Source organism: Melozone crissalis, unplaced genomic scaffold, assembly GCF_028551555.1.
Source record: "Melozone crissalis strain CALT ecotype California unplaced genomic scaffold, PUWL_Pcris_2 ptg000114l_1, whole genome shotgun sequence".
Taxonomy (NCBI): Eukaryota; Metazoa; Chordata; class Aves; order Passeriformes; family Passerellidae; genus Melozone; species Melozone crissalis.
The window spans coordinates 1,479,461-1,614,510 of record NW_026535891.1 but is presented as its reverse complement, the minus strand read 5'-3'; the positions used below and the strand labels follow the sequence as shown (position 1 = coordinate 1,614,510).

The following is a 135,050-nucleotide window of genomic DNA, read 5'->3' as shown; positions in this document are numbered from 1 at the left end:
TGAGGAGGGCAGGGATGGAGCAGCTTCGGGGCCACCTGGAATCCACACAGGATCCCTCCCCACAGCCCCACCACTGGCGTGGGGCAGAGCCCCTGCCCAGTATTTCCACACTTTTCCCTTTTATCGGGCGGGCACATCCCAAACCCAAACATTTTTTCCATGAGGTTCCAGAAGGCTGCAGGTATTCTTCAAGAAGGAGGGTCCAGGTCAGGATGTTGAGCACATTGTTGTGGATTGCGTAGTAGTTTTGTGGTTCTCTCTGTCCCTTACAAAGAGGAACAAATGATCAATTGCCATATTTCCGGGCTGGTTCCCTCACAGCTGCCCCTCCCGGGGGTGGGTTTCCAGCCAGCCCTGCTCTGAAAACCATCAAAGGCCCTTGCAGAGCCACTGCTTGGGCTCCCTTTGAAGTTTGTGCTTCTTGCAGGGCTGTGCAAACCATAGGCAGGCCTTTTTCCCCCACAGAATTCTCACCTCTGCTGCAGGAGCTTCACAGACCCAGAACCCCTCAGAATCTGTTTTGGGTGACCCGCAGGCTGCCGGCGCCTTGTGGGGGCTGTGCTGGGCTCTGGATCACTCAAAATCTGAGGTTCCCAGGGAAAGAGCTGAGACCCATGGGCCCATCCAGGCACTGCCCATCCCTGGCACTTCCATTCCCCTGGAAATCAAATCATGGGTACCCCATTTCTTATGTCTCCCCCTCTCTGGAACCCATATCCCAGTACTGGTATTCCCCAGGATCTCCATGGCCAGGGACACCTCATTCCCAAGGAACCCTCTGCTGTTCATCCCATCCCTAAAATTCCTTTCCCACAGGACCTTGATTTTCACAGGACCCCCATTCCCACAGGATCCCCCATTCCCCCAGCATCCCCATCCCATGACCCGAAATCCCTAGAGCCTACATTCCTCTGGCACTCCCATCCCTGAGACCCCTCAGCTGTGGGGACCCCCATTCGCAGTGACTCCCACTCCTCAGCACCCCCATTCCCAGGGACCCCATCCCTGGGACCCCCCATTCCGTTGGACACCCATCCCCACATCCACAAACCCCCTGAGCCCCCCCACTCCTGGGAACCCCATGTCCCACTGTGTCCCACCCAGCCTTGTCCCCATCCTGTTCCCACCCTGCCCACAGCCTGTCCCCAGCTTGTGGCCACCCTGATCCCACCAGGTGCCACCTACGCATGAGGGTGAGACCTGACCTCACTTCCTTCCCCTTTGGCCAAAGAGCCATCACCCAGGGGACAGCCACCCCTGGCAGTGAGTGACAGCCAGTCCACATGTCTGGGGACATCGGGATGGCCAGGAAGGTGGCGCTGCTCCTGTGGGGTGAATGCCAGGGGCAAGGGCCTGACATCCCGGGGATGGGGAGGGGAGGGGGCACAGGGGGGCTGTGGGGTCCCCTGAGGTCCCCAATGCCAGCAGGGCATGGAGCCCAGTGTGACCAGAGTTTTCAGGTAGCTTTAGGGACAGAAACAGGAGACAGGAATGTGGGGACAGGGACAGGGGGATGAAGATGTGGGGACAAGGATGTGGCAGAAGGAACCTTGGGGCTGAGGCAGCTGTGGGGACAGGGACAGGAACACAGGAATGCAGGGACAGGGACAAGGGGACAAACACCATGTTGATGGGCCATGGGGACAGGTGCCATCAGAAATGGACCATGGGCACAGGGCCATTGGGATGTGATTGTGGGGCTGGCAGGGGTGACCTGTGCCAGCACAGCGTCTCCATGCCTGAGCAAGGGTTGGCTGCTGTGTCCCTGTCCTCAAGACATCTGTGCCACACCAGTGCCCCCACTGAGACCTTTTGGGAACAGCCCCACACTCCATGCCCCCGTGCTGCTGTCCCTGGAGTGTCACCCTCACCCAGCCTTGTCCCTTCTCCCTTCCAGCCCAGACCCTCGGCCTCACTGGTGAGTCCTCAGGGGATGCTATGGCCCCACTCTGCTGTCCCAAGCCCCACGCTGGCCCAGGCAGGCTGGTGTCCCCTGTCACCCACAGGTGCCCAGACCACCCAGATCCTGGTGGAGCCCCCCTGGACACCACCGGTGCTGTGGGTGACACTGACCTGCCAGGGTTCGGGGACTGCCGGTGCCACCGCCTGGTACAAGGATGGGCAGCGCTTGTGGCAGGAGAGCCAGGAGCACGTCACTGTCACCGAGAGTTGCACCTACTGGTGTGACAGACCCGGCACCGGGCGTAGCCCCCTGGTGATAGTCTTACAACGTAAGGGGGTTTTGGGTGTCCCCAGCCTGGCACCCACTGGGACCCTGAGGGCTCTGGGTGGGCTCCGCTCCATGGGTCACCTCCTGTGTGACCAGAGCCTGTCCCCTGCTCTGAGGACAGCCCAGAGCATCCCAGAGTGGGGGCAACCGTGTGGTAACTGGGGACCCCTGGTGTGCTGGCTGTGACACAATGGGGGGGTCCTGGTGCCATCGGGTGTGAAAGGTCCCCTCTGTCCCCCAGCCTGGTTGGTGCTGCAGGTGCCAGGGCGGGCGCTGCTGGAGGGGGACATGGTGACCCTGCGTTGCCGGGGCTGGAGGAACAGAACGGTCCACTCAGTGTTCTTCTACCGAGAGGGGAAGGAACTGGGGAGGCTCCGCTATGGCACCGAGCTGTCCCTGCCCACTCTGCAGCTGAACCACAGTGGCAGCTACAGCTGCAAGGGCCGGGTGAAATTCGGGACATCAGAGAAGTCGTGGCGGTCAGTGCCGGTGAGAGTGACAGTCCATGGTGAGCACTCCACAGCCCCTACCCCAACACCCCCACAGCCCCTCCCCAGGGATTCAGGCTCACAAATCCCCCTCCCCTCTCCTTCCCAGAGCTCTTCTCGGTGCCGGTGCTGGAGGGTCCCCCCAAGCTCACCGTGGGGTCCTCCCTTACTCTCAGCTGCCTCAGCACCCCCAGCCCACTGCGGCCCCGAGCCCCCCTCCTGCACCTGTTCTTCCGGGACGGGCAGGTGGTGGGGGGCCCGCAGGGGTCCCCGCAGCTGCTGGTGCCCGCCATGGGGGTCTTTCACTCGGGGAATTTCAGCTGTGAGGTGCAATCCGAGGGTGGGGCCGTGCGGAACAGCAGTGCCCGGCTCCACATCACAGTGCACAGTGTGTATGGAGATGGGAACGGGAAGCCCCCAGAGCCTCCTCGTGTCCCCTGCCTGGAGACGCCCAGTTTTTCCTGACACCTGACCTGTGGCACCTAAGATTCCCATATCCCTCCCCGGCTCCCCTGCTCCTTTCTCTGGTCCCTCCCCGGATCCCACATGTGTACCCCCATCCTTCCCTGGCAAATTTTCCGTGTCCTGCCATTGCTGACCCGGGTCCCTCATCAGGTCCCTCCATTCTTGGCTTGTGTCCACCCATAGCTCACTGGGTCCCCAGATCCCTCCCTGCATCCCTCCACCCCTCTCTGAGGTCCCCACACATTCCCCAGGTCCCACCATCCGCTCCCTGTGTCCCCATACCCTCCCTGGTGTCGCCCCCCTCCCTCTTTAGGTGTCCCTTCCCTGAACCCCCATCCGCCTGTTTGCAATCCCCCCCCCATCTCTGAACAACCTTTTCTTCACTGGGATCCTCCTGCCCCTGCCCGACCACCCAGGTCCCTCACTGTCCTCTGCTGTGCCGCCCTCTTGCAGGGGTCCCACCCTCGGGGATGTCCCTGTCAGTGCAGCCCCCCGGAGGATAGGTGGCACTAAGGGACAGCCTGGTGCTGAGCTGTGTGGTGGCCGAAGGGACAGGTCCCCTGTCCTTCTGGCACCGGGAGGGCTCGGGGGCACTGCTGGGGACCACACTCCGCCTGGAGCTGCACCATGTTGGGGACAATGACAGCGGCCAGTACCAGTGCCAGGTCAGTGACAGGAACAGCATGGTCGAGAGTGACCCCCTGAATGTCACCGTCATGGGTGAGCGGGACCCTCGGGCTGGGGTTGACCCCACCCACGGCACCCCCATACCATCTCACCAGGTGCCAGCACCATCTCTGTCCCCACAGTGCCCGTAGCCAATGCCACCATCACTCCCGGTCCCCTGTCACACCAGGTGCGTGACCCTGCACTGCTCAGGGCAGGTGGGCTCAGCCCCTGTCACCTTCACCTGGCTGCACAATGGGCAGGAGGTGGCCCGGGGTCCCCTCCTGGAGCTCAGGGACATCGATGTGGGACATTCGGGCACCTACCAGAACGTGGCCACCAACCAGGACGGGCACTGCATGTTCCGGGCACTCAGCCCTGAGCTGGCCCTGGAGGTGACACCTGGCTCACCCTGGGTCACAGGTGGGGTCACACAGGGTTGCTGGGGGTTTCAGGGTCCCTGCAGTTCAGGGTGACCCCAATGTGTCCCCTCTGTCCCCAGCCGTGGCTGTGAATGTCGGCAGGACCGTCCTGTTCCTGCTCCTGCTCCTGGCTGTCATCGGGGGCTGTCACTGGTGCCACCACCGGGGTGTGTGACAATGGAGGTGGACGAGGTCCTACAGGAACTTGGGGGAAGCCCCACACAGTGGGGGCGCCGTTGGGGCATCACCCAAAGCCCCTGAGCTGGAGGAAGTTGAGCCCCCAGTGACCTTTGCTTGGGGTGCTCACAGCTTTGGGGGCCTTTTGGAAGGTCTTGGGCTGTCCGAGGAAGGGCCTTGAGGAATATTGGGTTGACACTGGGATCTTTTGGGGGCTTTTTGGGAGGTATTGGAGAGTTGTGGAGGGATGTTGAGAGCTCCTCAGGGATCCTGAAGCAGTTTGGGGTCTTCCCTGCATTCCATTCTTGGGGTTCCTTGAGGCTTGAGGGGTGCTCAGGGGCTGTGTGAAGAATCAGGGTCCTGAGGTGGTTCAAGGGTCCTGGAGAGGGGTTTGGAGTACCTGGGTGCCTCAGGTGTTCTGGGGCTCCTCAGGGGTGCTTTGGGGTGCAGGGGCCTGGGAGTCCAGTAGAAATCAGTGTCTGGTGGGGGCTCAGGGCTCCAGTGAGCATTTAAAGGTCCCAGGTGGGGTTGGGGCCCAGGACACCTTATGATCACCTCATCCTCTTTTTCTTGCAGCTCTCAGGAAATCCCAGGACAGGTCAGTGGGGAGTTCCAGCCATGACTCTGCCTGACCCCCTCCCCAGACACACCTCAGACCCCCCCTTATCCCCACAGGGCTCCCCAGAACACCCTTATCCCCTGCAGGTGGGGGAGGGGCTGGACATGAGGGGGCAGGAGGTTAGTATGGGGGATGGGTGGGGACATGGACATGTCACCCATGAGTGTCACCCCAAGCCAGGTGTCTCTTACTGCCCCCCCCAAGGACCCCCAGGGGACCCACGCAGATCTGCCAGGACCACATGGGCGACTGCAGGACACCAGTGACATCCATGGGAACGTGCTGTGACACAGAGGGACACTGGGAGTCCCCATCCCATGGCTCCAATGGTGGCCCATCCTGCCTGGGGTGATGACCACGAGTCAGGGGGGGCTGCACAGGGCACCCAGTGCTCCCCTTTCCCCGTCCCAGTGCTCCCTGTACACCCATGGCTCCCCAGGCTCCTCCCAGTGCCAGAGGACACAGGACCCATTTTCCTTCTTATTTAGTCCAAAATGCAGCTGCTTGGTTAAACTGGCAGAGATGGTGTTTGTTCAGCTTTCTTGGGCTTTAGGAATGGGATTCTCCAGTTCTGGGTTCCCACTAAAAAACAGGCGCTACTGCCCCTTTCCCTACCGCTCCCCATGGAGGCACAAAGATTCCAAAAGTCTGAGAGAAGAAAAATTTCCTGAATCAGCAATGAAAGAACAAAACCAACAGCAACAGCATCAAGGTTCAGAGTCCAAATTGTCACACAAGGAATAATTTCCAGGGAAAGCCACCAACAAACAATCCCTGAACACTTCCCCCTGTTGCCTTCTGATATAAGGCAAGGCGACCTGGTTTCGAGGAACAGCACGGCGACCCAAACTCTCCAGGGTCGCTCGGGCCAAAGAGCACGCAGACACCAATGTGGTAGATGGTCAAAGGCCTTTATTATCTCATCTCGTGGGGTTTTATAGTCTAAGGGGTCTCTCTACGTCAGAGGGGCTCTGTAGTAACATCTATGGTTAGTAAGGAGTGGAAAGTTACCAGGAGTGGAAAGTTACTAGCATTACTATCGTTAGGGGGGCTACATTCCTAGTTACATTCCTAGGGTGATCTCTTATCTCAGGGGATTAGGGAAAAAGGAGTCCTACACTTTCCGTCACATTGCATGATCTTCCGATCGCCTGTCCCTATCTACCACATCTCTCCCCCCCCTTTCCCACAAATGAATGAGGTAGTTATATACATAGGCACTGAAATGAGGTATAAGGTTGTAATTCGACAAGGGAAAGGGGTTTGGTAAACCTGAGTAAGTTTTTGCCAAGCAAGTTTAGAAAATCTTGTGACTGGCAGTGTTCCCTGGTTGAATTCACAGCATTTGTTGCCAGCCTATGAACAGGATGTTGGCCCGTTCTAGGCGGGTCTGAACGACCGAGACTAGCTTGTTCAGCAGGCATGGTCCGAAGGTAACAGCTAAAAGCAGCATTGCAAATGGACCTATTAGGGTAGAAATTAGGGTGGTTAGCCATGGTGATTGATTGAACCAGGACTCGAACCAACCCTGTTGGGCTTCCCTGTCTTTCTGTCTCTGAGCCAGTCTGTTTCGGAGTTCCGTCATGGAGTCTCTAACGACTCCCGTGTGGTCCGTGTAGAAGCAGCACTCCTCTTTCAAGGCGGCACACAGGCCTCCTTGCTGCATGAACAGGAGGTCCAGTCCTCGCCTGTTCTGCAAGACCACTTCTGAGACTGAGGAGACTGACTTCTCTAGAAAGGAAATGGATTTCTCGATCCTTTGCAGGTCCTCATCGATGGTCGCTGGCAGCTGTGACAGTCCTTGGTGCTGGGTCGCTAAGGCTGAGACACCCGTTGCCATTCCTGCTGCTCCTAGACCGAGCAGCATTGCGATAGTTACACCTGTTATTATTTCTCTTTTGTGGAGCCGGCTGGGTTCCTCGAAAAGGTGATACACTTCTTCATCTGAGTGGTACAGGACCCTAGGAACAATCAGAACTCGTACACAGAAGTCGTCAGAGTCATCGAATTTGGCAAGGAACACACACGGACTCACTCCAGATCCCTGGCAAACCTACATCCCAGGTGCGGATGGGACTACCCACTTATTGTTTTTCCTGTTGGGCTTGACTACTTTGGTGCAGACGTTGCCTCTCCGCCTAGCTAGGGTTGCATTGCCAAAGCATCTGCCCCGGCCTGTGACTTGACTCAGGGTGATTCCTTTGCGGGGGATATCCCATCTGCACTGGTGAGGGGCATCGGCTGTGGAGTAGCTGAAGGGAGTGTTTAAAGCAACTCCTTCGTAAAAGGGGGGTTTAACATCGTAAGAAAGCCAGGAGGATTCGGTTAGGTTAGGGTTGGATTCGTTCAGGGATAGAAAGGTAGCTTCTAACATACGAAGGATTGGGTCTGAGTCCGACCCGGCTGAGCGGCCTATCTGAAAGGCTTCCGCATGGCCAGTCGGGATATTGGGGACCTTTGTGGGCAAGGCTTTGGGGTAGGTCGTGTGCGCTTTCTGTGCGCTTTTAATCACTTTGTTGGGTCCGACCGCTCGGGGTGCCGACAGTTGGAGCCTGATAATTTGCACACTCACCCTCTCTTTCTACCCTTGAAGGACTACTGTCCACGTTCTGCCTACGGCCCAACTAGGGTGATCTGGCTGTAAAACCGTCATGCTGTAGTCAGTGCATTTCCGAATTTTAGGGATTTTATGGCGGTTTCTATGGAAACTTCCCTGGAGGAAGACGGGTGTTTTGCAGCTGGTGGGTGCCCAGGTGAACTGTAAGAATTTGTCGGGCTCTTGTGGCTCCCACCCAGGCCCTGACGGTCTGGCATCTGTAACTATGGTTTCACAGCCCCAGTGCCCACAATATCCCCACCCTGGGTGATTGCAGTAGCGTTTCCCAGGGTTTGAAGCCGGGCACCAGTAGGATAGGTACATGTGTGTGGTGTGCGGGGAACAGGGGTCTACCTTTGGTCGTCCTGGAAACAGGTCGGTAATGTGGAGCACGAAGGATGGGGTGTTCGGTGTGGTGATTTCTTTGAGCACCTTGTCGCTACTAAGGTGTCGCATGACCCACCTGAATGGCTGATGGGGGTAGTGGTCTGGGCTGGCTTGCCCTCTGGCAACAAGCCCCAACAGCAAAATCGCACAGAAACACCCTTGATGCTTGGGTGTCACCCGTATGGGTTTCTCGGGCACTGCCTGGCAGCTTGGTGGTCTGTCACTTCCTCTGGAATGGGGATGTACGCTTCACGAGGACACCCCACGAGCATGTCCTGTAAACAGAAACTCACAACTCTCGTCAGTCTCAATCTGCTCGTTGTGAAGGTCAGGCTTGATTGACTTAAGTGGACACCACCTGATTTTGCCGTCCTTTTTGACAGCTGCGTACCCTCGCCCCGTGAGCATCAGCCTCCAGCCCCATTCCCATTCGCCTAGCTCATTTCTAATTACAACCTGCGGGCCCTCCTCTAGCGCTCAGGTGGCCCAGTGTTTTTGAACGGGACTGTTTGTTTCATATCCCCTAGGGAATTGATTCAATGCCAGCAAAGCGGTTGCCAGTATACGCGCCTGATCTCCTGGGGGAATGGAATTGGCAAAGCCCTCTGCTTTCGCCAACACTTCTATCTTGGTTTTCAGGGTTTGATTTCCTCGCTCAACTATGGCCTGCCTGGTACTGCTATACGGGATACCTTGCACTAATGTGATGCCCCATTTTGCGGCGAATTCTTGCACTGGTTTGGAGGTGAAATTGGAACCGTTATCAGTTTTGATCTGCTTGGGGATACCAAGCCAAGCCATGGCTGTCAGCCAGTGCTGAATTGTGGCCTTGGAGTTAGTTTTGGGGTGCTGTGTGGCTATGATCGTTCAGCTATAAGTGTCCACTGTCACTGCAAGCCATGGTCGGGGCTTCAGCAGTTGACACAAGGTGAAGTCCGACTGCCAGATCTCTGAAGGCTTGAGACCTCTCGGGTTGACCCCACAGGTCCATAGGGGTGATTTCTGGCAATGAGGGCAGGTGGCTACCACATGTTTTGCATCCACTGTCGAATTTCGCATCTCTTCGCCAGTGCTTTGGCTCCGATGTGGAGCGACTTGTGCAGTTGACGAGCATCCTGCAACGTCCATACGCCTTTTGCTGCGGCGTCCGCTTTGTCATTGCTGATCTGGAAGTAACCTTTGGCTGGGTTGTGGCTGTTGATGTGAATGACTGACATGGTGCCCTGTAGCGAGGAGAGTGCTTCTTCCAGCATTAGGGCCTCTGCAGATGCTGACACACCTGGTCCTGCCATGGCTAGGCAGAGCCTTGCAACGAATATAGAGTCCGTTACTATGTTGAGATGTTCTTCTTAGAAGAGTCCGCACGCCAAGACCACTGTTGCTGCCTCCAGTTGTTGCACTGACAGTGTAGGGTCACATGCTTTGATGCAATGCCATTGTTCTCCTGCCTGCCACACTGCTGTTGCAGTTGAAGTCGTGGAGGAAGCATCTGTGAAGACCGTTGGTCCTGGCTGTGGTCGGTCCTTGACCTTTGGCGGCATGTCCATGTTGACAATGGTCAGCAGCTGAGTCCAGGGTGGTCTGGAGGCGTAGGAGATTTCTCCTCCGAAGCCGGTGAGAGCAAGGGCTAGGTGCTCCAATATTGTGGCTGACTCCGTGGTTGGCTGCTTGCGGAAAGGAAGGTGGATGCTTGTCGGCTCGGTTCCTAGGTGTTTCAAGGCCAGTTTCCTGCCTTTCATGATGAGGTTAGTGATGCATTCGATTCCCGGGGAAAATGCATGAGCGGGTCTTCCGAGGACCACCCATTGGATTGGTCAGGACTTTTCGGAAGGTCCTTGGGCCAGTGCTCCCACTCCCCCCTTCGGTGTAAAGTGGACATATAGGTCCAGCAGCATGGCTGGGTTCCACCTGGCAAGTGTGCCAGTGGACATCTGGCTTTCGATGAAGTCGAGGGAGCTCGTTGCTTGCGGCGTCAGCTCCTTGGGTTCCCAGGGGTGCTTTCCTTTCAGGAGGTCATATAAAGGGTCCATGACCTCGGGAGGAATTAGGACGATGTTGCGAAGCCACGCAGCGATCCCACCAGGTGTTGCACGTCTGGTCCCTTTTTCGTGTGAAGTGTTATAGCCACCAGCTGGGTGCTTTTCCATGCCCGGGACTGCCCTCCCACCCCGTTCACTGGAGGGACTTCTTTGAATTGCCAATGTATGGGCCAATATGCCTGGGGAAAAATCGTGCAGTCTGATCCCGTGTCCGCCCAAAACTGAAACCCTATGACGTGGGGATCCTGACTGCCATAAAGGCGGCATGTCCCCCACACCATCAGGGGCTCCTTCCCTATTTTCATGGCCAGGGCCACCCAGGGGTCCCACTCTGGGGCGTCCCCTGCTGGCCCTGTGGCACCGGCGCGGCTTGTGGCGGTGGGGGGTGCTAAAGTACTGCTGGCGGTGCTGCGCAACTCTGCCATTGTGCTGCTGGCGGGGGTGTGAAACTGACTGCTCCCTGTGGGGGCATGGGGTATGAGGGTCCCCTGCCCCACTGGGGGTTGCTGTAGCTGGGCCGCTGGGTGTTCCAGGTGGGAGAAGGCTGGATACGGCCCGGCTGCCCCCTCCCTCTCCTGTTTCCCTGAGGCCTGGATCTGCATTCCTTAGCTAAATGCCCCTTTCTTCCACATGCCCAGCATGGTCCCCTAAGTCCCCCCTGGTGTGGTGGAGCAGCTGCTGGTGGGCGTCTTGGCTGGGGGCAGTTTACTGCCAAGTGGCCTGCCTGGCCACGCTTAAGGCATGCCATTACACTGGTTATTGCAGTGTGAACTGCTGCTTGGATGGGAGCTAGATGTTCTTCCTTTGCAACGTGTCTGATCATGGCAGCTATATTAGACCCCTGCGGCAGTGATCTTAAAATGTCCTTGGTGGCTGAGTTGCATTGCTGGCGTAGGCATTCTGCCAGCACAGGACCCTTCACCTCTGAGGGTAATGCAGAGGAATCTAATGCTGCCTGAAGACGGTCCACGAACTGAGTGAAGCTCTCACTCTCACTCTGTTTTATAGATGACCATAGGGAGGGTTTGGCTATTACTTTGGAAGCAACACGGATGGCTTCTCGGGCAGCACGGGTTGTTGTCATGACCTCATGGGCCCGCAAGCCCTCAGCCTGCGCCTGGGGGGGTGATCATAGTGGGGTCTGTTCCCATTAACCTCTGTATGCTGGAGCCGTGCAGTGGATGGTCAGCTCCCGTTATCTGGGCTAGCTGCTTTATGCAGTTGTCCTCCCACTCTTGTTTAAAAACGATCATCCCTGCCCCATCGAAAATCATCCTGCACGTCAGCTTAATATCAAAGGGAAGCATGTCGTCCCCTCCAAAAACGCCGTCAATGAGTGTGGAAACCATGGCAGAATTCATTCCCTTGTCCGCAATCGCTTTGATAATTGCCTGCACGTCTTTCGGATTTACTGGGGAATAGGTCCTTTGGTTTCCACCTGCCCCCGCCACACGGACCGGGAACACCAGTGTGGCAGACGGAGCCCACTCCGCGCACGCTATTTTTATTTTCCGCCCGTCTGTAAGTGGGGTTCAATCTTTCTCTGATAACCCCTTCACCCACGCGGGAGCGCTGTGACTAGTGACCTTACATGCCGCTGCTCTCTTTCTGTTAAAACTAGAATCCGAGTCGGAATCCTCCGATCCCCTCTCGAGCTCAGAGCTCGAGTCCAAGTCCCAGCCAGAAATGGACTGGCCGGAGGTTTCCAGGCTGCTCTGCCGTTTTCTCGGGCTCCGACCCCGCCTCTTCCTGCGGGGGTCGGGCCGTTCCCTCCCCCTGGGGTCCCCCCGCCTCCTGCTGGGGGAGGTCCTTTCCCTATAAGGACCTAATTTGAATAGAGTGCTCTGATTGATCTTACGCCCCTCCGCGGGGGCCGCCCCTTCTCCCCACTCGCCTGCGCATGCGTTGTTAAGCAGGCTGACTGCATTTCGGCCCTCTGCATCTTCCTTTCTACCCTGAACACGCGGTTCGGTGCCATTTTCAAATGCATGGGGGGGGGGGGGGGGGGGCGTTTTTATCGATCACTATAGGGTCCAACAATCCGGCCGCGTTCCGCGCCTCCTCCGCGAGCCCCTGCCCAAATGCCCACGCGTGTTCCCCCCCCTCCGATGGTGAGTCTGCTCGCTGAGGGGGTTCTACGTTCATGCCTCCGCGCGCTCGCCCGGGTCAAAATTCTCCGCGGTTTGCGTTGCCGCGCCCACCCCGAGCTGCGGCGCGGCTAATAAACAGGTTCACGCAGCTTTCCAGGTTTCTTGCTCTTGTCGAGCTTTTTGCAGAGCCTGGATATTTCTGCCCCATGATTTTAGGGCTTTCCCTGAGCCTGAGGACATAGCTTCCTCGGCCAGAGCTTTTGTACAATTATCCCAAACCCCCGAATGGAGGATATCTATCGGGCTTTCTATAGCCCCAAGCTTAATCAGTCTCAGCAATGCAAGACTTAAATCTTTAAGCTTACACTCAGTACCCCATTGCGCATGCATCTGACTTACACCTTCGCTATGGCCTCCATCGTCCACGCTGGTCCGGGGCCGTCCCCCCCACTGCAGATGGACCCGCTGCTGCAGCCGCCGTCCTCTGTCCAGGCGAATTCCCGTTTCATGACCTTCTTCCTGGGTGTCGGCACCAGTTGTTGCCTTCTGATATAAGGCAAGGCGACCTGGTTTCGAGGAACAGCACGGCGACCCAAACTCTCCAGGGTCGCTCGGGCCAAAGAGCACGCAGACACCAATGTGGTAGATGGTCAAAGGCCTTTATTATCTCATCTCGTGGGGTTTTATAGTCTAAGGGGTCTCTCTACGTCAGAGGGGCTCTGTAGTAACATCTATGGTTAGTAAGGAGTGGAAAGTTACCAGGAGTGGAAAGTTACTAGCATTACTATCATTAGGGGGGCTACATTCCTAGTTACATACCTAGGGTGATCTCTTATCTCAGGGGATTAGGGAAAAAGGAGTCCTGCGCTTTCCGTCACATTGCATGATCTTCCGATCGCCTGTCCCTATCTATCACACCCCCCCATCACGTTTCCTCCACCAGAGGAATCTGGCAGAGCCCTGGACCTTCCTTGCTCTGATGGCGAAAGTGGCCTTCAGGAGGCTCTGGATTCTCTTGTTCCCTGTCCCAAACCCCTCCTCTGCCATGTTCCCCACACGAGGATCTCACAAAGGCCCTGAGGATGTTCCTGAGCCTCCCCATTTGCCCAGGGCAGTTGGAATCAGGCCATGGCACAGGGTGGGGTGTCAGAGACAGGAAAAGTTTGAAGTCTGGAGACATTTTGGAACACCTCTGTGTGGCAGGGGTGGGTCAGGACTTGCTTTTGGTGAGACAGGGCCCTGTCTGTCCATCATCTGTCAGCCATGGCACACTGGGGAAAGTGTGACACTTTGACAAAGCCAGCTCCTGAGTAGCCAGGTGCCCAGAAGTGCCAGCTGGGGAGAGGGCCCTGGGTGGCTCAACTGGCTTAAAAGGCAGAGCATGAGGTGGCCATGTCCCTGACCCTATCTGCTCATGGGGTGTCTGTCCCCTCCACGCTGGAACCCAGAAGTTGGCAACTCATACAAATGAGAAATATCTGTCAAGGAAACTGGGAAAAGTTCCTGGAATGGAAAGAAACCCATCTCAGAAACTTTCTTTAATTTCAAAGATGATCTGGCTTCCAGGCCAAAGTGTAGGAAAAGGAATACCTGCTCTTCTCGGGGAAATTTATAAACCAGAACAGAACAAACAACACAAACCCAGAACTTTCCCTCCCACTCAGCGCTGTTGCTTTTTGTGGCAGTTATAACCGCGTCCAGAAGGGGGTGCTGCAGGGAGCACTCCCGGCCAGCAGGGGGCGCCCCGGTCCAGCTCCATCCCCTCAGGGGCCATGGTGGCCTCGGACGGGAGGCAGGAGGGGAAATAGCTACTTTTGCAAACTCATGGGCACCAATCGCTCCTGGCACAACCACCGGCAGCGGGCAGAAGCCGCCAAGGCAGCAAGTTGGATCCCAGTGCCCACTGGCAGCGTAGCAGTGTCCCGGGGCAAGACACACGCCCTGCACAACACCCATGGCCGCTCTCCATGATCCCGAATGGAAGGAAGGCCGCACCTGACCCCAGGCAGGTCTCGGGTCCACAGCAGCACCTCTGGTGGCTTTACACCCCAATTCCTACAAACCCTCAGCCTTTCACTAAGGTGAGGACGGCAGGGATTGAGCAGCTTTGGGGAAACCTGGAATCCACACAGGATCACTCCCCACAGCCCCACCACAGCTGCAGTCAGAGCCACAGCTCAATATTTCCACACTTCTCCCTCTTGTCTGGCAACCACAGCCAAAAGCCAAATGCTCTTCCCAGGCCATTCTAAAGGGCTGCAGGTTTGAGGCAGGAAGGAGGAGGGAACCGGTCAGGTTGTTGAGCAGAGTGTTGCGGGATACTCAAGGTTTTTGGGGCTATCTCAGACACTTGCTGCAAGGGACAAAATGATCAATTGCGGCATTTCTGGACTAGTTCTCACACAGCTGCCATTACAGGGGGCGATTTCCAGCCAGCGCTGCTCTGAAAACCATCAAAGGCCCTCACAGCGACACTGCTTGGGCTCCCTTTGGGTTTTGTGCTTCTTGAAGTGCCGAGTAAACCACAGGCAGGCCTTTTTCCACCCACAGAATTCTCACCTCTGCAGCAGCTCTAAAGCTGCCAGAATGAAAGCAAAGGAGGCAGGGGGGACCCTCAGGTGCTGGCTGCCACCTGGGGCTGGCCAGAGCAGGGCTGGGCAATGGCCATCCCTGTGCAGTGGGGCTGGGCCATGGCTGGGCCCCACCCTTGGATTCCCACTCCAACAACATCAGCCACTCCAAAATACTTTTCACTATCTGAACAACATCGCAATATTTATTCAACAGTATAACCAATAATGTAACATCAATTCATACAATATCCAGTAAAAGTCAACTTCCATTAACTTGTTTCTGTCAATATATGCCAGTAAAGAACTCTTACTCCTGTTTCCGCATCTTTACCTAAAAGCCCTGTTTTTCAAAATTATAGTAGTTCAGAGAGAAGGGGATTGTATTTTCCATTCCAAGGGAGGTTCCCACCTTGTTCAGCTTCCTTGTCAGAGCTGAACAAAGAAACACCATTTCTGCCAGTTTCACCAAAGAGCTGCATTTTTGTTCCAGGAGCTGGGAACCAGGTCCTATGCCTCCTTGGAACTGGCATGGGCACCAGTAAGCCACCTCATTAGGAGCACTGGGATGGGGACTGCAGAGCCACTAAGCACGCTGGGCTTAAGAGGATCAAATCTGATTTTGATTTATGTCTCAACATATGCTACACATGAGGGGAATAATGACTCTGGGTTGTACATGTGCTGGGAACCCTGTCCCTTGCAAGGCTTCACACAACAGACGATCAGGGGAGAGAAAGCTTCAGTGATCGAGCTATGAGTGATCCCCACTGGCTGATGGGACAGATGCCTGAGGAAAAATATCTATGAAAAAATGCCCAGGAAATCAGGCTGTGGGAGGAGACTTTGCAAATAAAAGCAGTTAACTGTGACACAACAGGAGTGTTTTGCTTTGGGTTTCTTGCAGGGATCAGGGGCTCGCTCAGAGGGTCAGTTTGGCCCTCCTCCCCTGTGGGATTCACATTCTCTGAACCTGAGAGAAGCAGTGAGAGAAGCAAAGAATGATCCAAACAATTCTCATCTCATTTACTGCTCCTGTGTTGTTCACATGTGGAATGCATTGTGGAAGATTGTTTACCTGAAGGGAATTGGTAATTAGATTCTGGTGTGAGAGTTTTGATTCACTGACCAGTTGAATCCAGGTGTGTGAGTGTGTCGGGACTGTTGGCTGACAGTCATGAGATTGTGTGCAGTGGAGTGCAGCTGAGTGCTTGGCAGATTCAGTTTAGAATGTAATGTAATATAATATAGAATAATACAGTATAATAAAGTACTTAATTAGCCTTCTGATAAGATGGAGTCAGATGCATCATTCCTCCCAGATGTTGGGAAAAATATCACCGATACTACCCCCACTCGCCTTTTCCTCCTGGTGGTCCTAATCCCCTGCCTGCATCCATTCTTCCCTGCTTCGCTGCTTCCATGAGGCAGCTCATTCCTTCTCATCCGGGACGTTCCTTCCTTGCCTCCTCGATGGAGCAGATGCTGCCTGTACCCACCCGTCGCCTCTGCCGTATTTCCCGTGCTGCCCACAGTCCCGAGCCTGCTGCACCTGCCCACCACAGCCCCAGCCCGCGGCAGCCAGCCCAGAGCCACCAGTGCCGCAGCACCAGCCCGCAGCCAGCCCGCAGCAGCCAGCCTGCAGCCATTGCTCGCCCATGCCAGAGACACGCAGGTGCCGTCCATAGAAATCACGCCCAGCCACTCACAAAAGCCATGTGGGCTCGCCCTGGCTTGCAGCACACACACTCCATCTGCCCAGCTGGTGTCCACAGAGTGCCCGGGCTTCTTGCGGTAACGCTGTCCCTGTATTCTGTTTGTCTCTCCATCCTTTCCCCTTTCTACTCCTTTCTCTCCCCGTTTAGTAAGATCACTTACCCTCCTTTCTCAATTAACAGTTCTCTGATGTAATATTGCCACGGTGGTGCTTCATTTTCATCTGAGAACCCTTTCAGCAAGAATCCTCCCCAACTCCCCCTCTTACAGCGGGATGGGACAGGGGTAGTGGGAGGGGGAATGGGGAACCCCTGGGTGTACTGCAAGCACTGTGGGGAGAGAATGGGGCGGTCCCTGAGGGTACTTGGGCACTTGGATGGGGCTGGCGAGCCCCTCCAGGTATGAGCAAAGGGATGGGGGAGCCCTTGGGGGTAGTGGAAGAGGAAATGGCAAGCAGAGGGTGCCCTGTGTAGCCTTCCCCAACCAATGAGCACCTCCCTTGGAAGGATGGGCAACCACAGGAGCCATGGAGGGAGCACCCCCAGTGTCATCCAGTGCCTCCCGCTTCCCAGAGCATCACTACTTTTGGTGTAGATTTTCATAGATGTCACTGGGTTCCCACGGTTGCCTTTGCAGCTCCATGTACGTCGCCTGAGGATCCTCCACTGGGGGTGCCAGTGGGTCTGGGGGGGCCCTGTGGGAATAGGGGGCTGTGTGGAAGGGGATGGGAGGTGCTGTGGGTTTGGGTAAAAGGTGTATCATGGCTGGAGGCTGCACTCACCTTTCCTGGTGCTTCCTGGCATCTGCAAAGGAAAACTGGGGGGGTGACTTTGGAGACCTAGGGGCCCCAATCCACCCTTGGGAATGCTGAACCACCACCAGACACACAATTCTTCCCTGGCCCCCCCCGTATCCCTGATGCCCCCCCAAGTATCCCTGACCCACCCCACTTGCACCAACACCCTGAGTCCCCAGAACCCCGAGCCTGGCAGAGAGGGGACCCCTGGTAGAATCCTCAACATCCCTGCAGGACCCTCCAACAGCTCCTCAGGTCTCTGAGGCATGGTCATTGGGGGTTCAGCCTCTCCCAAGTCAGGGGCTGTGGGTGCTACCCTAGGGCCCCCCTTCTCTGGGGGCCTTCCCACATCTCTCCATGTCCCCCGTCCACCAATTATCACCCACCCACACGGTGCCACCGATGCCAGGCCACAATGACACCCACAAGCAGGAGCAGGAAGAAAAGGGCCCCACCGACCCCTGTGGCCACTGCAAAAAACAGAGGGGGACACATCAGGATAACCCATCACCCCAGCGGACCCGCACTCCCTGGTGACCCTGTGGGACCCCCCCTCTGCCCGTGTGTCCCCATGTTTTCACCGTCAGTGCCAGCTCTGGGCTGAGTGCTCGGAACACGCGGTGCCCATCCTGTCTCAGCTGGTTGGTGACCATGCATTTGTAGGTTCCTGAATGTCCCACATCGATGTTCCCGAGCTGTAGGTGGGAATCCCCGGCCACCTCCTGCCCGTTGTGCAGCCAGGTAAAAGTGACAGGAGCTGAGCCCACCTGCACCGAGCAGTGCAGGGTCACGTTGTCACCTGCATGCACCTGATGTGCCAGGGGACCAGGGGTGATGGTGGCATTGGCCACGGGCACTGTGGGGACACAGACAGGGCTGGCACCTGGCAAGGTGGGATGGGGGTGCTGTGGGTGGGGTCATCCCCAGCCCGAGGGTCCCACTCACCCAGGACGGTGACATTCAGGGGGTCACTCTCGGCCACGCTGTCCCCGTCTCTGACCCGGCACCGGTAATGGCCGCTGTCATTGTCCCCATCATGCCCGAGCTCCAGGTGGGGGCCGGTGCCCAGCGGTGCCCCTGAGCCCTCCCAGTGCCAGGAGAAGGACAGGGGACCTGTCCCCACAGCCACTGTGCAGCTCAGCACCAGGAGGTCCCCAAGTGCCACCTGTCCCCCGGGGGGCTGCTCTGACAGGGACACCCCTGAGCGTGGGATCCTTGTGAGAGGGGGGGACACCAGGGGACAGTGAGGGACCTGAGGAGGTTTGAGGAGGGGCAGGGAGACCCCATTGAATTAGAAGGAGTGCAGAGATTGGGAGGAGCTTGGAAAGGAAGCCCACAGGGGATGGGGAGTTCAGGGAGGAGACACCTGGAGAGGGAGGGGGTCTGACAATAGAAAGGAGACCCAGGGAACCACGGAGGAAATGGTGGGATCTGGGGAACTTGCAGGGACCTCAGAGAGGGGTGGGGGGACCCAGGGAGGGGTGAGAGGACCCAGTGAGGGATGGGGGGACACAAGCCAGCAATGGGGGACCTAGGAACATACCTGGGGCAGGGACTGCAGGACACAGAAAAGATGTCTGGGCTGGAAGGGAGAAGTGACAGGGCTCAGTGGGGGTGGCATCATGGGGACAGAGACACATGGGGCGCAGGGTGTGGGGGCTGTCACCAAACTGTCCCTGTGGGGACAGCAGATCCTGTGGGATAGTGTGTGGGGCTAGTTCCCAAAAGATTTGGAGAAGCAAGGGACATGTCTGTGTCATAGCCACCTGTGCACCACATCCTTGTGGCATAGACACGTTGGGAACAGGGACACTGAGGCCACCCCGGGCTGAGGCAGAACATGGGGACACGGTGGACACCGTGGGCATGAGGACACCATGGACACAGCCCATGCTGGCCCAGGTCACCCCCACCAGCTCATGATCCCATCCCCATGATCCCATCCCCATGGCCACATCCTCACCGTTCTAATCCCCTTCTTTCCCTGCATCCCAGATCCCTTGTCCCTATGCCCAGAGCTCCCTGAGCCCAAAGGTGCCAGTCCCCACATTCCTGTCCCCTCATCCCCATTCCCAAATTCCTGCATCAGTCAGAGTCCCACCAAGGTCTGCTGTGTTTTACATGGAGGGCACTGCCAACATTGGGAACCTCAAGAGACCCCACAGCCCCCCTGTGCCCCCTCCCTTCCCCATTCGCAGGGTGTCAGGACCATGCCCGGGGCACTCACCCCACAGGAGCATCGCCACCTTCCCGGCCATCCCGGTGTCCCCAGCCATGTGCACTGGCTGTCACTCACTGCTGGGGGTTGCTGTCCCCTGGGTGGTGGCTCTTTGGCCAAAGGAGAAGGAAGTGAGGTCAGGTCTTGCCCTCATGTGTAGGTGGCACCTGGTGGGGGCAGGGTGGCCACAAGCTGGGGACAGGCTGTGGGCAGGGTGGGGACAGGATGGGGACAAGCCTGGGTGGGACACAGTGGGACATGGGGTTCCCAGGGGTGGTGAGCTCAGAGGGTTTGGGGAGCCATGTCTGCGTGTCCAGGGCAATGGGGAGGTCCCAGGGATTTGGGGCCCTTGGAATGGGGGTGCTGAAGAGGAAGAGCCACTAGGAATGGTGGTGCCATAGGAATGGGGGACCTCAGGGATTGGGGACCCAGGGGTACGTGGGCTCCAGGAATTTAGGGTCATGGGATGGGGATGCTGGGGGAATGGGGGGTGTCATAAGAATTGGGGTCCTGAGAGAATCAAGGTTCTGGGAGAAGGAGGTTTTCAGGGGATGAAATGAACATGAGAGGCTTCCTTGGGAATGGGGTGCTGGGCCATGGAGATCCTGGGGAATGTAAATATTGGGATAGCGGTCCCAGACAAGGTGGGACATAAGGAATGGGACTCCCATGATTTGATTTCCAAGGGAATGGATGTGCCAGGGAAGGGAAGTGGCTGGGTGGACCCATGGGTCTCAGCTCCTTCCCTGGGTGCCTCAAATTTTTTCATTGACTCAGGGCCCAGCACAGCATCCACAAGGTGCCGTCAGTCTGGGTGTCACCCCAGACAGATTCTGAGGGTCTCTGGGTCTGTGAAGCTGCAGCAGAGGTGAAAATTCTGTGGGTGGAAAAACGCCTGCCTGTGGTTTGCTCAGCCCCGCAAGCAGCACAAACCCCCAAAAAGAGCCCAAGCAGTGGCTCTGCGAAGGCCTATGATGGTTTTCAGAAAAGGGCTGGCTGGAAACTCCCCCTGGAGGGGCGGCTGGGAGGCAACCAGTCTGGAAATGCAGCAATTGATCATTTTGTCCCTTGCAGCAAGGGTCTGCGAGAGCCCCAAAAACCCTGTAAAAACAACAAGAATCTGCTGAACAATCTGACTGTGTCCATCCTCCTTCCTGTGTCAAGCCTGCAGCCCTTTGGAACAGCTCAGGAAGAATATTTGGGTTCTGGTTCGGCTGCCAGATAAGAGGGAAATGTGTGGAAATGCTGAGTAGGGGCTCTGCCAGAGGCCAGGGTGGGGCTGTGGGGAGTGACCCTCTCTGGATTCCAGGTGTCTCCAAAGCTGCTCCATCCCTGCCCTCCTCACCTGAGGGAAAAGCTGAGGGCTTGCAGGAATTGTGGTGTAAAGACACCAGAGGTGCTGTTGTGGACCCCAGACCTGCCTGGGGTCAGGCGCTGCCTTCCTTCCATTCGGGATCATGAGAGCCATTGTGGGTGTTGTGCAGGGCATGTGCCTGGCCCAGGACACTGCTATGCTGCCAGTGGGCACTGGGATCCAACCTACTGCCTTGGCGGCTTCTGCCCACTGCTGGTGGTGGTGCCAGGAGCGATTGGTGCCCGTGAGTTTGTAAAAGGAGCGATTTCCCCTCCTGCCTCCCGTCCGAGGCCGCCATGGCCCCTGAGGGGATGGAGCTGGACCGGGGCGCCCCCTGCTGGCTGGGAGTTCTCGCTGCAGCGCCCCCTGCTGGCCGGGAGTGCTCCCATCAGCATCCCCTGCTGGCCGCGGTTAAAACTGCCACAAAAACCCAACAGCGCTGAGCGGGAGGGAAAGTTCTGGGTTTGTGTTGCTTGTTCTGTTCTGGTTTATAAATTTCCCTGTAAAGAGCTGTTATTCCTTTTCCTACACTTCTGCGTGGAAGCCCCATCATTTCTGCAACTAAAAAATGTTTTAGACATACATATCCTTTCAGTGCCAGAAATATTCCCACTTTTCCTGGCAGATATTTCTCATTTAAATGAGTTGCCAACTCCTGGGTTCCTGCCTGGATGGGACAGACACTGCAACAGGGGAGAGGGTCAGGGACTTTGTCACATCATGCTCTGCTGTTTAAGCCACTTCAGCCACCAAGGGCCCTCTCCCCATCTGGCACTTCTTGTCACCTGACCACTCAGGAGTTGACTTTGGCAGAGTGTCACACTTTCCCCACTGTGCCATAACTGACAGACTGATGGACAGGTGGGGCCCTGTCTCAGCAAATGCAAAGCCTGACCAACCCAAGCCACACACAGCTGTTCCAAAATGTCTCCAGACATCAAACATTTCCTGTCTCTGACACCCCACCCTGTGCCATGCCCTGATCCTGACTGCCCTGGAAAAGGGGGAGGCTTTGGAACATCCTCAGGGCACTTGTGACATCCTCGTGTGGGGAACACGGCAGAGAAGGGGTTTGGGACAGGGGAGAAGAGAATCCAGAGCCTCCTGAAGGCCGCTTTGGCCATCAGAGCAAGGAAGGTCCAGGGCCCTGCCAGATTCCTCTGGTGGAGGAAACGTGCTGGGGGAAATGTCTGGGGTTTATTCTTTGTTGGCGGCTTTCCCTGGAAATTGTTACTTTTATGACAATTTGGACTCTGAATCTTGTTGCTGTTGCTGTTGATTTTATTCTCTTTCATTGCTGTTTCATGAAAATTGTCCTTCTCTCAGCCCTTTGGGATCTTTGTGCCCCCACAGGGAGGCAGAGGGGCAGTTTTAGTGGCAGCCCACACACAAGTGAGTGCCCATGGGTGGGGACCCCCAGTGCCCCCCAGTTCCCCCCAGTGTCACAGCACATTCCTGTAGATGTCACCGGGTTCCCGTGGTCACCCCTGGGGTCTCCACAGCTCTGCGTAGGTCACCTGGGGATCCTGGAGGGTGGTGGCACAGGGGGACGCTGTGAGAGACACGGGCTGTGGGATCTGGGTGGGGTGACCCTTGTGGGTGACATGTCCCTCTGCGTGTGTCCCCCCCGTACTCACCCCCTGCCCTCTTGGTGACCGCGATGTGGGTGTACAGCACCTCCCCCTCCTTTGGAGGGGCCGGGGAATCCGGGGGGGCCCTGAGGGAATAAAGGGGATGTGGGGGAGGGGATGGGAGATCTTGGGGGTTGGGGTAAAAGGGGAGAGTGTGGTTTGAGCCCCCCACTCACCTTTCCTGTGAGACAGAGTAAAGATCCATTCTGATTTAGGTGAAGTGTCTAAGAAAGGTGAAAAGTCTTTGAGGCCAAAGCTGAAGGAAAAACTCGCATGCCGAGACAGCAAAGAGGCAGCAAGGAGACAGAGAAAGAAAAACAGAGAGACCACAAGGTCGATTTGTCCCCTGCCCCCGACTTAGAAATTCCTTTGATAAAGAAGAACTGGTGCTAAATGTCACGCAGAATGAATATGTATGAACTCATTGTGAAACTGTATGCATATGCATTTGGAAGGATGATAAAAGAAGTCCCGAGGTCTTCAGAAGCACGCATGCCTTTTTGGGGGCTTGCGTCCAGTGCGCATCGTAATAAAAGCATACCGGGCTTTACAACTTTTACAATGTTGTGAGGTTTCTTCTTTTCTCCGCAAAACATTATGGTGACCACGAAGGGACTTCTCTGTCCCCGCAGGGGCAGGGGGGATAGACGGACCTCCATGCCACGTGCGAGGACAGACAACGACCTGCTGGCTGCGGAGGAAGATACGGTATGTACTGAGGGGCCCCCGGGGGAGGGAAAGGAGAGCAAGGGAGTAAACCACCCAGAGACGTCTGGGTTCAGCTGATAGAGCAGCTGTATTAGAGACGGGGTTCATCGTTCTGATAGAGCAGACCGCAAGAGGTTCTGGGGGTGATCCGGGTGAACCCATGTATGTGTGTGTTGGGGGTTCATTGTTCTGATGGAGCAGAACCACTGAGCCCATGTGTGTTTTATTTGTGTGCATGTGTGATGTCCGGACACTGTGTTGCTGTATGGTTAATGTGTGCATTGTGTGGTCAGTGCACTGTGTTTGCAATCGTGCAAGTGTCTAAGTGTATGGTGTACAAAAGAGAGTAGAGCTACAGTGCTATACAGTGCGGGGGCGGTCAGTACTACCCGTGTTTGAAGCAGCCGAGTGAGGCCTGAGGCACCAGCTGCAGCAGGCTGTGGGGGCAGGGAGAGAAGTGCCCTGCGGAGAAGCAAGTGGAGGAATATCAGTAATGGTATTTATCATGTTTAAATGTAGTGATTTGTGTAGATTTGGTACATTTTAACCGTGAGTATGAGCTCAGAGAGTTCCTTTGCCTTGGATGTTTGGATTTGATCTCTAGACTGTGTGCTGTTATTTTGATTGTGTCCAAGAAAAATTGATGTGAGTAAATGCCGAATTATAATATGCTGTGTTGTGTTGAGAAAAGCAAGCACTTTGAGAGATATGCCCTTTCCCAGTGATTTTGTGTGGTGATTTTCTTCTGCTGCATTGTGGTAATTTGATTCTCAGATTGTATAGTAGTGTTTGTGGAGATTTTAAGATTTTGTTGCAACAAGAGTGGCATTTTACATAGGAGAACTATAGTACGGTGATTTATGCTTAACTACGATAAAGCGAGTTAAAGGAATTCCAAGAATTCTCCCCCTCACAGCAATTCAAGCCTTGGCTCTAGTGAATTTGAGATAAAGGGGGCGTGCGAGTGCTAGTGTTTGTGTCTGTAGGCATATCAGAGTTTCGGCTGTGACTAGCACAGCCTTTTTGCAAAGCAGTAAAACAAGTGTAAGTAGGCACAGTTCTTAATTAGATTGTGCAAGAAGAGAACTAGAAAAGACTGATATTTTGTTTGATCAGAACATAGTGTCTATGTCACGTTTTTGATTAGCATGCTGTGTGAGGTGACAGTGGCTGTCCCCTGGGCACAGGGACAGCTCTGGCTGCCCCGTCTCCCCAGGGAACACAAGAATGGCCTGTGGGCAAAAGCTGGATGTGCAGGTATTATTGCAGTGCGGTGTTTATGAGAAACACTGGTATTGCTGTTTTGCTGTCAGGGCACATGCCCCGAGTGTAAATTAGAGGTTTCTGGTCAAGCGGATTCAGAACCTAAGGTCTTAGAGCTTGTGTGTGGGAATCACATCTGATACCTGCCACCTGGAGCTGTGTGTGTAGGAGGAAAACTGAGAAACTACTGTGAAGGTCTGTAAAAAGGTTTGAGTGGAAGCTAGATAGGGCAAGGAGAAATAAATAATGAGAACTGACCAGAGCAAACAGGTTCCTAAATTAGCCCCTTTTGGGAGGGGCTCACCGGGAGGAGGTTGCCAGTAAGAGCAGCTCAGAAAATAAAAAGATTTATAATACTTCATTGCAGTTAGTACTGTTTTATAATAGGAAGATAAATGGGATGGGGTTTTGGTATGCTGAAATGTCTTTTTTTTTTAAGAAATCACCCAGAATGGCAAAGAGGTTGTAAAATCAGACTGCCCTCTGGTCTTGGCCCTTGAAAAAGGAAAACAAGGCAAAGGAAAGCAAATCAAACATGTTGTTCAGCATGCAGCATAAGATAGCAACGTATGAAATGAGGCAAGGATTATCATGCTGAAATGTAAAGCAATCACAGTTCGCAAAATGAGTACATATGATTTGCTAAAGGCTCCTCCCAAGGTAAGGGAGGGAGGATAAAGATGACCTCCCCAAAAGGGAAGAATTTTTGTTGACACAAGGGTCATATATTCAGTTTTAATAAACCTTTAGTACCTGTGGAGAATGTTTATGTTGTAGTGTGGGGAATGAACAACTGGCCAGTCTGAGAAGGCATACTTGTGCAAACCTTTAGAGTAACATGTGTACTATGTGTACCTAAAATCTTTTGTACAATTTGCTCAATTTGCTAAACATTCTCAAATGAGAAAGGTTACTCTGGAGGCAAATGATATAAAGAGGTTAGGCTTAACATTAACAGACACTGAAATTAAAGACATTAGTAAGGAGATATTGGAGTAAGTAAAAGAGTGTTTTCAAGGGTATGGGCCTCTGCTGTACCAGGGAGAGTGAAAGATGCTCCCCCATGAGCATCAAGCTTAAGGAAAGAACACAACTACTGAGAACTGAGTAGTACCCTCAAAAGGAAGATAAGGAAGGAATCAGCCCAATAACTGATAGTACCGGATTAAGGGCTGTCAATAAGATAACACAGAATTTATACCCTGTGGTAGCAAATCCATAGACTTTACGAACTTGTTTAACACCTGAGCTAACCTGGTTCACTGTTTTAGGCCTAAGAGATGCCTTCTTTTGCCTCCCTATCCACGAAGCCAGACAGAAAATTTTTCCATTCAAACACAAGCTCACATAGTCCATGTGCCTGAAGGCTTCAAGATTCCCCACTCCAATTGGAGAACAGCTTGCAAAGACCCAGAGTCCCGGGAAGCTCCACAAGAGGAAAGGAGGCTGTTGCAGTACGTGGATGATCTTCTAGTAGCTACTCGGACGAGGGAAGCGAGAAAAGCCTGGACGGTAAGCCTTTTGAATTTCCTAGGACTCCAAGGATGCAGAGTCTCAAAGAAAAAGGCACAGGTAGTGAAACAGAAGGTAATCTACCTGAGGTAAGAAGTGAGTGCTGAGCAGCAGACTTTAAGGCAGGGAAGCCGTATGCCAAACCCTGAAACCCCAGACAACGAAAGAACTCCGAACCTTCTAAGGCATGGCAGGGTAGTGCCAGCTGTGGGTTTATAATTATGGACTGTTCGCCAGACCCCTCTATGCTCTTATTGCCAATGGAAACAGAGATCTCCAGTGGACAAAAGATACCACACAGGCCTTTCACCAGCTAAAGAGTGCCCTCATGTTGGCTCCAGCTTTGAAACTTCCAGATGTAAGTAAAGCACTCTTTCTATTTTTCCACGCAAGAAATTGCCCTGGGAATATTGGCTCAGGACTTGGGTCCATGCCGGAGGGCAGTTGCTTACTTCTCTAAGCTACTAGATGCAACAGCCCAGGGCTGGCCAGGTTGCCTCAGAGCTGTAGCAGCAGTTGTGCTGAATATTCAAGAGGCACGCAAGTTTACCCTGGGACAAAAATGACTGTGCTAGTGTCCCACACAGTGTCCGCAGTACTGGAAGTAAAGGGTGGTTACTGGCTTTCACCACAGAGGTTTCTGAAATACCAGGCCATCATGGTAGAGCAAGATGATGTAGAGATTGTGGTGACTAATATTGTCAACCCAGCTTCTTTTCTCAGCACACCATGATTGCCTAGAGACCATCAAAGCTACCTACTCCAGCCGCCCAGACTTAAAGGACACTCCTTTGGACGATGCGGAGACCTGGTTCACTGACGGGGGCAACTACATTGCCAATGGGAAGCGACATGCTGGGTATGCAGTGACCACCTACAGAGAGGTAATCGAGTCTGGACCCTTACCAACAGGTACCTCTATGCAGAAGGCTGAGATAATTGCCTTGACCCGTGCCCTGGAAAGGGCAAAAAGGGAGGAGAATAAACATCTACACAGACTCAAGGTATGCATTTGGAGTCATACACGCACATGGAGCCATCTGGAAGGAGAGGGGACTGCTGACCTCACAGGGAAAGAAGAGACAATCCAGCTGCTGGAAGCAGTTCAGCTACCTGAAAAAGCATATTAAGGAACACCAGAGAGTGAGCTTAAAATTGGAGGAAAGAAATGAGCTGGCGGATGGAGAGGCAAAGAAAGCAGCAAAGGGTGAGGTACAGATTTTCCCCGAAGGTAAGCCATAATACAATAATACTAATCAAAGGAGACATACACCTGCAAGGGGTGGGTTACCATTGAAAGAGAGCTAGTAATCCCTTCCCATTTTCATGGTTACTAGTAAAGGAAGGGCACTAGAAAACACACTAGGGCCTAACTACTTAAAAGCCTTTTATAGAGTGTGGCTCCTTTCTCAAAATGACCAAGGCTACGAGTGATACAGAGTGCATTGAAATGAAGTGTTAACTTTGAAGTAGTAATTTCCACAGGCTTTCTAGAACACAAATCTGATTGAAAGAATCGTTGTATCGTTGTCAGGAATTTATATGCCACTATCACTCAGGTAAGCCGACAATGTGATCCTTGCCTCCAGACTAACCCCAAAATACCCCCCTCCGGGCCAAAACTCCTTCCGACTGGGAGAGGCCATGGGCCTGTACAGCAGTGGCAAATTAACTTTTCAGAACTCCCAAGGAAAGGGGGGCATCACTATTTACTGGTATTGATAGATACATTTCCAGGGTGGCCAGAAACATTCCCCACTAGAACTGTCAAAGCTCAAGAGGTGACCAGATTATTTTTACAAGAAATAATACCACGCTTCAGAGTTCCAGCCACGATATCCTCATTTCATTTCCAAAATAGTGCAACAGATTAGTAGCCATCTGGGCATAGATTAGGAACTTCACACCCCATACCACCCCCAATCAAGTGGCCAGGTGGAGAGAATGAATCATTTGATTAAGCAGCAGATTGTAAGACTGGGGCAAGAAGTTCATCTACCCTAGCCCAAGCTCTTCCACTAGCACTATTGCAAATTCAAACTAAACCTTGAGCTAAAGGAATGCTGAGTCCTTTTGGAATGCCTTATAGAAGACCATATAGAATACAAAGGGAATGTCCAGAATGTCCACCTACATGGTGGCATTAAGCAAGCAACTCAGAGTAATTGAGAAACATGTGGCTGGAACTTGGAGCAGGGAGTTAGATAGCCTGGGGATGATGTATATGTTAAGTCTCTTACAGAGAAGACTTCGGAACCACAGTGGGAGAGACCACTGCGAATACTTCTCACCACCTTCACTGCAATCAAAATCAAGGAGGAGGATGTCTGGATTCATCACTCTCGGGTGAAGAAGGCCCAGAAACCCCTTAAGGAGTGATGCCAGGAGACAATGAACTGAGACTAAAACTTACTCGGGCAAAATGAGTACATTGCAGATGGTCGGGAGTAGCTCATATTTTAGTTTGTAGAATTGTTTTGTGTGGAATCATAACTGAAGTTTTAGAACTTGAGAGTACCTCTATTCAAAGCAATGCTGAATGGCCTTGGTCCCTGGCATTTAATCAGTATGCTGGATCCATGGGAAAACCTCCTGAGATAAAAGAATTAAACATATCTACTGTAGTAATCCATGAGAATCAGGTATGTGAGGAGCAAGAGTAGCAGGAACAGGAACTGTGAACACTTCAAGGAATCTGAGGAGAAGAAATCAAAGTAAAGTGCTGGGTCATCAATAGGACAGCTTATGAGAGACCAGATGTAATTAGTGTCTGAACCTCCCCTGGTGTATATGAACACCAGGAAGTTTGTGATAGCCTAAGTGAATCAGACTGTTGGTGTAATTTCACCTTGATACAGCCTGTAGAAGTGACCTGCCTTTGAGCTCGAGTTGCTATCAGACTTTCATTTGAATTCAAAGTGGACACTACACTTTTTACCACAGCAGGGCCTTATACAACCCATACTAGTTCAGACTCTACCCAAACTTGAACCCAAAGTGTATGAAACAGGCCCCTACGTAGTAAAGAATGCGAGTGAACAACAGCTATTATTCAATCCAGAATGGTCTCTCAAATGTGTGGAGTTGATAATGCAAATTAACATCTCAAAAATCGAACCAGCCTGCTCCTCCTTCCTAAAAACTTCCTTTGAGGGTTGGACAACATGGTTACAAAAACAGGCATATCTCAGGAGCAGAACAAGAAAGGAAGGAGCCAGCTCTCCTGGTGCTTAAAACCAGGAACACCAAGAAATCAGTTTCCTTAAGTCATTTTCTAAGCTGGTTGGCTGAACACCCAGGCAATAGCTGGTAAAGGGTGCTGAACTGCAGCATTATTAACCCAAGCAAGGAAGGTGATTTTCTTTATTTATAGCTATCCCTTTTCCTACTGAGATTTGGATCAGTGATCGTCCCAGTCTGAGGCGGTTGGATTCTGCTTAAAAGAGGTAGAGAGAGAGAGAGACCCCCCCTCAGAGCTCAGCAGCAGTTGTAGGATTTTGAGCATCACTTTTGTGCTGAGTGTTTCAAGCAGCAGAAACCTGATCCCAGTTTCTTCTGAGGCACTGCAACTCTGCAATGAATTTAGGCTCTTCTCTCAGATTTCCCCTTCACTATTTACTTGAGGCTTGGACCTGAAGCTAGGGGCAAGGTGGGTGAGGTTTTGTAGACCAGGAGAGACATTCCTGCTTGCCACACATCTGGGAAATCAGGTGCTTTGGAGGGGGAAGGTGATTCCCTGAGGTCTCTACATTTCAGAACAAACATCTGCCTCAAATATGACCTAAACCTCTGTCAGATACACTTGTGAAGTGTGTCTGAATTTGCAGTGTGAGCCCCTCTGGCAGGGAGGGATGGTCATGGACAAAAAGCAGCTCCTGTTCCCCATAACAAACATCTAACTGGCATATTAGGGACAAGATTAGGAGTTTTAAATGGAATTGATTCAGAAATACTGGTGAATAAACTGGCCACTGCAGCAGGTAGCCTAACAAAATTGAAGCAGCCTTTATAGTAATCTCTCTTGGCATTAGGAACTAGCCAGTGACAGATTTCAAAAGTACTGCCAAAGTAAAGAAGTATGAAAAGGCCGGGGACCAAGACCACAAGTTGATAGTAGAAGCACTTAGTATAGTTCAAGATAATGTGTCTGTAGCTTTCAGTTGTATACAAGCACAGTTATGGATACAAGCAACAGCAGCTCCGATCATATGGGAAAGGGGTGAAGGTAATTTTCCAGCTGAAATTCAAGAAATTGCGTGGGATAATGCAATTGATATTGAAAGGAAGTTTCAATCCTGGCGGACTATGGTGAATTTCACCTATGATCCTGTTTCTAATGTGGCAACTGCCTTTGTGCTTACCATACATAATGCCACTGTTTATGTTATCCATCCCATTGTTGCCCTAGGAATAAACCATGAAAAAACAATACTCTATCCTTCAGAACATAGAGTGTGGGCACGAAAGATGAATGGAAAGTGGCAGACAGTAAACTTAGAATCCTGCATTACTAGAGAACAGATGGGATTCATTTGTGAAAGCAATACTATTAATGTGCAGGATGTGTGTTTAGACACTGAACAGAGTATTTGTCACTCTGAAATTCATCCAGTCACTGACCAGAAAACTGTGCTCGTATATACTGGAAAAGGGTGTATGCTTGAGAACTGCTTGTGCTGCTGTACAAATTGATAGCAATCATGTTATTCTGTCTAGTAGAAACCATTCTAATCTCTGTATTTGTAATTTTGTTAGGATTATTTATTACATTGTTAATTTGGAACTGGAGAATGCTACAACGAATAGCTGTACTAACCTCTTTGTCAAACGTACATGATGAAGCACTAAAAGACACTTACTGTCGTGAAGGTTTTCATTAAGTAAAAGAATTTACTTATTTCCTAGGAAAGGGGGGAATGAGACAGAGTAAAGATCCATTCTGAATTAGGTGAAGTGTCTAAGAAAGGTGAAAAGTCTGTGAGGCCAAAGCTGAAGGAAAAACTCGCATGCCGAGACAGCAAAGAGACAGCAAGGAGACAGAGAAAGAAAAACAGAAAGACCACAAGGTCGATTTGCCCCCAACTTAGAAATTCCTTTGATAAAGAAGAACTGGTGCTAAATGTCACACGGAATGAATATGTATGAACTCATTGTGAAACTGTATGCATATGCATTTAGAAGGGGGATAAAAGAAGACCCAAGGTCTTCAGAAGCACGCATGCCTTTTTGGGGGCTTGCGTCCTTTGGGGGCTTGCGTCCGGTGCGTGTCGTAATAGAAGCATACCGGGCTTTACAATTTTTACAAAGTTGTGAGGTTTCTTCTTTTCTCTGCAAAACACCTGCTGCTTCCTGGCAGCTGCAGAGGAAAGTGGGGAGGGGTGAATGTGGGGTCCCAGGGCCGTGACCCCTCTCAAGATTTCTGAACCCCCACAGGACCCTCAATTTTTCACAGGGCCCCCAAGCATCCCTGAAGCCTCCCAGAATTCATGTAGTTCCCCAGTGCCCCCAACAAACTTGGCCTCAAGTACCCAAATCCTAGCAGGGGCAGAGACCCCCCAGACCCTGAAATGATCCCCACCATCCATGCAGGACCCTCCAGCACCCCCCCAAACCCCACAGGACCCCCAGACAAGGTCACAATTCTAGGGCTGTGGGTGCTGCCCTATGGCTCCTCAACTCTGGGGACCTCTACCTGTCCCTGGGACCCTGTCCCCACATGGTCACCCACCCACATGGTGCCACCAGTGCCAGGCCACAATGACACCCATGAGCAGGAGCAGGAACAAAAGGCCCCCACCAATCCCTGTGGCCACTGCAAGAAACAGAGGGGGACACATCAGGGTCATCCATCAACCCGGCGGTCCCAGACTCCCTGGTGACCGCATGTGACTCCATCTGTGTCCCTGTGTCCTGTGGTGTCACCTCCAGGGCCAGCTCAGGGCTGAGTGCCCGGAACACGCAATGCCCATCCTGTCACAGCTGGTTTGTGGCCACGCACTGGTGGGTGCCTGAATGTCCCACATCGATGGCCCTGAGCTCCAGGAGGGGACCCCGGGCCACCTCCTGCCCATTGTGCAGCCAGGTGAAGGTGACAGGGGCTGAGCCCACCTGCACTGAGCAGCGCAGGGTCACGTTGTCATCTGCACACGCCTGGTGTGACAGGGGACCAGGGGTGATGGTGGCATTGGCCACAGGCACTGTGGGGATCAGACAGGGCTGAGACCACAGGGAGGGGCTGGCAGCCAGTGTGGGGGGATAGGATGGGGGATGTCAGGGGTGGGTTCACACCATGGAGGGGTGAGGCGACACAGGACAGAGGTGGGGGACAAAAGAAAGGTGTCTGGAGTTCATGGAGATCCCTAACCAGAGGATCTGAGCAGGTTGTGGGGTCTCCCTGTGCCCATCCCCGCACTCACTGCGCACTGTGACGCAGAGCTGGGTGCTGCTCTTCTGCACAGCCTCCCCCTTGGAGTGCACCTGGCAGCTGTAATTCCCTGAGTGGGAGACGCTCACAGCCGGCACCAGCAGCTGCGTGGACCCCTGCGGGCCCCCTACCACCTGCCCATCCCGGTAGAACACGTGCAGGAGGGGGGGTCGGGGCCACAGGGGGCTGGGGGTGCTGAGGCAGCTAAGAGTCAGGAGGAACCCCATGGTGGGCTCGTGGGGACCCTCCAGCACCGGCACCGAGAAGAGCTCTGGGAAGGAGAGGGGAGGTGAGGACTGTGACTCTGAGACCACTAGGAAGTGTCTTTTGGTGTCTCACGGGATTGGAGTTCTAGCCGTGGGGGTGCTCACCATGCATTGTCACTGTCACCAGTGCCGGCTGTGCCCATGGTGACATTTCAGAGTCCACCAAGCACCTGCAGCTGTAGTGGCCACTGTGGTGCAGCTGCTGGGGGGACAGCAACACTGCAGTCCCATTGAGGGACCTCTCCACCTCCTTGTTCCCACGGTAGAATCGCACTCCAGTCACCGACATGTCCCGCCAGCACTGGCAGCGCAGTGTCACCGTGTCCCCCTCCAGCAACTCCTGCGCTGGCACCTGCAGCACCAACTGGGCTGCGGGACACAGGGGTCCTGTCACACCTGGTGTCCCGTTTTCATGGAGATCCCCCCCATTGGGTTATAGGCAGCACACCAGGGGTCCCCAGTTCCAACACAGGTCCTTCCACACTGAGATGCTCTGCGATGCTCGGCCTGCGCTGTCACTGTCACCAGCACTGACTCCTCCCAGAACCAGGACCTCAGCCAGCCCCTGCAGTGGTAGCGGCTGCCATGGTTCAGCTGCAGAGGGGAAAGGGACAGCTTGGTGCCATCGTGGAGCCCTTCCAGTTTCTTCTCCTTGTGGTAGAAGGACATCAATTTGACCGTGTGGTTTCCCCAGCACTGGCAGCGCAGCGTCACCGTGTCCCCTTCCAGCAGCATCCGTGCTGGTACCTGCAGCACCAGGGTGCTCACAAAGAGCACGAAGAGCTGGTGGCTCTTCGGATGAAGGGGAAAGAAGCGAGGTCACGTCCGTCCCCACGTGTAGGTGGCCCTTAGTGGGGGCAGGGTGGCCACAAGCTGGGGACAGGCTTGGGGCAGGGTGGGGACAGTCTGGGAACAAAACTGGGTGACAAAAGGTGGGAGATGGAGTTCTCAGGAGTGGAGGGTTGAGGGGATCTCAGGGATGGGTGTCCAGGGGCATGGGGGTCCTGAGGAGGGGAAGTCACCAGAGATTGGGGTGCAAGGGGAATGGGGGTCCCCAGGGCTGGGGGGACTCAGGGATGGGAGTTCCAGAAGAACCTGGTCTCCAGGCTCATGGGAGGAGCATGCTGGGGGAATGGGGGGTCCTGGAAATTTCAAGGTAATGTGGGAAGGGGGATTTTTGGGTATGGAATGAATGGGAGAGCCAATATTGCCAGATGGAATGTGCCTGGGCTCATTTGGCCTTGCTGCTGGACCAAAGGCGGCAGCTGTGGTGGTCTCACCCCAGAGACACCCCTGGCTAGCTGGGTATTGCAGCTGGCGCTTGGGACAAGTCCAGGCAAGGAGGAACTCAGTTTTACCTCTGGTGGAAAGGCTTTAGGCGATGATGAAGGAAAAAGGAGATGGGTCCTGCTGAAGGGTTTTCATGCAGAGCTTTATTCCTAGGTCACAGACCTCTGAATGTTGCAACAGCTCCAACAGAACCCAGAACAGCATGGTCTCCGTGTGTTTTAGGCCCAGGAAGAGGGGGAGGGAAGGGGTAGGAATGCTACCAACCAGGTAGGAGGGGAGAAGTCTTAGGGGACAGGTGACACCTGGATAGCCCAATGTCCCCAGGGCTGAGGGGCATCTTTTGAACTTTGCCAATCAGACGATGCCCTTGCTGGAATGTTAAGATTGACAGACAGCACTTAGCAAGGGGGCAAGGGGGAGAGGAAGGGAGAGGTTGTTGGCACAGCTGGAGAGGAACTGGGATAGCTGAAACAGGATATTACATTACGCTGCAACAGGAGAAGGTTCCTTGGGAACAGGGGTCCTGGACCAAGGAGATCCTGAGGAATGTGAGTACTGGGATGGGGGTTCCAGGGACAGGGGACTGAAGGAATGGGGGTGCTATGGTTGGCTTCCCTGTGTAATGGGGGTGCCAGAGATAAGCAGTGGCTGGGTGGGCCCATGGTTCACAGCTCCTTCTGTGGGTGCCTCGGATTTTGGGGTAAGCCAGGGCCCAGCACAGCCCCCACAAGGTGCCAGCGGCCTGAGCATCACCCCAGACAGATTTCAAGGTGCTCTGGGTCTGTGCCCTCCCCAGCCCCCAAGGACTTTTCCCTCTCTTTTTTTCCATTTCCATCACTTTACCCCTCAATTTCACAACTCCCCAGTTTGTGTCTTGATGATCCTGAGGGGCATCTGAGCAGGGAAGGGGTTGGGGGAAGCCCAGGGTGGGGGAAGCAGGGGTGAGGGGTCTGCAGGGAGGGCTGGGGAGGCTGTGGGGGATGGAGGTGTCTGGCTGTGCCTGCCCAATGTTTTCAGTTCCTCTCTCTGGCAGCAGAAGGAAGAGGCCGTTTGTACTGAGTGTCACACGGGGCAGGGCAGGTTCTGTCCTGGGGGGGCACATCCAGGGGGCTCCTGTCCTGGGGGGATCCTGTCCCAAGGGGGATACATGCTGGACAAGGGGGCCCTGTCCTGGGGGATGGCAGCTCCTGGGGGGTCCAGACTTCTCCATTCTTGCTCATCCCCTGCAGGATCTGAGCCAGCAAGAGCAGCTGGGGAATGGAGCCCTGAGCAGGAAGGAGCTCCCAAACTCCTGCTCCTTGAAGGCAGTGGCATCCAAAGGTCAGGCCCAGCCATGGTCCAGCCCCACTGCACAGGGATGGCCATTGCCCAGCCCTGCTCTGGCCAGCCCTAGGGGGCAGCCAGGACCTGAGGGTCCCCCCTGCCCCCTTGGCTTTGATTCTGGCAGCTTTAGAGCTGCTGCAGAGGTGAGAATTCTGTGGGTGGAATAGGCCTGGCTGTGGTTTCCTCAGCCCTGCAAGAAGCACAAACTACAAAGGGAGCCCAAGCAGTGGCTCTGCGAGGGCCTTTGATGGTTTTCAGAGCCGGGCTGGCTGGAAACCCCCCCTGCAGAGGCAGCTGTGAGGGAATCAGTTTGGAAATGTAGCAATTGATCATTTTGTCCCTTTGCCCAAGGGACTGAGAGAGCCCCAGCACTACTGCAAATCCCAAAACAATCAGCTCAACAACCTGACCTGGACCCTCCTCCTCCTCCCTGCCTTGCCGTGGATGGACAGTGGCCGCGTGCCCTGCACCCACCACAGCCACTCTCTCACTGCCTTCCACACCTGGATGGGGAGAGAAAATTGAGCAAAGGGTTCCTGGGTTGAGACAAAGACCAGGAGGGATCACTCATCAAATCCTGTCTCAGGCAAAACTGCCTAGGAATTAGAGATATGAATTGAATTTATTGCTGTCAAAATCAGAGCAGGATAAGAAGTCTAATAAACCCTTCCATACACCTTCTCCCCATTATGAATAACTTCGTAGTCATTGGCTTTCAGTATATTGGTTTCCCCCAATTATTTTGATATAATATATTTTGTAATCTATTTTTAATTACTTTTGATACACTACTATTTGTCACCTTTTTACCCTAATCACTGTGTAGAATATATATTTCAGTGTGATTATTATATTATAGTTTAGGCTCTCAAAAAATATCAAGATAGAGACAATGTGCTGTGTGTTATAACATTAACTGTTGCAGAAGTAGCTAATGCCTTTATTTGTGTAACTAAGTGACAATGGTGAGAATAACTCAGATAATTTTGTGAAATAGCTAAGGTTGATTTAATATACTGGTGGGGCATCTGATCTGTATGAGAAGAACACATGGAGAAGTAGCAAGTAAATAAACATCAAAAGGAACCTCCATTCCCATGGCACCACAGTCTCCAGTGATTTCCCCCCATTCTTAAGGACCCCATCCCTGGGATCCCCCATTCCCCTGGACACCCATCTTTAGGTCCCTAAACCCCCTGAGCTTCCCACACGTGAGAACAACATTTCCCACCATGTGCCAGCCAGTCTTGTCCCCAGCCTGTCCCCAGCTTGTGGCCACCCTGCCCCCACTAAGGGCCACCTACGCGTGGGGACAGACGTGACCTCGCTTCCTTCCCCTTCATCCGAAGAGTCGCCAGCCAGGGGAGCGGTGGCCACAGCAGCGAGTGACAGCCGGTGCACATGGCTGGGAACACCGGGATGGCCGGGAGGGTGGCACTGCTCCTGTGGGGTGAGTGCCCCGGGCACAGGCCTGACACCCCTGGGATAGGGAGAGGAGGGGGCACACCGGGGGTGTGGGGTCCCCTGAGGTCCCCAATGCCAGCAGTGCCACTCTGTGTTACCCACAGTGGACCTTGGTGGGACTGGGGATGTAGGGTGGCTTTGGGGACAGGAAGAAGGGGCAGGAATTTGGGGATGGGAATGTGGGGACAGGAATGTGGGGACTGGCACCTTTGGGCTCAGGGAGCTCTGGGGATAGGGACAAGGGAACTGGGATGTGGGGAAAGAAGGGGACAAGAACAGTGAGGATGCAGCCATGGGGATGGGATCATGAGCTGGTGGGGGTGACCTGGGTCAGCATGGGCTGTGTCTGTGTTGTCCTCTTGCCTGAGATGCCCACAGTGTCCCCATGTTCTGCCTCAGCCCAGCGTGGCCTCAGTGTCCCTGTTCCCAAGGTGTCTATGCCACAGGGATGTGGTGCATGGGTGGCTGTGACACAGACATGTCCCCCTGCCACTCCAAATATTTTGGGGGCCACCCAGACACACTTTCTCACAAGAACTGCTGTCCCCAGAGGCACAGTTTGGGGACAGCCTCCACACCCCTTGCCCCTGTGCTGTTTTCTCTGCAGTGCCACCCCCATCCAGCCCTGTCCCTTCTCCCTTCCAGCCCAGACCCTTGGCCTTGCTGGTGAGTCCTCAGAGGATGCCATGGCCCCACCTCGCTGTCCCCAGCCCCACACTGGCCCTGTCAGGCTGGTGTCCCCTGTCACCCACAGGTGCCCAGACCACCCAGCTTCTCGTGGAGCCCCCGTGGAAGCCGGCAGTGCTGTGGGACCGGGTGACACTGACCTGTCAGGGCTTGGGGACTGCTGGTGCCACCACCTGGTACAAGGACGGATGGCGCTGGGGGCAACAGAGACAGGACCGCCTCACTGTCACCAAGAGTGGCACCTACACGTGTGACAGACCTGGCACCGGGCGTAGCCCAGCTCTGAGAGTCTTAGATGGTGAGGGGGTTTCAGGTGTCCCCAGCCTGGCAGGAACCCCAAGGGCTCTGGGTTGGGCTCCGCTCTATGGGTCACCTCCTGTGTGGCCAGAGCCTGTACCCTGCTCTGGGGACATCTCAGACCATCCCAGTGTGGGGGAACCCTGTTGGAATTGGGGACCCCTGGTGCACCCAATTGGGGGGTCTCACTGCCATCAGGTACGACAGGACCCCTCTGTCCCCTAGAGGGGCTGGTGCTGCAGGTGCCAGCACGGACGCTGCTGGAGGGGGACACAGTGACACTGCACTGCCGGAGCTGGCGGAACAACACGGTCACCTCGGTGTCATTTTACCATGAGAGGAAGAAACTGGAGGGGCTCCGTGATGGCACCGAGCTGTCCCTGTCCCCTCTGCAGCAGCACCACAGCGGCAACTACCACTGTGAGGGCTGGGTGAGCAAAGGGGTGTCAAAGTGGAGGGTGTCGAAGACGGTGACAGTGAAAGTACACAGTGAGTGCAACGATGGGGACAGGGAAGCCCAACATCCTCCAAGGATTTCCTACCACTGCCTGAATCCTTCATCCCTCTCTTTACTTCTCCCTGGGTCATACAAAATTTCCCAAGTCCCTCTTGGTTTCCCCCATGACTGCCCAGTTCCCCCTCCTGATCCTTCATCCCTCTCTTTGTCCTCCCCAGCCCTCCCTGGATTCCCCACCCCTTCCAAGGTCCCTGCTCCACCCTCTGCTCTCCCTTCCTTCCATGGGTCCTCCGGCCTATCTATAAACCCCAAATCATTCCCTGAGTCTCCTCAGTCTCTCTTGTGGTTCTCCATCCCTGCCTGGGCCTCTGCACCTTTCCATGGGGTCTCACCAATGTCCCTAGGTCCCAACCTGCCTCCCAGGGTCCCCTTCTGCTCACTGGGATCCTGTCTGTGCCCTTCCAATCCCCTCTTTCCCATCCTGTGTCTCCCACCCTTCCTGGGTCACCAATCCCTTCTGTGTCCATCCACAGGGGTCCCACTCCCAGGGGTGTCCCTGTCAGTGCAGCCCTCCGGGAGACAGGTGACACTGGGAGACAGCTTGGTGCTGAGCTGTGAGGTGGCCGTGAGGACAGGTCCCCTGTCGTTCTCCTGGCACCGGAAGGGCTCCGGGGCACTGTTGGGCACTGGCCCCCAACTGGAGCTGCCCTACATTGGGGACAATGACAGTGGTCAGTACTGGTGCCGGGTCAGCGACGGGGACAGCGTGGCCGAGAGTGATCCCCTGAATGTCACCGTCCTGGGGGAGCGGGACCCTCAGGCTGGGGGTGACCTCATCCACGGGACCCCCTTCTCACCTAGCCAGGTGCCAGCCCTGTCTCTGTCTCCACAGTGCCCGTGGCCAATGCCACCATCACCCTCAGTGCCCTGTCACACCAGGTGCATGCAGGTGACAATGTGACCCTGCGCTGCTCAGTAAAGGTGGGCTCAGCCCCTGTCACCTTTACCTGGCTGCACAATGGGCAGGAGGTGGCCTGGGGTCCCCTCCTGGAGCTTGCAGCAGTCGATGTGGGACATTCGGGCACCTACCAGTGCATGGCCACCAACCAGCTGGGACAGGATGGGCACCGCGTGTTCCAGGACCACAGCCCTGAGCTGGCCCTGGAGGTGAGACCTGGCTCATCCTGGGTCACAGGTAGGATCACACAGGGTTGCTGGGGTGTTCAGGGCCCCTGTAGTTCAGGGTGACCCCAATGTGTCCCCTCTGTCCCAGGCAGTGGCTGTGAATGTCGGCAGGACCCGCCTGTTCCTGCTCCTGCTCCTGGCTGTCATCAGGGGCTGTTACTGGTGCCACCACCGGGGTGGGTGACATAGGAGGTAGACAAGGTCCTACAGGAACTGGGGGGAAGCCCCACACACTGGGGGGCAGTTGGGGCATCACCCAAAGCCCCTGAGCTGGAGGAAGTTGAGCCCCCAGTGACCTTTGCTTGGGGTGCTCACACCTTTGGGGGTCTTTTGGAGGGTCCTGGGCTGTCCCAGGAAGGGCCTTGAGGAATATTGGGGTGTCACTGGGATCTCCTGGGGGCTTTTAGGGAGGTGTTGGAAAGTTGTGCAGGGATGTTGAGAGCTCCTCAGGGATCCTGAAGCAGTTTGGGGTCTTCCCTGCATTCCATTCTTGGGGTTCCTTGAGGCTTGAGGGGTGCTCAGGGGCTGTGTGAAGAATCAGGGTCCTGAGGTGGTTCAGGGTTCCTGGGGAGGGGTTTGGAGTACCTGGGTGCCTAAGGTGTTCTCGGGCTCCTCAGGGGTGCTTTGGGGTGCAGGGGCCTGGGAGTCCAGTAGAAATCAGTGTCTGGTGGGGGCTCAGGGCTCCAGTGAGCATTTAAAGGTCCCAGGTGGGGTTGGGGCCCAGGACACCCCATGATCACCCCATCCTCTTTTTCTTGCAGCTCTCAGGAAATCCCAGGACAGGTCAGTGGGGAGTTCCAGCCATGACTCTGCCTGATCCCCTCCCCACACACCCCTCAGACCCCCCCCTTATCCCCAAAGGCGTCCCCAGAACACCCTTATCCCCTGGAGGTGGGGGAGGGGCTGGACATGAGGGGGCAGGGGGTGAGTATGGGGGATGGGTGGGGACATGGACATGTCACCCATGGGTGTCACCCCAAGCCAGGTGTCTCTTACTGTCCCCCTCAAGGACCCCCAGGTGACCCACACAGAGCTGCCAGGACCACATGGGTGACTGCAGGACACCAGTGACATCCATGGGAACGTGCTGTGACAATATGGGACACTGGGAGTCCCCATCCCATGGCTCCCGTGGTGGCCCATCCTGCCTGGGGTGATGACCACAAGTCAGGGGGGGCTGCACAGGGCACCCAGTGCTCCCCTTTCCCCGTCCCAGTGCTCCCAGTACACCCCTGGCTTCCCTGGCTCCTCCCAGTGCCAGAGGACACAGGACCCATTTCCTTCCTATTTAGTCCAAAATGCAGCTTTCTGGTTAAACTGGCAGTGATGGTGTTTGTTCAGCTTTCTTGGGCTTTAGGAATGGGATTCTCCAGTTCTGGGTTCCCACTAAAAACCAGGGGCTGCTGCCCCTTTCTCCACCGCTCCCCATGGAGGCACAAAGATTCCAAAAGTCTTACAGTTCCTGAATCAGCAATGAAAGAAATAAACCAACAGCAACAAGGTTCAGAGTCCAAATTGTCACACAAGGAATGATTTCCAGGGAAAGCCACCAACAAAGAACAATCCCCGAACACTTCCCCCGCATCACGTTTCCTCCACCAGAGGAATCTGGCAGAGCCTTGGACCTTCCTTGCTCTGATGACCAAAGTGGCCTTCAAGAGGCTCTGGATTCTCTTGTCCCCTGTCCCAAACCCCTCCTCTACCATGTTCCCCACACCAGGATGTCACAAAGGCACTGAGGGTGTTCCTGAGCCTCCCCCTTTCCCAGGTCAGTTGGAATCAGGCCATGGCACAGGGTGAGGTTTCAAAGATAGGAAAAATTTGAAGTCTGCAGACATTTTGGAACACCTGTGTGTGGCAGGGGTGGGTCAGGACTTGCTTTTGGTGAGACAGGGCCCTGTCTGTCCATCATCTGTCAGCCATGGCACACTGGGGACAGCATGACACTTTGACAAAGTCAGCTCCTGAGTAGCCAGGTTGACCAGAAGAGCCACTTTGGAGGAGGGCCCTTGGTGACCCACCTGGTTTAAAAGGCAGTGCATGAGGTGGCCAAGTCCCTGACCCTATCTGCTCATGGGGTGTCTGTCCCCTCCACGCTGGAACCCAGAAGTTGGCAACTCATTTAAATGAGAAATATCTGCCAAGGAAAGTAGGAACCTTCCTGGAATAAGAAGACCCATCTCTAAACCTCTTTTTTAATTTCCAAGATTGTGGGGATATCAGGCAAAAGTGTAGGAAAAGGAATACCAGCTCTGTAGTGGGAAATTTACAAAGCAGATCAGAACAAACAACACAAACCCAGAACTTTCCCTCCTGCTCAGCGCTGTTGGTTTTTGTGGCAGTTATAACCGCGGCCAGCAGAGGGCGCTGCATGGAGCACTCCTGGCCAGCAGGGGGCGCCCCGCTCCAGCTCCATCCCCTCAGGGGCCATGGCGGCCTCGGACGGGAGGCAGGAGGGAGAATGGGAAATCGCCCCTTTTGCAAGCTCACGGGCACCAATCGCTCCTGGCAACATCATCGGCAGCGATCAGAAGCCGCCAAGGCAACAGGTTGGATCACAGTGCCCACTGGCAGCGTAGCCGTGTCCCAGGGTCAGGCACACACCCTGCACAACACCCGTGAGCACTCTCCATGATCCCGAATGGAAGGAAGGCAGCGCCTGGTCTCAGGCTCATCTCGAGTCCACAGCAGCCCCTGGGGTGTCTTGACACCACAATTCCTGCCAACCCTCAGCCTTTCACTCAGGTGAGGAGGGCAGGGATGGGGCAGCTTTGGGGAAACCTGGAATCCACGCAGGATCACTCCCAAAACCTGTACCACAGCTCTGGGGCCGAGCCACAGCTCAATATTTCCACACTTTTCCCTCCTGTCTGGCAGCCACAGTAAAAAGCCAAACACTCTTCCTAGGCCATTCTAAAGGGCTTCATGTTTGAAGCAGGGAGGAGGGAATCGGTCAGGTTGTTGAGCAGAGTGTTGCGGGATATGCAAGGCTTTTGGGGCTATCACAGACCCTTGCTGCAAGGGACAAAATGATCAATTGCAGCATTTCTGGACTGGTTCTCACACAGCTGCCCCTGCAGGGGGCGATTTCCAGCCAGTCCTGCTCTGAAAACCATCAAAGGCCCTCACAGAGACACTGCTTGGGCTCCCTTTGGGTTTTGTGCTTCTTGCAGGGCTGAGCAAACCACAGGCAGGCTTTTTTCTCCCACAGAATTCTTACCTCTGCAGCAGCTCTAAAGCTGCAAGAATCAAAGCCAAGGGGGCAGGGGGGACCCTCAGGTCCTGGCTGCCACCAGGGCTGTCCAGAGCAGAGCTGGGCAATGGCCATCCCTGTTCAGTGGGGCTGGGCCATGGCTGGGCCCCACCCTTGGATGGCCACAACAACAACATCAGCCACTCCAAAATACTTTTCACTATCTGAGCAACATCGCAATATTTATTCAACAGTATAACCAATAATGTAACATCAATTCATACAATATCCAGAAAAAGTCAATTTCCATTAACTTGTTTCTGCCAATATATGCCAGTAAAGAACTCTTATTCCTGTTCCCGCATCTTTACCTAAAAGCCCTGTTTTTCAAAATTATAATAGTTCAGAGAGAAGGGGATTGTATTTTCCATTCCAAGGGAGGTTCCCACCTTGTTCAGCTTCCTTGTCCGAGCTGAACAAAGAAACACCATTTCTGCCAGTTTAACCAAGGAGCTGCATTTTTGTCCCAGGAGCAGGGAACCAGGTCCTGTGCCCCCTTGGAACTGGGACCCCCGCCTTTTCCTCCTGGTGGTCCTTGTTCCCTGTCCGCATCTATTCTTCCCTGCTTCGCTGCTTCCCCGAGGCAGCTCATTCCTGCTCGTCCTGGACGTTCCTTCATTGCTTTCCCCGATGGAGCAGATGCTGCCTGTACCCACCCGCCGCCTCTGCCGCGTTTCCCATGCTGCCCACAGCACCGAGCCTGCTGCACCTGCCCACTGCAGCCCCAGCCCGTGGCAGCCAGCCCAGAGCCTCCAGTGCCGCAGCACCAGCCCGCAGCCAGCCCGCAGCAGCCAGCCTGCAGCCATCGCTCGCCCATGCCAGAGACACGCAGGTGCCGTCCTTGGAAATCACGCCCAGCCACTCACAAAGCCATGTGGGCTCGCCCTGGCTTGCAGCACACACACTCCATCTGCCCAGCTGATGCCCACAGAGCGCCCGGGCTTCTTGCAGTAACGCTATCCCTGTCTTCTGTTTCTCTCTCTATCCTTTTCCCTTTCTACTCCTTTCTCTCCCACTTTGGTAGGAACACTTACCCTCCTTTTTCAATAAACAGTTCTCTGATGTAATATTGCCACGGTGGTGATTCATTTTCATCTGAGAAACCTTTCAGCAAGAATCCTCCCCGACTCCCCCTTTTACAGCGGGATGGGACTGGGGTAGTGGGAGCGGGAATGGGGAAGCCCTGGGTGTACTGCAAGCACTGTGGGGAGAGAATGGGGCAGTGCCTGAGGGTACTTGGGCACTTGGATGGGGCTGGGGAGCCCCTGCAGGTACGAGCAAAGGGATGGGGGAGCCCTTGGGGATACTGGGAGAGGAAGTGAGGAGCACAGGGTGCCCTGTGTAGCCTCCCCCTGACCCATGAGCACCTCCCTTGGAAGGATGGGCAACCACAGGAGCCATGGAGGGAGCACCCCCAGTGTCACCCAGTGCCTCCCACTTCCCAGAGCATCACAACCCTTGGTGTTGATTGTCATAGTTGTCGCTGGGTTCCCACGGTTGCCTGTGCAGCTCCATGTACATCGCCTGAGGATCCTCCACCAAGGGTGCCAGGGGGTCTGGGGGGCCCTGTGGGAATAAGGGGGTGTGTGGAAGGGGATGGGATGTGCTGGGGGTTTGGGTAAAAGGTGTATCATGGCTGGAGACTGCACTCACCTTTCCTGGTGCTTCCTGGCATCTGCAAAGGAAAACTGGAGGGGTGACTTTGAAGACCCAGGCGCGCCCATCCACCCTTGGCAATGCTGAACCACCACCAGATACACAATTCTCCCCAGGCCCCCCCAGTATCCCTGATGCCCCCCCCGTATCCCTGACCCACCAGACGTGCACCAACACCCTGAGCCCCCCCAGAACCCCGAGCCTGGCAGGGAGGGGGACCCCTGATAGAACTCCCAACATCCCTGCAGGAGCCTCCAACAGCTCCCCAGGGCTCTGAGCCATGGTCACTGGGGGCTCAGCCCCTCCCAAGCCAGGGGCTGTGGGTGCTGCCCTATGGCCCCTCTTCTCTGGGGCCCTTGACACCCCTCTCCATTACCCTTTTGCCCTCATTGTCACCCACCCACACGATGCCTCCAGTGCCAGGCCACAATGACAGCCACGAGCAGGAGCAGGAACCAAAGGGCCCCACCGACCCCTGCGGCCACTGCAAGAAACAGAGGGGGACACATCAGGGTCACCCATCACCCCAGGGATCCTGCACTCCCTGGTGACCCTCTATGATCCCACCTGTGACCCAGGGTGAGCGAGGTTTCACCTCCAAGGCCAGCTGAGGGCTGAGTGCCCGGAACACACGGTGCCCGTCCTGTCCAAGCTGGTTGGTGGCCATGCACTGGTAGGTGCTCGAATGTCCCACATCGATGGCCTTGAGCTCCAGATGGGGACCCTGGGCGACCTCCTGCCCATTGTGCAGCCAGGTGAAGGTGACAGGGGCTGAGCCCACCTGCACTGAGCAGCGCAGCGTCACGTTGGCACCTGCATATACCTGGTGTGACAGGGGCCCTGGGGTGATGGTGGCATTGGCCACGGGCACTGCGGGGACAGAGACAGGGCTGGCACTGGGCGAGGTGGGATGGGGGTGCCATGGGTTGGGTCACCCCCAGCCCAAGGGTCCCGCTCACCCAGGACGGTGACATTCAGGGGATCGCTCCCGGCCATGCTGTCCCCGTCGCTGACCCGGCACCGGTACTGGCCGCTGTCATTGTCCTCCACATGCCAGAGCTCCAGGTGCGGGCCAGTGCCCAGCAGTGCCCCTGAGCCCTCCCGGTGCCAGGAGAAGGACAGGGGACCTGTCCCCATGGCCACTGTGCATGTCAGCACCAGGCGATCCCCAAGTGTCACCTGTCCCCTGGGGGGCTGGGCCCACAGTGTCACCCCTGAGGGCGGGACTCCTGCAGAGGGACACAGGAGGGAATGAGGACCCAGAAGGGGTGGGGGACATGGGAGGGGAAAGAGGAGTTTTGGAGGGGAGCAGAGAGGATCCCAGTAAGCAGAAGGGGACCCTGGGAGGCATGTTGGGACCTAGAGATAATGATGAGACTCCATGGAAAGGAGGAGAGACCCAGGCAGGGATGGGGAACCAAAAAAGAGACTGAGTAGACTCAGGGAATGATTTGGTGTTTAGAGATGGGTGGGAGGACCCTGGGAAAGAAGGGAGACCAAAGGCTTGAGCAGGGAGCTTGGAAGGGGTGGGGAATCCAGGGAGGGCTGGGGAGGACAAAGAGAGGGATGAGGCATCTGCAGGGGGAACTGGGCAGTCATGGGGGAAACCAAGTGGGACTTGGGAAATTTGGGGCGACCCAGGGAGGAGTGGTGGGAGGAATGGATTTCGGCAGTGGTGGGGAAAACCTTGGAGGATATCAGGCACCCCTGTCCCCATCCCTGCACTCACTGTGCACTGTCACTGTCACTGTCACCAGCTCCGACTCCTTCCACAATGGAAGCACAGCATTCACCCTGCCCTTGCAGCTGTAGTGGCCACTGTGGCTCAGCTGCAGAGGGGACAGGGACAGCTTGGTCCCATCGTGGAGACCCTCCAGTGTCTTCCCGTCATGGTAGAAGGACACCCTTGTGAGCTGTTTGTTCTGCCTTCTCCGGCAGCGCAGTGTCACCGTGTCCCCCTCCAGCAGCACCCGTGCCGGAACCTGCAGCACCAGCGATTCTGGGGGACAGAGGGGTCCTGTCACTCCAGGACCATCAGGAGGGTCATGATGGCACCAGGAGGGACCAGGAGCCACCCATTGTGAGGGAGAAGTCTCCTTGCACTGGGATGCTCTGGGATGTCCCCAGAGCAGGGCACAGGCTCTGGTCACACCAGCAGGTTTCACATGGAGCAGAGCCAACCCAGAGACCTCCGGTTACCTGCAGGTTCCAGGCTGGGGACACACAAAGCCCACTTACCATCTAAGACTGTCACGGTGGGACTGCGCCCAGTGCCGGGTCTGTCACACATGTAGGTGCCACTCTTGGTGACAATGAAGTAGTGGTGTCTCTCCTGCCACCGGCGCTGTCCATCCTTGTACCAGTTGGTGGCACCGGTGCTCCCCGAGCCCTGGCAGGTCAGTGTCACCCAGTCCCACAGCACTGCTGGCCTCCAGGGGGGCTCCACCAGCAGCTGGGTGGTCTGGGCACCTGTGGGTGACAGGGGACACCAGCCTGCCAGGGCCAGCGTGGGGCTGGGGACAGCGAGGTGGGGCCATGGCATCCCCCAAGGACTCACCAGCAAGGCCAAGGGTCTGGGCTGGAAGGGAGAAGGGACAGGGCTTAGTGGGGGTGGCACTGTGTGGACAGAGGCACATGGGGTAAAGGGTGTGGGGGATGTGCCCAAGTGTCCTTGTGTGACATGGACACCTTGGGCACAGGGACACAGCAGCCACCCCATGCCCAGGCAGGACACTGAGACACTGTGTACACCCCTGAACCGGGGACACCATGGCCACCCTGTGCTGGCACAGGTCACCCCCACCATGATGCCTCCCCAAATCCTTGTCTGCCTATTATTGTCCCCATATTCCTGTCCCACTTCCCCTCTCCCCACTGCCACCCCATGGCTTCGGTCACCTCATGCTCTGGCTCTGCTGGCATTGGGGACCTCAGGGGACCCCGCAGACCCCCTGTGGCCCCACCCGTCCCTATCCCTCGGGTGTCAGGCCCATGCCTGGGGCACTCACCCCACAGGAGCAGTGCCACCTTCCCGGCCATCCTGGTGTCCCCAGCCATGTGGACTGGCTGTCACTCACTGCCGGGAGTGGTTGTCCCCTGGCTGGTGGCTATTTGGATAAAGGGGAAAGAAGTGAGGTCAGGTCTTGCCCTCATGTGTTGGTGGCCCTTAGTGGGGGCAGGGTGGCCACAAGCACAGGGTCACAGGGATGTGGCCATGGGGACAGGCTGTGGGCAGCGTGGGAACAGTCTGGGGACATGGCTGGTTGCGACACAGTGGGACGTGGGGTTCCCAGGATTGGGGGGCTCAGGGGTGTTTGGGGACAGAGAGAGGGGTGTCCAGGGGAATTGGGGTCCCTGGGAAAGGGGATGCTGAGGATGGGGGAGTCACCAGGGATGGCGTCTATGGGAATGGGGGTGCCCAGGGCAGGGAGGACTCAGGCATGGGGGTTCCAGGGGAACATGAGCTCCAGGAATTTGTGCTTATGGGATGGGGATGCTGGGGGAATGGGGGTTCCTGTGGGAATGAGGCCCTGGGAGAATCAAGGTCCTGGGGGAAGGGAGATTTCAGGAGATGGAATGAATGGGAGAGGGTTCCTTGGGAAGGTTGTGTTGGGATATGGAGATCCTGGGGAATGTCAGTACTGGGATGGGGATGGCAGAGAGGAGGGACGCAAGAAACGGGGGTCCCACGATTTGATTTCCAGGGAAATGAAGGTCCCAGGGATGGGCAAGGGTTTGGTGAGCCCGTGGTTCACAGCTCCTTCCCTGGGTGCCTCAGATTTTGGGGTGACCTAGGGCCCAGCACCGCCCCCACAAGGTGCCAGCAGCCAGGAGGTCACCTCAGACAGATTGCGAGGTGCTCTGTGTCTGAGCCCAGCATGTGATCACTTTGTCCCTGTCCCCAAGGGTCTGGGAGAGCCCTAAGAACTACTGCAAATCCCACAACAATCTGCTCAACAACCTGACCTGGACCCTCCTCCTCCTCCCTGCCTTGCCATGGATGGACAGTGGCTGGATGCCCCACACCCACCACAGCTGCTCTCTCTCTGCCCTCTACACCTGGATGGGGAGAGAAAATTGAGCAAAGGGTTCCTGGGTTGAGACAAGGACCAGGAGAGATCACTCATCAAATCCTGTCACGGGTAAAACTACCTCTGAATTAGAGATATGAATTGAATTTATTGCTGATAAAATCAGAGCAGGATAAGGAGAAGTCAAATAAATTCTTCGATACACCCTCCTCCTGTTATAAATAACTTTGTAGTCACTGCCTTTTACTGATATATTGCTTTTTGCAAATTATTTTGATACAATACAGTTTGTAATCACTTTTTAACTGCTTTTGATACACTACAAATTTTCAGCCTTTTTATCCTAATCGCTGTTATGAATATGTATTTTAGTGTGGTAAATATATTATAGTTTAGGCTCTGACAAAGTATCAAGGTAGAGACAATGTGCTGTGTATTACAACATTAACTGTTGCAGATGTAGCTAATGCCTTTATTTGTGCAAGCAGGTGACAATGGCGAGAATAACTCAGATGATTGTGTAAAATAGCTAATGTTGATTTAATGTACTGGTGGAGTTTCTCATCTGTATGAGAAGAAGACATTGAAAAGTAGCAAGTGAAAAAACAGCAAAAGAAAGACTACAAAGAGGAATTTATCACTTACCATTCAGCTATCAAGAACTGTCAAACTATAAATCAGGGGAGCCTTGTGAAGAAATAAAATATATAAATTTAATCTGCAGTATGGTGTGTACTTTATGAAAATGGATCAAGGGTCAAACCAAGCAAAAGGATTTCTGGAACATGTGAAGTGGAAAGAATGTTTGAATATGTATAACCCTTCTGAGTATGTATTTCACCAATACAATGAAAAGGTATGTAAGAAGAATTGTTGTAGTTAACAATGTGCCTCTGGCAGTTGCCAAGCACCCAGCATGCTGCTTATTGTCCCTTTTATTCCTTACTAAACATTTAAAAATCCAATCACCAATTCCCTTCAGGTAAACAATCTTCCACAATGCATTCCACTTGTGAACAACACAAGAGCAGTAAATGAGATAGGAATTGTTTGCATCATTCTTTACTTCTCTCATTGCTTCTCCCAGCCCACACTTACAGCCCGATCACTGAGGTTTCTCTCCCCTGATTCTCTGTTGCGTGAAGCCTCACCAGGGACAGGGCTCCAAGCACATGGACAACCCACAGAGTCATTTTTCACTTCATGTGTAGCATATGTTGTGATATAAATCAAAATCAGATTTGTCCCTCTTAACCCCCATGTGCTTAGTGGCCCTGCAATCCTCCTCCCAGTGCACCCACTAAGGTGGCTTACTGGTGCCCATCCCAGTTCCAAGGGGGCACAGGACCTGGTTCCCAGCTCCTGGGACAAAAATGCAGCTCTTTGGTTAAACTGGCAGAAATGGTGTTTCTTTGTTCAACTGTGTCAAGGAAGCTGAACAAGATGGGAACCTCCCTTGCAATGGAAAATACGACCCCTTTCTCCCTGAACTATAATAACTTTGAAATTACAGGGCTTTTAGGCAAAGATGTGGGAACAGGAATAACAGTTCTTCACTGGTATCTATGGTGAGAAATAAGTTAATGGAAGTTGACTTTCGCTGGATATTATACGAATTGATATTACATTATTATTATATTGTTGATTAAATATTGTGATGTTGTTGGGACAGTGATGTGTATTGTGGAGTGGCTGATGTTGTTGGGGTGGCCATCCAAGGGTGGGGCCCAGCCATGGCCCAGCTCCACTGCACAGGGATGGCCATTGCCCAGCCCTGCTCTGGCCAGCCCCAGGTGGCAGCCAGCACCTGAGGGTCCCCCCTGAACCCTTGGCTTTGATTCTGGCAGCTTTAGAGCTGGATGGGAAATTGAGGAGAGCCATTCCCAGCAGCATTCCAGGAGCAACTCCCTCTGATAAATCCCTTTTTTTGGGAATGTGGAAGGGGTTTCACCCGGAGAAGGAGGTTGTTGCATTTCCCACTACAGGATGGAAGAGCCTCTTTTTCCTTCATTCCATGGGAAGGTTACTGTGTGAAAAGCTTTGGATTCAATGGGTGGAAGCTGGAGGTTGGATTTCTCATGGAATTCCTCTCCCACCCCTTTTCCAGGGAGCTGGGAAGAAACTCCCCAGCCCAGTGTGACATTCCCTGGATATAATGGAGGCAGTGTGGAAAACATCTCATCCACCAGCTGGGCCGGGATCTGAAATTCTTCTATTAGGAAAAATGGAGCTGTTGGCAAAGGCTGGGAGATCCTGGAATCTGGCAATCTTCCATTGAGAAGAGCAGAGCTGCTGGCAAAGCGGGAGGATGAAGCAGAATTCCCATCAGGCCAACATGGATAAGCAAGGGCCCCATGACACGAAAAATATTCCGGGGTTCCTGTTCTGACAGGGATTGAGTAATTTTCCACCAGGATTTGGGAAAATTCCCTGACTTGGGGTCTGTCAGGGGAATTCACTGTGAGGAACTGGGCAAGAAGCATCCTGGAAATGGAGACCCCTGGGAACAGATGGGGTGCATGAAGGATCTGAGAAATTCCAGAGGGAAGGGAAGGAGAGGGGAGCGAAAAGAGGGGGAAAAGGGGTGGAAAAAGGGAAAAGGGGAAAGATAAGAATGGGAAATCAACTGGTGATCAAAGGGATTTTAGCTTCCATTTCCAATTCACTTCTTAAATTTTCTAAGGTTAAAGACTCCTCAGAGCTTCTGGACAAGGAAATTCCCACTGCCTGTTCCTGGGGTGAATTCCCAGCAGCGCCTTTGGTGAGCAGAACACTGGCAATGTGCCGAGCCAGCAGCTCCCACTGCAGTGCAGAGACCATTCCAGACCTTCCCAAGGCAGAGCCGGCTTCTCCCATCCCACAAAATGGAAATTGAGCCCACGGAGAGAGGGACAGTCCAACCTCGTGAGGGAAAAGGCTTTGGCCTCACGCATGAATGTTGGAAAGACGCTGATTCTGGAGTTTATTCCTTCAAAACCTGACACCTTCCCAGTGCTGCGCCTGTTCCAGAGGTTTCCCTGCAGCAGGAATGAGTCTGGTGGGATCCAGGATGCCCCAGCCCTGCCCACCCCACCTAAATCCGGCCATTTTCCCACTCAGTGTTAAGGATAAATCCCTTTTTCCTCCATTCTGTCCTTCCTCAAACAGCTCCAGAGCTTCTCTTCCTGGTGGATTGGTGATGATCCACATTCCGGGCATTACTCAAGAGCTCAATTAGCTCCCATTGTCTGTCCCTGCAGATTCCAGACCATTCCAGAGCCTGGGAAGGCACAGAGAGGAGCTGGATGCTGGATCTGGGAGGGAAGGATGGAAAAAGGACTTGGAGCATCTGTTGGTGTTGGATAAGGATGGGGAAGAGTGGGCTTTTCGTGGAAAACACACTTGGATGGGTGATCTCCAGGGTTTTCCAGGATAGGGATAGGCTGTGGAGTGCCAGAGCCACAGGTGAGTGTCCACATCCCAAATATCCCCCATAAATCCCAAAAGGAATCCCTCAGGAGCAGAACAACCTCCTTGCTCAGGCTCTTCCTCCCCAAAAATTCCCTTCCTTGGGGCCTGTCTGCTAGGAATTCCACAAGGTGGGAAGGAAATCCTGCATGGAATCAACACCCTGAACATCCCAAATCCATCCAGGCAGCTCCTCCCAGAGCTCCAGGGCCTGGATTTTGGGGAGTTCCCTCTGGAGGAACCGGGGTGGCCGGGAGAGCGGGTTTCCCACCCCAATCCTGCTGCTCCTGTGAAAGGAAGGCAAATCAGAGCTATTTTGGGACTCCTGGGTTATTGTTTCCTCCTCCAGGAATTCCAGGAGTTGGGATTTTCACAGAGCTGAGGAAAATGAGGGGACTTTCATGCTGCCAGAACAGGGATGGGACTCAGGAATTTTGGGGTGGTTTCTGCAGAAAGAGATGGGAATGCTGGGCTATTGGAAGTGGGTGATCTTGGAATATTGAAAAATAGGGATATTGGAATATGGGGACATTGAGTTATAGGAATATTGGTATATTGGAATACAGGGAAATAGGAATACAGCAGTGTTGGAATACTGGGATATTGAAATAGTGAAATATTGGAATATCAAAAACTGTAATATTGAAATAGTGAAATATTGAAATATTGGAACACAGGATTGCTAAAAAAACTGAAATACAGGAATATTAAAATATTGGAATATTGAAATATTGGAACACAGGAATACTGAAATATTGAAATATTGGAATCTTGAATTATTGGTACACAGGAATACTGAAATATAGCAATATTGAAATACTGGGATGCAAGGCTATTGGAAAATTGGAATACTGGAATATTGAAATATTGGAAAACAGGGTAGTTGGGAAATTGAATGGAATGCAGGAACACTGGATTATGGAAATATTGGGATACGGGAATACTGGAGTATTGAAATGTTGGGATACATAAATATTGGAATATTGAATATTGGGATACATAAATACTGGAATAGGGCAAGAGCCAACCTGACAGCCCTACAGGACACAGGGACAAATTAAAGCCACTGCTCCCAGGAAATAATTGGATAAACCAAGAGGAAATTCCCAATCCTTCCACCTCCCATAGGGATACCAGAATTGGGAGACCACAAGCAAACCCTCATTAACCATCATTAACCCCAGGGCTTAATTATTTCACACACCATCCCCCAGTCCTCACCTGGGAGCTCCCACTGAACCCCAAAATTCCAGCACCGAGCTCCATACCTGTCTCTCATGCCAAACTCAGCTTTTTAAAAGTTCCCCAAAATGCTCAAAAATGAGGGAAAATTTCATCCCAGTGCCCACAAAACCCTCCCCCCTCAGCCTGGGAATGCTGCTCCCCCAATTGGCACATCCAGGTACATCCAGAATTCTCCCCACTCCCAGCACTTCTCCTGAACGGAAAAATCAAAGAATCGGGAATTTGGGTCAGCTGGGACAGAACCAAATCCCAGCTGGGATATCTGCAGGATTCCCCCAGCCACAGGCAGGTCCTGACAGCTCCTCACACCCCTTGGACTTCCAGAGCTGGCAGCAAAACATTCTTGCAGCTCAGAAATCCCTGGAATTAATCAGTAATTGGACATCAACAACGCGGAGTGAAGTGTGACAGTGGGAGGATCTGGAGGGATCCCTAAAAACCAAACCCCACGCTGGGGTTTGAGGGATTTCAGCCACAAAGTTTAAGGACTTTTTTGGAGGAAAGGAAGATGAGTTTCCACACAGCAGGAATATTCCCATGGGAAGGTGTTTTCTGGGGCAAAGTTACAATTTTGGGTGTGAAAAAGCAGCAGCTGGAAAGCACAAGAGCCAGGAATGGGAAGGAAGCATCTACAGGTTGGAATCCAAGGGGTTTATCCCTAAAAATGCTCCTTTGCCCTCCCCAGGATGGTCCTCACACTGAAATCTGAGGGATTTATCCCTAAAAACGCCCTCTGCCCTTTCTAGGAGTCTCTACATTGAAATCCAAGGGGTTTATCCCTAAAAATTCCCTCCCAACCTCCTCAGGAGGGTCCCCACAATTAAATCCAAGGGTTCTCCTGTAAGACCCCCACCCAAAACCCCCAGCGAGGGTTGTGGGGCTCAGTCTGGGCTCAGCGCCCCCATAAGAACACCCCAAATTCCCCTCAAAGGCTGAGGGTTCATGACACCCTCAGCAAGGCATCCTCAGCCCCCTCAAGACCCCCCTTTTGGACCCCCTAAACCTCACCAAGGGATCTTCTGCCCCCTTGGTGCCTCCTCAGGACTCCCAGATCTCCTTCAAGGGCCGGGGGTCTCAACCCCTTCTCATGACATCCTCACCAGGGAACCCTCAGCCCCCTCACGACCTCCCAGATTCCTACCAAGGGTTGAGGGCTCCCCCTCCTCCCCAGTCACACCCTCACCAGGAGACCCTCAGAGCTCCCAACACCCCCAAACCTCACCAAAGGGCGCTCAGCCCCCTCAGGATTCCCCCAAACCCCCAGCAAGGGCTGGGGTCCCAGTCCCTCCTCATCACACGATCTTCAACCCCCTCACGACCCCCCAAAACCTCCCAATTGCCGGGGGTCCCAATCCCCCTCATGACCCTCTCACCCAAGGCCCTGCAGAGCCCCTCAGCACCCCAACACCGCACCAAGGGCTCGGTGTCCCCTCAGCCCGGGCCCCTCAGAGCCCCCTCAGGACCCCCAGAGCCCCCTCATGGCCCCAGAGCCCCCCCATGGCCCCCAGAGCCCCCTCATGGCCCCCAGAGCCCCCTCATGGCCCCAGAGCCCCCCCATGGCCCCCAGAGCCCCCTCATGGCCCCCTCAGGACCCCCATTCCCGCTCCCCCGGGATTGCCCCTGTGTGTGGGGCGCGTTCCCGGGCCCGGCTGCCGGGGGCCTGTGGCTGGGCGGTCCCCCCGTACTCACACCTCCAGGATGCCGGGTCCCCCTTGCGCACCCTGGCGCGGTCGTCGGCTCCTCCGCCCAGCACGGCGCTGACGCGCTGCAGCGGCACGTACAGCTCGCCGTTGATGCTGAGCAGCTGCCCGCCTTCGCTCACTTGCCCGCGAACGTTAAAGCCGTAACCTGACTAGGACTTGACAATGCGGACGACGCGGGGCCCGCCCGGGGATCCCTCCCCAGCCCCGTTCCGCGCCTCCGGCAACGCTTAGCCCTCCTCGTCCGCCACCTTGGCGTCCACGCACGGCAAGCGTCACGATACTTCGCCCACGACGGCCACCGTAGGGACCCACCCCTCCCGCTTGCACTGCAGAGTACGATGGGAAATGGAGTCCGCGGAGCTGCCCAGCGCCGTTAGCGTGCCGCGGGCCGCAGAGGATGATGGAAAATGTAGTCAGAGAGACAGAAAGGCGGGGACAGTGCGGCGCATGCGCTGTGGGCTTAGGAACAAGAGGTTGCCATGGGAACAGGGCTGTTGTCATGGGAAGGGGGTGTTGCCATGGAAACCGAGAGGCTGTTACCATGGGGACGGGGAGAGGTGGGCATGGGAATGGGGGCTACAGGTGCCATTGGCCTGGAGGGCTGTTTACGTGGGAATGGGGGGTGTAGGCATGGGAATGGGAGGGGGCTGTTGCCATGGTAATGAGGGGGCTGTGGGTGTGGGAATTGGGAAAGGGCTGTTGCCATGGGAACAGAAGGGTGTTGTTCCCATGGGATTGAGGGGCTTAGGGCGTAGGGAAAGGGGGCTGCTGACATGAGAACGGGGGACGGTTGCCATGGAGATGGGATGCTGTTGCTATGAGAACGGGGTGTGCGTTGCCATGAAAACAGGGGGCGTGCTTTCCCTGGAAACCGGCAGGGGGCGCTGTTTGCGGCGGTGCTGTGGGGTGACTCCCAAGGGACTGAGGGAGCCCCAAAAATCGTGCAAATCCCACAAGGATCTGCTCAAAAACCTGAGCGGGACCCTCCTTGTTCGTTGCCAAGCTGACTAAGCAGAGATGAACAAACAGAAACCCCCCGGTTTCATCAAAAGCTGTGTTTTGGGTCCAATAAGAGGGACAAGGCTCCTGTGCCCCCTGGCACTGGTGGGAGGCGGGGGTAAAGGGGAGTCCCTGGGGGTACAGGGAGCACTGGGAGCACTGGAATGGGGAGCTCTGCGCAGCCCCACATCCGACCCTCCCACTCATTGCCACCACCCCAGTCACAGGAACACAAGATCTGTGGGATGGGGGTGCACACGGGGAGTGCCCTGGGGCAGGGACCCCCAGTGCCCCCAGTGTTACAGCACACTCTCGTAGTCACGGGGGTCCCAATATCCCTTGTCGGGTCCTGACAGCTCCGCGTTGGTCACTTGTGGATCCCGAGGTGGGGCAGGACCGAAGGACACCCGTGGGGGCCGTGAGAGTGACACCAGTTGTGAAGACCTGGGTGGGAGTGATACCCATGGGTGATGTGTCCCTGTCCCCCCCTGTACTCACCCTCTGCCCACTCAGTGCCCACAATATGGGGGTCCAGCACAGCTCCCACCGCCAGGGGGGTCCTGGGGGGATAAGGAGGGGGATCTGGCTGGGTTCTGGGAAGAGGGAAAGGAGAGTCCCAGACAGAGGCCCCCACTCACATGTGCTGGGGCTTCCTGGTGGCTGCAAGGGAAGGGAGAGGGGGTGACAGTGGAGACACCGGGACCCCTGAACCTTCCTGGGACCTCAGCAGCTCCAACCACCCATAGGACCTCCAAATCCCCACAGCAGCCCTGATTCCCAGCGGATTCCTGATCTCTGCCCCCACTCTGGGGGCTTCCCCTCACTCCAGGACCCCCACCCCCCATTGTCACCCACCCCAGCAGTGCCACCAGTGACAGCCCCCGATGACAGCCAGGAGCAGGAGCAGGAACAGGAGAGTCCTGCCGACATTCACAGCCACTGCTGGGGACAGAGGGGACACACTGGGGTTACCCTGAACCCTGGGGGTACTGAGCACCCTGGTGACCCCGTGTGAACCCACCTGTGACCCAGGGTGAGCCAGGTGTCACCTCCAGTGCCAGCTCAGGACTGAGTGCCCGGAACACGCGGTGCCCGTCCTGTCCCAGCTGGTTGGTGGCCAAGCACTGATAGGTGCCCAAATGTCGCACATCGATGTCCCTGAGCTCCAGGACGGGACCCCGGGCCACTTCCTGCCCATTGTGCAGCCAGGTGAATGTGACAGGGGCTGAGCCCACCTGCACCGAGCAGCGCAGTGTCACGGCATCACCTGTGTGCACCGGGTGTGACAGGGGGCCGGGGGTGATGGTGGCATTGGCCACGGGCACTGTGGGGACACAGACAAGGCTGGCACTGGCGAGGTGGGATGGGGGTGCCGTGGGTGGGGTCACCCCCATCCCGAGGGTCCCGCTCACCCAGGACGGTGACATTCAGGGGTCACTCTTGGCCACGCTGTCCCCGTCGCTGACCCGGCACCGGTACTGGCCGCTGTCATTGTCCCCAACGTGGCGCAGCTCAAGGTGGGGGCCGCTGCCCTGCAGTGCCGCTGAGCCCTCCCGGTGCCAGGAGAAGGACAGGGGACCTGTTCCTATGGCCACGGCACAGCTCAGCACTAGGCGGTCCCCGAGTGCCACCTGTCCCCCAGGGGGCTGTGCTGACACAGACACCCCCGAGGGCGGGACCCCTGCAGGAGAGGGAGACACCAGGGGACAGTGAGGGACCAAGAGGATGTCAAGGAGGGGCAGGGGAATTCCAGTGAGGGAGAGGGGGTGCAGAGATTGGGGGAGGGGGACTTAGAAAGGAATCCCGAGAGATGATAAGGGGGTCAGGGAGGGAACACCTGGAGAGGGAGGTGGGAAACACCAGGAAGGGTACGGGGACCATGGGAGGGGATGGTGAGACTTAGGGAATGTGTGGAGACCTCAGAGAGGGGTGAAGGAACCCAGGGAGGGGTACGGGGACACGACGAAGGATGGAGGGAAACACAAGCCAGGAATGGGGGGACCTCTAGGAGCGACCTGGGGCATCGATGGCAGGACACAGAAAACGCACCAGGGAAGGATGGGGGTACCCATGTAGGGGCTGGGGGTCCCGGGGAGAGACCCGAGAAAAAATGGGGAGAGCCAGGAAGGAATCTGGAAAAAGTTGGGTACCCCAGAGCAGGCGTCAGGGAGGTCTGGGGGATGCCAGGCAGTGTGGGGGACCCGAGGCATCTGTGGGGGCTCCCCGTGCCCATCCCTGCACTCACTGCACACAGCTTGTGGCACAGACAGCTTGGGAACAGGGACACCGAGGCCACCCTGGGCTGAGGCAGCACAGGGGGACACTGTGGACATCTGGGCAAGTGGTCACCAAAGACACAGCCCATGCTGGCCCAGGTCACCCCCACCAGCTCATGATCCCATCCCCATGATCCCATCCCCATGGCCACATCCTCACCGTTCTTGTTCCTGCATCCCAGTTTCCTTGTCCCTATCCCCAGAGCTACCCGAGCCCAAAGGTTCCAGTCCCCACATTCCTGTCCCCACATCCCCATCCCCGAATACCTGCCCCCTGTTCCTGTCCCCAAAGCCACCCTACATCTCCAGTCCCACCAAGGTCCACTGTGGGTAACATGGAGTGGCACTGCTGGCATTGGGGACCTCAGGGGACCCAACAGCCCCACTGTGCCCCCTCCCCTCCCAATCCCCGGGGTGTCAGGCCCGTGCCCGGGGCACTCACCCCACAGGAGCAGCACCACCTTCCCGGCCACCCCGGTGTCCCCAGCCATGTGCACTGGCTGTCACTCGCTGCTGTGGCCACTACTCCCCCAGCTAGCGGCTCTTCGGATGAAGGGGAAGGAAGCGAGGTCACATCTTGACCTCATGCGTAGGTGGCCCTTGGTGGGGGCAGGGTGGCCACAGGCAGAGGACACAGGTGGCTGGGACAAAATGGGTCCTTGGGTTCCCAGGACTGGGGGGCTCAGTGGTTTTGGGGCGGCAGGAATGGGGTCACTGGGAAATGGGGTCTTGAGGAAGGGGAATTTTCGGCGATGGGGGAGCCATGGGAATGGGCGTCCCCATAGCTGGTGGGACTCAGGGATGGGAGTCCTAGGGGAATGTGGGCTCCAAGGATTTGAGTTCATTGGATGGGGGAATGGTGGGTCCTAGGAGGATTTCAGGGGATGGAATGAACGGGAAGGTGTTCCCTGTGTCCCCCCCCAGATCCTGTGCTCCCGTGCCCGGGGGGATGGCAGGGAGTGCGGTGGTCCCATGTGGGGCTGCCAAGAGCTCCCCGTTCCTCTGCTCCCAGTTCTCCCAGTGCTCCCAGTACCCCCAGGGGCTCCCACTTCCCTCCCCCTGTTCCAGGGGGCACAGCATCCCATCCCTCTTATTGAGCCCCACATACAGCTTTGTGATTAAACTGAGAGAAATGGATTTTGTTTGTTCAGCTCTGACTGGCCAGCTCGGGATTGAGGAGGTTCCCGGTCAGGTTGTTGAACAGATCCTTGTGGGATTTGCAGGATTTTTGGGGCTCCCTCAGTCCCTTGGGGACAGGAACAAAATGATCAATTGCTGCATTTCCAAACTGGTTTCCTCTCAGCTGCCCCCTAACGGGGAAGGAGTTGCCGCTCCCTGTTTGTTCCCTCTCGGTGACACCGGCCAAGGGCTCGGGCACCTGTGGCGGTGCCGCCCCGTTACCTCGGGCACCGATCCGGCAGCTGCCGAGCCCCTCGGGCCCACCCCAGCTCAGCCCATCCCCGCTCGGTGCCCAAACCCCGCACCAGGCGCTCCGCGAGCGGCGTCTGAGCCGCGGAGATGCTGCGGAGCCCCGGCCGGGGGCACCGGGAGGGCGGAGGCGACCGGGGACCCTGGGGAGGAGCCCCCGGTGCTGCGGGAGCGGAGTCCCGGCCTCGGGTCACTGTCGCCGGTCGCGGCTGCCATCATACTGCGAGAGCCGAGCCTGTCCCGGGCTGCGGGGACCGACGGTGTCGGTGTGTCCCGAGCAGGGATTTTGGGGTCTTACCCCGTCCTTTCCAGGAACCCCCGATCCCCCATCCCCCCGCGGCTCCGGGGCTGTTGGGGACGTTGGGAACAGCGCCGCTCGCGCCGGGGGCCGTTGGGGACATCTCGCGACAGCCGCTGCTGTCGGGTCTGGCGACAATCGCGACATCCATATCGGCCAATGGCGACACGCGACAGCCGCCCCTGCTCGGGATTCGCCTCCCTCCATCCCGGGGGCACTCCGGGGTCTCGGGTCCCCAACCCCAGCGGGTCCCGTGTCCCCCAAAACGCTCCTGGGGACACCTCGGTCCCCCCTGACCCCCTTGGTCCCTCCCGTCCCCCCGGGCTCGGCGGAGGCTCCGCAGGAGCTCCGGGGCTCGGAGCCCGCCCGGGGAGCGCCGGGTGCGGGGTCGGGCACCGAGGGGGCACCGGGAGGGGAACCAAGCAGAGCTGGGGAGGGGGGATCTGGGCACCGGAGGGATTTTGGGAAGATTTGGGGAGATTTTAGGGTGATTTGGGGGATTTGGAGGGCATTTTGAGGTGATTTGGGATTATTTTGGGGGCCATTTGGGAGATTTTTGGAGGGTGGGGAAATTAGGAGGGGTTTTGGGGTCATTTTAAGGGCTTTTGAGGGTGATTCAGAGGTGATTTTAGAGAAGTCTGGTGAGCTTTGGGGTGATTTTGCGCAGATTTTTGAGAGTTTGGGGTGATTTGTGGGATTTAGAGGATATTTGGATATTTTGTGCAGAATCTGGAGGATATTGGGGTGATTTAAAAGATTTTGGAGGCTTTAGGGATGATTTGGGGGAATTTTGGGGCAATTTGGGTTTAAGGATTTTGAGGAGTTTGGGGACATTTGGGGTTGATTTTGGTGGATTTTCTGGGTATTTTTATGGTATTTTGGGGGCCATTTTTATGGGAGTTTTTCGTGAGATTTTGGGAGAATTTGGGGGGGATTTGGGAGCCTCACCCCATCCTTTCCTGCAGCCGGAGGGCTGCTCCAGCCCCATCGTGCTGCTCCATGATGTCACCAATGTCACCGTCACCCCTGGAGCGCTGCCCTTGCTCCGGGACAAACCCCAAAACCATCCAAGTCATCATCAGGGACCTGACCCAGGAGCTCATGTGAGGCTTCCAAAATCCAACATTTTTCCCCCAACATCTGCAATTTTCTCCCCCAAAATCTGCTATTCCCCACCCCCCCCCCCCAAAATCCACGATATTTTGCCCCAAAATTCGTGATTCTTTGACTGAAAATTCAGGATTTTTCCCCCGAAAATTCAGGATTTTTTCATTAAAAAGTCTGGGGTTTTTCCCCAAAATTTAGGATTTAAAAAAAAAAAAAAAAACAAACAGGATTTTTTTGCTCAAAATCTGCTGGGTTTTCCCTCCAAAATCTGGGATATTTTTCCGCTGATCCTGTTCCGTGTGCCCAAGAATTCCCAAGGATTGACCCCCAGCCTTGCTCATCATCGGCACCGAGGAATTCCAGCGGATCCAGGAGGAGTCTCAGCCTCCCCGGCAGCTCACGGATCGGCTGCGGATCCTCAAATCTCACCAGGACGTGGCTTTGTGGGCATCTCCTGATTGCCTGAGCCCCAATTTCCCAAACCCGAATTTCCTGATCCCAAATTTCCTGATCCCAAATTTCCCAATCCCACTTTTCCTGAGCCTGATTTTCCCGATCCCGCTATTCCTGGTCCGAAATTTCCTGAGCCCAATTTTCCCAATCCCAAATTTCCCAATCTTGATCTTCCCAATCCCAAATTTTCTGATCCCGCTTTTCCCAATCCTGCTTTTCCTGACCCTGCATTCCCTTTCCCCACTTTCCCTGATCCCACTTTTCTAATCCTGATTTTCTCGATCCCACTTTTCTTGATCCTGATTTTCTGGATCCTGTTGTTCCTGATCCTGATTTTACTGATCCAGGGAATGCCCCAGGATGTCCCTGGGAATGTCACCAGGAATGGCTCTGGGAATGTCCCGGGGAATGCCTTGGGATGTCCCAGGGATGTGTACAAAATGTCTGCGGGCTGTCCCGAGGATATCCCTGGGAATGACCCCCAGGAAGATGCTGGGAATGCCCTGGGCTGTCCCTCAATGTCCCCAGGCTGTATTAACATTGTTTGTGATTCTCCTTATGTTACAGGAATCATTGAGAGAATTCAGCACTCATTCCTGAAGGAAGGCTCTAACAAAGTTCTTTTTCTGTTATTAATCTCTCTGTACAGCTTTTCACTTCACAGGTCTCAGCAATACAACCTTCTGCACTTTAGATCACACACCCCTCTGCCTGGACCTGCACTGGAAGGTGATGTGAAGGCGGATGCCCTCGCCATGACAGTCACTATACCACTAAAGTCAGGGCAGGCCAAACTTTCTCATGATGTCTACCATCAAAATGCCTGAGCACTGGGAAAACAATTCCATCTGACTTTGCCCCAGGCACGGGATGTAGTGAATCCTTGCTCCCAGTGTCAGCAGACTCTTTCTATGCCACCAATGTTAGGTACAAACTCACAAGGGTTGAAACCTAATGACATCTGGCAAACAGATGTAACACACTTTTCGAGCTTTGGGACTTTTAAATATGTCCATGTTTCTCCTGACACCTTTTCTGGATTCACAGTAGCAACAGTACACTAGGGTGAGAAATCCACGGGAATTTGAGGGGAATTTTGGAGGGGAACTGAAAGATTCTAAATGCCTGGAATGCTTTCATTCCTTGGGAATATTGGAGGGGAACTGCAGGATTCCAAATTCCCAACATCCGGAATGCTAGTATTCCATGGGAGTTCCATGGGGAATTTGGGAAGGGAGCTGAAGCATTCGAAATTCCTGATGCCCAGAATGCAGTTATTCCATAGTTTTGGTGGGAATCTGGGAGGAGAACTGGAGCATTCTAAATTCCCAACACCCAGAATGCTCTTATTCGTTGGGAATTTGGGAGGGGAACTGAAGGATTCCAAATTCCCTATGCCCCAAATGCCATTATTTCATGGGAATTTTGGATGGGGCCTGCAGGATTCAAAATTCCCAATGTCCAGAAGGCAATTATTCCATAGTTTGGGGGGAATATTGGATGGGAACTGGAGGATCTGAAATTTCCAATGCCTGGAATGCAATTATTTCATGGGAATTTGCGAAGGGAACTGAAGGATTGAAACTTCCTGATGCCCAGAATGCCATTTTTCCATGTGAATTTGGGAGGGGAGCTGGAGGATTTGGAATTCCTGGTGCCCAGAATGCAGTCATTCCATTCTCCAGTTTTGGTAGGAATATGACATTGGAGCTGGAGGATTCAAACTTCCTGACGCCCAGAATACTGTTAATCCATGGGAATTTGGGAGGGGAATGGGAGGAGTTGAAATTCCTGACACCCAGAATGCTGTTATTCCATGGGAATTTGGTGGGAATTTGGGAGAGGAGTTGGAGGATTTGAAATTCCCAACAGTTTGAATGCCATTATTCCGTGGGTATTTCGGAGGGGAGCTGGAGCATTCAAAAATTCCAATGCCTGGAATGCCATTGTTCCATAGTTTTGGGGGGAATTTTTGAGGAGAACTGCAGGGTTTGATGCCGGGAAAGCCATTATTCCATGGGAATTGGGGAGAGCAGCTGGAGCATTCAAAATTCCCAATGCCTGGAATGCCGTTATTCCATGAGAATTTGGAAGGTAAATGGCAAGATTGAAAATTCCTGACGTCTGTGCCTCTCATGTGCCTTTGCAGCTGCCAGAAGGTGCAGTTTTGATCTGTGCTGATCATGCTTATGCCAAATATGGGCACCAGTGCTTGTGCATTTTGATGGAAAAAAGCATGACTCAGTTTTGCTTGTTCAAAATGTTTGGCAAAGTGTTTGAAAAAACCATTGTCAGTTTGTCGGCTCTCACATTTCCTTCTGCCATGAATCCTGTTAGCGAGGAATGAGCCCTGATATGAGAGACAAAATATTGGCTAGTTCTCAGTGTCAAAATTGTAGAAAGACATGAAAGCCAACAATATCATTTGTAACATCCTTTAAAACTGATCCTTCTATTCTTTTAACAATACTAGCAACACAAGATAAATCTGTAATTAAATTCAGAAGTTCTGAAAAGAGCTGAAATGCTCTAAACTACTGCAGCCAGTTCAACAATCTGAGGAGAGCCCTCTATTGTTGGAACATCTGACTCCCATGTTTTGGTTGTTTGATTTTGCCATATTATTACTGATTTCTGTGTTTTCCCTGCTCCATCAGTGAGGAGAGTTATAACACTTAAAGGCTCTTCACTAAGCATGGGTTTTTCTCTAAAACTTAATTTAGCTTGTAACAATTTGTGGCCTGGGTAATGAATAGAACAAACACCTGAATAATTTAGCAATGCAATTTGCAAGTCTAAATTTTGCAAAGCCAAATCAACCCTTTTCACAGGTAAATAAATAATTACAAAATCTTGGCCTGACATAGTTAGCAATCTCATTCTGGCTCTATGATTTCAGCTGTCATCTCCATGGTTGTAAAAATTGATTTTTGGAGATCTATAAGGAAGAAAAACCCACTGTGTGATTAACAAAGGATCTTTTTCAGAAGTGTCCTATTTAAAAATGAGACTATAAAGTTGCATTATTTCTCCTAACTGCAAGAAATGCAGAGTCTCTTCTACAAGATTCCTTCACTTTTATTTCTAGCTTTACAAGAGCTAGATGTGGGAGTCAACCCAACTAAGACATAGGGTCAGCTGACTTCACACCAAACAAACCAAGCCTGATCTTCAAGGTCTGGGAACCATTCATCTAAATCAGGGCAAGCCTCAGATCGCCTCCTAAGAGCCTTTGGAGTAGTTATGTTAATTAGCCCAAGTTCCATTCCCCTACTGGTTACATGTATTCCATATATAGTATGGTTTCTAGAATGTTCATCTCCAAGACTATATACTGTTACCTCTTCCTTGTTTCTGGCCCTTGGAGCTTCTCCCTATGTTGTGTTCTGTTCCTGAGCATAGTTCCCATTTTTATTTCCCATTAAAAGTCGTTTCCTTGTTGGACACTCCATGGCTCCCCCTCCTTCTCTCCTATTTCGCACCACGTTCACCCTGAAGTCAGGGGACCCAAAGGTTTGTCACAGCCACCCTCACTGCGACAGCCAGTGCCCAGAGCGCTGGCAGGCAGTGCCGGGATCCCGGCTGTGCTTCTGCTCCCCACAAGTCAGGAGTGGCAGCCCCAGGCTCAGACCCAGGCAGAAAGCCAACCAAGGGAGAGCAGAGGGAGGGCACCCTTCCAGTCTCTCTGGGGCATGGCCGCAAAACAGCCCCTGCTGCTTCTTCCTCCACCTGGGTTTGGGCTGTGCTGGTGGCAGAGCCAGCCAAGTTGTGCTCTGTGTTCCAAAGCCTGTTGGGAGCGGGCATGAAAAGCACTGTGTGCACAGCACAGAGTCCTGGAAGGTGCTGGCAAGAGCGTCCTACAGGAACAGGGCTCTGGTCCCTCGCCAGGAAAAGCCTGGTTTTGGTGCTGTGAGCACAGGCAGGAGCTGAGGCAGGTGAAGAGGCAGCGGGCAGCTTGTGTTTGTAGAGGGCCTGGGGCTGCACGTCTGAACCTGCCCCTGGAAACTCACTTGAGGGAATAGGAGCTAGAGCTGGAGTGCCTGTCCTGAAAGGACCTGAAGTCATTCAGCCTTGCCAGCGTTTCTTAAGGGTGTGTTGGTGTTCCCCAGGAAAGCTGCGCATTTGGGGAAACAACTTTGGAGGAAAGGGGCTTGCTTCTCAAGGAAAGTGCTTCCCACGGAGCTCCCAGTGAGGCAGGTGCAAGTGTCCCCCTTTGGCTCTCTGTGCTCCTTTCAGTCCTTGAGGCCCATTGCACTTGGCAGAGGGGCAGGGAGAAGGCAATGAAGAGCAGGTTTGGCATCTGCCTGGACCTGTGGAAATCAACCCAAGCACCTGCAGCAGGTAGTGTTACCCTCTTTGGACAGAGGTGTGAGCAGGAGCATCTCTGTCCATCCATGAGCCCCAAAGCTCTCTGTGAGAGCTGTGAATTAAAAGGCCTTTACACACACACCTTTCACATCTTTCCTGTCTGCTGTGTTTCAACTCCTGGCAATAAGCATTTGCCTCCTGCTTGGTGGGAGCTGCTGGGGCCCAGGGCCATCACAGAGCTGGGATGTGTGGGATAGGCAGCGTGGAGAGTCTTGGCTGATCTTGGTGTGTCCCTGCCCTCAGAAAAGGCCTCCCAAAATGTCCTGCTCATAGGGTCTCCCTGTGCATCTTGGAGAGAACAAGGCAGGCATTTCTAGATGCTGGGCATCAGCCAGCCTTAAAATGGGGACGTGTGGGGGAGTGAGCCCAGCTGAGACACCCTGAGAGCAGCCCAGTGCTCCTTCCTCCTCTCTGCTGACCCGTGAGCATTTGTCGGCTTTCGGGATGGCCCTGGCTGTGTCAGGGCTGCTCCGTGGACACGAGACAGCCAGTCCTGTCCTGCTGGGTCCCAGCAGTGCCTGGCAGCAGCCCTGCATCCACGTCAGGGTGCTGGCCAAGAGAGGCCCCGGAAGCTGAGGCAGCTGATTTGAAGCTTTTACAGATACACACGGGATGGCCAGCAGTGTTCCCTCAGGATACAGCAGTCCTGAGGGGCATCTCATCAGTCCTGAGCTGCGTGATGCCACCCACTCCTTGTGGCACCAGTTGCTTTCCTGTGGGATGTTCTACCTCCCCCAAGAGTGAAGAGGGAGCTGGAGAAAGAGCTTGCCAGGCTGCTCTGGATCCTTTCCCGGCAGCCCTGGTTGAGTGGAGAAGTCCAAGCTGAGTGCAGATGTGCCAATGGAGCAGCCGTGCACAGGAAGGCTCGCTGGCAAGGATGATCCAGGAACCACAGGCCTGGCAGCCTGGCTTTGCTCCAAGCCAGAGAAGGCCTTGGAGCAGATCCTCCTGAGTGCCATCCCACGGCACGTGCAGGGAACCAGGGGCTCTGCTGGAGGCTGGGAAAGCTCTGCGGAGGGATGGGCACAGCTGGGGCTCCTGGCGGGGTGTTGAGGGCTTCTGTGGGGGTGTTTAGGGGTGGTTGTTGGGGGGCGTGTTGGGGAAGGAGTTGTCTGGAAGGTGAGAGGCCTGGCCTGGAACTTGAGCCAGTTTGAAGGCAGCATCTGTGCTTTAGCACAGCTTTGGTTATGGAGGGCAGAAAGAATATCTGTGACCATTTTTTTTACTGGTGCTGTTTCTCCTGCAGGGAACAAGAAGGGAGAGTTGTACTTTATTGGCCACTTAGATATCTGTACTGGGGGAGGATTAGCTCTTTTGCCATCTACTCTTTTGTTCTGGCCATGATCCCTTATTCTGAGCAACTGTTTGTGGCACTGCTCTTCCATATTGTCATCACTACACAGCAGATGCCACCAGAGGAAGTTGATACCTTCTGGAGAGCATGCCAGGAGGAACACCGCCTTCCCATCAAGCTTAACAGATCCCAGTCCTCCTGTCCTTCCCATTTTGTTCTGGTTACTCTTGTAACACTGAGTGGTCTTTCATTCCTTGACAGCTTTTACTCCTTAAAAGAATTAGATTATAATCCCTTCTTCAAAATCCATTTGCAAATCAAAGAATGGCCCTCTTTTTGGCTCTGTGTAGTGTTATGTTTTGTAAAGTGACTTCCAGTGGATGATGTTAAGGCAAATGAGTTGCTGCTTTGAGATGGGAACAAACTTCCAAACCATTCCCATTCTCTGGCCATGGCTATTAATTGGAGAAGTTTGCAAATTTTGGAACTACTTGAGTTGAGCAATGGGAAGTAAAGCTTTCCTGAAGTGAGGATTCTTAAATGCCCTGAGCCCACAGAGCAGGGCAGCATTTGCTGATGTTTCGAGCAGTTCCAAGAGATCCTGTGGGGCTGCCTTAGACACCTGGGCCCAGGGATTCCTTCCAGCCTGGGCCACTTTGGCTGGGCTGGGGGCGGCCCCAGGGCAGGTGGCAGTTGTGCAACGGCCCTGGGTGGCAAGCTGCAGCACAGTCACCGTTGCATGGAATGGAACCCGGTGTCCAAGGGACCTTTGTGACACGTGGGAAATAGAAGCTTGCCCAGGTGCTCAGAACAGGCAACGGGACAGAACAGGACAGAGCAGTGCTGTGAGGAGCCCCCACACAGCACACTCGTTTCGGTCTCTCCCGGTGCTTTTCCGCAGCGTTATTCCTGCAGCTGAGCTCGAGGCCAGACTGCGGAACTCTGTGACTCGGAGCTTTTCCGAGGCATCTGCCATTCCTGCGGCCAGTGCCATCGACCGTGGGATTTGGTCACCTGAATCACTTAGGAGGAGCCTCCTGACGTTGTGGCAGGTGCCCTCAAGACCAGAGTGCAGGGCTTCCTGTCCTGCAGCCTTCCTGAGGCTTCCCTGTTGCAGGTGCCTTGAGGGCACAACTGCAATTGTTCACTTGACGATATCCTGAGGCATCTCTTTTTAAGACACCCTCAAGAACAGACTCTGGCATGGCAGCCAGATTCCCCGGCATGTTGAAAGTGTTTAGGGGGAAAAAAAGGACAAGCCCTGGAGCTGCCCCAGCACAACAGCCTGAAGATCCAGAGCAGATCCAGACACTGCAGGATGGTGAGTAGCAGAGCTGGGCCACAGGGCTGATGGGTACAGCCAGCTTGGCCCCATCCCATCCCAACCAATCCCATCCCCTGGGGAAATGCCCATGGACAGGATGAAACAGGGGCAGGACAGACACCCCACAATGGCCATGCTCTATCCCCTGGGTCATGCTGGGGCTCTCCCTGCCTGGGAGCGCAGAGCTGGGCTGCCTTCTCCAGGCTCTCCCGCAGCCCCTCAGCTCTGGCTGCGCTCACTCTTTGCCAGATGCAGCCCTGGACATGACACAAGAGCAGAAGTCCAGCCGTGGCTGCTTGCGCCAAACCCTGAAGGTACCTGCAGCCACCCCCATCTGGGCTGGGCCTGCTGTCCCTGCTCAGCCCAGCACCACGCTTGGAGCATGCCACGGAGCATCCCTGGCTTCCCTGCCCTTTATTCTCCTGCAGGTGTTCCAGAAATTCCTGCGCATCCGACGACGTAGAAAGAGTGGCACCACAGCAGCTGAGGGCACAGCCCAGCCTGACTCGGGGCTGACTGAGCTCCAGGCAGAGCCTGATGTCAGCCCAGATTCGGCTGACCGCTCACAAAACTCTGTGGCTACAATGAATGAGGACAGGGCAAAGGCAGACAAGGCAGTGACTGAGGATGTGGCTGTCATAAACACCAACACTGCAGAGACTGAGGACATCTCAAATACTGGCACCAGGCCCACTCTCACTGGGATTCATGCTCCCACTAAGGATTTTTTCGAGGAGAGTGCTGTTCCTTCTCAGCAGCAGGTAAGCAGCCTGGGGCCAGGCCTGGAGGATTGCCAGGATTGTGTGTCCCCTCAAGGCATGGTCACTGGGCCCCCTCAGCCTATGAAGCCAGCACAGTGTGGCCGGAAGGGAAGCACTTCTTGGGGGAAGCTGGGGAAGTTGCTCCCAAGGACAGCACTCAAAATCTACCCCATGCCTCCTCCAGGTGCCAGCCATCGTAAGAAACATCCACCAGACTCTACTGTCCCAGGGCACTGTGGATGCCAGGCTGCAAAGGGACATTGTGAGGCTGGCTGAAGAACAGCCTGCTGACGTGGTGCTGACCCTCCTGCGCTGTGCCCCAACATGTGACAGGTACTGGGCCCACGTGCCTGGAGAGCTCAGGGCTCACCAGCCTTTAGGGCCCATGGCCCTGCACAGCCTGTGCTATGGGCTCTGCCAGACAGGCACAGAGGTCCAGGACCCTCGGGCCCTTCTGTTTCCCAAGCCTGCTGCCAATGCTCCCCCCTTCCCCCTCAGGGCACTGGGGCTCTTTCATCTGCACTCCCACAGCTGCACAGGGCAAGGTACTGTGACTGAGATGCCCCTGACACAGATATCTGATCCCACAGAGCTGCTGCAATCATATGGAGAACCATTGGCTCGTCACAAGTAACAATGGAGAGAGTGCTGCCAACACTGGTCCGTGTAATGGAGGATTGGCCACTGCACAGCGCATGCACCTCTGATGGGGACAACAGCAACGTTTTTGCCCTGGCTGTGAGTTTCTGGGCCCATGCTCACCCCCAGGTCGCCTCTCCAGTAGCTCTCAGTCCTTTTGGTGCCAGAGTCACTGGGCTGAAACCTGGTCTAGGGGCACGCTCAGGGGGCACCAAGCCTGCTGCTCCTCCTGCATCTGCCCTTGGGCCCTGCCCCATGGACGCCTTGGCACTGAGCGCTGTCTTGGGCTGCTTCTTTTGCAGGCAGCTCTGGTGCTCTGGGTGACTGTCCAGGTGCCTGAGTGCAAAAAGGCCATGATCCCTTATTCTGAGCAACTGTTTGTGGCACTGCTCTTCCATATTGTCATCACTACACAGCAGATGCCACCAGAGGAAGTTGATACCTTCTGGAGAGCATGCCAGGAGGAACACCGCCTTCCCATCAAGCTTAACAGGTCCCAGTCCTCCTGTCCTTCCCATGCCCTTGTGGCCAGTGCCAGCGCTCCCAGTGTGACCTGGCCTTTGCTCTGCACACAGGTTTGCAGTGCAGGCCATGAAGGTTCTGCTCTACATGCTGCAGTGTGACCACGTGGTGATGTCTATGGAGCGCAAGTGTGGCTGGGACACGCTGCTGTGTGCGGACACCCAGCACTATGCCATGGGTCTGCTGGCCAGGTGAGACCCCCTTCTCCCCACTGCCCCCGGCATTTGTGCCCTGTGCTCCACACAGTCCCTGTGGTCATGGGCCACGGAGCCTCGTCACTGAGGGACGGCCAAGGAGCCTGAAAAAGGCTGGGAGAGGAGAGTGCCCAGAAGGGGCCACTTCCCAGAGCACCCACATCCCCTCCAGGGATGCTGGGGAAAGACCAGACCTCTCTGAGTCAGTCCTGGGAGAGGTTTGCCCCCCACCTCAGGGTCTCCTTTTTTCCCCCTGCCAGGGAGATGCGTTATGACTTGACCCCCCTGTGTTCCCATGTCGCATATTGCCTTCTCCTGCTGCTCAGCAGTGAAAAGCCAAGATGGGATCTGCCCTTGCTGGCATTCCTTGTGGAGGTGAGCCTGGTGGCCAGCGCTGCCTTGCTGAGCTGCCTCCCAGCTCTGTGCCCTCCCACAGCCCCAGCTGCCTGGGATGGTGCCCACGCCCTGTGCTGCTGCCTGGGCCCGGCCCTGTGCGCTTCTGGGCTCCTGCTGGATGGCTCCCCTGTCACTGCCCTGTGCCTTTCAGGTCCTCGAGTGCCTGGACTTGAGGAAATGTGCTCGCACTCTTGTGAAGATCACGTCAAGTTGCCTGCAGATGGAGTGCAGGGAGCAGCGTCGCCTGGCGCTCAGAGGCCTCGTGGTGCTCAGCAAGGATCCCTCGATGGTGAGAACGGGGCTGTGGCTGAAGTTGCGCTGAGGAAAGCAGCCCCTTTGGCGTGCAGGGCTTCAGGAGCTGAGGCAGCTGCTCCCAGCTCTCCTGCCTCACCTGCCCCAGTGCTTTGCATCAGGCCTTTGGCCTGTGGGCCCTGCAGCAGCAGGGTGGGCTTGCAGTGCCAGGGCAGTGTTGTGGTGCAGCTGTCCATGGCTTTGCAGCACAGTCTTGTGTTCCACACAGGCCAGCAGACTGTGCAGTCTGTCTCCAAGCCTTCTGGAGCTGCTGGGTGATGCCGATGGAGAGGTGGTCAGCATGTCCATCCATGTGTTCACAAATGTGCTCCAGGCAGACATCCTGGTATCCAGCACCACTGCCCCAAAACTGGCTGAGGCACTGCTGCTGCTCTTTGACCATGTAAGGCTCTGTGTCCCCAGTTGCAGGCACTGGCTGCTGCCCAGAAACTTTGCCTAGGTGAGCCTGGAGTAATTGGTCTAAAGGCCTCATCCTCTTCCATTCCTCCAGGACAACAGCTATGTGCAAGTGCTCTCCCTTCAGCTCTTCTTCAGGGTGATGGACTTGGTAGTGGATGAGGGAAAAAAGCCCCTTGCAAAGATTCTAAGCCAAAGCCTCCTTCCACTCTTCTTCCACTGCCATGATGAGAACCACTGTGTGGCAAAGGTGAGGTTTTGTGTGATGCTGGTGGATCTCGGGGAGGGGGCTCGGCTGCCTCCTGCCCTGGCACCTCATTCACTCCAGCCTCCTGCAGGCCTTGGCACAGGGATGTGGGTCTTGTGCCTTGGCCTGTGGGACCATCTCTGAGTCTCTGCTGCCCTCCAGGCCTCTTGGGAAACGCTGCTTCGTGTGGCAAGGTTCCTGAAGAGGAGGAAGCTCAAGCAGCTGGTGAAGAAGGGGCAGCTGTCAGAGTTCACCGAGGTCCTGGTAAGGAGGGCCTGGAAGCCGCAGGCTCAGCCTGGAGAAGGTCCCTGAGGGCAGTGCTCAGTGTGCGGGGCTGGCAGTTGTGCCCGCTGCTGCACCCAGAGGCCGCGCGGCCTCTTCTCCAGGCGCCCGTGGGCCCGAGTCGGGTGCCCACGGAGCCCCGGCCCGGCGGGTCTGCGGGGCGGCACCGCGGCTCCCCGGGCAGCAGCCGGCCTGCTGCCCCCTCCCATCGGGAGCCCTTGGCCAGCGGCTGCTGGCCGCGCCTCAGGGCTGTGCGGGCAGGCGAGGCCGGCGATGGGCGCAGGCAGCGCCCGGCCCAGGAGCTGAGCCCGCGCCAACCCTTCCCTCCTGCCGCTCTCTCCAGCTGGCAGAGGACAGGAGCCGAGCGGCCGAGCACCTGCGCCGGGCGCTGCGCTTCCTGGATAGCCCACAGGAGCCGCTGCGAGCGGCGGCCGTCAGGATCATCGGTGAGTCGCGAGCCCGGCCTCCCTCCCCGGCCCGCCGCAGCTCGGCCCGGGCCCCGCCTGCTGCCCCGGCAGCGCCAGCCGGGCCTGGCGCCGTGGAGCCCCGCCTGGCCTGGGCGCTGCTGCCGCCCTCTGGCAGCCGTACCCTGGGGCGGCAGCGAGCGGCGAGGGCCCGGGCTAAGCTCTGCCTGGCCAGCAGCCGGTGTGGCCACAGCGCCGGCAGCGCCGCTGGCAGGGAGCTGTGCCGCTGGGACCGTGACAGGCTCTGTGTTCACAGGCATGGCCGGGATGGTCAGGATGAGCTGGAAGGAAGAGCTCCAGCTCCTCAATGAGGGTGAGTGCGGGCAGCGGGCTGACAGCGGGGGCTGGCGGGGGCAGCTGCAAGTCCTGCCCTGGCTGCGACAGGCTTCTTTCCCTGTGTGGACAAGCACAGAGAGATCTCAGGGACAGGACCTGTGCGGGGGACATTTGTGGCCAGCACCTTCTGGCTGATTCCATTGTCTCCTGCTGCCTCCTGTCCATGACAAGAGGTGGGGGGTATGGCCCTGGCAGGAAGGCCTCCTTGGCTACATGCAGATCCAGGCTCTGACTGTGCCTCTGCTCATCTCTCTTCCAGCCCTTCAAGGCCTGAGAAGGGATGACAGCCCTTCCCAAATGAACATAGTCGTTCAGCAGAGAATCATTGAGAGATCTGCAGAACTACGTATATCTGGTGGCTCAGAAGAACCATTGCTCCTAAAAGTCCTAAAAACACCATGGAAGAGGAGATCACCTTGAGAGGCCAGAAGAGACAGAAGAGACCAGCTGGAGCTTCAGGCACAGCTGATGATTGGCACAGCTGAGCCTATGGGAAGCTCCAATAGCTCCTGCCTTCTCCCTGCCTGTTGACAACTCTGTGCCTCCCCCCAGCCCTCAGACCCTGCCCGTCCCCTTTCTTCCCTCCCCACTCCTCCCTTTGCTTCGCCTTCCATTAATAAACAGTTTGGCTTCTTCACTTTGCCTGCATCCCTGTGGAGCTGAAGCACCTCCGGGGCCCTGGGATACACTGGCCCCTGCTGCCATTCTCTCCCACAGACCCAGAGGAATGAGGGCAGGTCAGGCTGGAAAGGTCCCTGTGCTGAAGGTGCAGCTCCACAGCACTGTGCAGTTCCACAATCTTGTTGAGCACACTAAAGGCCAGCAGAGGGACAAGGAGCCTGTGTGTCAGGACCAAAGTCATGTCTAAGGCCCTGCCATATTTGGTCCACTGTTGTCCACGTCAACAAGATCATGAAGAGCAGACAATGAAGGAAACTTTGTGGTTTAACTGGTGGGAAGTTCAATGTAACTGGAAAAACTCCACTCCAAAAGAGGAGATGTCAGGCCTGGTTATGGGCTGGAGGGATGAAAAGGACAAAATGCCCATCCTTTTGATGGAGAGGATGCCCTGAATGAGGGTGGCCAGCCTGCTCCGCCCACTGGAGCACCATGCTGAGATACCCTGAGAGCAGCTCAGTGCTCCTTGCTCCTCTCTGCTGACCCATGAGCGTTTGTCTGCTTTCAGGATGGCCCTGGCTGTGTCAGGGCTGCTCCGTGGACACGAGACAGCTGGTCCTGACCCACTGGGTCCCAGAAGTGCCTGGCAGCAGCCCTGCATCCACGTCAGGGTGCTGGCCAAGAGAGGCCCCGGAAGCTGAGGCAGTGGATTTGAAGCTTTTGCAGATACACACAGGCGATGGCCAGCAGTGTTCCCTCAGGATACAGCAGTCCTGAGGGGTCTCCCTAATTCAAAGAAATCAGCAGACAAATGCATTGCCTTGTAAAAGCCCTTTTATTGAGCTAGCAGGAGGGCAGGGGGTCTGCACTCCACTAAAATGCTTCTCTGCCACGTGCAAATTTCAGTAGGTTGATGTAGGAATTCTCAACAATATAACCCATCTTTTCTCTTCTGAGGTGATTTTAATGGGCAGCAGGTTAGAAACACATTCTGTCAGATTCCTGTACTTGAATCCAGGTCCAGGTGTCCAGGTGCTGGTCAGGAGCAGTCTCCATGCCCTAGAGGAGTCAGTAGTCAGTGTCCAATGACAGGCAAGGACATTGTGCCCTTGGTGCAACAGCAGGATAGGGGAGAACATCTTTGGCAGAAATATGAAGAAAAGTTTCAATAAAATATCCACAAGAATGCAGAAGTAGGTGTACTTGGCTGATAAGTAACTAACCAATAGTGAGCTCGCCTTTGCAATATGTATGAGCGTCATTAACACCAACATAAAGATGTGTACCTATCAATAAAGTTTGAGATTTGCTGATCACTCATATTGCGTGCTGCATTTCTCCCACTGATCCCAACAACATGGTTACCCCAACGACGTGATATCGGTAATGGCGACCACGGGGGATCATGAAGGAGTTCGGGTCCTGTCGCAGCAAGGATGGTGAAAAAGCACCGCTGAAAACAGGGGAGGTGCCGCTCCCCGGGTGACTTCAAAGGAAAGCCCGGCCGATACGTGCTGCCTCGACCTTGTGGGGCTGCAACAGCACTGATGTTTAAAATGGAAAGGCAAGCAGCATATGATTTATTTACTTGCTTTTTAAAAAAGCGACAGGTTAAAGGCATAGATTTGCAGAAAGAGCTTCATGGGTTATTAGCTTACGGGTATGCACAGGGATTTTTTCAAAATCCTCATACAGTCCATAAATTAAGTGAGTGGCGAAATTTTGGAGATAAGCTGTGGGAGGCGGTTTTAAATGATGATAAAACTGCAAAGAAGTTAGGAAAGTTATGGCGAGTGGTGCATAATGAGTTAGTACAATATCAGGTAGAAAAGAAGGCTGCACAGCAAGCTACTGCGGCTCATGGTAAGAATAAAAGTTATGGAGATTGGTCAGATTGCCCATTACCCCCTGCCACATCCACAGTTATCTTGCCACCAACATCACCTCCTGCTTCAAGCAGCAACTCACCTCCCATAACAGCACCATCCACACCACCTGTGCCCTGGCCAGACCCTCCACTCCCTCTCCTCGCAATGAGCTGATCCCTGGGGCAGAGAGTGACCTAGCGGGGGCCATTGCACAAGAGTGGAGTGTGGAGGATTTTATTAAGAGTTGGATAGCTGAGAAAGGCCATACTGACATAATGCCACTGGTTAAGCTGAAAGAGGGAGATCAGCAGTCTCTGATTCAGTGACTGTTGACAAGCAAGAATGCCGGATGGCCTTGCTGCAACATGAGGAAAGGGAGGTGAGATTAGTCCTGAATATCTGCAGAATGTAACAGAAGAATAAGCACAAGAATGTAGAAGTAGGTGTAGTTGCTGATATGTAACTAACCAATCCTGAGCTCAACTTTTGCAATATGTATGAAGCTTATTAAGAACTATATTTAACCCGCCGTATTCGATCAATAAATTGGACTTGGATGAACCAACTGGTGTCTGGGTCTCCTTCCTCCGACAAATGGTGGAGAATGCGGGCAAAGGCAGCACTCTGAACGTTCGCTCTCTTGGATTATAAATTCGCCACGGTCGGGGAAGTTGGGTGAGAGTACTTGCAGCCGGGACGGTGCCGGATTTTAAAAGCACCCTTGAGGATTACAAAAGGTATCTCAAGTCTCTACGTGTCGCCGAGAGCCTGGAAGGCTGCAACAGCGCGCGCTGATATATAGGTATGGATAGGCAAGCGACATACGGTCTCTTCTCCTCATATTTAGAAAGGCGAGGAGTAAAAGGGATAGATTTAAAAAAGGAATTACCAGGGTTATTAGCTTATGGTTATTCTAAAAGAATTTTTGCTAACCCACATACAGTTCATGAGATAGTAGAGTGGAAAAAGTTTGGGGATATCCTGTGGGATACAGTGTTAGATGATGATAAGTCAGCAAAGACATTTGGCAAGTTATGGCAGGTGGTGTATAATACGTTGCTTCAGCAGGTCTCTGAGAGAAAGGCAGCAGAAAGGGCAACAGAAGCTCATAAGAGGAATATAGGGTATGGTCGTGAGGATGATCCCTTAGCACCTTCTGTAACTCAGATACTTATGCCTAAGGGTCCCCAGCAAAATGGTGTGGAAAATTTTCCCTTAGATACAGTGGAACCATCTGCACCCTTCCTGTCAGAGGGGGAGGGCGAGTTGGATGGTGGGGGTGGGAGCAAGCCAGCTTCGCCTCCGCCGCCACCTTTGCCTCCGCCGCTTCCCCCGAGCGGGCCGGCTCCCGGGGGGCCACTTCCCCCGCGCAAGTCGTCTCCGGTTTCACTGTCAGCTCCAGCAGCGGGGGGGCCGCTTTCCCCGCGCGAGCTGGCTCCTGCTCCACCGCCTTCCCCGTACGAGAACTCGGTCTTGGTACCGAAGTGCCAGCAGCATAGCACCCTTAAAGAGCCAGATCCCATCCCAGGGGCACACCGTGATCTATGGGGGGAGATGGCTAAACAGAGGAGGCAAGCTTGGGCTGCTTTGGCAAAAGAAGTAATGCAGATGGGGGATGGCGAGGCGGTGGAAGTAGCTTCTAATCTTGCATGTCCGGTTACATACACACCACAGTATGATGCACAGGGGAACCTTACACATAATATAGCGGAATATACTCCCTTAGATTGGAAGTTGTTAGCCCAGTTACGTTCTACGGTTAGTCAGTTTGGAGTAAAAAGTGAACCTGTTAGGCAAATGCAAGAGTGTTAGCTACTTTAGGGGCAAATTGGACTATTGAGGAAGCTTTAGAGCGAATGGCATTAATGCCAACAGCTTCACAGGCATTTATAGCAGAAGCTTTAAAGGAATTAGGATTAGAGTTACAAAAGCAAGCAGAGTCTACTCAAAATCAGGTGTTAGCTGCTCAGAATCAGGTGTTAGCTGCTCTTGCTCCTCTCCGAAGCGGCTCACTGGCGGACACGCAGAGCTCGAGACCATTCATCAAGTGTTACTGATGCGGCAATGAGGGACATACGCGCCCAGACACAAGTTGCCGCCGTGACATCGGAGACACCAGCTGCTGCCGTAACATCACTGTCACCTCCTGTCTGCAACCGCAACAGCAGAGAGCCTCGGTTTGGATTTATCAGCAGCAGTAGACGTCACACTAATGACGAACCGGCCTGAGAGGATACAAACTGGAGTAAAGGGTCCTCTTATATTAAATGGATAAAAATGTGGAGCATTGTTATTAGGACGTTCTTCAATAACTATGCTGGGATTATTTGTATTGACTGGTGTTATCGATGCGGATTATACAGGGGAAATACAAATCATGGTTTACACCCTTTATCCTCCTATTAAAATAACAAAAGGACAACGCATTGCACAATTAATACCACTATCACAAATGACATCTGGTATACCATCATTTACTGGACAAACGCGGGATGAAAAGGGGTTTTGGCTCTACTGGTGTTACACTTTTAACTGTGGATTTACAAAATAGACCAAAACAAAAGGTGGAAATTACCCATGGACATCAAAGCATAACCCTTTATGGATTATTGGATACAGGAGCAGATACCAGCATTATTTCTCCAGAAGCATGGCCACAACATTGGCCTCTATTCCCATCATCAAATATGCTCACCGGAGTAGGAGGATTTACATTAGCAAGTAGATCACCACTTTTGTTAGTGTGTATTGATGATCAACAAGTATCTGCTGTGTTTTCAGTTGTTCAATTACCTCCTACAGTTTCTTGTTTAATTGGAAGGGACATTTTAACACAATTGGGAGTGGTGTTAACTAATCATCACCCTTTGGGGTAATTGCCATTGCTTGGACTTTCCCCATTCCACTCACCTGGAAAACGGACACACCGGTGATGGTTAAGCAATGGCCATTAAAAGGGGAGAGTCTTATGCATGCCCATGAATTGGTAAAGGAACAATATTCACAGGGACACTTACGACTTTCTAGGAGCCCTTGGAATACACCTATTTTTGTTATCAAGAAGAAATCAGGGAAATATCGTTTGATACATGATTTACGGGCTGTAAATGAACAAATGGAACCAATGGGGGCCTTACAGCCTGGTCTTCCAAATCCAGCTATGATCCCAGAACACTGGCCACTTTTAATTATTGATCTAAAGGATTGTTTTTTCACTATTGGGCTGCATCCTGATGATATGAAGAGATTTGCTTTTACTTTACCGGCAATAAATCGTGGAGAGCCAGATAAAAGATAAAAGGTTTGAATGGACGACTCTTCCGCAAGGCATGCGGAATTCCCCGATGTTGTGTCAGCTTTATGTTGATGCTGCATTATAGCCACTACGTCATAAGTGGCCAGCAACTATAATATATCATTACATGGACGATATTTTGTTTGCACAGCAACAACCATTCTCCTCTCTGCAGATTGACAGTATTAGAGATACTCTTTCAGCATATTCGCTTGTTATTGCTGCTGAGAAAATTCAGACCACCACACCATGGAAATATCTGGGATGGACTTTAACGGATCAAAAAGTAATACCTCAAAAATTGGAATTACAATTGGACATTAAAACTTTGCATGATGCACAGAAGTTGCTAGAAGATTTACAGTGGTTAAAACCTATTGTGGGAATACCAAATCATTTATTAGAAACCCTGCGGCCTTTGTTAAAGGGTATTGATCCTACTACTCCTGTACACCTGACAAAGGAGCACCACCTTGCCTTGCAACAAATTAGTAATTGTGTACAACAGGGATATGTGTCTCGTCGACAACTCGACTGCCCTATTGACCTTACTATTTGGAATAGTCCTTGCCATTTGCTTGGTGCTCTCTCTCAACAACAGGAGAAAACAGGGGAGATACGAGTTCTGGAATGGTTGTCACCATCACTACAACATAAGAGAACAATATTCTCAAAAATTGAACAATTGGCTGTGTTAGTCAAAAAAGGGCGTCTCAGAATTATTGAAGTGGATGGTCGAGAACCTGCTACCATTAGATTGCCTATGGAGAAAGAGACTTTGAACTGGTACTTGATTAATTCAAAGAACTTGCAGGAAGCATTATTAGCATCATCTGCTAAAGTAGAAACCAGCAAATTAGTGCCTAAAGTTTTGCAATGGATGACAGAATGGAACTGGATTACTCGACCATTGAGAGAAGAACGCCCTATAGAAGGAGCTATTACAGCTTTTACAGATGCGGGAAAGAAATCAAGGCGTGCTGCTGTCACCTGGCAAGAAAAAGGACAATGGAAGCATCAACTTCTTACAGCAGATCCTGCAGATAGTTTACAAACTTTGGAATTGTTAGCAGTAGTATGGGCAGTGTCCAACTTACAGGAGCCTTTAAATGTGGTCACAGACTCTATGTATGTTGCCGGAGTAGCCAGACAAATAGAGGAACCAGCAATTAAGGAAGTGAATAATAAACAATTGTATGAGTTATTGATACAATTAAGGAAAGCTTTACGAGAGAGAAATGCAGCGTATTCTGAGATTCATATTGGGAGTCATAAATGGTCTGAAGGTTTAGGAGAAGGGAATGAACGTGCAGATAAATTGGTTACCTTACCCATTGATAACTCTTGTCCTATTGACAAGCATACATTGGCCAGAGAAGCACATAGCAGATATCATCAAAATGCAAGAGGGCTTGCAAAACATTTTGAGCTGAGTTTATCAGAAGCTAAAGCCATTGTTAGAGTATGTCCAACATGTAGTTATCATAATGGTGGAATAGGTTTAGGCATTGGAGTTAATCCTCGAGGTTTAGAAATAAATGAGAAATGGCAAATGGATGTTACACATATAGCTAGATTTGGTAAAGTTAAGTGTGTGCATGTCACTATAGATACATATAGTCATTACATATGGGCTACAGCTTAGGCCGGGGAAAAAGCTACACATGTCATCAGGCACCTGTTAAGTTGCTTTGCTGTCATGGGAGTCCCAAAGAGTATCAAAACGGATAATGGTTGAGCTTATGTGAGTGCTAGGGTCCAGAAATTCTTGAATCAGTGGTCTGTTAAGCATGTGACAGGTATTCCACACTCTCCTACTGGATAGGCAATAGTGGAAAGAGCAAATGGTACCCTTAAGCAGTATATTGAAAAGCATCAAGATAAAAAGGACCCACAATCATGTTTGGCTAAGGTTCTGTATGTGATCAATCATTTATGTATTTTTGGAGAAGATGATACCCCTCCTGCGATTAAACATCATCCAAGGTCAGGTCAGAAAAATACTGAGGAGACAGAGGTCTGGGTTAGGTATAAGAACCCGAGTACAGGATTATGGGAAAAACCTGCAAAAGTATTATACTGGGGTCGGGGATATCTCTGTGTTTCCTCACCTACAGGACCTTTGTGGGTGCCTGCTAAGTGGACTAAACCTGTTTTTGATGCAGCCTCTGGTGGACTGTCTCATGGAGGAGGACAAGGAGCTACTGGGGAAGAAACTGTTTCTAGTCCTACGACCACTACTGTTACAGTTGAAGGGACACTTGAAAGTGTTGGACAAAGCACTGACACGTCACTATCGGACGGCCCAGGAGTTGATTGGTTTTATTGACTCATTATCAACTTTTCGTTTAACAAATCCAGCAAAGGAACATTGCCTTGACTGTCATGATCCACACTGTGCTGCCTGGATAGCCCTACGTTGTAGGGGTTGTGATAGAACTTTTTGGATAGAACAATCATTATTATGGGATTTGTGGTGTCACATTTGTAAGCACGAGCACACGTGGGGTAAAAGCTGGCAAGATGAATTAAGGAGACAAACAGGGCTAAATGCATATGTAGCTTTAAATCTTTATGAGTCTCCTGAACAAAAAATTCTTGCTTATTATCGATGGGAAGTACAATGTGTTGTGAATAGAATTAAGGTTCAAGGTAAATCACGTGTAGTCTCTGTAAGGTGTAGAAAATTAGTACCTTTAACACAACGTTCGATTGTAGGGTCCTTCAGAGGGAATCCTGAAAGAGCACTAGACTGCTGCATCGAAAAGTTGCAAAAATTAAGTTTGCAAGTAACAGTACCAGTAAAGTTAGGAGCAGCAAAACTGAAAACAGATAAGAAAAAGAAGGTAAGATGGGGAACAACCTCATCTCAATAAGGCTATTAGTGATTGCTAATTAGTTTTCTATGATTAGGGCAATTTCACTTCTATGAGACCCTGCCTTGTGGGATGCTGTAGCTCCATGGGACCCTGCTTCGTGGCATGCTATAGGTGTTGAAGAACAAGAACAGCGATTACGAGATAAGATACATTTTGTATTAAAGAAGGAGCTTGAATTGGTAGCTGTATATAGTAAGAAAGCTGAAGAGGCTTTGCAATCACCACCATTGAACTGGTTGGATTGGATCACACAGACAAATTTTAATACTGATCCTTTCCTATATACACTTCCTTGTTATGTTTGCAAAAGGGATGCTGATAAGTGCTATGCATGGATAGCTTTGCTTTGTGCAGGTTGTAATAAGATTTATTGGTACTCACAAAAGACAATAGCAAATTTATGGTGTGGACCTTGTTTCGGGAAGTGGATTCAAGATTTTGTCTGGGTTAGAGCTCTTGAACAAAGTACTGGCCTGCCAGGAAGGGCAGGATTGGAGCTTTTTGAGAGTGCAGAACAAGTGGTTATAGCATATATTAGATGGAAGTTGCAGCAAGCACTTAGAGAGCTTGAAGTTACTAGTGCCTCACGCATTATAGCAGCTCGCTGTAAAGCTGATTTGCCTTTAAACTTGCCATATGCTATACCTGTGAGCAAGGATGCTGATTTGGAGTTAGATCAGTGTATTCAAAGACTGACTCAGGTCCATTTTAATCAGCCTAACAAGTCAGGTAAAAGACAGCGGAGGAAGAAAAAACAGGCAAAAAGGAAAGAAAAATGAAGTTTGTTTTTATTAGACTGCTTAACGCTGTAGCGATTAAAGCTGTAGGAATAACACATTTCAGTCAGCCAAGAGAAAATCTATGGGTAACACTTGCTAATCAAATTAACTGATCATCACTTTGTCTTAGTCTTGGAGGGGTTACTAATCCATTTCGAACATGCTTGGTAGGACTTCCAGTGTGGTCTCCTGGAGAATTTTGCAGTTTAATAAGTAATCGAACTTTATGCATGCGTAACATGTCTAACATCACATTGCCAGCACAGCAAGGATATACTGCAGGTCAGAGTGATGGCTATCGCCAATGCTTACTAATCCAATCACTTAACACCTCTTTGCATTCTCCTCCTGAAGAATTGGATCTTTTTGGAAGTGCAAATGCCAGTATGTCTAACACCACAGCTGGCGGATGGTTTAGTTTCAAATCCTTGGATGCCCAGAATTTAAATCAGCCTAAAGACACATGGGCCACCTTAGATTCATCCTTGAATTTGAGTGAATTTTCTCCACAGCATTACAGTCAATGTAACGGCACAAACATCACGGCACCAATGAAATTACCTACAGGAATATTTCTAATTTGTGGAGACAGGGCGTGGAATGGTGTACCAGCTAAACCACAGGGTGGACCCTGTTATTTGGGAAAATTGTCCTTGTTTCATCCTAATGTATCCTTGCTAATGCAGCTCAGTCAAACATCAAACAGGAAAAAGCGTAGTATACATGACTTGGACTGCAGCCAGATAGGAGATCCAAAGTTTTGGGGTACATTCAGACAAGTAGTAGTTTCAACTATCTTACCAGGAAGATCTACCAATAAGGCTATGAATTTAGCAAAACAATTAAGGTGCTGGACAAGAAATGAGCTGAACCAGACATCCCAAATTCTGGACATGATGACTGCAGATGTGCAAAGTGTTAACCATGCTGTTTTACAAAATAGAGCTGCTGTAGACTTTTTGCTCTTAGCACAAGGGCATGGATGTGAAGAATTTGAGGGAATGTGTTGTATGAATTTGTCTGATCATTCGGTGTCCATTCATACTAAGATAAAAGAACTACAACAGGGACTTCACAATCTCAAAGAAGAAGAAGGTTTAGGAATTGACGAATGGCTTAAAGGCTTAGGGCTTGGACCATGGCTAAGGAACATTGTGATCTATGCTATAGGACTACTGGGTGTAGTTTTACTGGTTTTGCTTATTTTGCCTTGTGTCTTTAATTGTATTCAAAACATGGTCAGTCGTATGATAGCAAAAAAGCAGACTCGTCTTCTTGCTCAAAAAGAAAACGGGGGAAATGTGGAGGATTTTATTAAGAGTTGGTTAGCTGAGAAAGGCCATACTGACATAATGCCACTGGTTAAGCTGAAAGAGGGAGATCAGCAGTCTCTGATTCAGTGACTGCTGACAAGCAAGAATGCCGGATGGCCTTGCTGCAACATGAGGAAAGGGAGGTGAGATTAGTCCTGAATATCTGCAGAATGTAACAGAAGAATAAGCACAAGAATGTAGAAGTAGGTGTAGTTGCTGATATGTAACTAACCAATCCTGAGCTCAACTTTTGCAATATGTATGAAGCTTATTAAGAACTATATTTAACCCGCCGTATTCGATCAATAAATTGGACTTGGATGAACCAACTGGTGTCTGGGTCTCCTTCCTCCGACAGTGGAGGAAGGCATGGGCAGCGGTAGCAAAAGAGATCACGGATTCGGGGGATAGTGAGGCTATGGCAGCAGCTATGGAAGTGGCTTGCCCCGTGGTGTATACTCCTCTGGACGGGGGTGGATTACAGGCAGCAATTACTGCCCTAGATTGGAAACTGTTGTCGCAGTTACAGTCCACAGTTAGTCAGTTTGGGGTGACCAGTGAGCCCACAAAGCAAATGCTTGACTATATTTGGGGGACCCAGGTGTTATTGCCAGCCAATTGTAGAGGAATAGCGAAGCTTATTTTTACTCAACATCAGCAGCTTCTGTTTAATGCACATTGGCAAGCACTCTGCCAGGAGTGCATAGCAGTGGTACGGCAAGCAGGTGACCCTTTACAGGGGATAACCTTAGATGAATTATTGGGCATAGGGGCTTTTGCTCAAACAGAAGCACAAGCGTTAATCGGTCCTGATAAATGCCGAGAGGCTATGCGACTGGTGAGGGTAGCTATAGACAGGATAAAAGAACCAAGCAGGGTTCCCTCATACATGGGTATAAAGCAAGGAAGGGGTGAATCGTTTGGATCTTCTGTAGATAAGTTGGCCGCTGCTATCAAGCGATCTGGAGTGGCAGATTTAATGAAAGGGGCCCTATTGAAGCAGTGAGCCCTTCAAAATAGCAACCAGGCTACGAAAAGTGTGTTAAATACCCTAGGAGCTAATTGGACTATAGAAGAAGCTTTAGATCGCGTGGCAAATGTGCCCGTAGGGACTCAGGCGATGTTAGTAGAAGCTATCAAAGAGCTAGGGACAGGACTGAAGGAGCAGGCAGCAGCATCGCAGAGTCAAGTCCTTTCCACCCTTGCACCCCCTACAAGTAGCAGCAACAAGTAGTCCATGATCTCCATCTACTGGCCAATTTAAATGTTACCGGTGCGGAGACATGGGACATACCCGGCGAGCCTGCCAAGCAGCTAGCATCTGGTGTCACAGTTGTCGCTCGGATACCACAATAACGGAGCCTGCGGACGCCGCTCGGGAACCGGGAGGCCCAGCGCGACCAACAGCCACCGCACCCAGACAGAAGTAGCAGCTGTTAACACCTCAGCCCAGCCCCCCTTCAACCAGCCACTGCCAGGAGCCTCGGGCTGGACGTGGCAGCCTCAGTAGCGGTAACATTGATGACCACACAACTGGAAAAGGTCCCGACTGGAATAAAGGGAGAAATCATCATTGATGGACAGCCTATGGGAGCTTTGCTTCTGGGGCGATCATTAGCCATCATGATGGGATTATTTGTTTTAACTGGGGTAATAGACGCTGATTTTACTGGGGAAATTTGTGTTATGGTACATACTCCTTTTCCACCGATACGAATCAAAAAAGGACAGAGGATAACTCAATTAGTTCCATTGGAACAAATGACTAAAACATTACCCCCTCATCAATCACAATCCAGGGGGGAACAGGGCTTTGGCTCCACTGGAGGACTTACTCCGTTAACAATGAATTTAAACTATCAGCCAAAACGTGCTGTATTGATGGAGTATCAGGGTGACAGGCAAACCTTGGAAGGTTTATTAGATACTGGCGCAGACTCCAACATTATCAGCCCAGATTGCTGGTCCCACAACTGGCCATTGCAGCCAACCACAGTAGCAGTTACCGGGGTTGGAGGCTTAACGCTTGGAAGAAAATCACCCATGTTATCAGAAACTATCGACGGAAAAATTTTACGGAGTGTTTTCTCAGTTGTGCCTTTGCCCCCTACTGTGCAGTGCCTCGTTGGTCGGGACATTTTGGCTCAAATGGGGGTAGTGCTGACATATGAGTACCCTTTGGGCTAATGGCCATTGCGTGGACTTTCCCAATCCCACTCATTTGGAACATGGACACACCAGTGTGGGTTAAGCAATGGCCATTAAAAAGGGAAAGTCTGGAACAAGCACATGTACTAGTACAAGAACAATATGATCAGGGTCATTTACAGTTGTCAGTAAGCCCATGGAATATCCCTATTTTTGTTATTAAAAAGAAGTCGGGAAAGTATCATTTACTACAAGATTTACAGGCTGTAAATGAACAAATGGAGCCTATGGGAGCCTTACAATTAGGTTTGCCTAACCCAGCCATGTTGCCAAAGGACTGGCCACTCTTAAGTGTGGATCTTAAGGACTGTTTTTTTACTATTGCTCTTAACCCTCAAGACACTCGGAGGTTTGCATTTACCTTATCGGTTTTAAATAGGGAAGAAGAACCAGACAAGAGAGTCGAATGGCTTACTCTTCCACAGGGAATGCGCAACAGCGCCCCCTTGTGTCAGCTGTATGTTGACAATGCTTTACAACCTTTGTGACAGGCCTGGGCCAAAACAACCATTTATCACTACATGGATGATATTTTCTTTGCACAGCTGCAACCTTTTACAGGTCAACAAATTCAAGAAATACATAAGGCCCTGGAACTACATGGCTTGGCTGTAGCTCCTGAAAAAATTCTATTATCTGCACCCTGGAAATATTTGGGATGGACATTTACTGATCAGATTGTTACCCCCCAGAAATTGCAATTGAATATTAAAATATATACATTGCATGATGCTCAAAAGTTACTTGGTGATCTGCAATGGCTGCGCCCTATTGTGGGCTTTCCAAATGAGTTGTTAGATGAACTTCGACCTTTACTAAAAGGGACTGACCCAGCACAACCTGTCCATATAACCGCTGAGCAGGTTAAGACACTTCAGCAGATATTGGACTGTGTGACACAGGGCAGTGTCCAGAGACGAGATCTTAACTTCCCCATACAGCTGACAGTTTGGTGTGGAACTAAATTTTTACTGGGTTCACTTATTCAGCAAAACAGAAAAACGGGGGAGGTGTTGTCGGATTTTGGGGCTGTTTAGATGGTCTGGAAAAAGCCCAAAGATGGCCTTGGGCCGCCCAGGTTCGAAAGGACGAGAAGAAACTTCAGATCTGTTCTCGGTCTCGGTGTTTATTAATTGCTTATCTAAAAGATTTTCTCTTGGCCTGACAGAGTTCTGCTCAGCAGTCAGCCATGGGCACACACTGAGAGCCCCTGGGGCGGTCACCTATCTTTATACTTGGAGTTACGTATACAATATTTATCATTTTTCTCCAATACCCTCTACCCTTATTAACCAGTGTTCCCCTAGTAAGGTCCAATCCCGGAGTGCCAACATCACCACAGAAGATGGAGGCCTAGAGGAAGAAGAAGAAGGAGAAGGGCACGCCCCAATTCCTCCATCTTACTTCTCTAGACCCCCCTGTACAGAAATCTTAAACCCTTTGTCTCACACTCCAATTAACTTATCCCTTCACCGTTCACCCCGGTGAAATCCTCCTATCCTCATACTGATGTCATCTCCCCTGTGGGATCAAAGTCCAGCCACCAGACATTTCTGGCAACATTCCAGGACTCCCGAGCCCCCCAGGGGTGGTCTTGTTCACTCTGCCCCTCAGTTCTGAGAGGCTGAGATCCCACAAGGTGTGGGCCTTAGAATGGATATGTCCTCCACTTCAACCGCATAAACCTTTTCTTCAAAAAATCGAAATTTTGGCTGACCTGCTAAAGAAGGGTTGTGAACGGGCATTACAGATTATGGGAAAGGAGCCTGATCAGATATGGATACCAATGAAGAAAGATACGTTGACATGGTACCTGATAAACAGTATGGAATTACAAGAGGCCCTGCTGGGAGCTGGAAGCGTGATTGCCACTGATGATATTCCCAATATACCATTGAACTGGGTAGGGCAGTGGGGTTGGATTCAATGCCCAAAAAGATCACAGAAGCCCCTGTCAGATGCTATAAGAGCCTACACGGATGCAGGAAGAAAATCAAGAACTGCTGCAGTGACCTGGCAGGAAAAGGGACAATGGCACCATCAGATTCTCCAGGCTTCCGAGTTGGATACTTTACAAACAATGGAGCTATTGGCTGTTGTATGGGCCGTGATGCATTTTTCGGGGCCCCTCAACATAGTGACAGATTCTTTGTATGTTGCAGGAGTGTGTGAGCAAATAGAGGATGCCTCTATAAAAGAGGTTCAAAACAGGAGGTTACATGAGCTGTTTATTCAATTACAGAGGGCGATTAAGCTGAGAAAACATCCCTTTTCTGTTATCCATATCAGAAGTCACAAATGGGATATTGGTCTAGGAGAGGGTAATGCACGAGCAGATAAGCTAGTCTCAATCACACAAATGACTCCAACTCCCAGGCAGACTATGGCCAGAGAGTCACATTCCATGTTTCACCAAAATGCAAAAGGTCTCCTTGGAGAATTTCAGATATCTATGGATGAGGCACGGGCAATAGTCAAAGCCTGTCCCATATGTAGTCATCATAATGGGGGCTGCAGGTTAGCTCTGGGAGTTAACCCAAGAGGGTTGAATACAAATGAGACCTGGCAAATGGATGTCACACATGTTGCTGAGTTTGATAGGATGAAGTATGTGCATGTTACTATAGACACCTATAGTCATTTTATGTGGGCCACAGCACAGACTGGTGAGAAAGCTGGACAAGAGGAGAGGCATCTCAGCAGCTGCTTTGGTGTAATGGGAGTGCCACGGTGTATTAAGACAGATAACGGGCCTGCCTACTGCAGCAAAAGAATAAAGCAGTTTATGCAAATGTGGGGAATAGAACATGTGACAGGCATCCCTAATTCCTTGACAGGGCAAGCAATCGTAGAAAGAGCTAATGGTACCTTGAAAAGATCTAGGTAAATACAAGGATATTAGAGAGCTGCAAGAAAGCCCATTAAGGTGTTTATTTGTTTTAAATCACTTGTGTGTTTTTGGGGAAAGCAAGGTTCCTGCTGTAATTCGCCACTATGTACAGGAGAAAGAAAGTGTAAAGCAAGATGTAAGGGTAAAATACAGAGATCCCAAAACAGGACAATGGCAAGGTCCTGCTAAGGTGTTATATTGGGGCCAAGGATATCTTTGTGTCTCTACCCCTACAGGATCCTTATGGGTACCTGCTAAATGGACCCGAGCAGCTGTGTGAGATGGAACCACCAGAACTCCATCAGCTGAGCACAGAAGACCGTCAGCGAGTAGAGACGAAGCTGTTGATCGTCCTTCGACCAATCATGCATGGGCCCCACCTCAGCCTAAGACTAACATTTGGATCACCCTGGCAAACTTAACTAACCAGGAGGCTATTAGCCTGTCATTATCTTCTCCCGGTAATCCATTTACAACTTGCTTGGTAGGGCTACCAGCAGATCCCTGGCCATGTCCCTCAGGTGTACCCACCTGCAAAACTGACAATCCTAAGACAAGTGTAGATAATTGGGACCAATGGGTTTCTCACTTCCCCATAGCACCACAAGAACCCCAAGAATTGGAGCTGTTAGGTTCAGTGATGGCAGATGCATGTATTAATTTTAACCATAGAAGCCAGCTTTCAGCAAAAAACCATTCCACTATTGTAACTTCCAGCATGGCTGTGTATTGTAATGCAACAGCTTGGTGCAATTATACCACAGGGAAAGTGTCAATCTCATCAAATGACCCTATTCAACTGCCAGCAGGTTACTTCTTAATCTGTGGGGACCGTGCTTGGCCTGGTGTCCCATCGATGCTGCACGTACATTGGGCCATGTACAATTGGATGGCTGTCTCTGCTTACTCCCAATACGTCCATGATATTAAACATGAGCCACCACCGTCATCAACATAAGAGAATGATCCATGCATTTACTGCTGACTGTAGGGACGATGTAAAATTTTGGTCCCCAGGGGCCATAATTGCAGCATCCTTTCTGACTCCAGGGGTGGCAGCCGCAGGTGCCCATGGTACCCTAAATAAGTTGGGATGCTGGCTTGCAAAGCAAACCAATGCCACCTCTTTGGCACTTTCTAGCCTTTTGCTTGATGTTGATTCTATTTGTCACACAACGCTTTAAAATAGAGCTGCGATTGACTTTCTTTTACTTGCACAAGGCCATGGTTGTGAAGAATTTGAGGGCATGTGTTGCATGAATCTTTCTGACCATTCGCAGTCCATCCATGCCCAGCTTGCTGAATTGCAAAGGTTAACTGGAAACTTACAGGTAGAATCAGGTTTCGGTATTGATGGATGGCTCTCATCGTTAGGCCTGGGATCATGGTTACGTTCTGTTGTTAAAGTTGGCATTATAGTGGGCATTATAGCTCTGTTAGTAGTGTAATTTTGCCGTGTTTTTGCATGTGCTTACAGAACATGGTGCAAAGGATGATATCTGCTGCATTTAATCAGACTATGCTTGTCCAACAGAAAAATGGGGGAAGTGTGGAGAGCTTTGTGGACAGTTGGTTAGCTGAGAAAGGTCACGTCGACGTAGTGTCGCTGGTTAAGCGTGAAAGGGACAAGCATAGAAGCCAGTAGTAAGTGTCCAATAACAGGCAAGGACATTGTGCCCTTGGTGCAACAGCAGGATAGGGGAGAGCATCTTTGGCAGAAATACAAAGAAAAGTTTCAATAAAATATCCACAAGAAGGCAGAAGTAGGCAGAGTTGCCTGATAAGTAACTAACCAATACTGAGCTCGCTTTTGCAATATGTATGAGATTCATTAACACTGATATAAAGATGTGTACCTATCAATAAAGTTTGAGATTTGCTGATCACTCATATTGCGTGCTGCATTTCTCCCGCCGGTCCCAAGAGCTTACAATAGGACACAGCTGGTCCACTGTACCTTGTAAGGCTCCACTAGCAATTTGTCCCTGCACACGTGCTCTGGCTACCTTGTCACCAACTCTTTGCTGGCTTGGTTAGCTCTGTCAACATGAAATCAGTATCACCTTATTCTGGCTCTTGACTCTTGACTATGAACTCCAATCTTTTTGCTACTTTGCTAGGGTTTTCTCTATCCATTTTAACTTTTTCTCACCTACTGGTGACGTCACTAGTAGAAAAGCAGATGTTCACCCACATGGCTTCTCCTGGGGGACTCAAGACTTGCCTTAAGGGGGTGACTAAAGGCAAAGCTTTCTTGGTTTTATTCCTTGGGTTGCTTGTCACTGGGGGTGTCTGAAATTGTCCCCTCACCTGGATTATTCATCTCATCCTCACTGCCATTTGGCTTTCATTCAGGGGCCAGAGTGGTTGCCTGAGGGGGAGTATACCCGTGCTGGCCTGGACTAACTCGGCTCTAAGTCTTGGACACCTAGAACACAATCTTCCTGTTGCATTTGAGCCAATTTCAAACATCTATGCCTTATGCTGAATGCTGAACGACATCTTTCTTTTCTGCCTCTTATCTCTTTCCAAAGTTAGGACTAAAGGTCCTGTGGGGCCAAATCAAAGCCACATTCTTTCTGACACTCAGGTTTATTCTTCAGGGTAAAAAAGATGTCTGCATATATCACTGGATCTCATTTTTCTTCTTGTCTTAAAAATAACATCAACTGTAACAATGGATCATAAAGTTCCATTGGGGGTCACTTTTCACCACTTTCTAATTGATACCAAGCCTACTATTGGGTAAGAGTATTTAATCAGATTACCTTTCCTTGAAAAATTACCGTCCAGGATTCCTCCCAAATCTTTCTCATCTGCTAAATTACATTCTCGTGGACTCATTTTAATACCATCTTTACTTCTTGTGTTATTCATTCTTCATGCTATCTAAATTTCCAAACTTAGCAGGATGTATTAATACTTCTCTTTTCCTTCTCTTTATCCCCTGTAGACTACACTTAACACACATGGGCTGACTCTGAATCACCCAGCAACAATATTTTTTTTATAGTCTTAACAAGCAATGAAAACCAAAGGATTCCATGTGTGGAAAATTGATATGATTCGTGCTGTAAAATTGAAACCACAATCAATATTGATACAGCAATTAATAATTGCAAGTCATAAAACATTTAAAAGTTGTAATGCCAAAAAAGAAAGAGATAGGAGGGGTTCCACCCCCCCTCCCTGCAGATGTTGAAGGACAGGAGGAAAAAGCAAGAGATAACAGTTACTAAAAATTAACAAAAAGAAGGGACAATCTGGTTGGGTCCCAGGAAAATGCCAGCTGTAAGAGATTTATAACTTTGATGCTTAAATGCAGTAATATGTTAGTTTTGGCTTTCATTGTACTGGCTTGATGTGCATGTGTAACCCAAAGGTGAATTAAAGGACATAGATGAAGAATAGAGGCCTTCATCAGTGACGACCCCCAAAGACTTATGTGACCACCAAAACAAGTGGTGGCGCATGCACAGTAAAGGTGGTGATGAGGGCGGAGGTAGAAGTGTGATGAATCGAAAATGGGAGGAGATGACATTGACACATGGCATATAAGGGAGGAATCTTCACTTGGCAAGCTCGTACGTGAGGTGGCAAGGGTCTAGGGGCCCTGCATTCCGTACCTCGTGGTTATCTTTTGCTTATGCACTATTATTGGAACCAAATTATCCCTTAGTTTTAGCCCAATTATATTGTTAATATTTCAAGTGTATCCAATTTTATATATTTTCTAAACTTTTCAATTAAAATTGCTGCTACCTCTAATATTGTTTGATTTTTTGATGCTGGGATAATTGGGCAAACATAACAATATGGAAAAACAGGCCTGGGAGCCTCCCTCATGGCTGCTTACCACACAGCTCATCTTTGAGACGGGCGCTTCACCTTTTATACCTCTGGGGGCTGCATCAGCCAACCCTGGCCCCTCCCAGAGTCTGTCAGTCAACTCTTCTTTGCCGTTTATTGGTGGAGATTGCTTTCCTGCAACTTGATTGGCACGTCAGGTGTTGTCATGCTGTGCCCTCCAGTAGCAACGAGCTTTTTCATTCTCAGCTGCCTTGTAGGAGGGGCACACGTACACGCCTTCCTTTTACCTGTGCTAAATAACTCAGGCTGCCCAGTGGCGACAATACAGAGGATGGGGAAAGGGGACTGTGAGGAGAACAGAGGGCATCTAAACAATAAACTACAATAACATACCTATACATCAAGAAATCTTCTCCTAATATTCACACAGTATTCATTCCTTAATTGTTAGGGCCAATCATCTCATTATTCATCTATAACAATTTTTATTTTTATTTTTACATTTTCCTACTGTTATTCCTACTCCCATATCTTTACCTGAGAGCCCCTTAATTCCAAAATTTTAATAATTCAGAGGAAAGGGGTTTATAGTTTCCATTTCCAGAGAAGTTCCTTCCTTCTTTAACAGACACCTGTCTTTCAAACCAAGACAGAGCCCCAAAAATCCCACAAAGATCTGCACAACAACATGACCGGGTCCCTCCTTCCTGAGTCAAACAGGGCAGAGCTGAACAAACAAAAACCATTTCTCCTGGTTTAACGAAAAAGCTGTGTTTTGGGTCCCATAAGAGGGACAGTGATGTTGTGCCCCCTGGTACTGGGGGAGGGAATGGGGAGCTCCTGCGGGTACTGGGGGTACTGGGAGCACTGGGAGCCCTGGAATGGAGCACTCTGGGCAGCCCCACATGGGACCTCACACTCATGGCCCCCCCTCCATGGCACAGTGGGCATCCATGGGAGCTAGGGGGAGGACACACAGTGGGAGGTGCCCTCAGGCAGGGATCTCCAGTGCCCCCTGTGCCCCCAGTGTCACAGCATGTTCTCGTAGATGTCACTGGAGTCCTGCTGTTGCCCATGGGGTCCTGGCAGCTCTGCATTGGTCACCTGGGGGGTTGTGGCACAGGTGGGCACTGCAAGAGACACCGGTTGGGGGAAGCTGGATGGGAGGTGACACCTCTAGGGTGACATGTCCCTGTCCCCCCACCTGTACTCACCCCCTGTCTTCTTGTTTCACCTGACCTGGCTGTACAGCACCTCCCCTGCCTCTGGAGGGGCCGAGGGCCCTGGGGGGCCCCTGCAAGGATAAGGGGGTGTCTGTGGGGGTGTGGGGGGTTGTAATGAACATAAAATGGGGTTCAGGCCTGGACCCCCCACTCACCTTTCCTGCTGTTTCCTGAGGGCTGCAAAGGAAAGGGGGGAGGGGTGACTATGGAGTCCTCAGGGCCCCTGAACACCCTTGAGACCTCTGACTGCCCCCAGGAGCCTCATGCATCCCTGAAGCCCCTAATGAGCCTTGAATCACCCACTGAATCCACTGAGCCCCCAAACTCCTCCAAACCCCTGACAGAACCCCCAATGTCCCTGCACTACCCTGCAGGACCTCCCCAAATCCCCCAGGACCTCCAGGTGAGATCTCTGGGGATTCAGCTTCACCCAAGTCAGGAGCTGTTGGTGCCACCATCTGGACCCTGAACTCTGTGGGGGCTTCACCCCAATCCCTGGGACCCCCATTCCCCCTCCATTGTCACGCACCTGGGTGGTGCCACCTGTGCCAGCCTCCAATGACAGCCAGGAGCAGAACCAGGAACAGGAGGGACCCACAGACCCCTGCGGCCACTGCTGGGGACAGAGAGGGACACATTGGGGTCACCCAAAACCCCGGGGGTCCTGAACTCCCCATGTGACCCTGTGTGACCCTACCTGTGCCCTGTTCCTGTGTTGTCACCTCCAGGGCCAGCTCTGAACTGAGTGCCTGGTTCCCGTCCTGTTGGTTGGTGACCATGCACTGGTAGGTGCCCGAATGTCCCACATCAACAGCCCTGAGCTCCAGGAGGGGACCCCGGGCCACCGCCTGTCCATTGTGCAGCCAGGTGAAGGTGACAGGGGCTGAGCCCACCTGCACAGAGCAGCGCAGGGTCACGTTGTCTCCTGAGCGCACCAGGTGTGACAGGGGACTGAGGGTGATGGTGGCATTGGCCACGGGCACTGTGGGGACACAGACAAGGCTGGCACCTGGTGAGGTGGATGGGGGTGCCATGGGTGGGGTCACCCCAAGTCTGAGGGTCCCGCTCACAAAGGACAGTGACATTCAGGGGGACATTCTCAGCCATGCTGTCCCTGCACTGGCAGTGGCCGCTGCCATTGTCCCCAGTGTGGTGCAGCTCCAGGTGGGGCCAGTGCCAAGGGGTGCCCCTGAGCCCTCCCGGGTACCAGGAAATGGACAGGTGACCTGTCCCTGTGGCCACCGTGCAGCTCAGCACAAGGCTGTGCTGACAGAGACACCCCCGAGGGCAGAACCCCTGCGGGAGAGGGTAACACCAGGGAGCATTGAGGGACTTGGGGGGAGGTCAGGGAGGGGCAGGGAGATCCCAGTGAGGGAGAGGAGAGGCGGTGCAGAGCTGCGGGGGGGGAGGGGCTTGGATAGGTACCCCAAGGAAGGATGGAGTGTTTAATGAGGGGACACATGGAGCGGGAGATGGGACGACCCCAGTGCGGGTATGGAGACCCAGAGAGGGTATGGTGAGACTTGGGGACTGCGGGGAAACAGCAGAGAGGGGTGGGGTTGACTCAGAGATGGGTGGAGGGATCCAGTGAGGGATGGGGGGAATGGGGCAGTAATGGAGGTACCCAGGCAGGGCACCCGAGGAGGCAGTGAGGGCTCCCCGTGCCCATCCCGGCACTCACTGCGCACCTTGACGCAGAGCTGGGCGCTGCTCTTCTGCACGGTCCCCCCCTCAGAGTGCACCTGGCAGCTGTAATTCCCTGAGTGGGAGACCCCCATGGCGGGCACCAGCAGCTGCATGGACCCCTGTGGGCCCCCCAGCACCCGCCCGTCCCGGTAGAACACATGCAGGAGGGGGGCTCGGGGCCGCAGGGGGCTGGGGGTGCTGAGGCAGCTGAGAGTCAGGGGGGCCCCATTAGTGGGCTCAGAGTGAACTTCCAGCACCGGCACCGTGAAAAGCTCTGGAAAGGAGAGGGGAGGGAGATTTGTGAGCCCGAGTCACTAGGGAGAGGCTGTGGGGTGGGTTAGAGTGACAGTTGTGGAGTGCTCACCATGCAATGTCAATGTCACTGATTCTGACTTCTCCCATCCCCGTGATACCGTGGATTTCACCCAGCCCCTGCAGCTGTAGCGGCCGCTGTGTTGCAGCTGCAGAGGGGACAGGGACAGCTCGGTCCCATCGCGGAGCTCCTGCAGTTTCTTCTCCTTGTGGTAGAAGGACACTGAGCTGACCGGGTTGTCCCGCCAGCGCCGGCAGCACAGTGTCACCATGTCCCCCTCCAGCAGTGCCTGTGCCAGCACCTGCATCACCAATGGGGCTGCGGGACACGGGGGTCCTGTTACACCTGGCAGGTCCCAATGCCATCGCAGCCCCCATATTGGCTCACACACAGCACACCAGGGATCCCCAAATCCACAAACAGGGTCTGCCAGCACTGGGATGCTCTGGGATGCTCTGGGATGCCCCCAGAGTAGGGGACAGGGTCTGGTCACACAGGAGGTGACCAATGGAGCAGAGCCCACCCAGAGCCCAGGGGTCAATGCTGGTGCCAGGATGGGGACACCCAAACCCCCCTCACCATCTAAGACTGTCACAGGAGGGCTGAGCCCAGTGCCGGGTCTCTCACACGTGTAGTTGCCTTTCTCAGTGACAGTGAGGTGGTTGTGTCTCTCCTGCCCCCAGCGCTGCCCATCCTTGTACCAGGTGGTGACACCAGTGTTCCCCGAGCCCTGGCAGGTCAGTGTCACCCGGTCCCACAGCACTGCCAGCATCCAGGGGGGCTCCACCAGGACCTGGGTGGTCTGGGCACCTGCAGGTGACCGGGGACACCAGCCTGCCATGGCCAGTGTGGGGCTGGGGACAGCAAGGTGGGGCCATGGCATCCCCCGAGGACTCACCAGCGAGGCCGAGGGTCTGGGTGGGAAGGGAGAAGGGACAGGGCTCAGTGAGTGTGACACCATGGGGACAGTTGTGCACAGGGGAATGGTTCATAGGGGCTGCCCTTGAACTGTCCCCCTGAGGGAATTGGTGTGGCACAGATGTCTCGATGGAGACACTGTGCTAGCACAGGTCTCCCCCGACAGCCCCATGGCCTCTGTCTCCATGGCCCATCCACATTGTGCTTGTCCTCTTCTCCCTGTCCCTGCATCCCTGCATCCCTGTGTCCCTGTCCCCACAGCTGCCCCAGCCCCAGGATGCCTCTGCCCACATTCCTATCCCTCCAGCCCTGTTCACCCTCTCCTGTCCCCACAGCCACCCCATGACCCCAGTCACTTCATGCTCTGGCTCTGCTGGCATTGGGAACCTCAGGGAACCCTGCAGCTCCCCTGTGCCCCCTCCCCACCACTCTCTGCCTCACCAGTGCCCATCCCCGGGGTACTACCAGTGCGGCCTGTGCCTGGGGCACTCACCCCACGGGATCAGTGCCACCTTCCCGGCCATCCCGGTGTCCCCAGCCATGTGCACTGGCTGTCACTCACTGCTGTGGCCACCGCTCCCCTGGCTGGCGGCTCTTTGGATGAAGGGGAAGGAAGCGAGGTCACATCTCGTCCCCATGTGTAGGTGGCACCTAGTGGGGGCAGGGTGGCCACAAGCTGGGGACAGGCTGTGGGCAGGGTGGGGACATGCTGGGGACAAGGCTGTCTCTAGGTCGGTGGGACCTGAGCTTCCCAGGAGCAGGGGGGCTCAGGGGGTTTGGGGAGCCAGGGATGGGTGTCCAGGGGAATGGGGAGTCCAGGGAATGGGGGTCCAGGGAATGGGTCCATGGGGAATTGGGGTCATGAGGAGGGGGAGTCACGGGGGTTGGGGTGCCATGGGAATGGGGGTCCCCAGGGCTGGGGGGACTCAAGGATGGGAGTCCCAGGGGATGGTGAGCTCCAGGGATTTGGTGTCATGTTTTTGGTTTGCTAATTTGAGATATTTTGGTTAATGTAATATTTAGTGTGGTGGGTTTAGTGTTGGTTAATTATTAGTGCATTTATCAGAATGTATTTATTTCTTTTTTGTTTTGAGATGAGACTAGGAGAAAGGTAAAGTACATTTAAAATTTTAAAAGGGTATATAAGAAAATATTTTAATTGTAATAAATCCCTCATCAAGGCATTTTTGTGCCAGAGATGGGTGCAGGGGGAATGGGGGGGACCTGGGAGAATGAAAGTCCCGGGGCAATGGGGATTTCAGGGCATGGAATGAATGGGAGAGGGTTCCTTGGGAATGGGGTCCTGGGCCATGGAGTTCCTGGGCAATGGCAGCCCTGGGATGGGGGTCTCAGGAAAGGGGAGACAGAAGGAATGGGGGTCCCATGGTCAGCTTCCCAGGGGAATGAGTTTGCCAGGGATTTACAGTGACAGGATGTGCATGTGGGTCACAGCTCCTTCCCTGGGTGCCTCAGATTTTGGGAAGACTCAGGGGCTAGAGCTGCCTGCTGGGTTGCCCGTGATTTGGGGGGGGCAACAAGAGGGGATTCAGAGCTGCTCTGAGTCTGTGTCCCCCCCCCAACGCCCAGGGGCATTTTCTGTTCTTCATTTCCATTTCCTTCCTTTTATCCCTCAATTTCACAACCTCCCAGTTCATGCCTTGATGATCCTGGGGAGCTTCTGAGTAGGGAACGAGTTGGGGGAAGCCCAGGGTGGGGGAAGCAGGGGTGAGGGGTCTGCAGGGAGGGCTGGGGAGGTTGTGGGGGATGGAGGAGTCAGCTTTCACTCTGCCTACACTTTCACTTTCTCTGTCCTGCAGCAGATGGAACAGGCCGTTTGTGCTGAGTGTCACATGGGAGGAGGGTTCTGCCCTGGGGGGGGCAAATAAAGGGGGCTCCTGTCCTGGGGGGATCGTGTCCCAGGGGGGACACATGCTGGACAAGGGGCTCCTGTCCTGGGGGATGGCAGCTCTTGGTGTTTCCAGACTTCTCCATTCTTGCTCGTCCCCTGCAGGATCTGAGCCAGCAAGAACAGCTGGGGAATGGAGCCCCAGGCAGGAAGGAGCTCCCAGACTCCTGCTCCTTGAAGCCAGTGGCCATCCAAGGGTGGGGCCCAGCCATGGCCCAGCCCCACTGCACAGGGATGGCCATTGCCCAGCCCTGCTCTGGCCAGCCCCAGGGGGCAGCCAGCAACTGAGGGTCCCCCCTGCCCCCTTGGCTTTGATTCTGACAGCCTTAGAGCTGCTGCAGAGGTGAGAATTGTGTGGGGGAAAAGGCCTGTCTGTGGTTTGCTGAGCCCTGCAAGAAGCACAAACCACAAAGGGAGCCCAAGCAGTGGCTCTGTGAGGGCCTTTGATGGTTTTCAGAGCAGGGCTGACTGGAAACGCCCCTGCAGAGGCATTGAGGGGGAGCCAGTCCAGAAATGCAGCAATTGATCACTTTGTCCCTTTCACCAAGTATTGTAAATACATATTATATTACTGGAATTTAACAAATGTTAAAATGGAATTTTTATATGTAATGTTAAAGTAACTTTGTTACAAAGATATATTTTTTATGTCTGTTGTTAATTAAGCTTTGTGAAATAGCTGATATAAGGATGCTTGTGAAAAAATGCCTGCTTGGATGGGACAACATCTGATGAAGACAGGATGAGGACACCTGCTACAGATATGCCAACCATCAGCACTCACCACCTGAAGACAGTGTAGACCAAGGCCCAGAAATGAAGATGATTATAAGAAATGGCTAAAAGCAGAATCAAGGAATAATGCTCTAAAAAGGCAGATCCAAGGAGGAGCCATGCTAAACAATTCTTGGAATGTAAATTAGCTTGGGGAAAAAGTTTTCTATGCATAAGTGTCTATGAATATGCAACAGGCTGATCTAAAGGAAAAGGTATCTAAGAGGTATCCCCGAAGAGAACAGTGTGCTCTTGGCTGCGTGCCAAGATGCACCCACCCATAACAACCTTTGCTCTATGGTCCTTGTCTCCTATTGTCCTTTATTAAACTTCTAAAATTCTCACAGGAGAGAGAACGTGGTTTTCACATGCTGCAAAGATGAGAATTCAGTGGGGGAAAAAGGCATGCCTGTGGTTTGCTCAGCCCTGCAAGAGGCACAAAACCCAAAAGGAGCCCAAGCAGTGTCACTGAGAGGGCCTTTGATGCTTTCCAGAGCAGGGCTGGCTGGAAACTGCCCCTACAAGGGCAGCTCTGGGAGAACCAGTCCAGAAATGCAGCAATTGATCACTTTATCCTTCTAGGCAAGGGACGGGGAGAAACCCGAAAATCCAGCAAAGACAACAACCATCTGCTCAACAATCTGATCAGGACCCTCCTCCTCCTTCCTGTCTCAAACCTGCAGCCCTTTAGAACATCCTGGAAAGTATTTTTGGGTTCTGGCTCAGTTGCAAGACAAGAGAGAAAAGGATGGAAATGTTGAGCAGGGGATTTACCCTGCAGCCGTGGTGGGCAGGGACCCTGTCTCGATTCCAGGTGTTCCCAAAGCTGCTCCATCCCTGCCCTCCTCACCTGCACAGGGCACAGGGAATAGACAGGGCTCTGCCCCGCCCCTGCCCCACCCCTTTCAGGGTACCCCTCCACTTCCCAGAGCTGTGAGGGCCTTACCCTGGCAATGCTCGGTCCCGACACATCGCGACAGTGGCTTCGGACACGCTGCCACAATTGGTTCGGACACCCCGTGACCGTCCCAGCACTCGCAGCGCGATACCAGCTGGGCCCCTTCCCGGTGCTCCGGGACCACCATTGCTGTCCCTCCTTTCCGCAGACCCCACCACAGGGTCTCTGCTCCCCCCTGTCCCGGGGTCTCCCCTCCGCCGTTTCGCTCCCTCCATGCTCGGGACTCCCCAGTGGGGTCCCGGTCCCTCCATCCCGACCCTCCCCACCCGCTGCCCCCCGGCCCCTCCGGCCGCGCCCCCTGACAGCCCCGGGGCCGGCACCAGCAGAGGCTGCCGAGCCCCTGCAGGATGAGACGTTCATGGGGCAGCGCCGGCTGAGCGGGGCCCGGCTCCCCCACGCTGTCCTTGCCCACAGCACTCGGGCTCCAGCAGCCCCGGGCTGCTCCTTCGGGATGTGCCGACTGCTCCTGGAGCGCTGCCCTTTGTCGGGAACGAGCCCGGGAGTATCCGAATCATCCCCAAGGCCTGGGCCGGGACCTCCTGTGAGGCTGCGCCTAGACCCTGAGGGGTTTGGGAGCCTGATGGGTGTCACTGCTTTGTCTCAAAATCTGGGGAGAGCAAGAATGGCAAGTGGTGTCCCACCATGGCCCGGCCCCCCTGGGCCTCACCTGAGCACCCTGCAGAATTCCCGGCGCTCCTGCTCCACCTGCATGGCCAGGTGCTTTTCCCGTGGGCCACCTGCTCCAGCCGCTCCCGCCTCAGCCACAGAATCCCAAAATCCCCAGGAGAAGCAGCAGAGCCCTGTGTTTGTGCACAGGGATGCTTTAGGAACACAGCAGACCTTCAGAAATCCCAACAATAATTACAACATCTCCTGAAGGGTCTGCAGCGTCTGGAGCAGAACAGGGGCATTGGCCCAAACAGCTCCAATTTAGCCCCATTTTGCCCTCTCAAGGCACAGCTCCCAGCCCTGGCTATCTCTGTGCTGCAGCTGCAGAGCCCTCAGGGCTGTGCCTCTGCTCTCCTCCTCCTTTCCTGCAGCAGCTGTGTCAGAACCAGCAGTGGCCCAGGAAGAGCAGGAAATCCAAATGTGCTCTGCAGCCACCTGAGGAGCCCTGGCAGAGTCAGCACTGAGCACGAGCTTTCCTCAGCATCCCAGGGAAACTCAACATTCCCAGAGCTGCTGTGCCCAGGCTGAAGGAGGAAAAGGGAATGGAAGGCTGTAAAGCAAGCAGAAGTGATGTTGTGAACCCGAGACATGTCAGGCGCTGCCTTTCTTCCCTCTGGGATTATAGACAGTGGTTGCGGTTGTTGTTCAGGGCGTGAGCCTGGCCCCAGGACACTGCTACACTGCCAGTGGGCACTGGGATCCAACCTGCTGCCTTGGCGGCTTCTGACCGCTTCCAGTGATGGTGCCGGGACCGATTGGGGCCCGTGAGTTTGCAAAAGGAGTGATTTCCCTTCCTCCCTCCCATCCGAGGCCGCCATGCCCCCTGAGGGGATGGAGCTGGACCGGGGCGCCCCCTGCTGGGCGAGAGTGCTCCCTGCAGAGTCCCCTGTTGGCCGGGGTTAAAACTTCCACAAAAACCAACAGTGCAGAGCAGGACGGAAAGTTCTGGGTTTGTGTTGTTTCTTCTGTTCTGGTTTATAAATTTCCCAGGAAAGAGCTGTTATTCATTCTCCAACACTTTGGCCTGGAAGCCCCATCATTTTTGAAATTAACAAAAGTTTTAGGCATGGGTCTTCTTTCCATTCCGGGAACATTCACACCTTCCTTGGCAAATATTTCTCATTTAAACGAGTGGTCAAATCCTGGGTTCCAGTGTGGATGGGACAGAGACCTCAACTGAAGACAGGGTCAGGCATGTGCCACCTCATGCTCTGCCCTTTAAGCCAGTTGGGCCACCAAGCGCCCTCTCCCCAGCTGGCACTTCTGGTCTCCTGGCCACTCAGGAGCTGGCTTTGGCAGAGTGTCACAATGTCCCCAGTGTGCCATGGCTGACAGACTGATGGACAGACGGGGCCCTGTCTCAGCAAAAGCACGGTCTGGCCCACCCCTGCCAGACACAGGTGTTCCAAAATGTCTCCAGACATCAAACTTTTCCTGTCTCTGACACCCCACCCTGTGCCATGGCCTGATCCTGACTGCCCTGGCAAAGGAGGAGGCTCTGGAACCCCCACAGGGCCCTTGTGACATCCTGGTGTTGGGAACACGGAAGAGGAGGGGTTTGGGACAGGGGACAAGAGAATCCAGAGACTCCTAAATGCCACTTTGGCCATCAGAGCAGTGAAGTTCCGGGACCTGCCAGGTTCCTCCTGGTGGAGGAATCGTGCCAGGGGAAACCTCTGGGGTTTGTTCCTTTTTGAGTGCTTTCCCTGGAAATGGTTCCTTTTGTGACCCTTTGAATTCTGAATCTTGAGAACTGAGAAGTATTGATTCAACAACCAGGCGGGACCCTCCTCCTTCCTGAGCCAAACAGGGCAGAGCTAAACAAACAAAAACCATTTCTTCTGGTTTAATCAAAAAGCTGATATTTGGGTCCAGTAAAAGGGACAAGGGTCCTGTGCCTCCTGGTAGTAGAGGAGGAAATGGGGAGCTGCTGGGGGTACTGGGAGCACTGGGAGCACTTGAACGGGGAGCCCTGGGCAGCTCCACATGGGAGCCCCCACTCGTGGCCACTCCCTGGGCACGGTGGGCACCCATGGGAGCTGGGGGTGCCCTTGGGCAGGGACCCCAGTGCTCCCTGTGCCCTCAGTGTCACAGCACGTTCTCGCAGATGTCCCTGGGGTCCTGCTGCCTCCGGTGGGGTCCTGGCAGCTCTGCATAGATCACCTGGGGGGATGTGGCACGGGGGGGCCCTGTGAGAGACACCGGTTGTGGGGACCTGGATTGAGGGTGACACCCCCTGGGTGATGTCCCCCATGTCCCCCTGTACTCCCCACCTGCCTTCTTGATGCTCACGACATCACTGTAAAGCACCTCCCCTGCCTCTGGGAGGGCCGAGGGCTCTGGCGAGGCCCTGCAGGGATAAGGGGGTGTCTGTGGGCATGGGGGGGGTTTTGTTGTGGAGGTAAAATGGAGGTTCAAACCTGGAGTCCTTCACTCACCTTTCTTGCTGTTTCCTGAGGGCTGCAAAAGAAAAGCATGAGGGGTGATGCTGGGGTTCTCAGGGCTTCTGAACACCATGGCGACCCCTGACTGTCCCTGGGACCCTCAAGCATCTTTGAAAGTCCCAGAATACATTAAACCAACTTTTCAATCCACTGAGACCCCAGAGTCCCAAAAACTCCCCCAAAACCCCTGACAGAACCCCCAACTTCCCTGCACAATCCCGCACAACCTCTCCAAATCCCCCAGGACCCCAAGCTGAGGTCTCTGCAGGATCAGTTTCTCCCAAGTCAGGAGCTGTTGATGCCACCCTATGGCTCCCATACCCTGGGGGACTTCACCCCAATCCCTGGGAACCCCATCCCCCCGTATTGTCACCCACCACAGCAGTGCCACTGGTAACAGCCCCCAGTGACAGCCAGGAGCAGGAGCAGGAACAGCAGGGACCCACTGAGCCCTAGAGCCACTGCTGGGGACAGAGAGGGACACATTGGGGTCACCCAGAAGCCCAGGAGTCCTGCACCCCCCATGTGACCCAGTGTGACCCCACCTGTGTCCCTGTGTCCCCGCACTGTCACAGCCAGGACCAGCTCTGGGCTGAGTGCCCGGAACACTGTCCTGTCCCAGCTGGTTGGTGGCCATGCACTGGTAGGTGCCCGAATGTCCCACATCAACAGCTCCAAGCTCCAGGAGGGGACCCCGGGCCACCTCCTGCCCGTTGTGCAGCCAGGTGAAAGTGACAGGGGCTGAGCCCACCTGCACTGAGCAGTGCAGGGTCACGGGGTCACCGGCATGCACCTGGTGTGACAGGGGACCGGGGGTGATGGTGGCATTGGCCACAGGCACTGTGGGGACAGAGACAGGGCTGGCACTGGGCGAGGTGGGATGGGGGTGCCATGGGAGGTGTCACGACGGTGACATTCAGGAGGTCACTCTCAGCCACGCTGTCCCCATCGCTGACCCGGCACCGGTACTGGCCGCTGTCATTGTCCCCAGCATGGCACAGCTGCAGGCAGGGACCGCTTCCCAGCAATGCCCCTGAGCCCTCCCGGTGCCAGGAGAAGGACAGGGGACCCGCAGCCACCGCCTAGCTCAGCACCAGTCAGTCCCTGCATGCCACCTGTCCCCCAGGGGGCTGCACTGACAGGGACACCCCTCAAGGGCAGGACCCCTTGGATGGGGGAACACCAGGGAACAGTGAGAGACCCGTGATGGGGAGGGATGGGAGAGGGGAAGTGGGACCACAGTGAGGAAAAGGAGGCAGAGAGATAGGAGGGGGGCTTGGAACGGGACCCCAAGGAATGATGAAGGGCTCAAGGATGAGTAACCTGGAGAGGAAGATGGAGAGACCCCAGGAAGATTATGTAAAACCAGGGAGGGAATGGTGAGACTTGAGGACCATGGAGGGAGATCAGACAGGGCTGAGCTTAAATCAGGGACAGATGAAGGGATGCCAGTGAGGAATGGGGGGGCACAGAGGGTGACCCAAGCAGGAATGAGGGGATGTGGAAAAAGATTACCAGAAAGATGGGGGTACCCACATAGGGCTGGGGGATCTGGTGAGGTACCCAGGAAAGGATGGGCGACCCGGGTAGTTATGGGGATCCCCAGACAGGGCAGGGGCCCCCGAGGAGGCTGTGGGGGCTCCCTGTGCCCATCCCCGCGCTCACTGCACACCGTGATGCAGAGTCGGGCGCTGCTCTTCCGCACGATCCCCCCCTCGGATTGCACCTGGCAGCTGCAATTCCCCGAATGGGAGACCCCCACGGCGGGCACCAGCAGCTGCGGGGACCCCTGCGGGCCTCTCACCATGTGCCCGTCCTGGTAGAACAGGTGCAGGAGGGGGGCTCGGGGCCGCAGGGGGCTGGGGGTGCTGAGGCAGCTGAGAGTCAGGGGGGATCCCACAGTAAGATAAGGGGGACCCTCCAGCACTGGCACCGAGAAGAGCTCTGGGAAGGAGAGGGGAGGGAGATTTGTGAGCCCAAGTCCCGGGGGAGGGGCTGTGAGGGTGTCAGGGTGGCGGCTGTGGGGTGCTCACCGTGCACTGTCACTGTCACTGAAGCCGAGTGCGCCCACGGTGCCACCTTGGAGTCCACCTGGCCCCCGCAGCTGTAGCGGCCGCTGTGGTTCAGCTGCAGAGGGGACAGGGACAGCTCGGTCCCACTGAGGGACCTCTCGACCTCCTTGTCCCCATGGTAGAATGGCACCCCAGTGACCGACATGTTCGCCCAGCGCCGGCAGCGCAGTGTCACCGTGTCCCCCTCCAGCAGCTCCTGCGCCGGCACCTGCAGCACCAGTCGGGCTGTGGAACATGGGAGTCTTAGGACACCTGTGGCATTCAATTTTCTCAAGGACCCTCGAATTGGAACACATCCAGTGCAGCAGGGTTCCCTGAATCCAGAACTGGGGTCCCTCCACTCTGAGATGCTCTGGGATCTCCCCATGTACAGGGGATGGGCTCTGGTCACACCAGGATGTGACCCATGGAGCAGAGCACACCCAGAGACCTTGGGGTCCCTGCAGGTGCCAGGCTGGAGACAACCAAACCCCTCTCACCATTTGACTGTCACAGAGGGGCTGTGCCCGTTGCCGGGTCTGTCACACGTGTAGGTGCCACTCTCGGTGACAGTGAAGTGGTCATGTCCCTCCTGCCCCCAGCGCTGCCCGTCCTTGTACCAGATGGTGGCACCGGCAGTCCCTGAGCCCTTGCAGGTCAGTGTCACCCGGTCCCACAGCACTGCCGGCCTCCAGGGGGGCTCCACGAGGAGCTGGGTGGTCTGGGCACCTGTGGGTGGCAGGGGACACCAGCCTGCCAGGGCTTGCGTGGGGCTGGGAACAGCAGGGTTGGGGCCATGGCATCCCCCGAGGACTCACCAACGAGGCCGAGGGTCTGGGCTGGAAGGGAGAAGGGACAGGGCTGGGTGAGGGTGGCATCACAGGGACATTGGAAGGGAGGGACTGGGTGTGGGGGCTGTCCATAAACTGTCATAGTGTGGCAAGTACCCCCTGGGGGCAGAGACACACCGACTAGCCCTTGCTCAGTTAAGACATGGGGACACATTGGACATACGGAAAAGGAGACTCAACAGTGGTTGCAGTGGTCACCCCCACCAGCCCCATGAGAGTTCCCCAAATCCCTGTCCCCCGTTATTGTCCCCCCTCTCCTGTCCCCACAGCCCTGGTCACTTCATGCTCTGGCTCTGTGGCCTTTCGGGACCTCAGGGGACCCTGCAGCTCCCCTCTGTTCCCCTCCCCACTAGTCTCTGCCTCACCAGGGCCCATCCCCAGGGTGTCAGGCCCGTGCCCAGGGGACTCACCCCACAGGAGCAGTGCCACCTTCCCAGCCATCCTGGTGTCTCCAGCCATGTGCACTGGCTGTCACTCGCTGCTGTGGCCACCGCTCCCCTGGCTGGTGGCTCTTCGGATGAAGGGGAAGGAAGCGAGGTCACGTCCGTCCCCACATGTAGGTGGCCCTTGGTGGGGGCAGGCTGGGGACAGGATGGGGGCAGGGTGGGGAACTTGTGGGATGTGGGGGTGATGGTGGGACATGGTGGGGACAGAATTTGGAGTCTGAGGTGGTGTAGGGAGCCAGAAATAGGTTTCCAGAGCAATGGGGTGCCCAGGGATCGGGTCCCATTGGAATGGGGGTCCCAGTGGATGGATGGACTCAAACTTGGGGATGAGGGTGCCAGAACAATGTGGCCTGCAGGGATTTGTGATCATGGGATGGGGGCCAAGGGATGGGGGTGACAGGGGAAAGGGGAACCCTGTAAGAATAGGGGCCCTGGTGGAATCAATGTCCCCAAGGGAATGGGGCTCCCAGGGACTGGAATTACCAGGATGGGGTTCTTTGGGGTAGGAGATCGTGAGGAACTGCAGTCCAGGGAAGGGGTCTTAGGGAAGGAGGTACAAAAGGAAATTAGATTCCCATGATTGGGGTCCCAAATGAATAGGGGTGCTGGGATGGGCAATTGCTGCGGGGGCATGGGGGTCACAGCTCCTTCCCTGGGTGCCTCAGATTTTGGGGTGACCCATGGCCAGGTGCTGCCCCCTTGGGATGCTTGTTTCCTGTGCAGGTATCACATGGGGGTCCTGGGTACCTCTGCTTCTGTGCCTTCCCCTGCCCTTGATTTTTTCTCTCTTTATTTCTGTTTTCTTCCTTTTTTTCCTCACTTTTATGCCATGTCCCCTCAACCCCAGTTCCTGGCTCCGCAATCCCAGGAATCACCTGAGCAGGGAACGCACTGGGGGAAGCCATGGGAGGGGGATAATTGGGAGTAAGGAGAGCAGGGAAGGATGGGGAGGCTGTGGGGGATGGAGGTGTTGGGCTGCGCCCCCTCAACACTTTCACTTTCTTTTTCCTGGACAAAAAGGAAGAGGCCATTTGTGCTGAGAGTCAGATGGCGAAGGGAGGCAGTGTCTGTCCTGGGAGGGCACATCCAGGAGGGTCCTGCCCTGTGAGGTCCCTGTTGTGGAGTTGACCTGGGAGAAACCAGTCCAGGGGGTGACACATCCTGGCATGGGGTGTCCTGTCCCCATGGGTGGCAGTTTCAGAAATGTCCCTGCACATTCCTTGCCGGGTGCCTGTCAATGCAAGGATGGGGCCCAGTCATGGCCCAGCCCCACTGCACAGGGACGGCCATTGCCTAGCCCTGCTCTGGCCAGCCCCAGGTGGCAGCCAGCAACTGAGGGTCCCCCCTGCCCCCTTGGCTTTGATTCTAGCAGCTTTAGAGCTGCTGTAGAAGTGAGAATTCTGTGGTGGAAAAAGGCCTGCCTGTGGTTTGCTCAGCTCTGCAAGAAGCACAAAACCAAAAGGGAGCCCAAGCAGTGGCTCTACAAGGGCCTTTGATGGTTTTCAGAGCAGGGCTGGCTGGAAACTGCCCCTGCAAGGGCAGCTGTGTGGGAACCAGTCCAGAAAGGCAGCAATTGATCATTTTTTCCCTCTCAGCAAGGGACTGAGAGAGCCCCAGCACTACTGCAAAGACAACAACAATCTGCTCAACAACCTGACCTTGACCCTCCTTCTTCAACAAAACCTGCAGCCCTTTGGAACCTCCAAGAAAGAATGTTTGGGTTCTGGATGTGCACACCAGAAGAGAGGGAAAAGTCTGGAAATATTGAGCAGGGGCTGCAGACAAGGCGTTGGGGAACAGGAGTGCCAGAGCAGGAGCACGGAGTGCCCAGGCAGGGGAATTCAGGGCAGGCTGGAGTGGATTTACCAGGGAATCAAACCCTGAGACACACATGGGCATTTCCACAGATTCCTGTGCACTGTCCCAATAATGGGCAGAGCTTCTCCCATTTGGGGAGCTGAGTCCATGGGAAGTCATTCAAGTTTCAGGGTGGGACTGAGAAAAATGGGGAGAATTCCTAAATATGGCTCAACAAAAGGCTTCCTTAGGGGCTGGGTTACTGCCAAGCAGGCAGGGAACAGTTGCATGGAGCTGTTGGATACTCAGGGAGATTCCATGCACTCTGTGGTATCCACAAGCAAATGCTGCCCTTGGATGCAGCACGGGGCTCCTAAAGGGAGAAAAAAGCCATCTTTTTTTGTGATTTGTTTGTGTTTTCATTGTGAGTGACTTGTTGGGAAAGCAATGATTCAAAGTATTCTCTAAACCAGATAATTTTATACCTTGTCAGTTTGATTTATTTTTTATTGGGAAAATAATGGTGTGGGAAAAGATTCTTGCCTTTATTCTATGGATGTGTAATTTTGTCCCAGCCAATTGGTCATCACATGTTTGCTGAGGTCACTGAGCTGGGAAATGGGAGTGGCAGGAAAAAGCCCAGGAGTGTGTGGGGCAGAGATCGAGAACCTCCCAGGACAACCTTGAGTTGCCCCCCTGGCCATGAGCACTGTGGGGACTGTGCTGGGTTCTGAGTCACCCAAAAATATGAGGGAATCCCGGAAGCAGCTTTGACCTCTGTGCCCACACAGACATAGCCCATCCCTGGCACCCCCATTCCCCTTGGAACCCAACCCCATTGCCTTGCTCTCTCCTCCCAGAAGACTCCCATCCCAGGACTGCCATTGCCCAGGACCACCATTGCCTTGATCAAATCTCATGGGCAGCTTCCTCCCCCAGAACCTCTGTTCTCCAGGGTCTCCTTTCCCTTTGCACCCCCAACCCTGGCACCCACATGCCATGACCCCAAATCCCCAGGAAACATGTTTCCACAGCACCCCCAGTCCTGGAACCCCCCCGGCATGGAGGCCCCAATTCCCCTAGCGGCCTATTCTCCTGGACACCCATCCTTGGTTCCCCACATCCCCTGAGCCCCCCACTCCTGGCAACAGCATCCCCAAACATGTCCACAGACTATGCAGCCTTGTCCCCAGCTTGTCCTCAGCTTGTGGCCACCCGGCCCCCACCAAAGGCCACCTACGCATAAGGTTGAGATGTGACCTCGCTTCCTTCCCCTTTATCCGAAGAGCTGCCAGCCAGGGGAGCGGTGGCCACAGCAGTGAGTGACAGCCAGTGCACATGGCTGGGGACACTGGGATGGCCGGGAAGGTGGCAATGCTCCTGTGGGGTGAGTGCCCCGGGCATGGGCCTGACACCCCAGGGATGGGGAGGGGAGGGGGCACAGGAGAGCTGTGGGGTCCCTTGAGGTCCCCAATGCCAGCAGAACCAGTCCATGTTACCCACAGTGGACCTGGGTGTGACTGGGGATGTAGGGTGGCTTTGGGGACAGGAAGAGGGGCAGGAATTTTGGGTTGGAGATGTGGGGACAGGAATGTGGGAAGTGGCACCTTTGGGCTCAGGTAGCTCTGGGGATAGGGACAAGGGAACTGGGATACACAGACAGAAGGGGACAAGAATGGTGAGGATGTGGCCATGAGGATGGGATCATGGAATGGGATCATGAGCTGGTGGGAGTGACCTGGGCCAGGATGGGGTGTATCTGTGATGTCCTTGTGCCTGGGGTGTCCACAGTGTCCCCATGTTCTGCCTCAGCCCAGGGTGGCCTCGGTGTCCCTGTTCCCAAAGTGTTCATGCCACAGGGATGTGGTGCACGGGTGACTCTGACACAGACATGTCCCCCAGCCTCTCCAAATATTTTGGGGACCACCCCCATGCACTTTCCCACAAGAAGTGCTGCCCCTATGTGTGGAGAGCCTGGTTCAAGCATGGCTTAAAGAAAGAGGCCATGAAGGTATACAGCTGATGGGAAAGTAAAAGGTAGCTGTAAAGCAGCATTTCCCAGGCTTGATTCTGTAAATAATTAGGTTCTCAAGCACCATTTCATAAACAATAAGATTCTCAGACAGTCTTCTCATAACAGGCAAAACATTCTGTCCTTGGCTGCTACTGGGAACAGATAGCTGCTCTGGGAACAGATATGAAGGTTTTGAGAACTTTTCATATCACGGTGAGAACACTGATCCTGTTTTCAATAAACAAACCACAGGTATTGTAAACAAAAGGAGGGGTTAGAGTTTTCTCTGTAACTTATCGTGAGCTGGAATTATTCGATATGCATGAAGTTAAATAACACTGTTACAGAAGGTGGCTGATTTGATCAATAAATGGGAGTTGATGCTGATCAACAAAGATGGGTTGGCTCCCTTTGCTTTCAACACCTATGGGGACTGTTTCGGGACCCCCACCACACCCTGTGTCCCAGGTGCCGTTCAGTGCCACTCCCACTGAGCCCTGTCCCTTCACCCTTCCAGCCCAGACCCTTGACCTTGCTGGTGAGTCCTCCGGGGATGCCATGGCCCCACCCCGCTGTCCCCAGCCCCACGCTGGCCCTGGCAGGCTGGTGTCCCCTGTCACCCACAGGTGCCCAGACCACCCAGCTCCTGGTGGAGCTCCCCTGGAGGCCGGCGGTGCTGTGGGACCGGGTGACACTGACCTGCCAGGGCTCGAGGACCACTGGTGCCACCACCTGGTACAAGGACGGGCAGCGCTGGGGGCAGCAGGGACGCGACCACTGTCACCAAGAGTGGCACCTACAGGTGTGCCAGACCCAGAAGTGGAAACAACCCCCCATGACAGTCTCAGATGGTGAGAGGGTTTGAGTGTCCCGAGCCTGGCACCTGCGGGGGCCCCAAGGGCTCTGGGTTGGCGCTGCTCCATGGGTCACCTCCTGTGTGACCAGAGCCTGTGCCCTGCTCTGGGGACATCCCAAAGCATCCCAGTGTGGAGGGGCCCCTGTATTGGAATTGGGGACCCCTAGTGTGCTGGGGTGCTGAGGCAGCTGAGAGTTAGGGGGGACCCCTGGAAGGGCTCGAGGGGACACTCCAGCACCGGCACCATGAAGAGCTCAGGGAAGGAGAGGGGAGGTGAGGACTGTGACTCTGAGTTTGCTGGGAAGTGGCTTTGGGGGTGCCAGGAGATTGGAGTTCCAGCCGTGGGGATACTCACTGTGCACTGTCACTTTCACTGGCACCAACTGTGCCCACAATGACACTTCAGAATCCACCCAGCCCCTGCAGCTCTAGTGGCCGCTGTGGTTCAGCTGCAGGGGGGACAGGGACAGCTCAGTCCCATTGAGGGACCTCCCCACCTCCTTGTCTCCATGGAAGAATCACGCTCCAGTGACCGACATGTCTCGCCAGTGCCGGTAGCGCAGTGTCACTGTGTCCCCCTCCAGCAGCTCCTGTGCTGACACTTGCAATTCTAACCGAGCTGTAGGACATGGGGGTCCTGTCACACAGTGGGTCCCGTTTTCATGGGGATCCCCCCCTGGAGTCACACCCAGATCAACAGGGATCCCCAATTCCAACAGGGCCTCCCCCACACTGGGATGCTATGGGATGCTCACCTGGCACTGGCACTGTCACCGGCGCTGGCTCCTTACACCCCCAGTAGTCCACCTGGCCCTTGCAGCAGTAGCAGCCACTTGGGCTCAGCTGCAGAGGGGACAGGGACAGCTTGATGCCATCAGGGAGTCCCTCTGGTTTCTTCTCCTTGCGGTAGAAGGACACAGATTTGATTGTGTGGTTCTGTCAGCTCCGGCCGCGCAGTGTCACCGTGTCCCCCTCCAGCAGTGCCTGCGCTGGCACCTGCAGCACCAGCCGGTCTGGGGAGCAGAGGGGTCCTGTCACACCTGATGGCACCAGCAACCCCCATTGGGTCACACCCAGTGCACCAGGGGTCCTCCACACTGGGATGCTCTGGGATATCCCCAGAGCAGGGGACAGGCTCTGGTCACACAGGAGGTGACCCATGGAGCAGAGCCCACCCAGAGCCCTCGGGGTTCCAGCGGGTGCCAGGTTGGGGATACCCAAAGCCCCCTCACCATTTGAGACAGCCAGAGGGGCTGAGCCCACTGCCGGGTATCTCACACATGTAGGTGCCAATTACAGTGGCAGTGAGGCGTTCAGGTCTCTCCTGCCCCCAGCGCTCCCCATCCTTGTACCAGATGGTGGCTCCAGCAGACTCCGAGCCCTGGCAGGTCAGTGTCAGCACATCCCACAGCACTGTTGGCCTCCAGGGGGGCTCCACCAGGAGTTGGGTGGTCTGGGCACCTGCAGGTGACAGGGGACACCAGGCTACCAAGGCCAGTGCAGGGCTGGGGAGAGTGGGATGGGGAAATGGCATCCCCTGAGGACTCACCAGCAAGGCCAAGGGTCTGGGCTGGAAGGGAGAAGGGACAGGGCTGGGTGGGGGTGGCACCGAAGGGACAGAGACACAGGGGTCCAGGGTGTGGGTGCTGTCCCAAAACTGTCCCCATGGGGACAGCAGTTCTTGTGGGAAAGTGTGTCTGGGTGGTCCCCAAAAGATTTGGAGAGACAGAAGACATGTCTGTGGCACAGCCACTCATGTACCACATCCCTGTGGCACAGACGCCTTGGGAACAGGGACACCGAGGCCACCCTGGGCTGAGGCAGAACATGGGGACACTGTGGACACACCGGGCATGAGAAGACCAGGGACACAGCCCATGCTGGCCCAGGTCACCCCCACCAGCTCATGATCCCATCCCCATGATCCCATCCCCATGGCCACATCCTCACCATTCTTGTCCCCTTCTGTCCCTGCATCCCAGTTCCTTTGTCCGTATGCCCAGAGCTCCCTGAGCCCAAAGGTGCCAGTCCCCACATTCCTGTCCCCACATTCCCATCCCCAAATTCTTGCCCCGTCTTCCTGTCCCCAATGCCACCCTTCATCAGTCAGAGTCACAACAAGGTCCACTATGGGTAACATGGACTGGCTCTGCTGGCATTGGGGACCTCAGATGACCCCACAGCCTCCCTGTGCCCCTTCCCCTCCCCATCCTCAGGGTGTCAGGCCCGTGCCCGGGACACTCACCTGTCAGGATCCATCCTAGTGAACAGATGACCTGATGTTCGTGGGAGTGATCTCAGAGTGCAAAACCAACACAGTACAAAGGGATTTGCAGTGATAATCAAAACAAATGCAGTTTTATTGAAATAACCACAGCAAAAATGCAATAGAGGGATTAAGGGATAGAAAAAGAGAGAGAAAGTGAGAGAGAGAGAGAGAGAGAGAGAGGGAGGGGGGGAGGGAGATACAGCTACCAAAGCAGAGACGAAGTCCTTTGGTCCGGTCCAGTCAAGGATCCACCTGTAATGCTGGGGAGATCTCAAAATCTCTAGCTAACTCAGAGGTTTTTATTATTGAAAATTGTGAGGGGGAGAAACAGATACAATAGGGAATAGATGTAACAGGCAGTCTATGTTCTCAGCAGTAAACAAGAGCCATTGTTTTCGTGGTCCAATGGTCACAACCTGCAGGCAAACATCTCGCTTTGGCCAGCTTGCCTCCCCCACACACCTCCCCTGGGTTGGGAGTTTCAGTCACAGTCCCTGGAAGGAGGAGAGGGGCCTTGTCACATAGGAGTTTCATGTCTCAGTCTTTGATGGAGAGGCTTCTTACATCTCAGTCTGTCTGTCACGGTGGTTGTAAACCAGGTGAGGGTCTTCTGTGGGAGACCACCTGAAACTCAGGAGAAGTCCAGCCAGGCCGAGAGGTGGGACAGCTTCCAGAGCTGCTATTGTTGCAAACGGGGCACGGTGACCCCTTCTTAGCATACAGCAAACACACCTGTGAAAACAAATAACACTGCATTTTCATGTCTCAGGGGCCATGGCATGTGACTTTCTACTTCAGAGCCACAGATTCTAGACAGGGGGGTCTTTTCTTCAGTGGTCTCCCAATGACGATCATGAGGCAGATGAGGGAAAATTCGGACAGACTCTCACATCACCCCACAGGAGCAGCACCACCTTCCCGGCCATCCCGGTGTCCCCAGCCATGTGCACTGGCTGTCACTCGCTGCTGTGGCCACTGCTCCCCTGGCTGGCAGCTCTTCGGATGAAGGGGAAGGAAGCAAGGTCACGTCTGTCCCCACATGTAGGTGGCCCTTGGTGGGAGCAGGGTTGCCACAAGATGGGCACAGGCTGGGGACAAGGCTGCATAGTCTGGGGACATGGTGGGGGATGCTGTTGCCAGGAGTGGGGGGCTCAGGGGATGTGGGGAACCAAGCATGGGTGTCCAGGAGAATGGGGTCCAGGGGTTTTGAGGTCTCCATGCCTGGGGGGATTCAGGGATGGGAGTGCTGTGGAAACAGGGTCCCCAGGGATTTGGGGTCATGGCATGTGGGTGCCAGGGTTGGGGGTGCAGGGGGAAAAAAGGGGGCCCCCAGGAATAGAGGTTCTGGAGGAAGAAGCAGCCCATGGGATGGGATCAAGGCAATTGTGGTGCTGGGCAATGGCAGTCCTGGGATGGGGGCCCCCAGGGAGAAGAGAGCAAGGCAATGGGGGTCCCATGGTTGGGTTCCCAAGAGAATGGGGGTGCCAGGGATGTGCAGTGGCTGGGTGGGCACAGGGGTCACAGATCCTTCACAGGGTGCCTCAAATTTTGGGATGACCCAGAGCCCGGCACAACCCCCACCCTGGGGAACTCCAGGGCTGTCCTGGGAGTCTCTGTGTCCCTGCCCCACTCACCCCTGGGTCAGGTTCCCAAATTTCCTGGCTCAGCCATCCCAGGCAACACTTGATGCCCAATTGGTTCAGACAAAATTACACATCCATAGAATAAAAGCAAAAATCTTTACCACACCATTATTTTTCCAATAAAGAACAAACTCATCAAAAATCAAACTGACAAGATATAATATACTCTCGTTTAGAGAAACCATTGCTTTCCCAACAAGTCACACACAATAAAAACACAAACAAATCACAAAGAAATGAGAACTTTTTCGGCTCCCTTTAGCAGCCCCTTGCTGCATCCCACAGAAGTGTTTGTGGATAACACAGAGTGTGGAACCTCCCTGAGTGTCCAACAGCTCCATGGGATTGTTCCCTGCCTGCTGGGCAGCAACCCAGCCCCAAGGAAGCCTGTTCTTGGGCCACATTTAGGAACTCTCCCCATTTTGCTCATTCCCACCCTGAAACCTGATTGACTTCCCATAGAAGAAGGGGAGAAGCTCTGTCCATGATTGGGACCGTGCATAGGAACCTGTGGAAATGCCTGTGTGTCCCTCAGGGTCTGATTCATTGGCAAATTAACTCCAGCTTGACCTGAATTCCCCTGCCTGGGCACTCCCTGCTCCTGCTGTGACAGCCCTGTTCCCCAGCCCCTCATGAGCAGCCCCTGCTCAATATTTCCACACTTTTCCCTCTCTTCTGGTGTGCACATCCAGAACATTATTTCCATGGGGTTCCAAAGGGCTGCAGGTTTTCAGGAAGGAAAGGCTAGGTCAGGTTGTTGAGCAGATTGTTGTTGTCTTTGCAGTAGTTCTGGAGCTCTCTCAGTCCCTTGAGGACAGGGTCAAAATGATCAATTGCTGCATTTCCAGACTGGTTCCCTCGCAGCTGCTCCTGCAGGGTGGGTTTCCAGCCAGTCCTTCTCTGAGAACCATCAAAGGCCCTTGTAGAGCCACTGCTTGGGCTCCCTTTTGGTTTTGTGCTTCTTGCAGGGTTGAGCAAACCACAGCCAGGCCTTTTTCCACCACAGAATTCTCACCTCTGCAGCAGCTCCACACACCCAGGGCCCCTCTGAATGTTTCTGGGGTGACACCAAGACTGACGGCACCTTGTGGGGGCTGTGTTGGGCCCTGGGCCACCCCAAAATCTGAGGAACCCAGGGAAGGAGCTGAGACCCATGGGTCCTCCCAGCCACTGTCCATCCCTGGGAACTTCACTCCCTTGGAAATTAAATCATGGGAGTCCCCTTCCTTATGTCCCACCTTGTCTGGGACTGCTATCCCAATACTGATATTCCCCAGGATCTCCATGGCCCAGGACTCCATTCCCAAGGAACCTTCTCCTGTTCATTTCATCCCCTGAAATCCTCCTTCTCCCAGGACCTTGTTTCTCACTGGATCTCCATTCCTACTGGACCCCCCATTCCCCCACCATCCCCATCCCATGACTCCAAATCCCTGGAGCCCACATTCCCCTGGAACGCCCATTCCTGAGTCCCCACAGCTATGGAGACACCCATTCCCATATCATCCCCATCCCCGGTGATTGCCCCTCTTCAGGCCCTGCATTCCCCAAGGACCCCCATTCCTCGGGACACCCCTCCCTCTGTCCCCAAACCCCCTGAGAACCCCCCTCACTCCTGGGAATCCCATGTCCTACTGTGTCACACCCAGCCTTGTCCCCATCCTGTCCCCACCCTGCCCACAGCCTGTGCCCAGCTTGTGGCCATCCTGCCCCCACCAGGTGCCACCTACGCATGAGGGCAAGATGTGACCTCGCTTCCTTCCTCTTTGACCAAAGAGCCACCACCCAGGGAACAGCCACTCCTGGCAGTGAGTGACAGCCAGTGCACATGGCTGCGGACACCGGGATGGCTGGGAAGGTGGCCCTGCTCCTTTGGGGTGAGTGCCCCTGGCACGGGCCTGACACCCCAGGGATGAGGAGGGGAGGGTGCTACGGGGTCCCCTGAGGTCCCCAATGCCAGCAGTGCCAGTCCATGTTACCCACAGTGGACCTGAGTGGGACTGGAGATGTAGGGTGGCTTTGGACACTGGAACAGGGGCAGGAATTCGGGAATGGGGAAGTGGGAGACAGGAATGTGAGGACTGGCACCTTTGGGCTCAGGTAGCTCTGGGCATAGGGACAAGGGAACTGGGATGCAGGGACAAAAGGGGTCAAGAACAGTGAGGATGAGGCCATGGGGATGGGATCATGGGGATGGGATCATGAGCTGGTGGGGGTGACCTGGGCCAGCATGGGCTGTGTCCATGGTGTCCTTGTACACAGGGTGTCCACAGTGTCCCCATTTTCTGCCTCAGCCCAGGGTGGCCTCGGTGTCCCTGTTCCCAAGGTGTCTGTGCCACATGGATGTGGTGCATGGGTGGCTGTGACACAGACTTGTCCCCCTGCCTCTCCAAATCTTTTGTGGACCACTCAGACACATTTTCCCATATGAACTGCTGTCCCCACCAGGACAGTTTTGGGACAGCCCCCACAACCTGTAGTCCAGGTGCTACTGTTCCCACTGTGCCACCCTCACTGAGCCCTGTCCCTTCTCCCTTCCAGCCCAGACCCTGGCCCTTGCTGGTGAGTCGTTAGGGGATGCCATAGCCCCACCCCACCTTCCCCAGCCCCATGCTGACCCTGGCAGGCTGGTGTCCCCTTTCACCCACAGGTGCCCAGTCCACTCATCTCCTCGTGGAGCCCCCTGGAGGCGGGCAGTGCTGTGGGACCGGGTGACACTGACCTGCCAGGGCTTGAGGACCACCAGTGGCACCACCTGGTACAAGGATGGGTAGCACTGATGGCAGGGATGTAACAATGTCACGGACACCGAGAGTAGCACCTACTGGTGTTACAGACCCGGCACCGGGCTCAGCCCCCCCGTGAGCATCTTAGATGGTGAGGGGGGTTTGGGTATCCACAACTTGGCACTCGCAGAGACTCCAAGGGCTCTGGGTTGGCTCCGCTCCATGGGTCACCTCCTGTGTGACCAGAGCCTGTCCCCTGCTCTGGGGACATCCCAGAGCATCCTAGCATCAGGAAATCCTGTGTTGGTATCGGGGGCCCCTTGTGCGCTGGGTGTGACCCAACGAGGAGGTACTGGTGCCATCAGGTGTGTCAGGACCCCTCTGCACCCCAAACTGGCTGGTGCTGCAGCTGCCGGTGGGGGTGCTGCTGGAGGGGAGACACGGTGACACTGGGCTCCAGGGCTGGCAGAACCTCATGGTAAAATTGATGTCCTTCTACCACGAGGGGAAGAAACTGGGGGGACTCTGTGATGGGACCAAGCTGTCCCTGTCTCCTCTGCAGCTGAACCACAGCAGCTGCTACCATTGCAGGGGCTGGGTGAGGTCCTGATTCCGGGGGGAGTCAGTGCCAGTGACAGTGACAGTACAGGGTGAGCATCCCAGAGCATCTCAGTATGTGAGGACCTGTGCTGGAATTGGGGATCCCTGGTGTGCTGCGTGTGACCCAATGACGGCATCCCCATGAAAACAGGACACCCGGTGTGACAGGACCCCCGTGTCCTGCTGCCCGGTTAGAGTTGCAGGTGTCGGGAGGGAGCTGCTGGAGGGGGAAACGGTGACACTGCGCTGCCAGTGCTGGTGGGACATTCCAGTCACTGGAGTGCGATTCTACCATGGGGACAAGGAGGTGAGGAGGTCCCTCAATGGGTCCGAGCTGTCCCTGTCCCCTCTGCAGCTGAACCGCAGCAGCAGCTACAGCTGCAGGGGTTGGGTGGACTCCCAAGTATCACCATGGGTACAGTCAGCACCGGTGACAGTGACAGTGCATGGTGAGCACCCCCACAGCTGGAACTCCAATCTCCTGACACCCCAAAAGCCACTTCTCAGAGGACTCAGAGTCACAGTACTCATCTCCCCTCTCCTGCCCTGAGCTCTTCTCAGTGCCGGTGCTGGAGGGTCCCCCCAAGCCCACTGAGGGGTCCCCCCTGAATCTCAGAGCCCTCAGCACCCCAGCCCCCTGCGGGCCCGAGCCCCACTCCTGCAAGTGTTCTACCAGGACAGGCAGGTGGTGGGGGACCCGCAGGGGTCCCCGCAGCTGCCAGTGCACGCTGTGGGGGTCTCCCACTCGGGGAATTACAGCTGCCAGGTGCGCTCCAAGGGGAGGCCGTGCGGAAGGGCAGCAACTGCCTCCATATCAGGGTGTGAAGTGAGCACAGGGAACGGCACGGCGAGCCCCAACAGCCTTCTCAGGTCCCCTGTGTGGGCACCTCCAGGTGCCCCAGAGACCTTTCTTGTGTCCTCCCACCACTCCCCTTGTTCCCTCACCCCTCCCTGATATGACTCCATCCCCAAAAACCCCCATCACACCAATCCTCTGTCCCTATCCCCCCACAACGGCTGCCAGCCCCTCCCTGTGACCTCAGCCCTGTCTGTTTCCTCACAGTGCCCGTGGCCAATGCCACCATCACCCCTGGTCCCCTGTCGCACCAGGTGTGCACAGGTGACAGCGTGACCTTGCACTGCTCAGTGCAGGTGGGCTTAGCCTCTGTCACCTTCACCTGGCTGCACAATGGGCAGGAGGTGGCCCAGGGTCCCCTCCTGGAGCTTGGAGCTGTTGATGTGGGACATTCGGGCACCTACCAGTGCGTGGCCACCAACCAGCTGGGACAGGACGGGCACTGTGTGTTCCGGACACTGAGCCCTGAGCTATCACTGACAATTACATCTGGCTCACTCTGGGACACAGGTGGGGTCACTCGTCGTCACCAGGGAATGCAGGACACCCGGGGTGATGGGTCCCCCATTTTGTCCCCCTCTGTTTCTCACAGTGGCCACAGGGGTCGGTGAGGTCGTTTTGTTTCTGCTCCTGCTTGTGGCTGTCATTATGGCCTGGCATTGGTGTCACAATGTGGGTGCGTGACAATGGGAGGACGGAGTTCCCAGGGAGCTGTAGAGGCCCCCAGAGTTGGGGAGTGATAGGGCAGCACCCACAGACCTGGAATTATGGACTTTGCTAGGGGTTCTGTAGGGTTTGAGGAGACACTGGAGGGTCCTTCTGGGATGCTGGGGGATATTTCACGGGCCCTGGGGATGTTTGGGGGCTCTCTGTCCCTGCAGATTTTGCGTTCTTAAGGCTGAGGTGGCCGGGGGCAGTGAGGAGATTCATGAATTCTGAGGGGCTTCAGGGATGCCTGGGGGTCCTGAGGCAAATTGAGGGTCCTGTGGAGGTTCAGGAATCTTGAGAGGCTTCAGGGCCCTGGCACCCCACAGTCATCCCTCCCCTCTTTCCTCTGCAGCTGCCAGGAAGCAGCAGGGAAGGTGAGTGGGGGATCCAACCACATTCTCCCCTTTAAACCCAAGCCCCCAAGACCTCCCATTCCTTCCCCACATCCCCTTTATTCCCTCAGGGCCCCCCCGGATCCCCCAGCCTCCTCAGAGCAGGGGGAGGTGCTGTACACCCACATCATGGTAACCAGCAGGGGAGGGAGTGAGTACAGTGGGAGCACACACAGAGGGACACATCACCAACGAGTGTCACCCCACCCAGATCCCACAGCCCGTGTCTCTCGCAGCGTTGCCCCATGCCACCACCCTCCAGGATCCCCAGGTGACCTACACGAAGCTGTGGGGACCCCAGGGGCGACCACGGAAACCTGGTGACATCTACGGGAATGTGCTGTGACACTGGAGGCAACTGGGGGGCACTGGGGTCCCCACCCATAGGCACCCACTCATGTGTTTGCTGCCACTAAAAACTGCCCCTCTGCCTCTCCGTGAAGGCACAATGATCCCAAAGGGCTCAGAGAAGAACAATTTCATAAACAATGAGAGAGAATGAAACCAGAAGCAACAGCAACAAGTTTCAGAGTCTAAATGGTCAAAAAATGAACGATTTCCAGGGAAAGCCACAACACAGAGCAAACCCCAGACAATTCCCCCAGTACATTTCCTCCACCAGAGGAACCTGGCAGGGCCTCGACCTTCCTTGCTCTGATGGCCAAAGTGGCCTTCAGGAGGCTCTGGATTCTCTTGTCCCCTGTCCCAAACCCCTCCTCTGCCATGTTCCCCATACGAGGATGTCACAAAGGCCATGTGGGTGTTCTGGAGCCTCCTCCTTTTCCAGGCAAGTCAGGATCAGGCCATGGCACATGGTAGGGTGTCAGACCCAGGAAAAGTTTCATGTCTGGAGACATTTTGGAACACCTGTGTGTGTCACAGAGGTGGGTCAGACCTGGCTTTTGGTGAGACCCGGTCCCATCTTTCCATCAGTCTGTCAGCCATGGCACACTGGGGACATTCTGATGCTCTGCAAAAGCCAGCTCCTGAGTGGCTGGGTGACCAGAAGTGCCACCTGGGGAGAGGGCTCTTGGTGGCCCAACTGGCTTAAAAGGCACACCATGAGGTGGCCAAGTCCCTGACTCTCTTTTCTTGGGGTGCCTGTCGCATCCACGCTAAAACCCAGGAGTTGGCAACTCATTTAAATGAGGAATATCTGTCAAAGGTGGAACGTTCCTGGCATGGAAAGAAGACACATGTCTAAAATTTTTTCAATTTGATAAATGATGTGGCTTCCAGGCAAAAGTGCAGGAAAAGGAATAACAGCTCTTTTCCTGGAAATTTATAAACCAGAACAGAACAATCAACACAAACTCAGAACTTTCCCTCCCGCTCAGTGCTGTTGGTTTTTGTGGCAGTTACAACCGCGGCCAGCAAGGGGCACTGCAACTAGTTCTAACCGCGGCCAGCAGGGGGCGGTGCAGGGAACACTCCCGCCCAGCAGGGGGCGCCCTGGTCCAGCTCCATCCCCTCAGGGGGCGTGGCAGCCTCGGATGGGAGGGAGGAGGGGAAATCGCTCCTTTCGCAAACTCGCGGGCACCAATGAGTCCCGGCACCACCACCGGCAGTGGGCAGAATCCGCCAAGGCAGCAGGTTGGATCCCAGTGCCCACTGGCAGCGTAGCAGTGTCCCAGGGGTCAGGCACACGCCCTGCACAACACCCACAATGGCTCTCATGATCCCGAATGGAAGGAAGGCAGCACCTGATCTCAGGCAGGTCTCAGGTCCACAGAAGCACCTCTGGTGGCTTTATGCCACAATTCCTGCAAACCCTCAGCCTTTTACTGAGGTGAGGAGGGCAGGGATGGAGCAGCTTTGGGGGACACCTGGAATCCTCACTGGATCACTCCCCACAGCTGCGGGCAGAGCCACAGCTGGATATTTCCCTCTTGTCTGCCAGCCATGGCCCGAAGCCAAACATTCTTCCCAGGCTATTTAAAGGGCTGCAGGTTTGATACATGAAGGAGGATGGACCTGGTCTGTTTATTGAGCGGAGTGTTGCCGTATATGCAAGGTTTTTGGGGTACCTCAGACCCTTGTTGCTAGGGACAAAATTATAAATTGCTGCCTTTCTGGACTGGTCCCACACAGCTGGCCCCTGCAGCCAGGGCCTTCTCCCTCACAGAATTCTCACCTTTGCAGCAGCTCTAAAGCTGCCAGAATCCAAGCCAAAGCAGCAGGGGGGACCCTCAGGTCCTGGCTGGTCACCCGAGCTGACCAGAGCAGGGCTGGGCAATGGCCATCCCTGTGCAGTGGGGCTGGTCCATGGCTGGGCCCCACCGATGGATGGCCACAACAACAACATCAGCCACTCCACAATACTTTTTACTATCCGAACAACATCGCAATATTTAATCAAGACTATCATCAATAATGTAATATCTATTCATATAACACACAGCAAAAGTCAACTTCCATCGACCTGTTTCTCACAATACATACTAGTAAAGAACTGCTATTCTTGTTCCCAGATTTTTGTCTAAAAGCCCTGTAATTTCAAAGTTATAAAAGTTCAGAGAGAAGGGGGTCATATTTTCCATTCCAACGGAGGTTCCCACCTTGTTCAGCTTCCTTGAAAGAGCTGAAGAAAGAAACACCATTTCTGCCAGTTTAACCAAAGAGCTGCATTTTTGTCCCAGGAACAAGGAACCAGGTCCTGTGCCCCCTAGGCACTGGGATGGGCACCAGTAAGCCACCTTAGTGGGAGCACTGGGATGGGGATTGCAGAGCTACTAAGCACACGGGGGTTAAGAGGAACAAATCTGATTTGGATTTATGTCTCAACATATGCTACACATGAGGTGAAAATGGCTCTGTGGGTCGAACATGTGCTGGGAACCCTGTCCCTGGTGAGGCTGGGAACACAACAAAGAATGAGGGGAGAGAAAGCTTCAGTGATCAGGCTGTGAGTGACCCCCACTGGCTGGTGGGACAGATGCCTGGGAAAAACGTCTGGGAAAAAATGCCCGGGAAATCGGGCTGTGAGAGGAGCCTTTGCAAATAAAAGCAGCAAACTGTGACACAACAGGAGTGTTTTGCTTTGCGTTTCTTGGAGGGATCAGGAGCTTGCTCATAGAGTCAGATTGGCCCTCCTCCCCTGTGGGATTGACATTCTCTGAACCTGGGAGAAAGCAGTGAGAGAAGCAAAGAATGATCCAAACAGTTATCTCATTTACTGCACCTATGTTGTTCACAATTGGAATGCATTGTGGAAGATTGTTTACCTGAAGGGAATTTGTGATTGGATTCTGGTGTGAGTGTTTTGATTCACTGACCAGTTGAATCCAGGTGTGTGGGTCGGGACTGTGGGCTGACAGTCATGAGATTGTGTGCAGTGGAGTGCAGCTGAGTGCTTGGCAGATTCAGTTTAGATGTAATGTAATATAATATAGAATAATAAGGTTTAATAAAGTACTTAATAGGCTTTCTGAAAAGATGGAGTCAGATGCATCATTCCTCCCAGTCGTTGGGCAAAAATATCACTGATATTTTCCCACCCCCACCTTTTCCTCCCAGTGGTCCTTCCCTGTCTGCACCCGTTCTTCCCTGCTTCGCTGCTTCCATGAGGCAGCTCATTCCTGCTCGTCCTGGATATTCCTTCATTGCCTCCCCAATAAAGCAGATGCTGCCTGCACCCCCCCACCACCTCTGCCGCGTTTCCCATGCTGCCCACAGCACCGAGCCTGCTGCACCTGCCCACCGCAGCCCCAGCCCGCGGCAGCCAGCCCAGAGTCACCAGTGCCGCAGCACCAGCCCGCAGCCAGCCCGCAGCAGCCAGCCTGCAGCCATCGCTCGCCCATGCCAGAGACACGGAGGTGTCGTCCTTGGAAATCATGCCCAGCCACTCACAAAAGCCATGTGGGCTCGCCCTGGCTTGCAGCACACACACTCCATCTGCCCAGCTGATGCCCATAGAGCGCTCGGGCTCCTTGCAGTAGCGCTGTCCCTGTCTTCTGTTTTTCTCTCTATCCTTTTCCCTTTCTACTCCCTTCTTTCCTCCTTGAGTAAGATCACTTAATTCTCCTTTATCAAGAAACAGTTATCAGATATAATATTGCCACGTTTGTGCTTCATTTTCCTCTGAGAAACGTTTCAGCAAGAATCCTCCCCAACTCCCCCTTTTACAGCGGGATGGGACAGGGGTAGAGGGAGGCGGAATGGGGAAGCACTGGGTGTACTGCAAGCACTGTGGGGAGAGAATGGGGCAGTCCCTGAGGGTACTTGGGCACTTGGATGGGGCTGGGGAGCCCCTGCAGGTACGAGCAAAGGGATAGGGGATCCCATGGGGGTACTGGGAGAGGAAATGGGAAGCACAGGATGCCCTGTGTAGCCTCCCCCTGACCCATGACCACGTCCCTTGGAAGGATGGGCAACCACAGGAGGCATGGAGGGAGCACCCCCAGAGTCACCCAGCGCATCCCACTTCCCAAGCATCACAACTTTTGGTGCAGATTTTCATAGATGTCTCTGGGTTCCCACGGTTGCCTGTGCAGCTCCATTTACGCGGCATGAGGATTCTCCACTGGGGTTGCCAGGAGGTCTGTGGGGTCCCTGTGGGAATAAGGAGGTGTGTGGAAGGGGATGGAAGGTGCTGGGAGTTTGGGTAAAAGGTGTATCATGGCTGGAGGCTGCACTCACCTTTGCTGGTGCTTCCTGGCATCTGCAAAGGAAAACTGGAGGTGTGACTTTGGAGACCCAGGGGCGCCCATGCACACTTGGGAATGCTGAACCACCACCAGACACACAATTCTCCCCAGGCCCCCTCAGTATCCCTGACCCACCCCACTTGCACCACCACCCTGAGCCACCAGAGCCCCGACCCTGGCAGGGATGGGGACCCCTGATAGAACCCCCATCTCTGCAGGACCCTCCAACAGCTCCCCAGGGCTCTGAGCCATGGTCACTGGGGGCTCAACTCCTCCCAAGTAAGGGGCTGTGGGTGCTGCCCTAGGGCCCCTCTTCTCTGGGGGCCTTTCTACCTCTCTTCATGATCCCTGTGCCCCTACTGTCACCCACGCAGACAGTGCCACCGGTGCCAGGCCACAATGACAGCCGCAAGCAGGTGCAGGAACAAAAGGGCCCCACTGACCCCTGTGGCCACTGCAAGAAACAGAGGGGGACACATCAGGATCACCCATCACCCCAGGGATCCTGCACTCCCTGGTGACCCTCTGTGATCCCACCTGTGACCCAGGATGACCCACGTGTCACCTCCAGGGCCTGCTCAGGGCTGAGTGCCTGGAACACGCGGTGCCCGTCCTGTCCCAGCTGGTTGGTGGCCACACAGTGGTACATGCCCGAATGTCCCACATCGACGTCCCCGAGCTCCAGGAGGGGACCCGGGGCCACCTCCTGCCCGTTGTGCAGCCAGGTGAAGGTGACAGGGGCTGAGCCCATCTGCACTGAGCAGCGCAAGGTCACGTTGTCACCTGCATGCACCTGGTGTGCCAGGTGACCAGGGGTGATGGTGGCATTGGCCACAGGCACTGCAGGGACAGAGACTGGGCTGAGGCCACAGGAAACTGGTGTGGGGGGTTAAGGATGAGGGGGATGGTTGTGATGAGGGATGTTGGAGATGGGGTCACACCGGGAAGGGTTGAGGGGACACAGGGCAGAGGTGGAGGGACCAAAGAAAGGTGTCAGGAGGACATGGAGCTGCCCAGACAGGGCACCCAAGCAGGCCGTGGGGGCTCTCCGTGCCCATCCCCGCACTCACTGCGCACCGTGAGGCGGAGCTGGGCACTGCTCTTCCACACGGCCCCCCACTCGGAGCGCACCTGGCAGCTGTAATTCCCCGAGTGGGAGACCCCCAAAGTGTGCACCGGCAGCTGCGGGGACCCCTGCAGGCCCCCCACCACCTGCCCGTCCCGGTAGAACACGTGCAGGAGGAGGGCTCGGGGCCTCAGGGGGCTGGGGTGCTGAGGGAGCTGAGATTAAGGGGGGACCCCTCAGTGGGCTTTGGGAGACCCTCCAGCACTGGCACTGAGAAGAGCTCTGGGCAGGAGAGGGGAGGTGAGGACTGTGACTCTGAGTTTGCTGGGAACTGGCCTTGAATGTGTCAGGAGATTGGAGTTCCAGCTGTGGGGGTGCTCACCATGCACTGTCACTTTCACTGCTGCTGATCGTGACACAAAAGACCTCACCAAGCCCAAGCATCTGTAGCTCCCACTGTGGTTCAGCTGCAAAGGGGACAGGGACAGCTTGGTCCTATTGAGGCACCCCGTCAGATCCTTCTCATCCTGGTAAAATTGCACCCAGGTGACTATGTTGTTCCACCAGCCCCGGCAGTGCAGTGTCACTGTGTCCCCTTCCAGCAATGCCTGTGCTGGCACCTGCAGCACCACATCATCTGGGGGAGAGGAGGGTCCCATCTCAGGGGCTTGAGATAGGTCCAAGGTGGGGACACAAAGTGGTTGTCAGCCCTTGGCACCAGCGACACCTGAGTGCACGGAAATGTCCAGGTGTCCTGGGGACAGGCTCCCACCACACAAGGGATGTGATGCCAGCAACAGAGTGGAGACCTATAATTAGCCACTCTGATCATTAAAGATCCCCCCTCACCATCTGAGACCATCATGGGGGGCTGCGCCCAATGCCGGGTCTCTCACACGTGTAGGTGCCACTCTTGGTGACAATGGCATGGCTGGGTCCCTGCTGCCACAAGCGTTGCCCATCCTTGTACCACATGGTGGCACCACCGGCAGTCCCCGAGCCCTGGCAGGTCAGTGTCACCCGGTCCCGCAGCACCGCCGGCTTCCACGGAGGCTCCACGAGAAGATGAATGGACTGGGCACCTGTGGGTGACAGGGGACACCAGCCTGCCAGGGCCAGCATGGGGCTGGGGAAGGTGGGGTGGGGCCATGGCATCCTCTGAGGACTCACCAGAGAGGCCAAGGGTCTGGGCTGGAAGGGAGAAGGGACAGGACTGGGTGGGGGTAGCACTGCAGGGACAGCTCCACACGGGGTACAGAGTGTGGTGGCTGCCCCCAAACTGTTTCCGTGGGAAGAGAAGGTTTTGTGGGAAAGTGCATGGGGGTGGTCAGCAAAAGACTTGGCAAGGCAGGGGAACATGTCTGTGTCACAGCCATCTGTGCACCACATCCATGTGGCACGGACACTTTGGGAACAGAGACACTGATGGCACCCTGGGCTGAGGCAGAACATGGGGACACTGTGGACGCCCCGTGCATGAGGACACCACAGACACAGCCCATGCTGGCCCAGGTCACTCCCACCAGCTCATGATCCCATCCCCATCATCACCATGGCCACATCCTCACCATTCTTGTCCCCTTCTGTCCTTGCATCTCAGTTCCCTTGTCCCTATCCCCAGAGCTCCCTGAGCCCAAAGGTGCCAGTCCCCACATTCCTGTCCCCACATCCCCATCCCCAAATTCCTGCCCCTTCTTCCTGTCCCCAAAGCTACCCTACATCTCCAGTCCCACTCAGGTCCACTGTGGGTAACATGGACTGGTTCTGCTGGCATTGGGGACCTCAGGGGACCCCACAGCCCCCCTGTGCCCCCTCCCCTCCCCATCCCCAGGGTGTCAGGCCCGTGCCCAGGGCACTCACCCCACAGGAGCAGCGCCACCTTCCCGGCCATCCCAGTGTCCCCAGCCATGTTAACTGGCTGTCACTCGCTGCTGAGGGTGGCTCTCCCCTGGGTGGTGGCTCTTCAGCCAAAGTGGACGGAAGCGAGGTCAGGTCTAACCCTCATGCATAGGTGGCACCTGGTGGGGGAGGGTGGCCACAAGCTGAGGACAGGCTGTGGGCAGGGTGGGGACAGGATGTAGACATGACTGGGTGGGACAATTTGGGACAAGGCGTTCCCAGGAATGGGTGTTGCCTTCTGATGCAAGGCAGGCGACCTGGTTCTGAGGAAACGGCACGGCAGCCCTCTCACTAGGGCCACTCGGGCCAATGACACACGCAGACATCAATGTGATGGACGGTCAAAAGGCGTTTATTGTCTCGTCTCTTGGGTTTTTATTGTCTAAGGGGTCTCTACGTCAATGTGGGTCTGTCTTTACCATCTATGGTTAGTAAGAGGTGGACTGTTACTGGGTAGGGGATGGAAAGTTACTGGAATTTGGTTAGGAGGGTTACATTCCTATGTTAGTTTCTTATCTATGGGAAGCAGATGGTCTTATCTGAGGGGATCTGAGGGTCCTGGCTTTCCGTGACATCGCGAGATCTTCCGCAGCGCCTTTCCCTGTCTACCACATCTCCCCCCCCCTTTTCACAAATGAATGAGGTAGACATGCACATAGGTACTTAAGTGAGGTATAAGGTTGTAGCTTGACAAGGGAAAAGGGTCTTGGGAGTCCTGAGTTAGCTTTTGTCAGACAAGTTCGGAGGAGCTTGTGACTGACGTTGTTCCCTGGTTGAATTCTCTGGTTGAATTCTCCGGTTGATTTCACAGCAATTGTCGTCGGCCTAGGTACCGGATGCTGGTCCGTTCCAGGCGGATCTGAACGAACGAGACCAGCTTGTTCAGCAGGCATGGTCCGAAGGTGACTGTTAGAAACCTGTCTATATTTCTCTTTTGTGGATCTGGCTGGGTCCCTCAAGAAGATGGTGCACTTCTTCGTCTGAGTGGTACAGGACCCTAGGAACAATCTGAACTTGGACACAGAAGTCGTTAGAGTCATTGAATTTGGCAAGGAACTCACAAGGACTCACTCCGGATCGCTGGCAAACCCACCTCCCAGATGCGGATGGGACTGCCCACTTATTGTTTTTCCTGTTAGGCTTGACGATTTTGGTGCAGATGTTGCCTCCCCGCTTAGCTAGGGTTGCATTGCCAAAGCGTCTGCCTCGGCCTGTGACTTGACTCCGGGTGATTCCCTTGCGAGGGGTGTCCCATCTGCACTGGTGAGGGGCGTTGGCCGAGGAATAACTGAAGGGAGTGTTTAGAGCGACTCCTTCGAAAAAAGGGGGGTTTGACATCGTAACAAAGCCAGCAGGATTCGGTTAGGTTAGGGTTGGATTCGTTCGGGGATACAAAGGTAGCTTCTAACATACGAAGGATTGGGTCTGAGTCTGACTCGGTTAAGCGGCTCATCTGAAAGGTCTCCGCTTGACCGGTCGGGACTTTGCTGACCCCTGTGGGTAAGGTTTTGGGGTAGATTACGTTTCTCCCTTTCGGCACGCTTTTAATCGCTTTGTTGGGTCCGACCGCTCGGGGTGCTGACGGTTGAAGCCTGATAATTCGCACGTTCTCCCTCTCTTTTGACCCTTGAAGGACTACCGTCCTGTGGCCCAGCTAGGGTGATCTGGCTGCAAGACCGTCCTGTTGTAATCGGTGCATGCCTGAAATCTAGGGATTTTATGCTGGTTTCGATGGAAGTTCCTGTGAGAGAAGAGGGGTGCTTTGCAACCGATGGGTGCCCAGGTGAACTGTAAGAATTTGTCTGGCTCTTGTGGATCCCACCCAGGCCCCGATGGCCTGGCATCTGTAACTATGGTTTCGCAGCCCCAGTGCCCACAATGTCCCCACCCTGGGTGATTGCAGTAGCTTTTCCCAGGGTTTGAAGCTGGGCGCCAGTAGGATAGGTACGAGTGTTTGACGTGTGGGGAATAGGGGTGTACCTTTGGCTGTCCTGGAAACCCGTCGGTGATGCGGAGCACGGTGTGGCGATTTCTCTGAGTGCTTTGCCCCTACTAAGGTGTCGCATGACCCACCTGAAGGGTTGATGGGGGTAGTGATCTGGGCTGGCTTGCCCTCTGGCAACTAGCCCCAACAGCAAAATCCCACAGAAACTCCCTTGGTGCTTGGGTCTCACCCGTGCGGGTCTCTCGGGTGCTGCCTGGCGGCTTGGTGGTCTGTCGCTTTCGTCCGGAACCGGGAAGTACGCATCACGAGGGCGTCCCACGAGCAGGTCCTGTAAACAAATACTCGCAATTCTCGTCAGTCTCATTCTGCTCGCCCTGAAGGTCCGGTTTAATCGACTTAAGTGGACACCACCTGATTTTGCCGTCCTTTTTGACCGCTGCGTACCCTCGCCCTGTGAGCATCAGCCTCCAACCCCGTTCCCACTCGCCTAGCTCGTTTCTGATTACCACCTGCGGGCCCTCTTCTAGCGTTCGAGTGACCCAGTGTTTTTGAACGGGACTGTTTGTTTCATCTCCCCTAGGGGATTGATTCAGTGCCAGCAAGGCGGTTGCCAGCATACGTGCCTGATCTCCTGGGGGAATGGCATTGGCAAAGCCCTCTGCTTTTGCCAACACTTCTATCTTGGCTTTCAGGGTCTGGTTTGCTCTCTCTACTATGGCCTGTCCGGTACTGTTATGTGGGATGCCATGCACTAGCGTAATACCCCATTTCGAGGCGAATTCCTGTACTTGTTTGGAGGTGAAATTGGAGCCGTTGTCCGTTTTGATCTGCTTGGGGATACCTAGCCAAGACATGGCTGTCAGCCAGTGCTGGATTGTGGCTTTGGAGTTAGTTTTGGGGTGCTGTGTAGCTACGATCGCTCCGCTATAAGTGTTTACTGTCACTGCAAGCATGCTCGGGGCCTCAGTATTTCGCACCAGGTGAAGTCCGACTGCCAGATTTCTGAGGGCTTGAGACCTCTCAGGTTGACTCCGTAGGTCCAAAGGGGTGACTTCTGGCAATGAGGGCAGGTGGCTACCACATGTCTGGCGTCCGCCGTCGAGATTCCGCATCTCCTCGCCAGTGCTTTGACTCCGATGTGGAGCGACTCGTGCAGTTGACGGGCTCTTTGCAAGGTCCCAACGCCTTTCGCTGCGGCGTCCGCTTTGTCGTTGCCGATCTGGAAGTAACCTTTGACTGGGTCATGGCTGTTGATGTGGATGACTGACGCGGTGCCCTGTCGCGAGGAGAGTGCTTCTTCCAGCATTAGGGCTGCTGCTGATGTTGACACTCCTGGTCCTACCATGGCTAGGCTGAGCCTTGCCACGAATATGGAGTCCGTTACGATGTTGAGGTGTTCGTCTTGGAAGAGTCTGCACGCCAAAACCACTGCTGCTGCTTCCAGTTGTTGCACTGACCGCGTGGGGTCACACGCTTTGACGCAGTGCCATTGCTCTCCTGCCTGCCACGCTGCTGCTGCGGTTGAAGTCGTGGAGGAAGCGTCTGTGAAGACCGTTGGTCCTGGCTGCGGTCTGTCCTTGACCTTCGGTGGCATGTCCATGTCGACTATGGTCAGCAGCTTAGTCCAGGGTGGCTTGGAAGAGTAGGAGATTTCTCCTCCGAAGCCGGAGAGAGCAAGGGCCAGGTACTGTGATATTGTGGCTGACTCCGTGGTGGGCTGCTTGCGAAACGGAAGGTGGATGCTTGTCGTCTCTGTCCCTAGGTGTTTCAAGGCGACTCTCCTGCCTTTCATGATGAGGTTGGCGATGCACTCGATTCCTGGGGAAAACGCACGAGCGGGTCTTCCGAGGACCACCCATTGGATCGGTCGGGCCTTTTCTGCAAGTCCTTGGGCCAGTGCTCCCACTCCCCCCTTCGGTGTAAAGTGGACGTACAGGTCCAGTGGCATGGCTGGGTTCCACCTGGCAAGCGTGCCAGTGGCCACCCGGTTTTCGATGAAGTCGAGGGAGCTCGTTGCTTGCGGTGTCAGCTCCTTGGGTTCCCAGGGGTTCTTTCCTTTCAGGAGGTCGTACAGAGGGTCCATGACCTCGGGAGGAATCTGGACGATGTTGCGAAGCCACTGCAGAGATCCCACCAGGCGTTGCACGTTGTGGAGCGTCTCGGTGTCTCGGTTGATCTTCATTTTGGGGGGTGTCACGTGGGAGCTTGTGATGCCTACTCCCAGGAAGGTCACGCAGGGTCCTCTCTTGATCTTTGCGCTCGCGATCTCGAAGCCGTTGGCTTGAAGGGTTTCTGTGACTGTGGTCACCAGGTGATCCACTTGGCTTGTCGATGGTGCTGCGACCAGGATGTCGCCCTTGTACTGGATGATGGTTGCGGTGGGGTAGGAGTGTCGGACTGGCGTCAGTGCCTTCTCCACGGTGATTTGGCATATGGTCTGGCTGTCGACCCGGCCTTGCGGAAGTACTTTCCATTGGAAGCGAAGGTTGGGCTGCTCACCGTTCCGAAATGCCCCCGAAAAGGCGAATTGCTCTCTGTCCTCAGGGTGCAGAGGTATTGAAAAGAAGCTGTCCTTGATATCCAGTACTGCACACGGCTGCCCTTCGGGGATGGCTGAGTTCGTGGGTAGCAGTGTCTGGACTGGACCCATGGGTCTGATCATCTTGTTCACTTCTCTCAGGTCGTGGACGAGACGATAGCCTTGTCCGGGCCTTTTGGGGACCACGAATACCGGGGTGTTCCAAGGGCTGGTGGAGGGTTCTATGTGACCCTTTTGCAGTTCTCGATCGACCTGTTCCTGCAAGGCTGCCATTCGAGGCTCTGTCAGGGGCCTCTGCTCAACCCATACAGGGTCTGATGATTTCCAAGTCAATTTGATTGGCAGCGGGGGGTGTACAGCAGTGGCCCTCGTGGTAAATTTGTGATCCGAAATCCGAGCATGGAAAGGACGTCCTTTCCTAACAGGGGTGGAGAATTCTGCAAAATTGACTGCTCCCTGTGGGGGCATAGGGGTTGAGGGTCCCCTGCCCCACTGGGGGTTGCTGTAGCTGGGCCGTCTCGCATTTGCAGCGGGAGGAGGCTGAGTGTGGCCCGCGCGCCCCCTCCCTCTCCCGTTTCCCCGGGGCCGGGATGCTTGGAGTGAGGGTGCTGCCAGGGAAAGCTGTGCTCGCTGACTAGCTGTCCTTCCCCGGAAGCCTGGGCTAACACGGTCGTCTTGCCATTCCTGCTTAAATGCAATCCGCCCCGCCCCATCAAAAAGCATGCGGCTTATTTGCGTAATATCAAAATTGAGCAGATCGTTATTGCTAGAAAGGCCGTCCTCAGGAGTGGGTACTACAACTGAGTTGATCCCTATTTCTGAAATCCCTTTGGCTTCTTTTGGGTTAACTGGGGTATATGCCCTTTGTTGGTTCCCCCGCGCTCCGGCAACCCCCCCTGGAAAAGCGTGCATGGAGGCTGCCGGTGCCCGGTCCCCACAGGCTGCTTTTATTTTTCCCCCATCGGTGAGTTTGTGTTGCGATTGTTTCCCGATATTGTTTAAAGCTTTATTCGGTTTCGCTCGAAACCGCATTAATTCTGCTCTCTCGGTTTCCGAGTCCCAGCCGGGCTCGGTCGGCACTTCCGAGCTGTCTGAGCAGCTGTTACTTGACTCTGAGCCGGAAGCTGACTGCCAGTACACTTCCAGCGCTCCGTGCCGTTTTGTGCGGCTCCGACCCCGCTCCTCCCTTTGGGGGTGGTGCCGCTCCCTCCCCCTGGGGTCCCCCCGCCTCCTGCCGGCGGAGGTCCTTGCCCTATAAGGACCTAATTTGAATAGAGCGCTCTGGTTGGTCTGACACTCTACCGCGGGGACCGCCCCCCCTCCCCGCTCGCCCGCGCATGCGTTGTTAAGCAGCCTGACGGCATTTCCGCCCTTCTCCTCCTCCCTTTCCGCCCTCGCCATGTGGTTCGGCGCCATTTTTAAACGCACATGGCGGGGGCGAGTTTTTACCGATCCCGGCAGGGTCCGACCATCCGGCCGCGTTCCGCGCCTTCTCCGCGGGTCCCTGCCAGAAGCATCGCGCGCGCTGCTCTGCCTCTTCTGCTGGATCGGCGACCGGCGGGGAAGGGACGGATAGAGAAACTGCGGTTTTCTCGGATGGTTCCGCGGGGGGGCTAGGACCCGGCGGGCTCCGTGGGAAGGTCGGGGGGTTCCCTGGGGGTTCCGGGGGGTCTCCTGGGGGCTCCGGGGGGTCTGGGCTCGGGCTCGGAAAGGGATGGAACGCGCCCGGCCCCCGCATATTCCCGCCTTCAATCCAATCGCTCTTGGAGGCGGTTTGTGTCGCGGCCCCCACCCCCGGCTTTGGTGTAGCTAATAAACCTGTACACGCGGCTTTCCGCGTCTCCTGTTCTTCTAACATCTCGCGTAGGGTCTCTTCTACTTTCCCCCACGCTCTGAGGTTTTTACCTCTGCCTGCGGACTTAGAGTCCTCTGCTGAGGCGGCAGTACACGTCTCCCGCGCTCCCGAATATAATATATTTACCGGACGTCCGATCGTCCCCAGCTCTAGGAGCCTTGCAATAGCAAGATTAGAGTTCCTGAGCTCACCTTTAATTCCCCATTGCTCATGAGCCTGACTTACGACCTTCGCTGTGGATTCCATGGTCCACGCTGGTCCGGAGGCGTCCCTCCCGCTGTAGTCGGACCCGCCGCTACAGCCGCCGCCCTCTGACCAGGAGAATTCCCGTTCCCCGGGCGCTGCAGCAGTCCCGGGTTTGGCACCAGTATGTTGCCTTCTGATGCAAGGCAGGCGACCTGGTTCTGAGGAAACGGCACGGCAGCCCTCTCACTAGGGCCACTCGGGCCAATGACACACGCAGACATCAATGTGATGGACGGTCAAAAGGCGTTTATTGTCTCGTCTCTTGGGTTTTTATTGTCTAAGGGGTCTCTACGTCAATGTGGGTCTGTCTTTACCATCTATGG

General features: G+C 54.3%; 1 pseudogene; it reads right to left on the bottom strand.

Moving 5' to 3' along the window:
• Positions 1–22,275: 22,275 nt before the first annotated feature.
• Positions 22,276–100,223, bottom strand: LOC128948101 (Fc receptor-like protein 2; annotated as a pseudogene).
• Positions 100,224–135,050: the final 34,827 nt, after the last annotated feature.